Here is a 144,179-nt window from a genome sequence, read left to right on the forward strand (position 1 = left end):
GGAATTCCTTGGGTGGTCCCCATCATGACACGAAAACATCTGTCCTGCCTTAATCAAGGGCACAGTGGTGGAGTTACAGCATTTGCTGTGGGCTGAAAATGAAGTTATCCAGGGTAGAGTGGAGACCAGGTAATATAAACAATGTTTTGTAATGTTTGCTTATTGTGGATGTTTTCCAGCAGCTGCAACTGAGTCTTCTGATTAAGAGCTGTAAATGAGGTTGTGAATGATCCCTTGTGTGCATCGTTTTTCATATTTCGGTTTTGAAGCTCAGCATGCACGCTCTCTTCTGAATTGGTGTTTAAGACTGTGTTCTATATAAAGTAAATGAGTTTTATAGTATCCTTCCTTGAAATACTTTTCCTCCATTCTGTATTGAGGTTTGTTTGTTATTTTTAACAAGGGATAGATGTTTAATTGGAGAGACTTTTTTAACAAAGTCTAAATTTGAATTCATGCATATTGTATTATTCACTAAGCTTTGGATATTCACTAAGCTTTCCTACGTAGAAAGTACATGTTTTAATAAACAAAGGTTACCATCAGAAAAACTTTGCTATTAATATTCTCTGTTTGCTTAATTTTGTATGGAGTATACCATGTTGCCTGTTTAGAGTTCCATCAGAATGAATTCTACCACTAATAGACTTTTCCTTACTTCCTTCTATTTGTATTTTCCTGAGCTTCCCTAGATCAGCTCTAGAAGGCCAGTGATCCATCAGTGTGGCCTGTTCTATTCATGGAACTGATTGGATATAACCCATACTATATTAAGATCTTGGGATTTAAGAGTCGACCAGCAGTGAAGCGGATGCAATAATAGGGCTGATGCAATTGAAGATGAATCAGCATTGGTACTGCCTCTTTAAGACTGGGGATGGGTTCTACCCCTTTAAGAGGTGTTTATATAAAGGCAACCATTACAGGGTCTATTCTCTCTCCTTGTGTCCTGTCTCTATTGCAGAGTTCTCAGTGTAAAGTTAAGATTGATTGCAAGGTATTTGCCTATCATGTATATTTCTGTATATGTTTTGTTGATAAACCACTGTTAAATGTCTAAGTCTTTGTGTGCTGTGTTTTGCTCTTGGATTGTCTCATAATAGTAGTCACACTGCAAACACTCTGACATACTAATTACACCAAGCCATGGTGGCTTAACTGAAGCAAGCCAAATCCCATCAGTTCTGTAACACCTTCAAAAAGATATTGTCATGGGCTTCAACTGATTACTCCATGCTTTAGCTATTTATTGTTAGAGAGTGGAAGAAGTATTTGTTTCTAATATGCAAAACATTTGCTAATCCCAAATCCAACCTGGAATAATCCTTCTTCACAACTTTTAAATCATCGTTCAGGAGAGCAAGTCACTGTGTGGGTGGCATAAAGTAGTCTGCAATAATCTGGGTAGCCATTGCATAGCAGCAGTGGGTTCATATTTGTGTACCTCTCCACTGTCATACATAATGATTATCTTGGTTTTTTGTTTTTACAGCCATAATACAAAATCAACGTTGATTTCAGGTTCAGCCCCTTTTAGTAAAACCTTAATTTCAAGTTTGTTTGTTTTTTAATTACAGTTTTTATAATCAATCATACTTGGTGTAGCATTCTCTTATGTTGCAACTGGGATCTTAACCATTAAATCGGGCTCTTTTCCTGGATTCCACTGGTTCACTCCAGTAGAAAAGAGGAAGTATAAATAAAGGGAGAGATTAGAAGAAAGTTGCCACCTAAGGAGGAACTGAGGAAAAAATGCCTCTTCTGGAATGACTCCCTGCCCAAATATTTGCAGTTATTTTTTATGCTAAGATAATCCCAGAGAACAAATTTATCATACAGGTAAAAATCAGAATTATACTTCTGCCAGAACATCTTCCAACTATACCTTGTAGCCTCTAATACAGAAAACATAATAGAGCTCTGGGTTTTGAAAAAGCACTTTGTTGAACTCACTGATGGAAAATATGGATGTTGTGGTACATAAGTCCAGTATAGTTTAATGTTGTTAATTTGACCATCCATATCCTATGTCTATGGAGATTCTCAGTCATCCAGGGCATGGTTGTCCCAAAGGTGCTTTTTCAAGAAGCAACTGAAATTTCTGGTTTTTCTTTGAAGACATTTCGCTTCTCATCCAAGAAGCTTCTTCAGCTCTGAAGAAGAAGTGGCAGTGGGATGGCGGAGCAGCAATGGTGGAACTCCACAACAGTACCAATTTCTCATGTGGCCGCTTGGGAAAATTAATTGTTTACCCCAATGTAGAATAACTATTTTTAAAGTATTCTTTGAAATGATGTTTTAAATTTAAAATGATTTTGTTTTATTAGCTACCGAGTGGCTTTTAAAATTAAGGGTTTGTTTCATCCAGTGGATTAATATTAATTATTCTAAAAGAAGATTTAAAAGATGATTGTCCTAAATCAAATTTTGAAAGCATTTTTTTTTTATTTTAGTGAAAGAGTTTAATGAGAACACAGTACAATTTTAGGATATATTATATAAAACAATCTTTACACTTGCCGTTGAATCTGGATTATGCAAGTAAGATGAATTTGTTCAAACTGATCACAAATAAAAATGTTAAAATTCATGAATCAATGAATGCAGAACTTTAAAGGCATAACAAGGTTTTGGGAATATTTAAAATGGCATGTCAAAGAACTAAAACACCATAGTGAATGAGTAAGAAAATAAACAGAAGGGGGAGAAGGATCAGAACTCAGGTTAATTAGAAGAATTAATTCTAATTGTTAGAAACAAGTATATTTTGTAAGAAACCCTCAAAGACCCAGTTGTGGCTCTGTACATTTGATAAACTGTTCGTATCTTAGGACACTTGCAACACACTGCCCCAGCACTGTATTTTCTTGCTTGAACTAAAGCCACAGAGTGGTGCTATTGCACTGTATAAAATATTTTACTGCTTCTTGAACCTTAAAGATCTGGCAACCTGAGAAGCCGTAAATCTTACACCATTTCTGCATACTGCTAGTTTCTAGGCAGAAAAGAAAAACATGGATTAGCAATCCCCATCTGATTGCTATCCATAAATACTGGCAGAGATTTTTCCCCTGGCTGAGGTAGCTGTGTACCTAGGCAGTCTCGTAAGTTTGGCTACAAAGTAGTTGAATATGAGTTCAAAGTACTTAGATGTGAACTTTTGCAAAGGAACTTTTATTATCATGAAAATAATACAGGAGGTCATAAGGCCATTTGGAATGCTATAAAGAAGTCTTTTCCAGGGAAAACTGTAAATTAAGCCCAAGAGAGAGGTGTGATATTATCTAATTTCTACTACTGGCTACTAACTTGCTTTTTACTGAAGCATCTGACCCTGGATTCTTATGTGAGCTTGTTTACAAAGAGAAACTGAAATTGGCTTTAGTTAGCATGTATCATTTTAGTAATCCTTCCAATAAGGTGGAGTTGGAAAGTGTAATTCTGATCTATTCATTTTTTACTTTGATCCTACAAGAAAAAATTGTAGGGAGTAGTGCATCTCCCTATGTACCATAGTTCTCATCTGAATTTTGATGAACCACCTAGATAAGTTTTTGCAGGCAATTTATGCACAAATATAATTATATCCAATTGGATAATAACATCTGGAGCTTTGAGCTTGTATTATTGGGTATTGATATTACATAACATCCACAACTGAACCAAATGTCCACCTAAAATTTATAAAAATCAGCATAAGTTCTAACATATTTGAAACAAGTATCTATAATGGAGTGTGTTTATTGAAGGCATTTCCACATTAAACATTGTTATGGGAGTAGCTGGGAAGCAATGTAGACTAGCCTCTCTTGTGGTGTGCATGCATCTGTACAATATGATTTTGTCCCAGCTAAATAGTCTATGCATTCTGGCTGCTTGATCTGACAAGGATCTCTCAGCAAGAAGAAGCAGCGTAAGTATTGGAAATAAAAACAACAGTTAATGCTGTGTTCTGTTATGCCGTAAGAAGTAAGTAAGTAAGTAAGTAAGTAAGTAAAAGTAAGTAAATAGCAATACCACTTAGTCTTATATACCACTTCACGGTGCTTTTTAGCCCTCTCTAAGTGGTTTGCAGAGTCAGCATATTGCCCCCAACAATCTGAGTTCTCATTTTACCCACCTTGGAAGGATGGAAGGCTGAGTCAACCTTGAGGCTGGTGAGATTTGAACTGTCAAATTACAGGCAGCCAGCAGGCAGCAGAAGTAGCCTGCAGTACTGCACTCTAACCTTGGAAAGCTGGAACAAATGGTTGTTCATATAATTCCAATATTTGTGGATCATCTGTCTGCTGATATAATAGACATTTGAGTTAAATTTTGTATTATTTTCAACCTATTTGCAAATTACATTATTGATTATAATAAATTTATAATATTGAATTTTTCAATTGCCACTTAATTTTCATCTACTCTTCTCTCAACCTTTACAATACACTGAAATTTAAAGGAGAGGCATGGGGAATACAGTGAAAAGACTAGATGATGGATAATCATCAAATCCCTCAAAGGGATTAGGACGATAAAAATATGGTAATATCAAACAGAAAAATGAAAGTCAAATTGATAATACTGAAAGGAATTGACAGATCCACAGTGAGAGAGGGCTCTAGTCAAACAAAGATGCCTTTTTATACCACACAGAGTTCTCTTAGCTCAACAAGACATTGTCTAACAAACCAGAAATTAGCATTATTCCCTAAACTAAATACGTCCCAAACTCTTTATATACCCAGAACAGAGGCATCTGCCCCATCAGAAAAAGGACTTTCACTAGATCACTAGAAGTTTAAGTGTTGATTGATATTAATGTAAGATTTTGTTTGTCTTTCCATTTTGGTGATTGCAACTTGGCTTTATTTTTTATCATAAAACATATGGTAAAATACTCTTGTACAAAATACACTGCTCTTGTAGAGATTATTGGCTTAAAAAGACTTTATAGGTTACTTCTCAAGAGTGTTGTGAAAACTGTGAATATTTACTGAGATTTTAAAGGGTGAAATAAAATCCAGTTATAAACAGTGGTAAGTCATAATTTTTTTGTGTTTTGGAGTACTGCAGAAAAAGGAGGGGTTGTGAAACATCATCTTTAGTGAACTTGCATTCATGGGTTATTAGAGTAGGGACCTAAGGACTGAGCTTGAAGGGGCCATTGCACGCTGTTTATACTTCTACCTTTCTACCTAACAAGCTTCATACTGGATAGAAAGTCCCAAATTCATAGAATCAATGCTTTTCAACTGGTGCATCTCCATTTAATCAAATAGCCTCAAGTAAATTCTAATAGTAAGGATGCGTCTCATGTGGTTCCCTGTTTCCAGGAGCTTCCTGAGTAACTTTTGATACATTTCCCCAATGTGGAGATTCCTGTGCATTTTAGCATAATCTGTGCAGAGCTGAAGTTGATCTTTTTCTCTCATAGAATATTTAAATTACATTCAAACATTTGGATGGCACCTTACATTACCAGCCTTTCCTATATCAGATTTAAGCTCTTCTTATTTTATGATATATGCTTTCTAACAAGTAGCTTAGAGTAGGTTGCAACCATCTTATAGCAAAGATTTACCAAAAAAGCTGAAACATAAAACATCTGAGTTGGCCCTCCTCCCACTGTTAATGCTAGAATGCAAAATACCAGCCTCATTAAGCACCCTAAGACAGCTGATATTACATCTAATGGCACTTTCATAAGGTGTTTGTAAATATTCAAAAGGAAGGGAAGCATTTATAAACCCTTCTGTGAATTGGATTCATGATGGCACATTAAAAATTACAATTAGGGGAATGCTTTGGTGTTCTCATTAGTCTATCAGTGAGATCATCTGTTGGGCAAATTGTTACCCATTTTCACCTTATGTAAACAGTTATCCATACAGTGCAATGGGATAATTAAGTTTACAAAGTTAAACTTTTATTTAGAACAAAGTGGCAAGGGTGACTGTAGGATATGTATTTCTTTCTCCTCAGTTTATAATGATACACATCATTTTTATACTTGTGGTTGTGCATGCTGAACTTCTCTATCTTTCAGGAAGTGATATATAAAGTATTGGGAATTTATTTAACTTCAGTTCTTAGATTAGCAGATCATCATATTGCTTGGGAGAACTGTGCTCATTAAACACCAGAATAAACTGGTATATTTTTCTCTACCACCATAAAAATATCTACTAACCTCAAATAGATAAATAAATTGTGTAATAATAATAATTCTGTCTCTCTCTCCCTCTCTCTCTCTGTATACACACGCGCACGCACGCACACACATACACACACACACACACAGAGAGAGAGATATTCTGCTTTCTTTTGTCATGCAATATACTGTTCTTCCTACAGACAAGTCCCATACAAGGCAAATATAACACATAGATATTAGGTACACAAACACCGAGTTGCTGAAAGTATGCAAAAGCCACCATTGTAATTATGTGATATTTGATTGGCCCTTATAAAATATTTTTCTAATGTGTTCCCAATGTTTTGATTTGAAAACATATGAAATTCTCAAGTAAAGCTATGGATTTGAAACTAATGTTTCTATTTATATGAACCCATGTTCATAAAATGTCACAACAGAACTCAGCACCTAGAGGAACTTGCTTGTTCTAAAAGAAAGAAAGACAATCTAAATAGTATCCAACCAGTTTTTACTTGGATAGAAGAGTACCAGGAAATTCCAGGGCTGTAGAATAGCCTGGGAAGGCCAAAAAAGAAGAAGAAAAATCTAAAGACAGCAATGGCAAACAACTTCTGTATTATAGCCAAGGAGCGACTTGAACATGTCCAGAAATTGTGCTTGATTTTTTTCTTAATATCCAAAAATATAGCACATTTGAGTTTCAAGTCATATAAACTGTTAAATGCAACATATAATGCCAGTTTGAATAACAGGTTCACGTTTTTCAAACACAGTTGGGGAGAATTCAATAAGTAAAGGAAGAAAAATTAGTTTGGCTATTGCAAAGCATATGCAACCATCAGGATTTTACTGTAGTCATTTTAGGATTGTTGAAAGAAAATTACTTCATATTTTCAGCATCTTAAATACTTAAAAGATAAAGATTTGTGATTTTGCATTTCATATCAGAAAAAAGTAGATATATGTATATTATTTTTTATTTATATCCATATATTCATTCTAATTTTGGGTAGTTGAAGTAAAAGAGCCAGTAAGGTGGCTCATGACATCAAATTATGTCTGGAGTGAAGAAAGTTAGAAGTTAAGATCCCTGAATGAAACTGAATGCCTTATTTTCCTTCTAACATTATAAAATATAAAGTATTAGTACAATTTAGAATGTATATAATTAGATGACTGAAATTTGTGGATGAAGTAAGATAGAGATAACCTTATAAACAATATTTCATATTGTTACTGTATGACATGGTTTTTTCAGATTCTTACTAAAAGAAATAAATTACACACACACACACATTTCTGTTGAGCTTAGGTAACTACAAAGTTGGTAAAATAGCCAGATTATGTAAATATTCTATCTAAGATCCTCTATTAATCAAAAATTCAGTCATTCACTCACTCACTAACTGGGTTTACATCACAATAAGTTTTAATATGTGTAGCAAATTCTTGCTTTGCCTTGCTTTGCCATTAAAACAAAATCATTTTTCTTTGTTCTTCCTTTTATGGATCAGAGAGACTCCTGACATGATAGCATTAGAATAATTTTGTGAAATATGTGTTTTTTCTTCTCTTGGTAACAGGCTAATGTTAATTCAATTGCACACTATTGTAGTAGACTGAAGATTTGTACCAAGGCCTTCCATATGTCACATGTGTACTTGAGGCACAATAGGAAAGCTCTTTTTATTTCTTTACTGATATGTTCTGAAATTAATATTGGATATTATTTTCTCAAACTAGTTTAAGACCAATTTTCTAATGAGTTATAGATACCTTGGGTTGCCATTATGCTCATGAAGCTTTGTGAATAAATCCTAATTATTTTTCTACTTTCAGCTATTATTTTAAAAATGCCTAAATGTGTGCAATCATCTGAATGTCTTCTTCTAATTAACCTGATTTCATCATCACAATAAAGTTATCCAAGTGGCAATGTATAACTTAAATTAAATTGTTTTTCCCTTCAGGACATATTATTTAAGGACAGATTTTCCAAACAGATATTTGGTTGGGGACAGCAAAAGAATTTTGTATCAACCATACGAAGTGATAGGAAGGGATAGGAAAAGCAAAATGACAATGCATGAGAGACCAAGATGTGAATGCAATGACCAAGACTGGACATTTTTAAAAAACAGATGTTTAGCTGGATAGATATGATAGACACTACCAATGGCATAGTTTGAAAAGATAGTTAAGTAAATCAATGGCAGATAAATCCAATAATTTGTGGATGCTTCTAAGAACCAGTTGGACAGGATAAAAGTAGCAGGTGAAAATTGGATATTTAGCTGGCCACCGAGTAAATAAGTTAATGAGCTTTGTAGGTCTTTGGTTTGATAGTATTAAGATTTGGAATTTGTAGGATTAAGAAATTAGTGGCTGTTCAGATTTTGATGAAAATTAAGCTTCTGATAGTATCATCTTTTTCTTGCTAAGATTCTAGTGACAGAAGGCTAATTCTGGATCTTAACTTGGAGTAAAAATTTGTGCTGATTTTATTTTTTGTAGGCTATAGCATTTCTTTGGAATTACTTCTACACAAAGTGATTTGCATTGTCATCAGTCACAGTACAGTCATTTTGATGTCATAATAACCTTTTATGTTAAGTTTATCTGGGCTCCTGGTGGCTACCTGGACAAATCCCTAATGTTTTCTTAGCAATTTAGAAGTGATTTGCCATTGCCTTCTTTGGCTGAGAATGACTGGTCAAAGATCACACAGCTGGTTCCATGCTTAAAGTGGGTTTCCAAATTTCCTTTAGCTTTTAGATACTAAATTAGGAGAGAGGGTCATCAAGCAATCCTGATTTTTGAAAACTGAAGGTAGCAAGGTAAGATTTCTAAGAACCTTTTCACCAGGACATTAATCTGGCCTAGCCTGTTTGATACCAGCATAATTGTCATTATTATAATAGGTGATAAATATAGAACTGCAGAAAATCACAAAATAGAAAGACCTGTAAATAGAAGTGGAACAACTGTGGCAAAAGACAGCAAAGATAGTACAAATATGCCTTGGGTACAACCCCAAAATATCTGGAGCACCACTTGAACATCATTAAAATCACTATTGGTTGATTGCTTTAGACACCTTTACTTGAAAGAGCTCACAACCTATAATAATATATCCTTTAATACCATCAAACAACATCTGCCTATTTCAGATCCTTGGAAAGGGCTCAACAGATTAACAAAAATGCCAAACAGTCTAAACATCTGGCTGACTTTGTGACCAACCATAATAATATCCTTTTTTGAAGCACAGCTGTAGCATGTAACAAGAGAGTGTAAATGAACATGTTCTTCAATTAAACTGAGCATTTCAAATCCATGTTACTTTTCAAAGGCTCTTGCTTTAATGATGGGAAATTGTCATTGTACCACAAGTTATATTTTGGAAATTATAATATAATTTTTATATTTCTTCATGAATTACCTTCAACTAATAAAATATGACTGTTACATAACAATTTGATCATCAAGTGCATAAAGTAACTTTTCTATTTTATACCTTATTATTTTTAATAATCAAAATCAGGGTAAAAAGAAACTCCAAGATTGTTGAACATCACATAAATTTTCCTCAAAAAGGAAATACAAGATCTTTTTGCTTAGTTAGCAATCTTCTAGGTATCCCCATTTTTGCCATAAAGTTTTATTTTTAAAATATGTGGAAAAGATCCAATTGTACTCAGCAGGAAACATGGAACAGATAATCTGATGATTAAACATTATTATAGATCTTATCCTATCTTCATATTAGTTTGCACCTGTATGATCTCTGCAAACATTTATTCTGACTCCTAGGTGACTTGAAAATAATGTTTTTTAATTAAAGAAGGAAGCCAACAGTGAAGGAAAATATAACATTTTACCTGTTAGTGTATGGCATTTGTTTCTAAAATAATGATACTGCTGTAAATGAACACAACATACTTTTCCACAAATCATGGTTTAAAAATCAACAGTATCTTAATTTGTAAACACATTAAACTGATATTAATCCAACATGTGTAACATGAATGTGGCCAGAAAGAGGCATTGGGTAATCTGTTTCAACCAGTCGGCTGAGCATGTGCCTTTATGTTGAGTGACCTTATGACCTTTATGTTGAGTCATTTCTTCTATTAAATTAATAATTGTTATGTCGGAGTGAATTTTCAAAAATAGATTTTATAGCTGGAGAGAAGGTTCTACATCACTTGAAGAAGTGGGAATCTTTCTTACCCCATAAACACTTTTTTTGCGGAAATGCTAGCCTAACGACCTCTTTATCTAGCAAAGAGCCCAAATTGAATTGAACCAGTGCAAAAAGACTACCCACTATAAACACAAAAACCTGTTTAAACATTACAGTTACTTTTCACTTCTTTGCTGGGCCCCTGCTTGATAAAGCAGGAAAAACAATACAGGAACACTAAAAGAATGCTTTATGTTCATATGCATCTGTCATTAACCTGTATGGCTTATGTGTGATACAGCCTTCAAGATGATAACCCTGAATTTAACATGCCTCCTTCAAGGGAAAGTTTGACAGCTGAAAAAAATTACTGTATTCTTATCAAATGTCAGACAACATTCCTAAATTATTTGAGGGGAAAAAATTCAGGGTACACAAGTGAGGTTTAAAATTCCTAGTCCTAAAATTCAGTGGGGAAGAGGATACACATCTGGGAACAGATTCCATGCAGAAAGGTCCCCTTCAACTAAGGGAAGCTATGTGCCTGTCATGAGAACTGCCCTCTCCTGCAATCTATCAATTAGCAACTGGGAAAGAAGAACACCCAGATTCAGCCATGAGTTTTGTTCCATATAACATCAATCTTCTGAACTATCAAGCTTCCTCTTTCCGGTATGTATTCCATTTTGTGTGTGTGTGTGTCTGTAGCTTGTCTATGTTTCTTATGTATCGTGTATTTGTTTGTTATGTATATGTGTACACTTTGAGAGCAGGCAACATAATTTCATTTTTAATGTGTGCCAGTGTGCCCACAGTAAGAAAATGACAACAAAGGTTATCTGTCTGTCTTGTCTGTCTGTATGTCTATCTGTCTGTCTATCTGTCTGTCTGTCTGTCTATCTATCTATCTATCTATCTATCTATCTATCTATCTATCTATCTATCTATCTATCTATCTATCTATCAGTATTATTGTATGCTGGAGAAGCTCTCCCTGGTAGGATAACATACTCCCCCAACCATTAATCATGTGCTCAAGGGGGATATCTTGCATGTCAGGTAGTCCTCGACTGACAACAGTTCATTTAGTGACCGTTCAAAGTTACAATGGCACTGAAAAATGTGACCTACAACCATTTTTAAACAATTACGACCTTTGCAGCCTTCCTTGCATGCAATTGCATGCTTGGCAACTGGTTCATGTTCATGATGGTTGCAGTGTCTCGCAGTTGTGCAATTACCTACCTTCTGACAAGCAAAGTCATTGAGGAAGCTGGATTCACTTAACAACTGGGTTACTAAGTCATTGGCTGCAGTGATTCACTTAACAACTGTGGCAAGAAAGGTCGTAAAATGGGGAAACAAATTTCTTAACGGAAATTTTGGACTCAGTTGTGATCATAAGTAGAGGAATACCTGTAGAGAGGGACATCTTTTTTTGCATCATCTTGAACAGTGCAACAGGTGTACAAGCAGTTTGCCAGTGAAAATGCAATGATATGTACTTGGGCTGTTTGTGGTTCAGCCAAAGTGGGGAGGCTGAAAATGCACATGTGTGACCCTCATTCCATTTCTTATATTTAATGTGGTTCCTGTGGTTGGAGTGGATTTCAGGCCTGGCATATCAAAATTTTAGATGACCAGATCATGACCAGGTCATTTCCCTGTAATGTTGAAGTCATTCAACAACTGGTACCTTGCAAGCCACTGAAACATTTGGCAAGGTTCTTTTTTTAAAAAAAAAGTATGCACAAATCATGCCAAAAAGTATGTAAAGGATTAGTTTTATAGCTGGGCAAGATTCTACAAATGGAGGCAAGAATGAGGACATTTGGGACGGAATAATCACAGACAGTGCAAATTTGGGAACCAGGTTGGAGCAAGGGAGAATGAGTCTGCCTGCCCTGTCCAGACTAGTTAAAATCGTAAGGTTTTATTGTTTTATTATGTTATTATGTCTTAGTTCACATTAGGAGTTGACCGCCATGTTTTGGTTTCAACTGCCTTCAGGGCCCCCCCATACCATCTCCAATGGAATTGTGTGGGAGTTGAAGTCTAAAACATCTGGAAGGCACCAGGTAGGGCGCCCATTCTAGTTGGCACCTCATGAATCAGAATCACACACCCTTTAAAAAAAAAAGGATTCGGCTGTAGCACCTCCACCTCCTCCCGATAACCCCGGAGAGCTTGAGCTCTCCTGGCCAAAGGCACTTTCTATCACCATCTTTTTGATAAGGACCTGCTGGGCTTCCTCAGTCTTTTCCCTCATTGGTGCAGAAGAACCCGTAGTCCAGGTTCAAGAAGGCGGCAGGGTCCTTATCCGTTCGGTCACTTAAAAGTCTCTTGGTTCTCTCCCCCCTCCCTCGCGTCATTTTGCGGAGGCAGCGGACACACACAACTCAAACACGCTCACACTCACACCCTTCCACCCGCGGTCCGAGAGGCCCTTATCAACCCGCCCTCTCCGGCAGAGCGCGGGGTTCTCTGCGGGCGAAAGGCGTGAGTTGAGCGCGGGGGGGGGGGAGGCTCCGCTCAAGAGAGAGAGGGGAGAGGCTAGGAGACCTGGGGACGAGGGGCGGCGTGCTCGCCAGCCCGCATCTCTTCAAGAGCCATAGGGAAGGAGGGAGCCGTGGGCCAAAGGAAAAAAGAAGGCACACCACCTACTACTCCGCGTGGAAAAGTGCCAAGGCGAGGGCGGAAAACGAACTCTTTGCAATCTCCAGTCTTGGGAGAAAACGCGCGGGTGGAGGGGGCGGAATCGCGAAAGCCTCGGAGAAGCAGCGGTAGCTCTGGCCTTCTTGATTCGGGTTGGCTTTCTAAAAAATTGAAGAGGAGGAGGAGGACGAGGAGAGGGAGCTCCTGGAAAAGTCGTGCAGCCAGCAGTCGCCAGAGAGAGGGGAGGGAGGGAGAGAGAGGGAGAGAGAGAGAGAGAGAGTAGTAAGGAGGGAGGTGAACTGGTCGGTGAATGCAAACAGCCGCGGCGGCAGTCCGGCGTCCCCTGGAAAGCAGGACCGCTCAGAATCCCGCCCACGCCGCGAGGGGAGGGGTGGGGGGGGGTTTGGTGGTGGGGGTGTCGAAGAGCAACAGCCGCGGGAGGAGAAGGAAGGGAAGCCGGCAGAACCACCTTGAAGACGTCCAGCTGTCCCAGGCGCGTCTCGGGATCTGTCCTGGCGCCGGCACGCGCGTATACACACACACACACACACACACACACACGGACACACACGCATCTCTACGCACGTGGGCGCTTTTCGCCTCCGCTCGCGGCTGGACACCAAGCCCCTGTGCAGAAAGGGGGGGGGACCGACGCACTGATTCCCAGAAGGGGGGCATCCCCCCCCCACCCCGGACCTCCTTTCCTCCGCCTGCCAGTCGGTGCCATCTCAAGTTGGAGCGTGGGAGCTTGTGGGCAGCAGGGCGCCCAGTCTCTGGAGCCCTCGCTTTAAGTGGCGGCCAGTTTCCCTGCTTTTCTTCCCTCCTCCACGCACTTCTTCAACTCTTTAAGATTTTTCTTTTTGTATGTACCAGGCGTGATTTCCCCCTCCTCCCCTCAACGTTTTTGGGATTTTATTATCTCTTTTCTCTGTTTGGTAGCCGGGAAGAAAAAAAGCAACACAGTTTCCTGTTTTTAAGCAACATTTGCAACCTGTTCCATTTCTTTTATTATTATTATTATTATCATCATTCTTATTAGGCGCTATCTATTGCAGGTTATTATTATTTTTGTTTTAATAGAAAGCAATTGCTGGCTTGAACCCGCCACCTTTGCTGGAGCATCTCATCTGCTCGCAAACTCACTCTTGGACTTGCAACCAATTCAAGCAGTTTGGCGGACCGGCCACTTGGCATATGCTATCTGGACTCGCGATCTGTTGCATTTATTCTTTCGATCCTTCGGGTTGTTGTTTTTTTATTTGTTTTTTGTTTTAAAGAAGATCTGAACCTTGTTTGCACATCTTAAACTGCCGCGGAGAAAATTCCAGGAAACATTTTGGTCCTTTCTTTGTGGGAGAAGCCGAACGAAAAGAAGCGTGTTTTGGGTTTTATTTTATTTTTCACCTTTAAACCGTTTTTTTTCCCCTTCCCAAAAATGCACTGCTATCTCCTGAGCGTGTTCGTCACCCTGGATCTGGCCACGGTGGCCTTTGCTCTCTCTACGTGCAGCACCCTAGACACTGACCAGTTCATGCGTAAGCGGATCGAAGCGATCCGAGGCCAAATCCTGAGCAAACTGAAACTCACCAGCCCCCCGGAAGAGTACCCCGAGCCCGAGGAGGTTCCTCCGGAGGTCATCTCAATCTACAACAGCACAAGGGACTTGCTGCAGGAGAAAGCGAACCACAGAGCAGCCTCTTGTGAAAAGGAAAGGAGCGATGAGGAATATTACGCCAAAGAGGTTTACAAAATTGACATGGGGAGTTACCACCCTTCGGCAAGTAAGTCTGCTCTGAATAATTGTGTGTGCCTGTGCCAGGTGGAGCTTTGTTGCCGCGGGATTGCATAATGGGCTTGATGGGGTGCGAGGAGGAGTGGAGAGGTTGTCTCTGGTTACCTTGAAGACCTCTCAGGTGGGGTGAGAGGTCCCACAGAAATGGCAAGGGGGTAAGTCCAGAGCGTAATGCAGCGGTGTTGACATTCCAGACCCCTCCCCCACATCTTATAAATGTAACAAGGGCTTTCCTCCGCAAAAAGGGAGGATGTTGACAGAGCCACCTACCCGTTTTATTTCTGTAATACTTGAACAGCACAGCACAGCTAGCAACATGAGTCCTCAGCTTGAAAACCCAAGGAAGTGAGCTAAAGTTTGATCAGAGAGGTGTAATGGATAATCAGACTCTATTTGGAGCTGAACCCTGGGAATGTTTTGACTGCTGAGAGGTGTAAACCTGGGACACATAAAGTCAGAAGAGATGCGTGTGGCTCTGAACATCTTTTGCCCTTCTGTGAGTACTAAACCCTGCACAGGCAAACCGATAAGCACTTGCAAAGGTTTCTTTTTAGCAGAGAACCCAAATGCAAATTGGGCTTTCCCTCTCAAGAACATCCCCATAAAGCTTTTGATAAAGAGTACATAACATCCCACCCCACCCCAATTTGGCCGGCTGGTGTCTTTGAGAAGCAAATATATCTGTAAGACTCCTTTGTCTGGTTCTCTCCTGTCATTCTTCCTTGTATCACATTTCCTCATATTCTTTCAGTTGGGAATTCCATTTCCCTGGTGCTTTCTCCTTAGATACTCCTCAGCGCTTCATCTGCTGCAAGTCCCTGATCTTTCTCAGAGAACACCTGGGTCAACAAACCTCACAAATGGGATTAGTTTACTTGTTACCCTCTGTCGTTCCCCCCCACCCCCAATCTCATATTCCCATCCTGTGGTCTCCTCTTCTCTAGCCACTGCTGGATTATCTTGGAATTGGGCAAGTGGGGAGAACGGAGAAAAACAAGAGTCATCTCTAATCCTAAAGCTCGAGATTTTCTTTCCTACCCCAAAATTATCTAAACCTGGAAGTTCTACTTTAAGTTTCTCTTTTCAATTTAATAGTCCGTCATATTTGTGGTCATCTTCTCTCCAGGTACAAAATAAATCTCCCTCCAACCTTTTTTTTAAGGCCAGCTTTCTGGACACAGCCTAAGGAATGTGTCAGCTGGAACTGATTAGATGGACTTTCTTCTGAAGATCAGGGCGAGCTTGAAGAAGTTGGCTTCATACAAATCTAAAGGCTGAGCATTAAGGGCTGGCAGTGGCAGACTTGAATTCAAATTGCAGCTCTAGTTTGGACTTGCTGTTGGGCTGTGGCCAAAAAGGTCTAGTCAATTAGAGTGCTTATATACCCCAAAAGGCGAGATATAAATATAAAAGTAACAATGCTCTGCATTGTAAGCACAAACAACTCCAGCCCAGTGGAGTTATCTTCACATAAGGGTGCACAACATTGCAGGGTTATACTGCTATCCTATATATATATATATATGTCTGTTCAGAAGCAAATTGCATTAAGTTCAGTGGATTTTACTCCTAAGGTAATTTTAGATAATGTTGTAGCTTTAGCTCTCTGAAATAGTGGACTTTTTTGCTCTTTAGAAAATCAGATTATGAAATCTGTGGAAGTCTAATAACTGATTATTGTGGTCTGAAGCAGAATTGGAGCAATTTAGAACAATGTTTCTCAACTTTGGCACCTTTAAGATGGGTGGACTTTAAAATGGGTGGACTTCAACTCCCAGTATTCCCCAGTCAGCACATGCTGGCTAGGGAATTCTGGGAGTTGAAGTCCACCCTTCTTAAAGTTGCCAAAGTTGAGAAATACTGCCTTAGAACAATAGCCAAATGTAGGTCAGAGTGACAAATTTTCTAGGAGGAAGAAAAGGATCGGATCTCAAAGTGTTCACTGAAGTGCTCACTGATTAACTTTTTGCTTCTGCTTCTGTTATATGGAGCCTATATACTGATACCTGATCATCTCTGAGAAGTGGGTAATGGAGAAGGCATTGCAGTCGTCTGGGTAAATCTCCATACTAGATTTTCTATCTCAATATTCTATTTCTTTTGACTGTTACAGAGGTGTAGCTTTGAGGCTTGCTGGGGCACGCCAATGAGAGTCAGGGAGCAAGAGTGCCAGCCAGCAATTTCTGCACCCACTTCTCAGTGAGCTGCCTTCTCTTCTTCTTTTTTTCTTTTTCTTTTATTGTCAAATGACAATCCAAGGAAGAGGACACCCTGGGAATCAAAGGGCTTTATTATTGTAATTAAGGCACCATCCAGAAGTCTATGATAAACACACTCCACCCTTGCTGCCCTGAGGGAAAAAAAAACATTTTGCAGAATGTGCTGGAGCCAAGGAGGGATGTGCAAGCTCTCTGGTATAATTTGTGGCAATAATGCTGAAATGCAGAAGAGCACTCAAGACATTAGAATGCACACGTACATATGTACGTGTACACACATCCACACATGCAATTGCCTGCCCCCCTCCCTGTGTCTTAACATGCAAAAACTCATTTCTTTGGAGACTGTTTACCATCTTAAATACAGAGAGAAAAGGTTAAAGCCCTCCCAATCTCTTTGATCACGTTTCTGAGGTGGCTGAGCCATAGAAAGAGGTGGGGTTATCCAGAGTGAACGATTTACAGCTATGCATTCTTTTCTTTTTTTTCTGGAAAGTTTAACTATCCGTGGAAAATGAAGGCTTATCTTAGCATGAATGCAAAAGTTGCCCTGATGCTTTTGGATCCCTTTGCCTGGACTTGAAATAGGACAGCAGGAAAGGACAAGTGGAGGTTGCAGGCCTTGGCCAATAGGGAGCATCAGATGTTCAAGAGCCCACAGCTTGCTTGCTTGCTTGCTTACTGCAGCCGGGCTTCCTGTGCAAATACTTGGTTGAGAAGATCAGAGTAAAAAAGTTAACCATTTTTCCACTGCTCTCTAGTTATTCGTTAGGCTGGGTGAGCCGCTCTAAAGGGAAAAAAAGGCATACACAACCAAGAAGAAATGGCTACAATATAAATGAGAAAACACAAGGCTGGGCTGCTCTGCACCATTTCCCTTCGGCCTTAAAAGGTTTAAGTCTCTACTACCAGTCAAGCAGACAATGTGATGGTGGTGGGAGGGGAGAAGATCTCCACAAACATACTGAGGTCATAGAGTAAAAGGCCTGGGAAAGAGTAATCATTCAGGGTTTTCTTTTTAAAGAAACTTTTTTTTAAAAAAACCACAGAGACATTAGCATTCGGTAACAGACTATAGCTCAAATATTACAAATATGCTCTAATTATACTCATAGTTGGCTATATATCACTGCGCAGATCCCTGATAGGTCTTTGAGGGACATTTCGTAAAGTTCAGTGTAAATATTTTTAGCAATGAAGAGATTTAAAAGGAAAACTCAGATATATTGTATATATCTCAAGGCATATTTTGTCTTCAAAATTATCTTTGGCCAACTGTACTATATAAATACAGTAAATATGAATAGCCATGGCATGGTGCCAATCTCCTGGGATGAATTTTAGTCAGAAGGTATTTATGGGATATGCATAATACTGTGTCAACATTTAAAGAAGGAACCTGATTAGCTCAGAATTTATTCACATTAAACTTTTCATGTGCTGCTGGGTTAAGACTTGAAGTGGAATTGTGCTAAAATTTTTGCCAGTTCATTTGCACATGGGGAATAAAAGGGCCTTTGGCTTCTCGTGGATGGGCTTGAAGGAGCTCTAAGAGATATTAGGATTAGTTTCCTAATGTGTCCCCAAAACCATTGAACTGGATTTTCTGTGAAATACGCAAAGACATGCCAGTCTGATTCCTTTCTTTAACCTAGCTCCTGTATAAGAATACCCAGCGAAGTCTCTGGATAGATAGATGTCTATTAATTTAGAATAAATAAATATATATTTTTGAATCATCAGTTTGTATTAGCCTTCTGTCTCTACTTCTTACCCTGCTAGAAAATCCTCTTTTGATTGCAATGGATCTGACTTCCATCTAAAGCAGGCGTGTCAAACTCGTGTTGTCATAGCATCGTCACATGTCATACCACGACTTTTCCCCCCTTTGCTAAAATGGGCATGGGCGTGGCCAGTGCATGACCCATCCGGTGCGCAGGTTGCGAGTTTGACACCCCTGATCTAAAGTCTGTACATAAAATATTTATTACAACACTTTATCGGTTATTTTCTTTCATGCATTTCATAGGAGCATGCCATAACAATTAACATTTAAAATAAAAGACAGCTGATAATGCTGCTAAACATTGATCTGTCTGTCTGTCTTGTGCTAATTGCATTCAAATGATGTCGGAGTAAAGCACCTTTCTTAAATCAGTTATTCATTCTTAATATAAAAATACAACCAGCTACAAACTGGTATGAATATAACATCTCCCTCCCTCCCCCTATATATATATATATATATATATATATATATATATATACATACTTTTTAGCAGGTTGATCCTATTAAACTTAGTGGAACCTCCACTCATATTAATGCACGCGCGTAGTTGAGCAAAAGCAGACTTCCCAAACCCAATACTTTTTGGGGATGTGCTGGGATTACAACTCCTGCTTGGGAAACAGGCTGGGTGGGGGCTGGTAAAGGCTGGGCAAGAGCGTGCTCTTCATTTTGGTGTAATCCAGTTGAGCTGCTTCACATCATCAAATACATTTTCTGCTATGCATACACAGACATTAGTCACTCCTACAGCTTTTCAAGTTCGCATATAAAGCTAAACATAACGTCCACAGTATAACTGTGCTTGAAAAGAAGACCTGACGCTGGAGCATTTTGGATATTCTTACATATCTTTTTAGTTCAGTGTTGATTTATAAGTTGCGCAAGGTTCCAAGTGTAGTACCGGGTTTGAGTACATCAAGCAGAAATCATTCATTAAGTGAAGCAGAATCAGTGGCCTTCTAGGTGCTGCTGAACTACAATATTCCTCACCATATGGGAGATGCAGGTAGTCCTCAACTTACAACAATTCGCTTAAGTGACCGTTCAAAGTTACAGGAGAAACTGAAAGAAGTGACTTATGACTGTTTTTCACAGTTATGACATTGCCATGATCAGGTGATCAACATTCAGATGCTTAGCAACTGGTTCATATTTATGACTGATGTTGTGTCCCAAGGTCATGTGGTCTCCTTTTGCAACCTTCTGACAAGCAAAGTCAACAGAAAAGGCAGATTCACTAAACAACAGGGTTACAAACTTACCAATTACAGTGATTCACTCAACAACTGAAGCAAGAAAGGTCATGAAATGGGGCAAAATTGACTTTTTCACAAATGTGTCACTTAACAAAGAGAAATTTTGAGCTCAGTTGTGGTCATAAGTCAAGGACTACCTGTATTAAGAGTGCTGCAAGACCCATCCTAATAACACCACATAACACCTTTCCTTGACCCATGAATGACTTCATTGCCAGTTGAAAGTGTCATGTTCCATGTGGTCTGAAATAGGTTGAATAGGGTTGTGGAAATCCTTGGAAGCTGATACTTCGCAGTGTTTGAGATTGCACACATAACACCTTTCCTTAACCCATTAAAGCAGGGGTGCCAAACTAGATTTCTTCAAGGGCTGGATCAGCATTGTAGTTCTCCTCCATGGGCCGGCTGAGGGACAGGACGGGACGGATGCCTCCTGCAACACCCTGCTGGCATCCCCCCGAGCCCCATTTTGGCCGGCAGAGTGGTGCAGGAGGCCATCCAGGCCTACAGCACAGTTTCCAGAACAACAGTGCATTCCCGCATTTGCAGAACACCCTCTTGTTAGAATTTGCATAATCCCAACACTAATTCTATCCATGATAGTCAATATGGGTGGATTATCAATATGCAGCCATAGCCTGATAAACACGTATGCAGGAATTAACTGCCAATTTTACTTTACATTCCAATAAAGGAAATCAAATATTCAAATTAAGCCCAACTCCTGGTGATTTATGGACATGTTCCTGTTGTTTTCTTATAAGCATTGGGGAAAAGGTTTGCCATTGCCTTCTACAAGTTGTTATTTTACCTTCCAGTCTAGTTAGAGCCACTGGATCATCTGGTGGTCTCCCATCCAAGAATCTGGGCTAGTTTAGCTTTTTTTCAAGGTAGGCAAAGTTGGGAGGATTGCCGCCCACTATAACTTGCATTCTCAGACACTTAGAATCAAATGCATATAATTGGATACAGTAGTAATGTTAATAAGGAGTATTTGTGTGATTAAATTGCTGATGAAGTGGCCTTCTGATTTCAATTGCCATTGTTTCTTCTCGTTCTTCAACTCCAATTTTTGGCCATTCAGAGCTTGAAAGTAAAATTAGGATCACGTGAGAGAGTAGTTTATTCTAAAGATTATTAGTGTACCTTTCTAGAGTCTAGATTGCATAACTGATCTTTAATACATATAAAAGAGCTAATTATGTCTTTTTCTTTTTTTTTTTCTTTTTTTTCAGAGGAAAAACTTTTTTTTTTCCTTTAGCTATAATGAGAGTCTTGCTTGAGTAAGAACTGGGCTTAAGTTTAGAGAGTAATTTATCACTTTGATGTTCAGAGGTTGGGATATAAATTTACAGAGTCCCGAAAAACTGCAACTGTTTATACTTTTTGTAGCAGTTCCACATGAAAGTTAAAATAATTTAATGCAGAACAGTTCACCACCACGTCCGCCCCTGTACTCTTTGAATCTCTGGTTTGTACCTCGGCTTTTACAAGTGCTGCTGGTGTGATTTATCCTTCTGTTAGTTCTAATATCCACTCATGTCTTTTCTCAGCTCCCCCTTTACTCAGCATTTTATTTAATGAAAGAAAACATTCTAAACTAACAATATTGAATGGTTTACTTCTATTTTATCAATGAGGAATTGATTTACTAGTGTTTATAAGAGTGCCGGTTCTTTGCCTTCTAAAGAATTGGGTTACTAGCCTAGTGAAGGCAGGGCTACTGTTTTGTTTTCCAAGAGTGTACAGGGTTGAAAGACAGTCATGGATGATAGAGGATCTAAGCCAGAATTTATTAGAAAGCCACTAACTCTGTGAGACTCACTTCCAATGCATTGCCTTGGCCTCCAAAAAATTTCACTTAAGGGATTGGGAGTTGAAAAAAAGAATGGGAGGAGCTTCAGCAAGAGTGTAAGGAAATGTGTTGTTTCACAGCTGTGAAAGATGTTGTCTTTTGGCATGTCAGAGGTCAAGAAACATGTGTGGAATGTTGCTAAACTCCAACTTGCAAAAGGGACATGACTGACGCAAATTATACAATTTATGTAATTTGCATGACATTGTCACCTGAATCCTTTCCCATGGACTCCCATGAATGACCATGGTGCTCCATCCCTCTTGTAAACACTGGATGAGGTGATGGGTTTCTGGAAGAAAGAAGGACACAGAGGCATCATTGGGGAATCTGCTGTAACGTGAAGGTTTGTACTGAAGTTTTGGCAACATATTTTAAGGTGAGAAGAAGACAAACAATTAATTGGTACTCAAGTTACAGTGAACTTTTTGAGAAACTGTTAACACGTGGCCTGCAAAATCTTGAGAATTCTGCTTCAGGATAAATTTTATCCATGTAAAGCTGGAGTTTCTGACATCACACTTTTCTCCAACTTTTATTCTGATTCAAGACTGTGAAATCTATCCTCTTTCAATTAGTACACAAATATATGTAGAATAAATGGAAGAGCTGAATCGATTCAGCGTGTGGATTTTTATTCATAATTTATATGTGGTACTTGCTTTTTAAATTAATCTGTATTTTGTGTGATTGTATAATTACCTAATAGAATCAAACTGGTGTAACAAATTCTTTCAAATTTCATGCTTCAACTATTCTACAGAGTCACAATTCTTCTTGTAATGTGCATTATGGCATCATTGCAAATTCTGCTGAGCTGGGAAACAACACTCTTAGGAATTTATCTCTGGAAATGTCAGGAATTGAAGTCCCACTATACCTGGAAGACATCACTAGAATCTTAGTAATGTGGCTTTGAGAAAACTGACTTCAGATGAGGTTCTCTTTTTGGAAAGGAGATTGAATCCTGACCTTTCAGAAGGAATCATATTTGGGCAAAACTGATAATAAATTTGCACCCAACTGCCTTCAGTGTAAAAACAGAAAAGACAATGTGCTGCCGAATGGAAAAAGTTTTCCATTTTGGCTATTGCTTTTAAAGAAAGATCAGTATTCTTCTCTGCCTCTTCTTTTTATAATGAAAACTATGAACTGACAGAAATGAACTCTGACAAAGAAGTTCTTTTAGAAATGAAAAAGGCAATTCATGCCAAAATAAATGTGCCAAATCTTGAAAATATACCACAGAGGCTTTGTAGTTTTTCACGAATTGAAGAAGTTGTGGGTTCTTGTGTCACTTGTCACATTTGTGAATTCAATTTATAAGGTATGTTTCTTTAATGTGTTGTAAGGTCACTTTGGTATTTTAGAAACCTGCTTTGTTGTTACTTTCTTATAATTGTTGCATTTATTGATGTTATTATAGCTGCTTCTGATATCTTTGTACTGCCATATATGGTGGTGTATGTAGTTTTTTCTGATGTTTTACTTTTCTTCTAATAAGTTTTAATTCTCAAACACTTCTTAGGAAAGCTCTAGTTATTGATCTGTATGGAATAAGTAAAATAAATTAAAGTGGGTTCTAGACTTCCTGATAACCAAAAAAAACCACAAATAAATGTTTGAAGACTTGAAATATAAATAACATGTTGTTGGTCATAAGAATTCTCTGCTGAATTAGACTGTAAGTTGTCTTAGTCCAGCATTTTGAATCATGCAGTGTCTACAAGCATTTTGGAAACCAGGAATGGAAGATAGTAGCTCCCACATTATCTCCCACATACCAGTTGTTCCCAGAAGCCAATATTTACGGTATGCTACTTATGACTGAAGATGCCATCAGTGTTTGTTGCCTTTTATAGCCTGTTCTCTGTGACTCTGCCCAGTCTCCTTTTGAAACAATTCAGAATGGCTACTATGAATAAAATGGCAAATTCCACAGTTTAATTATATGCCCTGTGAAGAAGTACTTCCTTCCGTCAATCCCTAATCTCCTGCATTGGGTTTTCGGCAGATGGCCTTTTGAAATTATGAAAGATGGAGAAAAAGTTACCGTCCTTTTTCTGCGTATATATTTTATATATCTCTACCATATGGGGCAGGGCATGATAATTTTTTTTTTTTAAAGAGTGGCCACAACGGTGTGATTAACAGTCTTTCCATTTTTTTTAATGTGTGGCATATAAAACAGGGAGGATGTGGTGTTGATGCCTACTATTGCAGCCATCATCTTGAGTTTTTGACCATACCTATGGAGATTCCTGACTCTTTTTATTTTCCTTTGTTTGAACCCGAAGAGCCTTCTAATAGATTTTCCTGAATGGGTTGCCCCTACTTTTCTTTCTCCACCTTTTTTGACTTCTCAAATCTTTCTTAATGTGGAGGTACTAGAACGGTACACAGCTCCTTGAGGGTGACAGGTTAGGTTTGTATGAGGACGTTATTATATGGGCAGTTCTATTTTCAGTTTCCTTCCTAACATTTCTAGGAATAGAATTTCTCTTTTTATAGCAGCTGCTCCCTGGTTGACCTTTTCCTCAAGCTGCCCATCATGAGACTCCAGGATCCCTTTTCTAACACTGCCAGCTTAGACCAATGGATTGATGCCTAAAGGAAGTTTGTAGATGATGGATAGATGGATGATAGATCAGTGTTAGTATGCGTATATAAGCATAGGGAAAGGATTTCATTCAGGGAATGACTATGTAAGTATATTATTTTCCATTCATTGACAACATGGGTTCCTCTTCTATTCTCTATGTGATTAATGCTTCCTACATCCCTTAGCATATTTGGCTTCAATTGGAACGGAATGCTGGGATTCCTTTTTCCATAGGCAGCTATTGACTTTTTTGGAGAGGGGAGAAAGGGAATGTTCAGCACTACTAGAGTTTTTGGGGACTCCAGCTCTGGAACATAGTAGATCCAGAGAATCTTCCTAGTTGTAATTCTTTACACTTTCCCCACTAAACTTCATGGAAACCATGAACGTTTGGTGACTTGCACTTTCCTAATCTACACAGAAGTTGAATGCAATATCTCAGCTGCTCTAGATTACGATTAGGTGACCAAACACTATGGCAGCCCTTTACTTGAGCATGAAAGCTTCTTATTTTTCTCCCACCTTTTTTTGTCCAGGATCTTTACAGCTCTCCTCTAAGTATTTCAGGGTTATGGAACTTCTTTTCCTAAATATGTGTTGCTGTCAACATTCCCAGGAAATGAAATATGAGGCATTGATGTGTGAGAAGCTTTCTCTTTCCAGTGACAATGTGATCCTGAAGAACCTTTTCCAGCTGGCCTCTGGCTTTCTTTGCCTGCACAGCATCTCTCATCTCAGCCTTTCTGCATTACCGATTCAACCAAATTCCCAATGCATTTTGACAAAACAATCTTCATGAGAAGACACAAATGTTTTCATTCCCATTACAAATCATACCTTACATTTTTTTTGTTCAGTTTTTTTTAATGCTTTCGCCCTTTCAGCCTGGAACTGTGGTACTTCTCCAGGTATTTATCTAAATTCTTAATAAACTAGGAATGCTTCATCAACAGGATTGTCAGGGTGAAAAAGATGGTTGCTTTTGTTTAGGTTAGCTTTCCCTATCCATGTGTCCTTCTGATGTATTGGGGCTGCAGATCTCAGAATTCCTAGATGGTATGCTGGCTGGGGATTCTGGATCTTCCAGTCCCAATACATAAGGTGACCAACATTTTTACAATGAGAAGGAGGACACAAATAAATTGAAGAAAAAAAACCAAGCCACTTGCACGTGGCGCACTCTTGCGTGTGGTACACTCTTGCGCACGGCGTACTCTCTCAAAACAATTCTCCTGTGTGGAGCGCATGCATCTCATAGCTGCATCTCACCACACTGTACCGAGCCTTGATGAATTGTCATGTCAAATACAAATACGTCACACCACACACAACAGATCGGATCGACATCGATCAAATATGGAGATTTACAGATTAGTCTTCAAATATCAAAAAAGAGGACATGTAGAAGGACACTTTTCGAGAGAGGACAGAACTTATAAAAGAAGGATTGTCTTCCCTAAAGGAGGATGGTTGGTCACTTTACAATACATTAAGAAGATACCAGGCTAAGGAAGCCCAAAATAAAATGTGTTGGCATCCCAGTTGTGATTAGTTTTCATTTGGTTCTTTGGAAATGGCTTTTCTCAAAGAATGGGTGTTTACCTTGCAGCTGAGAATAATCTGCTGTGAGGATATTGCTTCCCTTTTCTGACCAAATTATAACCAGGCCATCATTATTTTGATCTAATACCTATGACTACAACATTTGCAGTGCCAAATCCAAAAAATAAGAGGAGTTGTCTGCTTTGGGTAATTTGCTAAAGATGCATAATAGGGAAGGGAGGAAAGTGCCATTAGTAGAGAAAAACTAATCTGTCAAGTTCAATTTCACTCAGTTCTTATTTTTCCAAACTTTAGTTTGTTCTTTCCTGTTTCTGCAGCAGTCTCTTACAAAAAATGTCCATATAAAATGTAGCATACATTTCTAATGTGTACATGCATTTTTTCTATTATATGTATTTGGTATACATTTTATATGTCTTTTTAAAAAAATGGAAAATAGCATGACCAAATTTGGAAAAGGATAAATATAAATGGAAAATTGCATTACAATTCATGCTTCGGTTTAGGAAGTGTGGATTTGTTCACATTAAATCACAATCCAAAGGAAAATCTCCATCCCTGGGCTCAGTTTCAGCATAATTCAAAGCTGTGGTTCTTGGTGTTATAGCAACAAGCCTAAGGATTGTATGCAACCTTCTTTCTTTAGGACCTGAGGGGAAGATGTAGGTAGGCTGGGAAGTATTCTTGCCTTTCATGTTAACCTGAGCTAAGATAATGTTTCCTAAAATCATGATAATCTGCAATATTGTTTTTGTCTTTAGTCTAATATTTTAAAAAATGCATTTAGACTGCCCACTTTCCCAGAAATTCTTTTCCCATTCTATCTGTGGAACTGTCTTTCCCCAATGCAATTTGCTTGACCCATTTGTGCTGGCAGAAGGGGTCTACTCTGGATCCCATCAACAAAGGGATTTTACCTGGTGGGATCCAGACAGGACCTTTTTTTCTGCATAGGTCCTGCCCTTTGGAACATCTTGCAACAGGAGCTGCTCCCTCTCTATTAACCTTTAGGAAAGGCCTTAAAACCTGGCTATGTGGTACTTATGAAGGAGAAGCTATTGGCTGGAAGTGGTTGGTGCACTCCCCTCCAAACCCTTGTTTTGGGTTTGTTTTAATTTGTGTCATTTTTAATCAATTTTCATATGTATTGAATGTTTGCTTTATCTTGATGTTCTACCACCCAACACACTTGCATGTCTCTGCCTGGTTTATAGAACACACATTAAAATGATACAAAAGCTTTCATTAATTTCAAGTTAAAAAATCAAATTAAAACAAAAAGGAACAATTGCAGAGTTAAAAGGCAGAGGGAGCACTTCCAACTATCAAGCACACCAAGGTTGCATGTCACGCTTGGAACCCCGGGCCATTTGGTAGAGCCAGGTCTTATTGCACTTCTGGAAGGCCAGGAGTGGAGTGAAGTTGTTTCATAGGGCAGGAGCAATGTCAGAGAAGGCTCTCTTCCTAGAAGACCTCACCAATCAAAAATCTTTAACCCACAAGGGTCAGAAATACGTCCTCCCTTACTGCCCGATGGGTCAATGAAATTGGGATGACCGTTCCTCAAATAGCCTGGATGTTGACTTCGTTTGGAAATGAACAGAGAAAAGGAGAAGTGCATCATTTGCCAAAATTATACCATCAAAGACAGGAACAGGGGCTAGATAGTATGGTCCCAGTTTCTTCCCTATGCCCAATCACTGTAATGCCTAAAGCATAATCATATTTCCTTAATATATATGTAGGATTCATATATATTATGAACCCTTTTGATTACTGATAATTTTCATTTTCAGCATTATATTGATCAAGTAGTGAGGTGATTTTCTTTTTTTAAACAGTGTTAGCTGCTAATACTAATGTTGTGTGAAGAATCTCTTGGTACTTAACTACTTTTGTGTGAACTTTACCTCCTTTGGCTCTCTAGACATTTCAGATTCCCTTTTACTGTTGCTGTACCTCCTACTCTCTCTGTGGGTGTAAAAGAGAAAGAAAGAAAGCAGATACAAAATGTTTCTTTTTTTAAAAAAAAGCTGTGGGCTTCACTCTTTGTTGAGAGTGTCATCTTTTGCCATTCTTTTTTCAACAAAGGTAAACCAGGCCATAATATCCCAGGAAATCATTTATTTGTTTTAGGCTGGCTAGCTTATCTGATAGATAGATTTTTATGGAGTTCAATTGTGGGATTATCTCTTCCCAGGAAGGAGGAAACAAAAACATAGCCACTGTAATAAAGCCGTATTGGAGGTCCAAAACCAATTTCATGAGCTACTGAATCCAGAGAGCAGTACAGCGTAGACTGAGTATCAAGGATTTGAACTGTGCTCCTTTTCTATCTGTCCCTTCACTTGCTCTTTGCCTAAGAGATTACTCATTGGAAGTCGTTTCTCTCTGTCTTTGTTCTCAAGCACACCAGCAAAGAACATTATATATGAGTTTGGTCTCTCCTTCTAACAATTTTACCTATCCCTGTGTATTCCCTCTGGGTAGATTTCCACTTTCAAGATTTGTGTTTGTGTGTTTATTTGAGTCAGTGTTGACTCCAGGCTGCTACCCTGGCAGACCACTTCAGTTTTCTTGGCAAGGTTTTTTTAAGAAATTATTTGCCACTATTTCCTTCCTAGGGGTAAGGTCAACCAGCTGGATGTGCGCCCATGAAAACTCAGCTCTGTCACAATTCAATTTTCCCTCATACCTCAAATATCTAAAATTTGATTGTAGAAAAAATAGTTCCAGTAGTTTAAGCAGGTGAGTCAAACTACATGCTATAAGTGACTGAACATTCCAAGTGATAAAATTGACCAGATGTTAAAAGAAGTCCAGATCCATGGACTTTTTTTAGCAGGTATTACTTTATTGTACTTAGAGATTCTAGTCTTGTAATCAAATGAACTGAAAGATTTCATGAGTACCAGTTTGCTGTAATGGTTCAAAGCACCACAGTAGAAACAAAGAGGCAAGGACATTTAGTCCCACCTTAGGCATGAAGCCAGCTGAGTGACTTTGGGCCAATCACTCGCTCAGTTCTAGGAAGAAGGCCATAGCAAACCACTTTTGAAAATTCTGCCAAGAAAATTGCAGGGACTTGTCCAGGCAATCTCTAAAAGTCAAGAATGATTTGAAGGAACACTCATGCATGCTTACACACAGAGATACAAATACACATTTAATGCAGTTTGTTTTCAGCAATTTCTATAAAGGATAAAAGTTGCTTTTTAAAGTTGCTCTTTTAAAAAATGGCTACAAAAGTCCAAGGGTTTTTTTTACCTGTCAGGGGGCCTATCTTATATACCCCTCTTTTCTAAAAAAAAAAGTATATTTCAGTTTAGTTCAGGCTTTCAGGTCTTTTCTTTTTGCCAAAGCCCAAATTGGAATCTTTGGGGAAAGATAATTTAATTTCAGTGGTTGGGTCAATATCAGTAGTGGAAATTTCAACATTTCCTGGGAAGGAGGCTATCAACAATGATGGCACAGGCAAAGCAAAATAAGCAGTAAATATTTTATCCTTTCCAACTCCTTTCTCTTTCCCATAGAAATTTGTGGTATTTTCCTCATTTGGCCAGGGTCAAATGAGTGTTTACCCAAGTATCCTTTTGTTCAAAATTCTTCCTTGAATTTAAAGACAGCCCAACAACTGGGCCCTGTGATGTTGTTTTTCCCTTAAGCATTTGCAAGTCAGCAGCTGGCACATCTCAAGTGGAGCTTAGGAGTGAAATAGATCATTGGTCTGTTTCATACTGTTTTGGCTGGGAAGCAGCTGATCACAGCACTGTGTTTTTTCTTATCCACACAATATGAGAGAATTTAATTGATGAAAAACAGAGAATGTGATTGCTATGGCTCAAAGTTCAGTAAATCTTTGAGTTTGCAGAGGGGTCTGTGGTACTTCCCCTTCCTATCAGCAGAGTAGAGATCCAGCTCTGGCTCTTCTAAAAGTTTTAGACGCCTGAGGAAAGAACGTCCACTTGAATGTCCCCACCATTTTCCTCTCACTGAACCCTAAATCCATTGCTTTCTATCTGTTAAAGTCACCAGCTCTGTAAATGGGAGTATATGAAGAAAAATAAAAATCCTGAAATAGTCTTTGGTATTATATTTCAACTGTTCGGTTTCCCCATCTTGAATAAAATATACCAACCCAAACGTTTTTTAATATGGAGCTATGCTTTAGGTAGTTCCCTTCCCATTTGTCCCCTTAAAAAGACCCCATATTCAGTATATGGATGTATTGGACGTTGAAACAGACTTATAAAGAAAAGAAAAAACATATTCACTGGGGAGATTGCTGGCTATTGTGAAATAAAGAAAAAAATATAGGCTAATAATAATAAAAATTGAAATTGTATTGGAAATTATGAATATACAACTGAAATATTCTAAGGACCAACTTTGGCACTTAAGATATATGCAGACCTAAAAAGAAAACAATTATGGGGACACTGAATTATGGGGCCTTTTGTTTATAAATTGCAGGAGAGGGGGAGAAATAAAGTGCCCCAGGAGTTATGCCTATTTATATCCATGCAACAGGATTTGCCATGTAGTATTACAAACTGAAGATCTTGCAGGATCATCTTGTTCCTACCTTATTCAGTAATATTTTCCCCCAGATCTATTTTTCCAAACTTACATGGAACAATAAATGGAAAATCCAACTCTCACCCAAACTTTCTTCCAACTTGTACTCAGTAGTATTTCCTGTCAATTCTGGGTATTGTAGTCTGAAACCTTTTGGAGGATTCTAGACTGGAGAAATGTTGTGTACAGAATATATGAAGCAAGCCAGAAGCAAGACTCTTGCCAGCTGTGTAGGAGTAAATGTATCTAGGAATGAAGCCTGAATAAATGGTAAATTCCAGTCTGCAAGGATGACATGGAAATGTTGTCAAAGCTTACGGTAAAGACGGAGAGCACCATGCTGTGTACAATCCTTTTTACTGTTATTTTAATCTTTAATTTTCACATTCGGCATACAGAAGATGATCCTACAGTGAAGGAGAGACACAGTTCTGAAATGGGACGGTGAATAAATGACTAATGAAAGATAAGCAATAGATTATACTAAAGAAAAACAAACAATATAACCACTGTAAGATAGAGGATCAAAAAAAAGGGAAACATTTTCCATTTACTGATAAGTTGCTTCAGTTAAAAACAGCAACTTGTTACAGAATAAATGGTAGGATATTAAATAAAAAGATTATGATATATAGATATCAGGGATATAGCAAGCTAATGATATTACTGCTACCAGTAGTGAATCATTGGTATCCAGTTATGTATATTAACTTCCTCAATAACGTTTTTAACAATTTAGAAAATTAGCAGAATGATTTTGTCTATATAAGAAATAATAATACACAAATAAAAGAAATGCATATTTCAGTTGGTATGCCATTTTGTCTCTTTCATGGAAGAAGTTCCATTTACCAAAAGCATTTGAAAAAGTGATTTGAAACAGTGCCTGTGTTCTTTAAAACTAAATAACCACATTCAATATGATTAGAAGAAGCTCACTGATGTGTGTGTGTATGTGTGTGTGAGAGAGAAGGAGAGAGGGAGGTGGTGGTGGAGAAGATCTATATAATCATAAATGTGTGCATATATGAGGTAGAGTTAGAAACAAAAAAAAAGATACTGAGGAGGGAAACTAATATTAAGATCAAATTCAGTCTAAATTTGTGACTGCATGGTAGAATACTACATCATGTGCAGGGCAGCTTTTCTGCCTATAAATGATACAATTTGTCTATAGTTATGAGCTTTTTAAAAGTTATATATATGCAAAATAAACAATGATTTTTTTAACACTGTATTAATTGACATCTAGGCGTGCTTGTAGAATAGAATTATCTTTTTCATCAAATGTTTTTGATCTGGATTTTGAAAATCACAAGCACAACAATTTCTCTGCTGAGATATAATTTCAGGGTGAGGGGGTGGGTGTATGATGCAAGAACAATGGTACATTTTAGGTTATTCTATCAGACAGGACTCAATAATCACACAGAAGAAGTCTAGTGAGAACTATCAAGGTTGTCTCAGCTTTCCATCCTTCCAAGGTCAGTAAAATGAGGACCCAGATTGTTGGGGGCAATATGATGACTCTGTAAACCTCTTAGGGCTGTAAAGCACTGTCAAATGGTATATGAGTCTTAAGTGCTATTGCTATTGCTATTTCTAGAAGTGATTGCCAGTAACCAGAATTTTCAGTGAATTTAATTTAGTTTTTTGGTTTAAATAAAGCTAGCTTTCTTTTAAATGAACATGTTCACCAGAACCACTGGAGCTCCTTCATTCATGCATTATGTATGACACCTTTCTAGTAGCTGTGAATGAAATGCTAATAACAGAATTCCTGGAAGTGTAAATTGGTCCCTTTTGTTTGTAGTTTAATTTAGGGAGGAGAATAAATGCCAACCCAGCCCAAAGAGTGAGAATGTGATTTTACTCTTAGACAGATAAACTTTACACTTCTGGGCATCATTACAAGAGTCGTGGATATAAGATATTTTGGAATGCCTTTTAAAAATGCAGCCATTTTCCTTTGAATTACTGTCTATACAAGCTAGGTTTTTTTCTAAAAAAAAAAGAGAATGTAGAAATAAACAGAGTGGCAGGTTATTGGTAGCTGCATTTGATAGCAGTTGTCATCCGGTAGCAACATATGGCAGCAATATGGCCTTAGCATGTGGTTTCAGAATGCAAGAAAATAAGCTTGAGTTTATGCACTCTACCTTCCTGGTATTCAAAATGCACACTCCTTCCCATAATAAATGATGATCTGACCTTTCAAATAAACATGTTATAATGTCTTTCCTTCATGCCTTCCTCTAAAGCTGTTACTCATCAAAGAACCAAACTGGGCTTTACACTAAAAAAAGAGTCCCCAAGGACAAATGCCAACTCACATTTTAAGGCATTTGAATGTAAACACTAAACTTTCTAATAACTACAAATAGCCACTGTGATCAGAAGGAAAAAGCAAAGGTGAAATACATTAGTGAAGCTTCAAACATAATCCAAGTTCTGTTGGTAGAATTTGCTTTGGATAGCAATAGCAATAGCACTTATTTATTTATTTTTATTTGATTTGATTTGTCAATTGCTTACAAGATAATAGGTATAAGTATAAATATGAGTAAGAATCCAGGAAATAGATACAAATAAATGGGGACAATAGGGCAGGGATGGGAGGCATGATGGTGCACTTATGCACACCCCTTATAGACCTCTTAGAAATGGGGTGAAGTCAGTAATGGTTAGTTTGAGGTAAAGGAGTGGGGGGTTTGAGGATGTAACAACAAAGTCAGGAAGTGCATTCCAGGCATTGACCACTCTGTTGCTGAAGTCGTATTTTCTACAATCAAGTTTGGAGCAGTTAACATTGAGTTTGTATCTGTTGTATGCTCTTGTATTGTTACGGGTGAAGCTGAAGTAGTCATTGACTGGTAGGACATTGTAGCAGATAATTTTGTGTACTACGCTTAAGTCCAACCCTAGGTGGCATAGTTCAAGATTGTCCAAGCCCAAAATTTCAAGCCTGGTGGTATAGGGTATTCTGTTGCGAGCAGAGGAGTGTAGTACTCTTCTTGTGAAATACTTCTGGACTCGCTCAATTGTATTAATGTCCAATATACAGTGCAGATTCCAGATAGATGAGCTGTATTTGAGTATTGGACTAGCAAAGGTTTTGAATAGTTAGCAATACAATATTTCCAGAGGAGAAGCTTTGTATGATTAGATTTACAACTCTTAATGCCTTTTTGCAATGCTGTTACAGTGAGCTCTAGTGATTAGATATGAGTACTCCAAGGTCCTTGACAGAGTGAGGGTTATCAATGAGGTCATATCCGCTTAGCTTGTATTGGTGAACTGATTTTTTTTACCAATGTGTAGGACAGAGCAATTGTTGTCGAGATTTGGAGTTGCCAAATGCTTGACCATTCAGACACATAATCAAGGTCACTTTGAAGAATAGTAGCATTGTCGGTGGTGTTGAGTAGTTTTACATCATCCACAAAGAGGATGCAGTTGCTTATAAGATGATTGCAAAGGTCATTTATACAGAGTATAAAGCTGCCTTGGGGGACACCACTGTTGACTGGAGCAGGGTTTGATATAGTGCTCCCTATTTTTACTATTTATTGCCTGCTTGACGAGAATGCAGTAATCCACTTATGAAGGGATCTGGAAATGCTGTACGAGTTTAGCTTTAACAGTAGTTTGTCATGTACCACTGAATCAAAGGCTTTGCAGAATCTATGTAAATTGCATCTATTGCTTTACCCTGGTTGAGTAGAGTAGTCCATATGTTTTTGCAGTGTAGGAGTTGTAGGTTGCAGGACAATTTTTTCCTGAAACCAAATTGTTTTTTGGAGAGTAGGTTGTTTGACTCTAAGTGGAGGCTTATATACCACTTAGACTTATATACCACTTCACAGTGCTTTACAGCCCTCTCTAAGCAGCTTTCAGAGTCAGCATATTTTCCCCAACAATCTGAGTCCTCATTTTACCAACCTTGGAAGGATGGAAGGCTAAGTCAACCTTGTGATGGAGGTGTTGGAATAGGATCTGGGCAATCCAAGTTAAAGATCACCTCCTGTGGTGAGGTATGGTACAGAATCACCAAAGGGAGGTTGTTATATGTAGAAATTACTTTTGGGGGGCATTTATCACAGAGGGGGTCTTTCCCAAAGAGCAAAGAGGCAGCTCAGCATGCAACCTTTGGTATGCAGGAAGAGAGACAGGGTGGACCTTACCTAACCTTTCACAATATATCTAGTAGTTATGCAGATTTCTGCATTAGTCTGACAAGATTCATGCCTATAGGACAGTGATAGCAAACTTATGGCATGCGTACCAGAGGTGGCACTCAGAGCTGTCTCTGTCGGCATGTGCACTGGCCAGTGGATCTTCATGGGCACCAGAGCACCAGAAAAATGTCCCCAAAAAACCAGGCAATTTTTCAAGCCATTTTGGGGGCTATTTTCCAGGCCATTTTTGGGCAAAACGGCCTGAAAACAGCCCCCCAAATGGCCAGAAAATGGCTCCCAAAATTGGCAAAACCAGGCATGCATGCACCAGCCAGCTGGTCTTCAGGTTTCTGGCACTTCAGGTTTCTGCGAGTTTCAGTTTGTGCACTCAGTGCCAAAAAGGTTCACCATTACTGCTTTAGGTAAACAACAATAAGGAGATGTCCCTGGAGTAATTCCTCTTGTCATTCTTGCTTCCTTCAGGACTCTTTCAGCTAGAAATTCAATTGAATCTTTTTCAACCCAACCTAACTCATAGGGTTATTGTTGAGAAAACAAAAGAGAAATGTATGCTGTGTAAACCATCTGGGCCCTTGGGAAACAGGTGGAATATTAGAAGTATGTAAAGATAGACAGACCTAAAAATAACTAACTTGGATATGCATGGCTTTATATCCTGGCTGTAAACCTCTAAATTCCCCACTTGACCACTACAACTGTTGGCTCAAAACTAATAACCTTAAGACATGACTCATTGCAAAATATCAGAAATATAAGTAGAGAATCCGGGCTCTGGATTCTAATGGATGCTTAACAGGTGTCTATAAAGCTTTATTTCTGAGTGTGCAAGGTAAATGCATATCTGTGGCAAATGAACTAATAAGATTGTTCATGAAAATAAGGACAAGGCTGTTTCTGACCCTGAGAACATGAGACAGACACCAAAATAGGAGTAATGTGAGGTTTATGATTATGATGCAAGATTTTTAGAGAACAATTGACCCTCCAGTCAGGTAAAAGGCAACAAATATGGGTGTCCAGTCAGAAAGGGGCTGGTACCTGAATTCAAAGGAAATTCAAAAGTTTGAAATGTAGAGGACAAGGATTCTACTGCTAATCAATTATTGACTTTTGAGAATCCTGCAGGATCATTTGAGACTTCAGCCATGGTAAGGAGGTGGGGGCTTGATCCAGGGGTGAGATTCTACTGGTTCTGTCTACCTCTGTAGAACTGGTAGCTCTGAAGAGCAGCAGACAGAGAGCATACATAGAACCGGTTCTATGTAAAACATAAAATCACTAAACTGGTAGTTACACTGGTTGGATCCTACCCCTGGGTTGATCATAGTTTGGAGGTTGGAAGAGCTTGCAACAGGCATGGGATGGTATCAGTTCTACCTGGCTCTATAGAACCAGTAGCTCTAAAGAGCAGCAGACACTGAACCAGTTCTGTGTTTGCTGCTGTTTGGCCCACCCGCCTGCCCAGGCTCTTACCTGTCCTTTATTTGCTGCTTTTTCAATCTCAGCTGCTTTGTCGGGCACAGCTGAGGTTGAAAAAAGTGGCTTTTTTCTAAAAAAAAAGCAGCACAGCTTAAGGTTTTTTTACACCCACGCGCAGCGTGTAAAAACATAGTCACCAAACCGGTAGTAACACTGGTTGAATCCAACCCCCTGGCTTGCAGACCCTACAGCATTTATGCTTTCTGATCCTGGATTGCAAAATTATTTCTATTCTGCATTGGTCAAACTGTCTGAAAGACTGTGAGATTTGTGAGTGCCATAATTTTAAGAAAAGAAATTAGACACTGTTCAGAAAAAAAATTACCAGGAAAGTGAATACTCTAAAGCAGGAGTTTTCAACCTTAGCAACATTAAGACTTGTGGACTTCAACTCCCAGAATTCCTCAGCCAGCTTTGCTGGTTGAGAAATTCTGGGAGTTGAAGTCCACAAGTCTTAACGTTGCTAAGGTTGGAGATGTCTGCTCTAAAGTCCCCCGTACCATGAGGGAGAGATGAAAGAACAGTTTTGTCTGGAGAAGAGAAAAATTAAAGGGATTTGTGCTTGCTACCATTACCTAGCTATCACACAGAAGATAGAGCAGACTTTGAAGCATGCAGAAGTATAACAGTAGATAACAATTGCAGGCTTGCTGAGTAAGATTGGATTGAAACCTGGGAGTTGTTTTACAATGAATATGATAATTTTTGAAGGTGTTAAAGCTGAGGTGGAAACACTCCTGTCTAAGCAATACTATAGATCTCCACCCAACCCTAATACAGGTGGTCCTCAATGTACGACCACAATTGAGCCCAAAATTTATGTTGTTAAGTGAGACATTTGTTAAGTGAGTTTTGCCTCATTTTATCACCTCTTTTGCCACAGTTGTTTAGTGAATCACTGCAGTTGATAAGTTAATAACGTGGTTGTTAAGTGAATCTGGCTTCCCCATTGACTTTGCTTCTCAGAAGGTGACCTTGGGACACAGCAACAGTCATAAGTATGAAACAGCTACCAATCGTTTGAAATTGGATCACATGATGATGGGGATGCTGCAAAAGTCTTAAGTGTGAGAAAAAAATTCATTGCTGTTATAACTTTGAACGGCCACTAAATAAACTATAAGCCGAGGACTACCTGTACTTAGATTCTTCAATGAACAAGTTAGGGTAGATGCCCACCAAGATTCTTTCCTTCTGTGAGTTTCGATGAATAAAACCAGGTCCTTGGCAATAGACATAATGACTGTTATTCAACAGCAGATGGTTGGATGTATTAATGTAGGACTCTGTGTGGGTCTAATAGGAGACAAAGAAATAATTTAGGGTACCCTTTGAATAAGGTGTCAACTCATAAAACATTCCTATGCCTGTTTTAGTAGTTGCCATTTAAAAGTGGGGGGGGGGGGAATCTAGAAGAGCAGTTGAAAGCAAAAGTACATTCCAAATCTTATCTTTAAAAGATTTCAATTAAAATATCAGAGTTTTGCCCCCGAATATATTTAATTGGAGAATGTTGAATGATGACACTGTGAATGCGGTCAATTGGAGAATCTGGTTTATGAGACACCCGGGGGGGGGGGGGGGGGGGAAACAGGGTCACAGGAGACTGTAAATTAGATATGCCAGAATTGGCTTCAATACAGGGCAGTACCAGTATGTCGCCTCTAATGAATCCTTTGAAGTTTTTTGAAATTTGTCTCCAGAATCATGATTTAACTAGAGCGATTGCTGGAATCCTGACAGCAGGTCAATCATATGGTTGCTTCCTTAAAGACATGCTTTGCATGTTTGGCAATTGCATATGAAATCTAGGCATGATGGCATATCTTCCAAAGGAAGTCATTTCCAATCACTAGCACCAGCATTTCTTAGCAGAACTACGCAGAAGACAGATCATCATGGTTTGGCATTACAAGCTGACAGAGGCATATTGGAAATATATATGAAACATTCATTGCCACTGTTTTGGCAAGGCAGAGAAACTAAAGTATAAATATACCTTCCCTCCCACATAGCTGGAATGGCATTAAGGATGCTTACAGTACATGGGGATGACGCCTACCCTTTCCTGCTCTAATGGGATCCTAATTGGCAAGCTGGCAGGTCACTAATCTGTTAACTGGGTGATTATAAGTACAGTCTTTGCTTAAGATTCATGGCCAAAGCTTCCAGTTTCCATAACTTTTTTATTTTTAACATTCAAAAGAGAGTCTAAATGTATGTTTGTAATGGTATGTATTAGATAGTGGAACAAGCTGAGAGTAGTCTAAAAGGGTCATCTAACACAATAATAAATGTATTGCAATTTTGGTATGATCTAGATTGGGCTGCCAAACTCCTGGCCTGCAGGCCAGATGCGTCACGCACTGGCCACGTCCACTCCCGGTTTAGTGAAGGGGGAAAAAGTCCTGATACATCACGTGACACCCCTGATCTAGACAGAACTTACACTGATAATTGCCACCATCTGTCAACAACATCGTTGTTTCAGGTACATAGGCCAAACAGGACAATTCTTAGCCTTGGATAAAGACTTGATAATACCCAAGAACTACATGGATGCCTTTTGATTTCTGGATGTCATACAGAAGGCTGAACACTGTTTTTCTCCAACAAAAACATTATGAAGGCATGTTTCCTCTCCATGGCTCTTGGGAATTATCTTTTTCCAGGTTTACATTTTGATCAGCATTGGCCACTTATCAAGAGCGTACAAGTCAGTTACTGGTTCTTGACCTTTATTTGGTTTCATCTGGTCATATTTCACCTTCCCCCATTTTTTTCTGTAGTATTACTGCTTTTGCAGCTATGAACATGCTTTAAATGAGTACTGAACTTCTTTAGGGTAATATTTCACTTATCTGCAGAAATGGATATTAATGCAGTATGTCTTAAAATGCAACTAATTGATTAGCAACTAAATGTACCACTGTTAATCAGTTTTCAAAATTCTGCCTTTCTAAAGCATTTGATCTGGCAAGTTTCCTTGCAAACACAAATGACACTGGGAACATAAACCATTGCACATAAGTACAGCTTTACATAAATTTATCATGGACAGATCCAATAAAGGCTGGCTCTGTTTTATCCCACTGAAAATAATACTAATGTTCAAGATTAGGTCATCCAATTCACTTCATTTGAACATCTGTTAGTCCCATATAACCATCAAATTGGAAAACCCATAAAACCATTGAATTGCAAATCACTTCTGCAAAGCAGAACAACGAGTTCTCTTTGATTTTCCCAGGCTTTTTGCAATCTTTGTTGACATAATTCATATTATTTGGGATCATCCACAGCAGTGTGTAGAAAGTGAATTTTTTATCTTGAACAAACCAACATAGCATACTCTATTGGAGGGCTGCTAGCTATAACCCGTTGACTTTAACCCATTGCATGCAGATTGATATACTTGGTAAGTATTTTGCTAACAGAAAAGTAGTATCAGGATTGTGTCAAATTGTAGCATTTTGCTTTCTAGGGCTATCTTGAGCTCAGTTGCTAAAACAATGGCATAGAAAAGCAAGGTTCGCTTTACCTGTCCACTTGGCTTCAAGAAAACTGCCTTCTACACAAATGTACAAGTACGTTAGAGTCCAACAAAGACATTGCTTTGGAATAGCTCCACAACAGCTAGAAGCTAGGCATCACTTTGCATTTGCACAGGCCTGCACATTAGATTTCTTTTTTACTTATATTTGTGTAAGCATTTAAGTCTTAAAGAGTGTCAGAAACAGCTGTGATCTAATGCATTTGGAAAACATGAAACTTTCCTCACTTTTAAAGGGTTTAATCAGGGTTTATTTATAATTGCATTTATTTTTATAGTGAGCTTTGGAAAGGAAAGGAAAGATATTGGAGTTTGCCACTGTTAAATATTTGTAATGTTATATCTTACTTGGCCTGGGTTTATTCAATATTTAGTTAGCCATCATCCAGGTTTCTTGCTATGCATCCTAGAATCTTTCATCTATGCGGTTTTTTTTTTTTTTTGGTTTAGATTCTGAATTCTTCTTAAAGTTTGCTTTTTAAGTTTTCCTGTCCCTTCCTTCCTTCCTTCCTTCCTTCCTTCCTTCCTTCCTTCCTTCCTTCCTTCCTCTATCATGTACCTATAGACATCACTAGTGATGTTCAATAGTGGTAGTTTTTGTTAATCATGAGTTGTAATCTCAGTCAAACTACCCTGCTTTTTAAAAAAATGTCTGATATTCCTTCTGCAGCCAAGGAATGGTTTAAAGATTTTTTTTTCTTTGTAATCTCCAAAAGCAACCCATAGCGGAGTGTTCCAAAGAGAATGAGAGCTCTTCCGGGGCAGAATCAGGTTTAGAGGCAATGAGGGAATGGTTGGATGGGCAGAATTTCTCTGTGCAGTCATATTGTTCCATTTCTTCTTTAGGATGCTGTGCTTTGCTGATACTTTACAATCTTCTGTTTGGAGTTACTAGCCAATTTGGACCTGGTTTTTAAGGGCTGAGTAAAGGAAAACTACCCTGTTCTCTCTCCCTTTCTTTTATAAATAGTAATTGAATAAAAATGTTAAGTTAGCCAGTGCCAGGAGGCAAGCATCCAGAGAAAGAGTGGATTTCTCCATCCTGAGTGTGATTTTGAGAACTCGTCAAGGGAAAATATACTTTGCCAAGTAGCTAGAGTACCATCAGTATTATCTTCCCTAAATACATTTTCTCAACTGTGCTCAAAATATTGCTCTGGTAATGGGGGATAATAGCATCCTAAAACTCTGTCAAAAATGTCATGTTCATCAATAAGTACCTTCCAGACAGGTACTCAAAATTCAGAATCAGATTTTCTTATCACATTATCAGTTTCATAGCTGCATTGGAGGAGGTGCAGTGAGGTTTTGTGCTTGAAGACACTGAACTGAATGTGATGGCTTTTTATTCTGGCACAATGACAATCAACCACATTACAGACATTTTCTACAGAAGGCCCCTGGAGCAAGGGAAACCCAGAAATGGACTAGTCTTGGATAGTTGTGGATTTCAGGGAAGTAATGCTTTATGTGACAACTCCTTTGGACTTAAGGGAGCCAACATTGTCCAAAGACAATTTACATAGTTAGCATACATGGCCAGCATGGCAATATGCCAAAGGTGCACAGAACACTGTTACCTTCCCACTGAAATGCTACCTATTAATCTACTTGCATTTTCATGCTTTCGAATTGCTATTCAGTTGAGTCCATAAATGAGATGAAACTTGATTTTTCTTATCCATACTCATGGCCTACCATTTATCTCAATCTTACCAGGATTTCCCCAGTTTGGTGTCCTTGTCTGGAAATCCCAGTAGTGTATGAAAAGCCTCAGAAGTAGGCCTGCAAAGAAAGTGTAAAAACATACTGCAAGATTCAATAAAGCATCAGATCCTAAGACACCATTCAGAAGGCCTCTGTTCCAAGAGCTATTCCATCTTTATTTCAATGTTCTTTCCTCCAGTCTTTGGTTCACTGCTTACCCAGACCCCCTGTGTTGTTCTTTCTGTGAATCCAGAATGAGGCCAACAAAGTTAGTCCCCGTACTAAGGCGAAGCATAGGGAAATGGGCAGGTAAAGTAAAGCTGCATTGGGAATAGTAGGTGATACCCACTGCTCTCAAGCTCAGCTTTTGCTACTTTTGCATTGCTTTATTTTTTATTTTTGTCCTGGTTAAGTCCTTGAAAATATAGTGAGAAGTGCCATTACCTCTAGCCCATCTCCCTAGATACAGCACTAACTGTTCTTAAGCTAACTATACCATTAGATATGATCCAATGAACAGACAGCTCCTACTGCAAATTGTTCTTCGCTCAGATCTTTATCTGGATAAGAGCATCTGTCCTCATCTGTAGCTACAATCTAGTGCAGTGATTTTGGTGATTTTTTTTAATCATTCTTTTTAATCCTATTCCTTCTTCTAAAAGTATTAACCCCTTATAACCTGGATATAAATTTGCAAGACTGTCTCCATTCAAGCAGGTCTTTGTTCATGTTGCATACAATTCATTCTTGAAAACTGTGGAAGATTCTTGTTATAAATTACTGTCCGAATATAATCTTTATTTTTGATCTTTGTACTTAAATGGATTCTAAATGGGAATAAGGCTAAAATCCAGCCTTTCCTATTTTCTCAGATGTAAGTTCTTATTGTACTCAAGAAGGATATACTTCTGGGTTAATATGCATGGATTGCCTTTGGGGGGATTCCAGCTTTTGCCAGTGTTTTTCCATTTGGAAAAAAATATGGCCCAGACGAAACTATGCCAGTTTTCATAAGATGAGGCAAAATATAGAGAAAATGAATAGTCAAAACCTCTCATAATATTAATTTACAGAAAATACAAGTCAGACTAACAACACCTAGAAAAACTTGGGGGATGGGAAGCAGTTAAGATTGCATAGCTTACAGTACATTTATGGATTTTTTCTTCTTTAAGAAGGTGATAGTGCAATGACTTCAGGAGAATAGATTCATGAAAGACAACTGACAAAATAATTACCAAGGGATGCTAATCATTAAAATGACGTGATGAACTTGTACAGCTAATGTGTGTATCATTGGGAAATGGCCAACCAGATAATGTTTTAACTAAATAATCAAATCCAGTATTTACTATGTGGGTAAGGATAGCTCTTTCTGTCTAGAGTCATTTTAGCTTTTTCAGGAGAAGCCGGGGATTAAATCAGGGACTCTCTATATGCAAAACAATTTGCTATTATTGAACTAAATTCTAGTACAACTGGCTATTATGCAAATTTAATGAACTACTCAACTGCAGATATCTATTGGTAGTGGCATACTGACCTGGAAATATGCATTGACTGGGAAATATGCATACTGTTTGGATATTGTTTGCGTTTTAGGTCAATAAAATCCCACATCACTAGACTAGCAAATAGTTTCTTTCCCTGGGCCATCCGTACCACAAATAAACACAAAATCACTACCTTATTAAGATGTGAAAAGATGTGAAATCTCAATACCCCATTCAGATGTATAATAACATATTACAGGACAATCCATTACTTGTGTATTATACTCGGCTAAGCGTTACAGTCAGTGTTAGATGTATATTTTGTGTATATTTGTAGATATTGTACTCTCAAATTGCAAATGGAGACCTGGGTGCTCTATTTTTCTTATCTTCATTTTTAAGTGCTTTGGTTTTATTGTATTGCTGGGGGTGCATCCACAGTTCTGTTGTACTTGTACAATGACAATAAAGTAGTTCTTCTTCTTCTTCTTCTTCTTCTTCTTCTTCTTCTTCTTCTTCTTCTTCTTCTTCTTCTTCTTCTTCTTCTTCTTCTTCTTCTTCTTCTTCTTCTTCTTCTTCTTCTTCTTCTTCTTCTTCTTCTTCTTCTTCTTCTTCTTCTTCATATGCATATTGCTCAGAAATGCAGAAATGCAGGCTGAGATTCCATTCCCAAACCTGGGAAATACGAGTCTTTCATCTATATTCTGTACCTCCTGAATAAACTACTGGAGTTTATTAAACTACTCTTACTGGAGTTGTGATTAGAATCATCTCCATGTTGTAGTGTTAGGGAGTTCCATCTTTCTTTGGCATCGCTTAAGCCTGGAAAAGACTACCTAACATTTTATTTGTTTGGTATTTGACTGTCTCCAGTCAGAAACAGAAACTGTACTGGGATGAGTATTAGATTGTTTCAGCAAACTTGCTTTGGTGTCCTTGTTTTTTGGAAGGCTTTATTTACCGTAGGATGGTCACACATTGCCAGATACCCTTGACAAACCAGCTTATGAATGTAAATGAATAGGTTGTTCTGTTACTAAACATTGGAATCCTTTAGCAGAGCTGTTTTCTAAAGAAAGGAAAGTATCTTCGTTTCTTGAGGGAACCACTTCTTTTTTTACTCTCCTGGCTCATTAGTGGTTAGTGACAAATGGTGATTACTGCCGGAAGGTGAATAATTTTGCTGTTATCAAAACATTATGAATGGATTCTCATAGAAAAGTAAAAGAGAAAGCATCACATCTGGTTTATTCCATATATATTAGGTTTATTCCCATTGTTGCCAGCCATGAGAGCATTGAGTCCGGCTAATGGCAGCATAGGAAAATAATATTTTGACTGTTATTGTGCTCTATTATCCTGTATAGGTAGCTGGACAATTTCTCAGAATTCCAGAGGCAGTAATGTGTTGGTTTCATGATGAACTGCAGCAATTGTTATACAGAATATGTATCTTAAGTTAGCAGTAAGGGCTCATGAAATAAAACTTAAGTTGAGACAAACTTCAAGTCTGTCTGATCTTGGATGAGTGGAATATATATTAGGTATAGAGTTGTGTTTCCTATTAAGGAATGTGTTTGCTGTTTAGGAGTGTTGTTAGATCCTGTTTAGGAGTGTTGTCCTGTGATGACCCAGTGTATGGCACAAAAGCAACAAAGTCACAAAAATAGGTGAAGTCTCTTTCATACCTCCAACTTGGCTCCCAATGTCCAGTTATCCTTGGCTGGAGATCAAACTCTTCAAAAAACAGTCTACAAAGGGAAGAAATGCAGTCCGAACCCAAAGTACAGATAAAGTAGAAATAAAAAAACCAACCCAAACCACACTGAAGTAAGTAATATGACAGGCCAGGATAATAAATTGCAGACTTCCAAAAGATAATGAAGCACTCACAGTTGGGAGGACGCCAAAACCCAGATAAGCCTTGACAAAGATAATACATGCTTTGCTTCCAGCAAGGTGCTGTGTGCAAACGCCCTTCTTATATCCTGTCCTCCCAGCTGCAACTAATGAAAGGGATCAGGGCCTTTTTCTCTCCCATAAGCCACATTGCTCCCTTCTTTTTTCCTCCCTGTGTGCCCTAGGATGAAGACGGGGTGACCCTGGGTCTTCCTCTGAATGCCAAGTCAGACTGTTCCCTTCCCCCGTTTCTTCCACAGCCACCGGAGCCACACACCCACCCCCTGTCAGCTGCTCAATCTCCCCCTCAGAATCAGACTCCAACAAGGGCATGACAGATCCACTGAATTCCACAGTTTTAAACTAGTTTGGCTCAGTGGTGTTTCACCCATATGCCATTCTGGAAACAGGTACCTGGACATGGTTATCTATTCATGCTGTTCCAATTTGAAAACTGCAATCTTTGTTTTGAAGCTCTTTCTGGAAATTTTTATTGGTACAAGTCATCCTGGTAATATATATCCATCTTACACACAAATATTTTACATGTTTCTGATGCTATTCAAACTACTGTGGTATCAGCATCATCCAAAACCTTTTGGGAATTGCCTATCCTATGAAACAATGTAAATTCTTCTTGGTGAATTTATTTTCTGGGCCACCAGCCTGCTGTGATTAGGTGAGTTCTCCAACGAAGAAGGTCCCTCTTGTAATGATAGCTTAATTTTGTAACAGTTTCTTGAGTTTCCATTGCTGAGATAATAGTTTCCCTCCCCCAAGGATGTTCTTTCTTCTCTTTCTCCCTGCTCACATTTCATGATGCTTCATTGGTCACCCTACAATAAGACCTTGATAAAATACAACAGAATATTTCTGGTAAACAACTTTTTATGGAAAATAAATAGAAATGAAATGCATCTATTATTACAGATCATTGTGTAATACCTGAATGCAGGGTTCTTGAAAGTTCACCAAAGACTTTGCACACAACTAAACAGAGAGGTGCATGACAGCCAAATACAGGAGAATTTGGAACAAGAACACAAGGATTTTTTTTTAATGTTTACCCAACATTGGATGTTTTTATTAGCACACTAGATCAGAAGCAGCAGTCAGGACCTTCAGAAAGCTTTTAGGCACATGGGGAGGGAAGAGAAACTCTTCATTTTCTTTTGTGTTTGGCCTATGATTTATATATTTATTTAATCATATTTTTAAAATGGAAAATTTCTGACATTCTGTCCCCATTAAGAATGAAACAACCTTTGGCATTCCAAAGCTTCCTTTAGCATGGAAATTCCATTTCTGAAGCAGATCTCTAGGGCTTGTGTGTTTTCGGAGGTTTGGAAGGGGGTGGTGGAGAAAAATTCAGAGATAAATCTATTCTAATAGAAGCATACATGGTGCTCTTTTATTAGTTGCAGAGAGAATGAATTCAGCAGCTGTTTAAGTTTCCAGCTGCTGACCCAGTAGTCCCAGAATATCATGCCTGACCTTGAATTAACCAGGATCCCTGGAGCCTGTCCTTGAAGTCTTAATTTTTTGTCCATTTCCGGAGAAAAGGGAATATATAGTGTGTCCGAGAGAGGCATGCCCTTTTTGTGAACATATTCCTTTTCCCTTCTTTGGGGCCTGCCCCGTGGTGCCTTCAGTCTTTCATTCAGTGTATATTTTCTTTTTCTGTCTCTGGTGGTACGTTCACCATCTTTCTTTATACAAAAGGCACATAGTTCTTGTCAGAGCTGCAAAGCTCTGTTCATAATTCTCCTACTGCGAAGGAGTAAGGGGTAGCTTTGACAAAATGTTCATTGAGCTGATTGATCTGGGCAGGGCTAAATATGAAGTGGTTGCTGAGATTTTCAGATAACTTATGATAACTGAACCCTTTTAGGATGGTGGCTTCTTTCTTTTTCTTTCTCTTTTCCTTTCTCTTTCTTGGCTTTGGCACTTTTTAGACTGGCATTCAGTCTGTGATCTCTCATTAGGGGTTTAGTTCCAAATTGTAGACCTTAAAATAGAAAAACTTACATCCACTTACATCTTTATTCAACAATTCCAGTAAGAGCACTAGTATAATCTGGTCATCTACATTAGGCCAATAGCAATAAAAGAATATCTATTGATCAGAACTTATTTTTTCTTTTATTCATTAATCTCCATTATATACTGTGCAAAATCATGGTTTGTCTAATAAATCTTTGTTGGTGCATCTCATGAAATCACTTGGATTAGTATAGTGCAGTTACTTTTAGATTTAAGAATAGATCAGAAATTGCTTTTTTTTTTAAGACCATCTGTTATTAAAACTAATGTAACTCAGTTTGAATACAGTGGTTAGTTTAGAAATGAAAGCTATCATTTTCTTCTTTCTTGTAGAGAATCAGAGAGATGATCTTGAGGGAAACAGACACAAATCTTCATATAAGCAAAGAGGGCTAAAACCTTCCTTAACAAAATAGTATTTGGAAGATCAAATCAGAAAACAGGTTTCATAGGAATGTGTACTTTTTGCGAGAGGCCATATTAATAGAACCTTGCAAGTGTGACAGCATTTTGTCTCCTTCCCTCTTATATCTTCTCATGCCTCTTCTAGAAGGGGTGTGTGTGTGTGCGTGTGTGTGTGTGAGTATGAGGAAAGTGCACAAGTCCCAAACTTATTTATGTATTGTAACTGGGCATGAAGAAGGCCATCTACGTCCCATCCCTAAACTTCATTGTACAAGGAAGCAAGATCAGTTAAATATTATGGTAATATTAAATGTATTTGCATAAGTTTTTTCCCTTATTCCTTTAAATATATATTTGGTGGAAGAAGTGTCCTGTATGTATAAACTAGATTACATATTGCGGTGAGTCCATTGGCTTCTATTGGAACCCATGATAAGCTCATGCACATCATGGTATCTTATTGTGAATGAGATGAGTAAAGGAATTTATATCAGAGTACAAATTACATAATTTGCAACTTCTGCATGAAAACATCATGTGTATGAGATAATTTATTTTCCTTGCCCATCCTTTATTAGTGCCCATGAGTCAGTCATAAAGTATGTGTGGACTTTACTTTAGCAAATGTATTATGAACCCATTTAAGATATGGTTTATAGCTTAAGGTCTTATGAATCTAGTTACAACAGCTTATTTGTAACTCATCATATAGTTTGATGTGTTGGCCCAGCAAGGGAATAGAAGAAAACAACATAACTGGAAGGTAAACTAAGATGAAGGTACATCACATTGCATCACTGTATGTTATTTGTTATTAGCTTACAATTGTTTCAAGAATTAGAATTGCCTCTTTGTTTCGGCAGGTATCTTTGTCTGGCCCTCAGTCAATAGCTTGGATGAAAGCTGATTCTTCTTGCATGAGCATATTCAGTCTGAATATTGTGCAAGAGATGTGAGTAAAATATATAGAAAGTGAGCAGTGTATGATGGGAAGGAGGGAATTATAAAGGGAAAGACCATTGAAGGTTTTTTTTAACCTCTTCAATATTAGTGAAAGGTTGAGTTTTTATGGTCAAGCCATAATGCATTGTATGAATCCAACTGATTGCAATTGATTAAATGTATCCTTATACTATCACTTTATATATTTTAGCAATATGCAAAACACACACGAGGCCTTCTTCATCCCTCTTTTAAATGCAAGTTCCTCCTAGGGCTGTGATTAGTCAGCATAAGAGTTTGAGATGTCTTAAAAATATTTTTACATTAGTGCAGTTGGAATCTATTCCTGTTTCTTTCTTAATTGGTAGAGAAACAACTTTTGGTTGCTTTAAAGTTAAATCATAAATCAGTTCTTGCTGAGTTATTTTATGCTTACCTTGCTGTTAACTATGGTAGGCAAACTTCTGACTGAGAATTCTACCTTGTTATTGAGCAATAACAAGAGCACCATGTATAGATAGATTCTATAGATTCATCTCTGGATTTCTCTCCATCACCCCTCATTCCAAACCTCTGAAAACACACAAGTCCTAGAGAGATCTGCTTCAGAAATGGAATATCCATGCTAAAGGAAGCTTTGGAATGCCAAAGGTTGTTTCACTTTTAATTGGGACAGAATGTCAGAAATAGTCCAGTGTGGCTGGACTAGGGCTGAAGGCAGGCCTTAAAGCAGCCTTAAACCATGCCAGCATAAGAACAATTCTGGGTCAAACATTGTCTACACTGGTGTTTTTCAATCTTGGCAATATTAAGATGGGTGGATTTCAATAGTCCTGTTTAATATCTACATGAACTTCTAGGCAGATTATCTGCTATCACTGGCTTAGATCTCTTCAATATGCAGATAATACCCAATTGTATCTATCAAAATTCTGTCTTCATGTCTGGAGGATCTAAGATCCAGATGGGGAAGAGTAGATTCATACTTAACCAGTCCTGTCCTAGGCTAGGGCACACACATACCAAGAGGTAATTGCAAGGAGATTTACTTAGGACTTAGTAGTTATGGGCAGTAGCAGGCAGGACATATATGCAAACAGAAGCACAAAGCAGCAGAGCAACAGATCCCTGGAGAGCTTCCTGCAAAGAGTTTGCACAGCCAGAATCCAAAGTGGGGGAACAAAAGCATAGCCAGGTCACCGTGCAAGAGTTCAAACAGGACTTGTCAGTCATTCGGCGTTGCAAGTAGTGGTTTCCACAGGCAACAGGTTCACGAGACAAACAACAGAAGGTTTAGCAAGCAGAGTAGTTGCTCCCAACAGATAACTTCTAGGCAGCAATGGCTCTTAAGTGGAATTGCATGACAGACAGAAACATCCTTAATATGCAAGAAGCCTTGCAGATCTCTGTTCTGTGATGTGCTCTATCTTACAAGCTATAAGAAGGGTGCAGATTCAGCCCCTCATCTTCTGTTGCCTCCAGGTAACTGGAATGTACCTCAGCCATGTTGGCCTCTAGCAACTGATTTCTGGGCTCCCTCTGAAGTTGCTACTTCTCTAGACACCCTAAATAAATAGAGGTCTGTAGGAGGCGTGCATAAGCGCACCAACGTGTCTACCGTCTCTGTCCTATTGTTTGTTTTATATATATTTTTATTTTATTTTTCTTATATGTATCCATGTATTCATAGCTATGTTTTTACTTATACCTATTATCTTGTAAGCAATTGACAAATAAAAATAAAATAAAAAATGTCATATTCATCTCAGCCTGAGTTGGCCATCACATAGCTCTAGAAGGGCTGAACGACTATGGATTGATGGGCCTCTGTTTCTGGAATTTTGCTATTTTAGTTTAAATAGAGTTGCATTTCCCCAAATGGAACTGAAGTCCTTCTGGAGTCGCTGCTCTTGTTCATGGGGCAGCTTGAGTGGCTGTAGATTTGGACAAATCCTTTTAATGTAGCAATTATGCCTTTTTTGTATTGGAAAGTTATGTTCATGCTTGTTCATGCCTTGGCCTCTTTGTAGTTGGACTATGACAATGTAGTCTTCAAGGACAGGGCAAGTGAAGTATTTGGAACATACACCTGAATGTGTATAGTGGGCAAAAGATGCATATGATGGGCAAAAGAGTTATGGGTGCACTTTAGTTCATCTGGGTAACACCTTTGCTCAACAAGGAGCAGTCATGGCTACTTGGTTTTTAGATGGATTCCAAGGTGCTTGTCTTCAATTGTAGAGAGATATGTGAGAGACGTGCTGAAGAAATGCTGCCTAGAGAACAATCAGATAAGAAACATCATAGCTCACAGACGCATAATGACCAGAGAGAAAGACTGAGAAGAGACCCTCCTTAGCTTCAAAGATAAAATTGAAACCAGAAGTTTTCCTTTTAGGGCTGTTGGATAAAAAAAACTTGAAAGAAAATTTGGAACTTTGTTATTATATGAATTGACAGCGGTGAGAATCCTACAGTATATGCGCAAAAATGGAAAGACACGTCAATTCCCACAATGGAAGAATGGATGGAAAAAGTGATGGAGTTGGCGGCGATGGCAAAGCTAACTGTTTTAATTAAAGAGACAAACTAATCCAGTTTTGTTTCCACTTGGAAACCGCTTTTGGACTTTATGTTTGAAATACAAAAAGATGAAATATTCATTTTAGATTTTGATGATTGGATTAACTTTGTTGTTATAGAACTGGCTTGTGTCTCAGAAATGTAAAGCGAAAAGTTGAGATTGCAACTATATTTTTTATAGTACCTGTTTGAAAGCACTCAATAGATGAGACCCCCTTTCTTTTCTTAGTAACTGGTTCCATTGTCAGTTTTCTCTTGCTATTAGATTTTTCCTAATATTTAGCTAATGGTTACATATCATTAAACATCAAACTACTGCTTTCCCAATTTACAGAATATAAAATATAAATAATTTATTGCCTTTGGGGCATTGGGGACAAATAATGGTTTTGTTTTCCTTAAATGAATCCTCTTTTGCTGTGAATTGCAAGCTTTGAGAAAAGAACCAGTATTTTTCAGCTGTTTATTAGTCTACAGTGTTTATTAGCAACGGGGGCACTGTTTGTCTTTGTTAGCAACAGGATGGTACTAGGAGTATCTACAGTATAGAAATGTCAAAAAAAGTGAAGATGGGAGCTAGAACAGGGTAATCAAATCTGCACAACTGTGTGGTTGGAGGAACAAAGGTTCAAACACATGGTCACAGCTGCCATCTTAATTTGACAACCCCGATCCCTTGGTTATGTCTGCTTATGTCTGTAAATGAATTCTGAAAAGCCATAGGAAAGAGGAGGAGAACAGTGTAAAGGTTTAGTTTGAAAGTTTGAAGTTTTAGTTTGAAAGTATTTCCTCCCTTTCATCCTCATACTACAGGGTTAAAATAGTTTCAGAGTATATCAAATTCTTCCTCTTTTTCATTACGACCTACAGATTTATTCCAGCCAGGGCACCTCTCCAGTTTTACAGTATTTTAAATAGGTCAGGTTTTGGACTGTCTAGGACACAAAATATGTAAAGTTCAGATGGCTCAGGAAAATAATATATCAACTCTAACCCAATGGCAAGACAGTTGCAGTGGTAAGTTTAGAAATCTATGCCTTATTTCTGTTTTTCTAACAAGCTCCTTCCCTTTAAAAATACTTACTCCTTTGGGGGTTCACACAGAATCATGGTTTACTTTTCTGACAGACAAGCCAAACTAAACAAACCACAGTAGGATTTAGCATGATTATGAGTCAACTGAAGAAAGGTTACCACCACCACACTTCTTCATCTTAAACAAATCTATTTCACAACTCTTTTTTTAAAATATAGCTGGATATAAACTCATGCGCATATTTGCATTATCTGCCCAAACTCTCCCATCTTGAGTAAAATACTGGTAAAATGCCTATTTTAATTGCTAAACATATGTTTCAGAATTCACGACCAGTGTTTGTCGAGGTAGCAGGTATGTGACTCTTAAAGTCCCACAAGGTCTTCTGTGACTTGAGTTTCAATATATTAGAGAATCTTTCTCAGATGCCATTTTTTTCTAAGCTAGAGCAATGAAACTCCTTTTCCACAAAGGTTGTTGAAAATTACTCCTTGAGGTTTATTTTTAAGTCACAGTGAAGCCAGATTTTTGAAGCATTTAAAACCCTTATTTAGGGCTCTCAACAGCCTTCAAATATTTATTTAATAGAGTGAATAAAAATCTGTGTTTAGAAAAGGGAGGAGATGAATTAAAACTTCTAAGTGCTTTGTCTACATACATGAAACCTCTTCTAAAAATTAGTTATATTCTAATAATATTCTGTAATGTCTTATTATATGTCAAACAATCCGATTGCTCTTATATTTAACAGGAATAAAGTGCACAAAATTTAGTGGGAATAATTTCTTAGGAAGCCTGATTAGAATTGTAGTGCAAAGAATACTATCTACTGAATCAAGGCTAGTTACCAATAATGGAATTATTATATTTCTGCTAAAAAAAAGAAATGTTTTGGAGTCCTATTTTCCAAAGATTCTCCTCTAAAGGGCTAACCAATTCTCTATTGGTCTAAAGAAAATTAGCAAAAAGAAGGAGGAGGAATCTTTCAACTTGCTCATGAATGGATCCCGGATAGCAGACTGAACAGCTGCTAAATCTCTAGGCCAAATGTTTATGCCGGCACACATTTTGATTTTATACTAGCTCGATAACCATGCTTTGCTACAAAACTATGTGGTCAGGCTTAGTTTGGGGGGAAGAAAATAAGGGGGGGGGGGGGAATTCATCCTCTGCCTACCAGCAGCCATCAGTATTCATCTGACTAGCGTCCTGTCAGTGTGAGAGAGTTGAGGGCTGTTTAGAAACTAAAACAGTATTTGCTGTGTGAGCAAGAAGGAGACAGAAAGGAGCCTGGGCGTGGCTTAGCTCAACTGTTCTGTACTAAAGCTTTTTGGTGCTGTGAAACTAAAACTGAAACTTCTCTCCTCTGGTTCTGTTTTGCATTTGGAACAGATTTCTTTTCAGGTGGAAAGGAGTAGTAGAACTCCTTAGCATCAGAACATGTTAATATACAAAATACTAATGCTATGATGGTCATTTTGAAAAATCTTTTCTTAGTGAGCACCTAGAAGCCAAGAGGAACATACATGCCAAATTTCAAGTTTGTAAACTTTACGGTTCTGGAGATTTTATGATGATGCGTGAGTGGTATTTTGCATATATATATATATATATATATATATATATATATATATATATATATATATATATATATATATATATATATATAGCCATCCTAAAAGCAAGCATTCCTCACATCTCAAACTACTTCTTTGTGGATACTCTTAGTTGTTTGGGTTTTGAAAGTCTACCGTATGTGTTCCCATTTGGAGGAAAAGCCAGAATACCTGAATGGGAATTTGATTTCTCTGTCTACTAATCTGAAATAAAATGTTTATCTAAAGCCAGTTTTGCACCTATTCAGGGTTACTATCCATCATAAATTGGAAAGAAGACAGCTATTTGGTTCAAATTGCACAATGTATTAGGTGATTCCTGGATACAGTCAGGTTGAATAAATGTTAACTGCAATGCTGGATATTGCCAAGATGAGGGATGAAATTAAATTTATCCAGCATGGATTCAACCCAGATATACATAGAGTGAGAATCTTCCAGTGATGGTCACATTGACTGGGAAATTCTGGGGACAGATGTCTGGGTATCTGGAGATGGTCAGCCTGGGTAACTCTAGAATAAATGACTATTCTCAGCCCCCCCCCCCCCCAAAAAAAATGTTCAGTCTTAATCTATCCCTCCCTTCCTTGGAGAAAGCTGTTCTTGAGAAACTATGGTATTTCTAATACCTTATTTGATGTAGTCAAAGAGGGATATGCCACTATATGGTTGCACTATGGGAAGAGCAATTTCTTTAATGATTGAGGATTTCCACCTTAATGATTGACAGTACTACCCAGTCATTACCCAACTGGATGATGCTATAAATTACAAGTATGGAAATGCTCTGTATTTGTGATTATCAATGTACTCTACATAGAACTCCCTTATTTGAGGGGCAGAGTACCCTTTGGAGGTCTTTTTATATGTTCATTACCTCCCATCAAGTTAAATTGGTTGCACTGAAGGTTTCTGGTGGGGGAGGTGTTGGAACCATGATATAAATGTGCTGTAATCCAGGACCAAATCATGCCTAAGTCACCATGTGAAGACCCTTTCTCAGTCTTGGGAAGAGGCCTTTTTTCATTGATGATCAATTAAAGGTTCATTGTCTTTACCTGAATTATATATCTACGTATGTAGAATGAGTCGAATATAGTTTGGCACCAAGCAATTGCATCTGTGCAGCTAGATGCCAAGAAGAGCCTCTGCCTGGATGTCTTAAATTCCAAAACCTTTTCCTTGTAACTATAATATTTATCAGGTTTTACTTCAACTGAGAACAGAAAGAATGGGAGAGGAACAAAAGCCTAGATCTGATTTCTGAATGGTTAGTGTTTTTGTTGGACCTCGCACTGTTTTCTTTAGTTATATATCAGTGATCCTTCATTCATGACTGGCTGCTGATCTCTCCGGTTAAGAAAAAGGGCAAGAGAATATTGGCACTGGGATTATGCTCAAGAGATATAGAAAGCACTACTCCGAATGATGTGATGTTTGCATCACATGTTAGCACCACTGCTTTCTTAACAGGGGACTCTGCTACCAGAAGAGAAGTCTTAGCTTTCTGGTTACTATTCTGGGTCTGGCAAAGGATTGGGCAAGAGGAGAGAATGGACTCATTTTGCTTTTTATCTTCCCATTTAAAAGCCAATGTCTGGACCTGCTCCCTATGCTAAGCCGTGATTTGTGTAAATATATTTTGTTGAATAAACCACTTCATAGCCCATAAGCTATGCTTTACAAACCAACAAACCATTTTATCACTTAGTATTACATAGGAACCCAGCAAATATGTGAGATTTCTACAGAAAACATAATCCTTTCCCCTTGATTTGCTGAATAACTACAGCATGATATCAGGAAAGATCAGAAAAGTAGTTTCAGCAGTGGTAAAATCCTACCGGTTCTATGGGCGCATGCTTCTGAAGGGGCCAGGTGGGCGGGCGGGGCCAACTGCTGACTGGTGCTACCAGATCACTTGAACCAGTGTGAACCTGCAGCATATCACCTCTGAATTTCAAACACTATAACTAGAGTAAAAAAAAAAAAAGGCTTTGGGTCTATATCAGGGTGTCAAACTCATGATGACATGTCGTCACGTGACATTGTAACTTTTTCCCCCTTCACTAAACTGGAGGAGGGCATGGACAATACGTGATGCATCCGGCCCGTGGGCCATGAGTTTGACCTCCCTGGCCTATATCCTCAAGGAAGGGCAATGATTCTTCCTTGGTATGAATAGAAAAAAGTAGTTTCCAGAATTATCTTTAGGATAAGAATTCTCATAGATTCTCTGGCCCTATAGACTTTCTTAGAAACTGAAGTGGCAGAGAGCCTCAGATTTGGAAGTTTGTGTGTTAACTAATATGACTCTTAACTTTGTGCTGTTGGTGGCTACTTCAGTGGTGCTGAAATGTACCATGGTAGATATTCATAGTCTTGGATCTAGTAAATAACCAGATAAATATAAAAGTTATTTTCTATGCAGTCTAAAAACTGGTGAAATAAATCAAGCAAATAGGGATGTTAAGGGATTAAAGGAAAGGGGATTAGAAATAAAGGTATGGAAAAGGAATAGTGAATCAATAATATCAATAGACATGTTGGATGAAGATTTTGTTTTTTTTTCCCTTCTGCAACAGGACTCCAGTATATTGGCAGCATTATATTAGAAACAGTCTTACATTGCAGTCTATTAGAGCCATTCCAATAATCTTGTGTCACTTAAGCTAAACTCTCTCACGCACAGTTTCCCAGCCACAAGCCTGAGTTTAAAAAGTTCAGACCATACTTATTTCAATCTTACTGGGATATTTTTGAGAGAGTGTCCACAAAATGAATTTAATATTAAAATATAAACTCACACCAACACTTAGTATTACCATTTTTGCATAAATCTTATTCTGTAGATGTGTTTCAGCATTAACAACAATTTTATTCATCATAACCTTATGATGCATCCGTCTCATACGCATTCATTTCCAGTTATCTGGCACTCCCCAAAAGTTCATCAATAATCAATTCAATGATTTTCTTCAACTTTCAAGCACAAGCTACCAGAAGGTTGGAATAATCAGACTTGGTTGGATTTTTTAACAGTAAGGTGGAGACACATAAACATAGCCATCAACAGTGCCCAAACTGAATTGCGAAATAGCTTGAGAATGTCTTTTTACTGCCATTTCCTTGATTTCAACACTGCTAAACTTGTCATGGATGACGGCTTTGTGGTTCATGTGACACTGTTGGAGAAAATTGGATTTAAGGAAAGTTTATTTAGCTCTCTAAATAATTCAAAATGTTTTCAATTTAACTTTCCCTCAGCACAACATGCTTCATACTGCCTTTTAATTCATACAGCAAGAATAGTAAATGTTTGGCCTCTTCTTATAACCTCAGGATTTGGTTGAGTTTGCTTTTCTGGGATTGATGTGGAACAGAGGATTGTTCAGAGCATACTCTGGCTGTGATGTTACACATGTAATTATAACCTCTTTCACATGGACAGTATTAACACAAATGAAGATATTTGGTTAAAGAGATTAGTGTGGTGTCCTGACAATACATAGGGATACACTATAGAGTTATTTAGGAGAGGAGGATCCTGCCCTGGATAAACTAAAGGTCAGTTTCTTATCAGGCTCTCAGAAACCTAGAAGTGGTTAGAGTAGTCTAAAATTAGTCTAAAATTAGCAGGAGTCCACTTGGCAACTTCTCCCAAGAATGCATTATTCAGATGTAGAAAGTTATTCATCTGAGAGTCAGATTTTTGTAGAAACAGACAGACCCTTCCTATTCCCACAGATCATCTGGTTGATGGATTACCATATCTTCTCCAGTAACATAATGGTTTGAAGTTTGAATTGTCTTCGTTGGCCCATAATCTAGTGTTAGTTGCTTATGCTAATGTACCTGGACTACCGTATAAATTCAGAGCCTCAGATTTCTACAGTTTAGTTTAGTTTACTTTATTGTCATTGCACCTCGTACAATGAAATCAAACCCCATCTTCAATGTACATCATGACCATGACCATGAAAATAAACACAAACACACATCCTTTACCCTTCACACATTGAACCAGAACCCCCCAACACCACACCAACACTGCACTATACAGCAGAATTCAAAAGAGTTACTGCCCTGGGATAGAAGCTGTTTTTCAGTCTATTTGTCCTTGTTTTTATTATTCTGTACCGTCTGCCAGATGGTAATCGTTCAAAAAAAGGGTTCCCAGGATGAGATAGGTCTTTGAGAATGTTTTAAACTTTCTTAAGGCAGTGGGAGCTATAAAGCTCTTTCAAAGAGGGGAGAGGGCAATCAGTGATCTTCTGGGCAATGAAGTTAACCCTCTGGAGTGCTTTCCTAACTGCCATTATGCAATTGGCAAACCATACAGAGGTGCAGTATGTTAAAATCCTCTCTATGGTGCAGCGGTAGAAGGTCACCAGCAGTTTTTCATTCAGTTGTTTTCTGAGAAGCCTCAGGTAGTATAATCTCTGCTGGGCCCTTTTGACCAGGGCTGCAATGTGGACAGCCCAGGTCAGGTCCTCTTTTAGGGTAACACCCAGAAAGTTAAAACTGGCCACTTGCTCCATTCGGTCTTCATTGATAAGCAAGGGCTGGGTGTCTGATCTGTTCCTTCTATAGACCACTATAAGCTCCTTGGTCTTATTGGTGTTGAAGACCAAGTTATTGTCTCCACACCACAAAAGCAACCGGTCCACCTCATCTCGGTAGGCAGACTCATCCCCCCCCAGAGATAAGTCCCACCACTATTGTATCATCTGCAAATTTAGCAATAGTATTACTAGTGTGAGTGGGAATGCAGTCATGCACATAAAGAGTATAGAGTAAGGGACTCAACAAGCAACCCTGTGGTGTACCAGTGTTAAGAATAAGGGCTGAAGGGGTATGATTATCTAATCTGACCCTCTGTGAGTGACCAGACAGGAAATTCATAATCTAAAGGCAGATTGAATTAGAAAGCCCAAGGTCCAGAAGTTTAGACACTAGTCTATGTGGAAGAATTGTGTTAAACACAGAATTAAAATCCACAAAAAACATCCTCACATAGCCACCCCACTGTTTTAGATGTGTCAGACCAGTGTGAAGAGTGATGGTTATGGCGTCCTCTATAGATCTATTTTTTCTGTATGCAAACTGGTGTTAATCAAATGTATGCGGAAGAACCAGAAATGATGTGCCGGCAGACCAATTTCTCAAAGCACTTCATGATGATAGGAGTGAGTGCCACTGGTCTTTAATTGTTGAGGTTATTGATAGGGAACTTCTTTGGCAGTGGAACAATGGTGGAAGCCTTCAAACAAGATGGAGGAGTGGACTGGGATAAAGACCGATTGAAGACCCTGTTAAAGAGTCCAGCCAACTGATCAGCACAGTCTTTAAGCCCTTGGCCAGAGATACCGCCAGGACCGGCAGCCTTTCTAGGGTCCACAGCTCTCAGAATACTCCTCACCTCCTGTTCCTCCACAATGTGGTGGGGGCTACAATTGGCTGGTAGTTCCATACAGGTCCATAACCTAGTGGTATAGTTAAAGCTTATTAAACCAAATAACTTCAGTGACAATACAAAATATCTGCTGTTAACAAGCTATATGCTGCATAAAATCCATGCCAGGTAATAAATTAAAAATACATTTAAAAGGCTGACATTCTATATCTTGAACATGTGATTTGCTTTAGAGTAAACATGTAAAAATGTACTTATGCCACAAAGCCTTGTAAGACTAATATGTCCAGCATCACTGCTAATGTCTATTACTAAAGTTTCATGCCTGGGAGGAAACCACCACGAGGCTTGCTAATGCATAGACATTATAATATGCTAAAAATAAAATAATTTCAATCTAGCCTAGAAGCAGATTTTTTTCAGCTATGAAAATAATTTTAATCGTTAAAGTCATATTCTCCCAGATGTATGTTACAAATGAGAAAAAACTTTAGAATGTTTATTCCTAATGTGCCAGATTTCCGTCAGGCTCCTCAAATATTATAGTTAAGTTTCAACAAGTTTTAAGGTGAATTTGTCCTTTCCTATCTTTAGAACACAAAAGAAAATGATTTTTGAGAAGAGTGGAAAGTAAAGTCATGATCTAATATAGTTTAGCAAATAAGATTGGTATTTTTCAAAAATTGGAAAAGGAATACAAAGTCTGCATCTTCACTCAATCGTTCTTGAACTTTCAATATTATCTTTCACATATACATTTAAATGTAAACAGGCAACAATAATGCAACATTCTTTATTCTGAACATTCAATTGTATTCTTCTCTGCCTGTGTACAGTAATTGGAAATCCATCAGAACAGACCATCCTTTTTTGTTCTTTTTTTTTAAAGATACAAACCTACTTTTTCTTACACTTCCATATATGGGGAAATATTGGTTATGTATGGGTCATTCCATTTTGGCTCTATAAGTTATAATACTCAAACTTTGACTATAGGAAAGAGAGGGAATGATTGCACACCTACCAAACTCATCTTCATATTATTACAAATGTTCCAGGCTTTCCATGACTGCTGGAACCTTTCCATGATTGCTCGACTGCTGGAACAAAAGTCCAGGCTTTCCATGACTGCTCCAACCTAATTCACTGGAGCGTCTGTCTTCATTATGCGGTGCAGCCTTTCCCAATATGATGTCCTCCAAATATATTGAGTCTGACTAGGAATTCCAGGAGTTATGTCCCAGCACATCTGGAAAGCACCAAGTTATGAGAAGAATATATACCACTATAATTATGATCCAAGTTTTATTTCTGTAATAGTAGAAAAACACTTGGCTAGTAATAGCGTCATTGTGGAAGTGTTTTGAGGCTAGGAGAAACAAGGCCAATTTGGGGCAGGGGGAGCATCCAATTCATTTTGATTCCTTTATGGTTTTTTGATGAGAGTTTGGTGGCAAAAACACAAGAATCCATTATTATTGGAGTTAAATATTTTACATTTTTGGTGGTCAGGTATTTACATATTAGAAGCAAGATTGTAGTACGTTCTTAAATTGTATTTGAAGCTGGCTTGTGCAAAGCACAGCATGTAAGAAATAAGCAAATGCTTGTTTAACCTTGGCACACCAATTTATATTTGCTACACCACTCCTACTGATGTAGTTAATGGATAGCAAGCCAAGAGCTGAGCAGGGACTATAACCATCAAATGGCTTAATCATAGATCAGCTATAGTCTACATTTCCAATAGTGGAATTTGCTATGTAATCTGGTTCCTATGATGGCCACACTCTGAAAACTTAAATGCAGCTGTCTTTCAAAAATAATTTCTGACATGATCATAAAAGAGATGATCAAAGAAGGTATGATGCACTGTATGAAGTCAGAGATGTTCCCATTCTGTTACCACTGGAACCTGGAGTCTTTCTATAACAGTTATTTGGCAAAAGATTCAAGACGAAAGAAAGGGCCTCTTCACACAATACATAATTAGCTTATGGATTTTACTGCTGGAGGTTGGCTGCTGACTTACATGGCTTAAATAGCAGGATGTGGGGAAAGTCACAGAGAAAATAAAAGCCAGTATGGTGGTTACCTTAAATTTCTAGATGCACAGTAGTACACCACACCATTCCCTATTAAGGAGGAGGAAAAGAAAGAAAGTTTTTATCAGAGGCTTTTGATTACTGGACCGGATGAACTTTTGGTCTGATCTAGGACAGCCTAATTTATCTTCTCATGTTAATCCAGCTTCCTGCATTATAAATCTATAAATCTCAATCCTGCTACTAGATAACCCAAAAATGGTGATAACTGCTCTTAGTTTATATTCTGAATACACTAAACACTATATAAATGTACTTTATACTGATATAAAACTTTAGGTATAATTGACATAACATTGTCTGTTCTCTAATTTGTATTGTATGAGAGAATTCCTTATGCATTTTAATTTAACACACAAAAATGGCAGTCAACTAAAAATTCCAAAAACTACATGTTTTTAAATTATCTAGGTCTGGATACCATGCTGGCCCCAGATTTTCATCTTCTGCTGCAAGTATATTTTGGACATCTTTAGCAAGTTTAATATTGCTATTGCTGTATTATGTTCCTGTCTGTCTCTCACCATCTCATTGTTCCACCTCTTTTTTCTTACCAACTTTTGGACAAAAGGAATAATCATTGGGAGTTAGGTATATAGAAAAGTTCATATACTAAATGACAAAGTTAATGTATTGAAATGGAAGTTCATATAGTAAGATCAAACTAGATACTTATATAGGAAGAATCTATGTGACTGCTGTAGTTATGTGATTAGCTCCTATGCCATACCAGTAATAGAGTGTGACTGATAAGCTAAACCAGGAGTGAAACATCTGTGACTTCACAAGTACTGTTTGTACAGCCGTCAAAATCTTGGATAAGTTTTACCTCCAAAAATTAATTCATAATGTAGCAAAAACTTAATGTCTAAGAAATAATAATACAAACAATTATTTTAAAAAGCTTAAGTTAGTTTTGGCCTGTCCCCATTTACACTCAATGTTCATTCTTAAATTGGATTTCTAAATAATCTTTTCTCATCTTGGTGACCTCGAGAAATAGTGAAATAATGACGAGCAAACAGAATGTTCTATAGCAGGGGTCGCCAACCTTTTGGACCTCAGGGACCACCAAACTCATAATTTTAGATTCCAGGGACCACTAACTGGTTCTGTGGGTGTGGCCTAATTTGTGGGTGTGGCTTGGTGGTCATGTGACTGTCTGGGCATGGCTTGTATGTAAATATTATAAATATATAAATATTGATTTTTTTATGAAAAAGAGCAACTTTTACCCAAAATCAGGCAAAGCAGGCAGGTAGATTGAGTTGCTCACAGAATCACAGATTCATTCAGAAATCTATCTGCCATTGGCTAGCTCAGTCTGTCACATAAAATTTGCTTGCAAGCAAACTCACAAAATTAACTCACAATACACCATGTATGTAAATATTGAATTTTTTATTTAAAAAAAGAGCAACTTTTATCCCAAATCAGGAAAAGCAGGCAGATTGAGTTGCTCACAGAATCATTCAGTGATCTATCTATCTGCCATCGGCTAGCTCAGTCTCTCAAATTTGCTTTCTGTGAGTCTGCACTGAATTTGCTTGCAAGCAAAACTTCAGTCCTAAGGGAGTTTTGGCTGTGCTGAGCCAAAGATGTAAAGACTAGCTAGAAAGCAAGAAATCCAACCATTTCCTGCTTCCTAGCTAATCTAAATCTCCTGGCACAGCAGAACAGATGATGGTCGGAAAAAGGAAAAATAGAAATTTAGCAGGCAAGTTTACCAGGTAAGGAGTGAGTGGGCGGCGCAGCCTTGTGTTTCTGCACAACCTGGATTAATTGCTTTGTGAGGGTGTTCTGGGGGTGAGATTTCTCTGTGGCCCACCAAAATTTTCTCATGGCCCACCGGTTGGCGACCACTGTTCTATAGAATAGTATAAGTCTACTTAAATTTTTAGTAAAGAGTGATTTGTAACATACTTTTAAGACTAAAGTTGACAAGGCTGGAAGCAAAAGCCTCAGGCAAGACAGGACAGCTGTCAACATTTGGTGTAGATGCTCTCCACTTCCAAGGCTTAAAAAACAAACATGACAGAGAGACATAAGAGTTAAACCCTGAAGTGGTTACAAATAAAAGGCTGGATTGCTTGATTCCATAGTAGCCAATCATCTTCATTATTAGGGCTTCTGCAGTAGCTGATATATCAAGTCCTTGACTCTTCTGCTAATTCCTAGGGGTGAATCTGAGCTTCAAAATTTATTGCCAAGCCCTGGATGAAGCTTTGACAATAGCCAGAGATCACTACTCTAATCGCCTATTAAGAGGCTTGGTAGCACCAGATAATTCCAAGCTATCAACAGAGAGATAGTCAGAAGTGTCTGGAATTAAGCAAGCCTTGTTGCCGCATTAATGTATTTAAGATTGGAATCAGCAGTGAAGGCTGGTTTAAATTAATTTTTCCACCTTGGATCTATTCTAGTTATTTTAGTATCTGAAGTTTTGTAATTAATTTGTGAAGGAATGTTTAATATGTGGTACATCCCATAACTAAGGATCTGATGGACATGTGAAGGGCTTTCCTCTGAACTCCCAGATAGCCTTTGCCAGTTGAAGGAAGAGGTACTTTCTTTTTAGAGTAAGGCGATGGATTAATCTGATTTAAGACTTAATGTTTGTACAGTGCTTCTAAGCATTTACAACATTCTGCCTGTGACCTAGCGGTAATCCTTGAAATAAATCCTTTGCAAGATATGGTTTTGTGAAATAAAATAATAGCCCTGCAAAGTATTAGCCTTCCAAATTTCAGGTATTTCAGGTTGCTGATGCCAAAAATCTGTGACTTGTCCAAGATCCATAACAATTCATGGAAGAAAGATTTCCATTGGGGATTTTCTAATCCATAGTTCAGTTTCTTAACCAACATGATCTTATCAATATAGCTAACTTTATGCGGCCAAACTGGATGATCTTGCCCGTATGAGTTTCTGTCCTCTGTTTGCTAGAAGATAGATAGGTTTGCAATTCACAAACATTAATATAAGCCAGTAGAGAAGCTGTTCTTCATGGAAGGAGATGAAAGTGTTATGGATATATTTCCTTAAAAAAAATACCCAGTATAAGCAGAATACTGAAGTGCATGCCTGAATGTTTTCCAAAAACAACACATATTTAGTGGAGTATTTTATTTCACTGGTGATACAGGAGACATTATCTTCAGGCCAAAGATGCAATTTTGGAAGGGACTTTAGCTTTCTCAGATGTTTCAGCAAAAGCTTTTGTTACTTATCTGAAACATCAGAGGAGAATATGGAGGACACAGATTGAGCTAGGAATAACCTCTCATTTCAACTGCTACAAACTCAACTTGGTTCCCTGGACATCCCAACTGAGCTCCTCTTAAGTCTTAGATGTGTAATATTGGATAGCCAACATGCTCATCTGCTTGTCCCAGAGGTTGCAGGATATGTTAGGTGAAACCCAAGTTTAATACCACTAGAAAAACATCCTGTTACAGCCTATTGTTTACAGCATAATAGCAGCAGCCATCTGAGCAATAAATTCCTCCTACCCAGTAAATAATAGCTGCTAATAAAACAATTAACCCTTTCCTTGCAGACTCTCAATACTACTACCTCATTACTTTAATCAAACACTGATTAGTTCATTACCTCAAAACTTACAACTTTTCTACCTCATTACCTATATCAATGATTAGATAATCAATTTCTATAAAATAATTTACTAATGGTTTAATTGATGTATTGTTTTAATTGATTAGTGTGATAAGAGTGTTTAGTTCAAAAGGTGTGATTACTGATTAGTTTAAAAGATCAAAATTCAGTAATTTAATCGATCAGTAAAATTAGTGATTTAGTGAATTTAATTGAACAGTGTGATTAATGATTAATGTAATTAATTGATTAGCAATTAGTGTAATTAATTGATTAGACTGATTGTTGCTTAGCAAAATTATTTGACTAGAGAGATTATTGTAACTGATTGATTGGTGTGATATTGGCTATATTGATTACCCAAAATTGTTTCATTAAGTAATTTAATCAACATACCATCTTAACAAACCTACCATGCCAAGAAAAAAATCCAATCCACAACCTAAAGAAAAATTAATCCCCACCAATGAATCACAAGACTCCTGCATATGCCTTAAATGCTATAATTACCCATATTACCCATAACAATAAGGAAACTTCAATCCAAAAAGAGATCATTCTGGCGGAAAAACAAATCTGCTCACGTTGCCAACTTCAAAAGCTGATACAAAAATTTATGCCACCAGATAAAGACTGAATGCACCAATTATCACATTAAACAAGCGGAAAACCTTCTATGCACCAATTCCACCCGCACTTTTTACAATTTTGTAAACAACAAACTAAAAGATTCAAGGTCCATCCCACCCCTGATAGGACCTAATGGTAAAGACTGCAATGATGACTCCATTAAAGCCAACATCTTTAACACATTCTTTGGCTCAGTATTTGTAAACAGCAATGGATCATGGTCACAAGCCATGGTCATCCCCATCTTCAAAAAGGGAGACCCCAGCCTAGTTGAAAATTACAGACCACTCTCCTTGTGCTGCATCACCTGTAAAGTCATGGGATCAATTATTAACCAATCCATTATCCTCCACTTAGAGACAAACAACCTACTCCCTAATAAACAATTTGGTTTCAGAAAAAAACTGTCCTCTAATCTGCAACTCTTACACTGCAAAAACATATGGACTACACAATTCGATCAGGGCAAAACAATAGACGCAACCTACATAGACTTCTGTAAAGCCTTTGATTCAGTGGTACACGACAAACTACTCCTAAAACTAAAATCTTATGGTATCTCTGGACAACTGCATAACTGGATAGAAGCATTCCTGTCAAACAGACAACAAGTGGTCAAAATTGGGAGTGTCCTATCAAATTCTGTACCTGTCAATAGTGGTGTCCCCCAAGGCAGTGATCTAGGACCAACTCTCTTCATACTCTACATAAATGACCTCTGTGATCATATTAAGAGCAACTGCATTCTCTTTGCTGATGATGTAAAGCTGTTCAATACCACAGACAATACTGGTATCTTTCAAAAAGACCTTGACTATGTATGAGAATGGTCAAACAAATGGCAACTTCAAATCTCAACAAATAAATGTTCTGTCTTACATATTGGCAAAAAAATCAGAAAATAAAATATAGGCTGAATAGTCAAGACCTTGTCGATGTTCCAAGCTCTGTAAAGGACCTTGGAATACTCATCTCTAATGATCTAAGTGCTAGAGCCCACTGTAACTACATAGCCAAAAAGGCATTAAGAGTTGTTAACCTAATCCTTCGTAGCTTTTTCTCTAGTAATATCACACTACTAACTAGAGCATACAAAACATTTGCTAGACCAATACTCGAATACATCTCATCAGTCTGGAACCCACATTATGTATCTGATATTAGCACAGTTGAGAAAGTCCAGAAATATTTCACAAGAAGAGTTCTCCGTTCCTCCACTCATTGTAGAATACCTTATGCCACTAGACTTGAAATTCTAGACCTAGAAAACCTTGAATTATGCCGTCTTCGGTCTAATCTAAGTATGGTATATAAAATCATACATTGCAATGACTTACCTGTCAATGAATACTTCAGCTTCAACCATAACAACACAAGAGCACACAATAGATAGAAACTCAAGGTTAACTGCCAGCAAACTTGATTGCAGGAAATACGACTTCAGCAACAGAGTGGTCAGTGTCTGGAATACTCTACCTGGCTCTGTGGTTTCTTCCCCAAACCCTCAAAACTTTAACCTTAGACTGTCTACTATTGACCTCACTCCTTTCCTAAGAGGTCTGTAGAGGGCGTGCATAAGTGCACCAATGTGCCTAGCAACCCTCTCTTGTTTCTTTCATTTTTCTCATATGTACCCATTTCATGTGTTCATAACTATGTATATGCTTATACCTATTATCTTGTAAGCGATTGACAAATAAAAATCAAAATAAAAAATAAAAAAGCAGATTTTTCAGGTCACACAGAGAGAGACTTGCTTTCTTTTAATCAAAAGTAAAACACTTATTTTCTACCAGGGATGATAAAGTTTAAATTCTATATTACATCAAGTAAATTGTTAAATATTGCCTTATATGGCCAGCTGAGTGTAGTCTGATGTCAGACTCCACTGATTGGCCCAGACACTGGCGGGAAGAATAAAGTCCCACCAGTGGCTGAAGCATTGAACAGTTCCAGCTACATAAGTCGGTATCAGCCGCAATTCCGTGGCTTGTGTTTTCAGCACAAATAAAGAAATTACCTGTTATTCTCATGTCCGCCTCTTCACTCCGTGCCCATCTAACACAAATCATGCTGGGATCCCAAACCCTCAGTGCACTTGGCATAACCAAACCTAGGCACATCAACCAGATCAAAGATGTTTTGTTTTCAAGCAACATTAAAGTAATGCAAATATTATCTGCAGCCAACTTACGCAAATCCTTTTAACCAGCTTTACAATTAAAAAATGAGACAGTAACAATAAGGTTCATCCCAAGATGCATTGGGGTGTAACTTTTTGGTACTCAAGTTACTGCAGCAACATATGCTGCAAGGCATTTCAGATGAGTGATTTATCTGAAAACATTTTGCAAAGTGGTCATGGATTTTCCCTCCTGTACTAATTAGGAAAAGTGTAGGCCCCACAAATGTTGCTTCTCAGTGACATTTTGAAGAGTTTATATTCCTGTTTCATTATATTCATATTTTAGCTTTCATTTTTTGACAGTTAATATGACAAGTGGAGAAAGGTTATATCCTTTGTACTTATTGTTTGACGGTTCCAGAAATAAACAATGCTCACAACCAGGTTGCTGGGAAAATCCCTAATACCTTTAAGAAAACACCCTCCTTTTAGGGCAGACCATCCAACTAATTTTCCATCCCTCAAGGTGTCAGTTGTGTTGAGAGGACTGATAAAAACTGAATCCAGGGTATGGCCACTTTTATGAGTTGATTCAGGGATCACCTGGCACAAGCTCATGTGGGGCCATGGAATCCTAAGCCAACTCTAGCCTCAGGGCATGTAAATTAAAGTCCCTCAGTGTCTGTAATTAGAGATACTTCAGTATCCAGTCATAAGCTCAGGCATCATCAAAACCTGAGTGTAAAACAGTAAAACAGTCTTATGCAATAGATTATGCTAGGGATTGGTCTAATCTAGTGAGTTTCATACCAATGGTATTTTTAACATAGAACATGAAGCCACTGGATAAGATTCTCCATTACCATGGCTTGAGGTTTCATAAGTATGTCTATGGAGATTCTCAGACATCCAGATCATAGTTGTCCCAAAGGTGCTTTCTCTAGGGGCAGCTGGACTTTCTTGTTTTTCTTTGAAGATGTTTCGCTTATCTGAAGAAGCACCTGAAGCCAAAGAAGCTTCTTGGATAAGAAGCAAAACATCTTCAAAGAAAAACAAGGAAGTCCAGTTGCCTCTTGAAAAAGCATCTTTGGGATATCATCAGTATGGTGATGATACTCAACTCTATATCCTCCATCCCTGGTGATCCAGGCGATGCTGTTGCTGCCCTCTCGCAGTGCCAGCAGGCTAAAGGGAGCCTGGGTGGCAGATAACAGTATTCAGCTGAGCCCTGGCAAGACCAAGTGGCTTTGGGTGCTGGAGCTTTAAGATCTGGGACTTTGGCAGAAACACACCTAATTCACAACTTGGGGATTCTCCTAGACTTGCAACACCTACTTAAAGAGCAGGTGGCAGCTGCAGGTAGGAGAGCTTTTGTGCAATTGGGTTGTGTACACCAATTGCAATCTTTCCTGGATCACAAGTCCCCATGCTCAGTCATTTAAACTCTGGTCATCCTGTACTATGGTAATGCTCTTTACATGTAGCTAATCTTGAAGAGCATTCACAAGCTACAACTGGTGCAGAATGTAGTAGCTCAGGCATCTAGAGTGGCTCATGTTAAGCTCTCTTCCATGAACTGCACTGGCTGCTGGTTTGCTTCTGGGGCAATTCAAGGTGTTGGTTATTACCTTTAAAGCCCTGCATGCAATGGGTCCAGGTTACTTGAAGAACTGTCTCATCCCAATGGGACAGCCCTACTCATCTGCTCGAGGAGGCATGCTGTGGATTCCCTTGGTCAAACAATTTCAGCTGGCGAGATCCAGGAAAAGAGTCTACCCTGCTGTGGCACTGGCCCTTAGGAACATATTGTCCCCTGCAGTGAGATCTCCCCCACCCTTCTGACCTTCTGCAAGGCCTGAAGACCTAGCTCTGCCAGTTGGGCTTCGCTCCCAATAGGGGAGTAGCACGTTGGAGCTGGTTGATGAACCAATAGTAGATCCCACTTTCCCCCTGTGTATTCTGCTCCCTCCCTTCCCATCTTTTAATCATAATGTATATTTTTATTGTGTGGTTTTAGGACTCAACAAAAAGTAAATTAGAGAGATTCTTAAATTTTTGTTGTCAAGTAAATGACCTGCTATGGGATTACTCAGACAAAACGAGGAGTAGAGTGAGTTTTGACAGTGCTCCCATTATTCTGGTGCAAGCCTTGTTTTAACAAAGGCGACAAGTTATTGGACACTCCTGAGGGGGTGGTGTTCTGCCCTATAGAAAGTCAATAGGAAGAATAGTCTTTTCCCCTTTCTGGGTATGTCTGAAACTTAAGGCTGTTTTATTGCATTTTAGCCTGGAGCGTATATCCACTGTATGGTCCATTGCTAAGGCTACCAGCCTGATGTGTCTTCATTGCAACAGTTTTCCCTTGGTCAAGTCAGTTTCAATTGTTGAGTAGCAGTAAGCTAGAAAATAGCTACTTGAAACTTGTGGGCAATGAACACATGTTGCCTACACATCAGCCAATTTCTTAACGAGTAAAGTCCTTGTATTTCAAGCCATTTACTAGGAATCAGTATTTTTTTAGATTGTTGATATAGACATTGCTAGGAACATTGTGGAAAAACTGATTATCTGCTTAATGCCCAGTGACAGAGAAGCTACTTTGAAATGTGATGGAAATTACATCAGCAGTTCTGGGACAACTTTCACATGCAGACACATGTGAAAGAATTTAAACTTCATTCATTTTTGTGTATAATAGCCAATTACAGTCATCATTTCAAAACTATGTCCTTTTTTTCCTTCTATTTTCATAATTTTAAGTACTATTATCAGTCCCAGTAGTGTCCTTCAGTTCTTTCTCACATAGTTCACCCTTTGTTGTGGTGTGATTTGGTAGTTCTTCAAATACCTACTTTAAAGCACCACTTTATCATAGTGCATGACACTCTTATTTATTATTTTTTACAAAGGTCTTTAAAGTACCCATAGATATGTGCAATGTATCATATGAAACAGAAAAAAGTCATTTTAATACAAACAACTGGTTTTTGAAAATAGTCATTTCATATGTGATGTACATACACATGTTGCTAGAATATGACAATAAATATACTACAATGCTACCTCAGTACTCATCATTAATTGGTTCTGGGAGGCACAATGAACAATGAGTACCAAACACATTTTTCCCAGAAGGAATAATGTAATGAGTCACAAGGTAGCCAACACTGACCAGTTCTAGCTTGTGCACTAAGTAGCAAACAAATGATGAGTACCAGGACAAATTTTCATGTCAAAATGCATCAATAAGTGTCAAAGCAGTTGAGTATCAGAGTACTGCTGTATTTGTAAATTACTATTAGTTGTTCTATTTTCTCCTCTGCTGAAATGGCTTTTTAAAAGGTACGAGTTTTAAAATGTTTGTGACAATGATAAAGCTAGTTGTCTTCATTCTGAAGTATTTTTGCTTTTCCGTTATAATTGCATCACATAGTTTTTCCAATTACCATAAATTATTATTGGTTGCACTTTCTATAAACTGCATTCTTCTTTCCTAGGTACAGATAGGAATGGCAAGTCATAGTTGTGATATCCAAAATTTAATTCCAAAAAGAGATGTTCACAGAGAGCTATACCAAAGAGTATAGAGAGTAAAAGTCAGTAGAGATATCAAGGTTGCAAGGAATGAGGAGAATGAAAGTCAACATCCAGATAACAGAACTGCAAAACAACTTTACAAGATGCTGTAGTTCACAAACTTTATACTAGAGGCTGCAGTTACCCTTGTCTTAGTCAATCAGAACTTATTAATCTTGAGTTTCCGGTTTGAGCTTCTTCAGCAACAGACCGAAACCTCATCTCTGTGAGGCTTTGATCTGTGCTCGCCACTGGAGCACCCCAAGCCGGCTGGTTTCAGGGCTAAGCCACCCCGTAGAGGTGGTGAAGAGGGGGGAGACTGCCTGCAGGGTTGAGGAGAGCCACATCTCTCCTCCCCAGCTGGCCATTAGTCCCTTTCCCGAAGGCAGTTGTAGTGGTGGTCAGAAATGGCCACCACAAAGAAGAACTTGACCGGAAAAGAATGTGCAGGAGGAAGATAAGAAGAGAAAGTTTTGGTTGACCAGGTCAAACAGCAAAAGCAACAAATAAGGTACCCTGGAATTGAAACTATTAAATAACATTGTTCCCTAAGAAGATTTTTAAACTGCGAAGGAGAGATAAAAGGGGAAAACATTGGGTTTTTTTTTCTCCTTTTCCTATACTGACAGCTAAGAGACTTAAGCAAGAAATTGGAAAAAAAAATCCACTTTGACATTAATAGGCATTTAATGCTGAAAATAAAAAGTCAAAGGGATAATAAAGATTTCTGGATAATTAAAAGCTTTTGAAAACAGGAAAGGAGAGAAAAAGAATAAAAGGGCAGGATCTGGAAGGGAGGAGACTGCCTGGAATTAAAAAAGAACTTACAGCAAAATCTCAACAAGACTTCCAAAAGATACATTCTAACTGAGATATCGCAACAAAAACTGCAGGAAGAGAAAGTCGAAAAAGAAATAAGAAGATATAACTCAGGACTATCTGGATTACTTGATGATTTCTGGATTCTTGGTTATTGTTTTGGATGACTAAAATCAATCGGGTGGTTGTTTAAAACTGTTTAAAATGGCCCCACTTTTAGAAGAACTGAAAATGGAACTTAAAAAGTACAAAGAAGATCCACAAGAAGGGAGAGGTTCTTTTGGCTTCGTATTTCAGTTTTTAGAAATGGAGATTTGGAATTATGAGAAACAACAAGAAATGCCTGCAGAACAAGAAGATTGTGACAAAGAAGAAGCCATCTTTAATGAACAAGTAATCTTGGATGTGGGGGAAAAAGGAAAGGGGGGAAAGAGAATGGAAAGTTTAAGATTGGGAAAAACAACTCAAAAAAAATAGAGTGAAAAATAAGTATAAAATTAGAAAGCAACAGAAGAGGGAAATACAGAAGAGAGAATTAGAACTAGAGAGACAAGGGGATAAAAAGGGGAGGGAGAAGATGAGAGGGAAGAAAGAAAGGAAAAGAAGTTATAAAGGACAGAAACAAAATATAGAGAAACAGGGCGTATTTAGAGATAATGGGTGAAAACTTAATGGAAAAAGGGAATCTGCAAAGGTACATAAGATAGTATGGTTATATTAGAAACAGAAATAATTTTAGAAAATATGAAACAATGTATGATTAAAATGTCTGATAAAATAGGTATTGTAATTCAGAGGAATGCTTGTCAATAAATAAATGTAACAAAAGGTATATTTAATGATCTATAAAACATATGTGAAGAGAAATAAGGGAAAAATTAATTATGGAGATTATATGTGTTTTTAAGGAAGTATGATATTTAATTGAAAAGAAGTGTTAAAGATGTTTAAGATTTTAATGATTATTAATGATAGAACTGAACTGGAATGGAATGAGGGTTTATAATTACATATATTTACAATCTTTTTTTTTCTTTTTAAAGAATATAGTGTGTATTATAGGAATGTACCAAGCAGAATTCGATTGGAAGTTATGTATTATGTATTATATTGAAAGTCATAACCTTAAGGTATATATTGAAGTTTTAAATAAGAGTTGAATGGATGTAATTAAAAGATATAAAAGTGTCATACTCCAATTAGCAACTACAGGAGAAAATTTGTTTAATGAGAAAAAATAATATGAAATTGAAACAGAACAGAGAAAAGTATAAATATAATGATTTGAATTGAGATGAGATAATCAAAATAAAATTGAGAAAATTAAAAGAGGGGAAAAACTATGTAGAAAATGTAAAATAGTATAAGATATGGAATAGAACACAAAAAGGAGCATGAAATTGAGCTTTGTGTCTGTATAAAGAAGTTCAACTCGGGAACATGCTATTTTCAAAAACGATGTTTTACTTGTATTATGTATGTGTGAAAACCCAAATAAAACTTTATTAAAAAAAAGAACTTATTAATCTTGGTCTATCATATGGTTATTTAGTTATTGACTTCCTTTCAGTAGCTCAGCTTCTGCTCTTTAGGTCTGATTTGGTTGCACAATCTCCAGGCACTATGCCATCAATGAATAGACCTTCATTCCCAAGAAGTTCTCCCTTACAAGAGTATATTGAGATATTTCCAATATTCAATCCAGTGAAATTAGGCTGCATGGCTGCATTTTTAATCTGATTTCAGACTAATGGGGAATGATTCTAAATCAGGTACTATGATGAAGTCTTATTCATCTGGTACAGATGGTTCAGTGGAATCATTGATCTGTCTTGTTCTTCTCAGGAGTCTTCCACAGATGAGGCCATGATGCTTCATCTCAATCATTCCAGAGGCTTTCAAGGAGCTTAAAATGGCCGCATATATCTTTTCAGCACATGCAAGCAACCACGTGGTTCCTGAAAGCTTATTCCAAAAAGATCCCCTCCCCCATTTTGTAATGAGCTGAAACATGCATATAATTGCTCACCATAACCCCAAGACCTTTATTCTGAACCATTTCTAATGAGGGGGTAGCTTTGGAAAAGTATAGAGAAATTTGGTTTTAGCCATTTCACTCTTCAGTCATTAATAGATGCATACGTTATAGATATAGCAAAGAGGTATGGTGGGGGTGAGAAGAATCACTTTGAAGGATAATTTGAAATGGAGAAATGAGGGGAGAGGACAAAGATTTAACAGCTTGTATCCTGCATCTTTTCCAATCCTTGGTCTTCACCTTAAAGTTACCCACATTGAGAGACACTTCCAGAGACTGAAACAGCTGCCCTTCTATGATACATTTGCATCAGAATATCAAAAGGGACAGGAGCGAAGGAAGGCAGTACTTAGGCAGGGATTGGATTCCAATTGAAGGCCATATTTTTTGTTGGAGGTTGTTTTGTTTTGTTTGTTTTGTTTTGTGTTGTTTGTTTTGTTTTGTTTTTAGAGGAAGCCTGACATTTTTGCTCTCTGGGCAGCAAAGGAGCATGGGATCTTGCCAGAAAGCCACTCAGTGGCCAACTAATAACTGCTTCGTTTGGATTTGCTTTCCATGCAAATCTGTCAGTTACCACATTTCATAAGAGGGAGGAGACACTTCTGGACAGAAGCCTGTATGTGGTTCAGGGAGGAAGCTCTAAACAGGCCAGGAAGAATGGCTTTTCTCTGAGCAGAAGGGATTGTTTTGTGCTCATTGTGCTTTTTTGTTTGTTTTAATTAATTTATGTTATCAGATGAAACTTAAATAACTTAACACAGATTTAGTAGGCAGAGGTTTAGGGAAGGGAGCCAGAGCGTTACAAAAACTTTTAATCACAATCACATGAGTCTTATAAATATTTGCAGTCACACAGCGCATCAAAGCCCAGCCTATGACTGCTGTAAGTAAGGTTCAGCAAAGAGGGAGGGAAGAGAAGGGAAGGGAAGGAAAGGAAAGGAAAGGAAAGGAAGAAGGAAGTTTATTACTCACTTTTACAGGGATTTGATTGCTCCTGTTAGCACATGTGAATGAGAGAGACTGAGCAAATCAGTAAAGGCAGTCCTGGATAGTCTGCCTTTTCTTCCAAATAAGAAAAGTTGTTTATGTCTCCTTGCAACAGGAAATGTATTGAATTAGTTCCACTCATTTAGGATAACATATCAAAGAAAGTTTAATGTATCTGGCTCTCTTGAGAAGAAAAGAAAAAAAAAGATGCATTTAAAGCTGAAATGGAGCAGATTTTCAACTATGGTTATTCCGGTGAAATGGACAAATTTCTAAAGGTTTTCCAAACTTCTGTGAATGTAACACTTTACAGTGTATTGTAAATGAAAAAGAAGTGGCAGAAGACTACTTCTGGTCTAAAGAATAAGGATCAGTAAACTTAGTTTGAAAAGACCCCCTTCCTTTGGCTCCATGGGGGTAGAAGGCCAAGGAGTGCCTGAAGCCATATAAACATGCTACTCCATCAGCAAGCAGGCTGCTGATAGATTATGACTACCTAGGTGGCCCACTGTCCCTGGCCCTCAATCTTCAACTCTGCCCCTTGTTTCAAGAGCTTGACTGAGTCTTGGGCCTTTCTGATCTGAACTATTACAGTTCAGAAAGGATAATTTACATTGGGAAGGAGAATGTAACTTTAAGTATGATTTCTATGAAGTACCCAGAATTATAACCTGGGACTGGACGGTAACCCAAGAATTCTCTTTTCAATTGCACAAATTGTTTCGTAGAAATCTCAGTTTTTCAGTTTTGTCTCAATGAGTTGAAATGATTAGCTGAGCTTTTGGATAAAATTGCTTATTAATCTTGTGGATGTGGTACTAACCATCTGGCTTTCAGTTTGACCTTGACAAGGACTAAGAAAATCCAATAGGATTTCTTTTTTCTTTGGATAATGACGACTTGCTGGGGGACATCACCAACTGATGATGATCAATGCAGTGACAACCTATTCAATAACACCTGGATAGGTAAAGGAAAAACTCAAATTCTCAGTGGAACCAATATAAGCACCCCTACCTTGGCAACTCTAAGATGTTTGGACTTCAGAGCCCAAAATTCCTCAGCCAGTATGGAGAATTCTGGAAGTCCATACATCTTAAAGTTAAGAAGTGTGAAAAGCACTGTTTTATGTTAATCTAATAAATAATAATCCTCAGCTTTTGGACTTTTTAAGAAAATGGGGAAATATAGCTTAGAAACCAATTCTGTAAGTATTATGAGTTCATATTTAATAAAGATAAAAGGGTTGTTTTAGACAGATTCCCCCACTCAGTAGCTCTCCAGATACATGAAATTAAATTGCCATTGTCTCCAGCCAGCATTACCCATTCCTAAGAAATCACTCAGAACAAGCAGAGTTTAATCCTTTTAATAGATTCTTAACAGTAAGGATCTTTGCTACACAAATATCTTTTTGGCACTTGAATGAATAAGCTCATCAATCATAAGGCAGTACAGAAATCACTTGAATAGTACCCGGCTATGGATAATGTGATTGATTGATTTCAGTAAATGTCTTTTCTTTAAATGATTGATATTTTCTGCCCTAAACAGTAATTGAAAATACCTGATTTTCTGATAGATTTTTAATCTAAGGTTTTCAATTTCGACCACAGAAATGTGTCCGTGTAATGAAATTTCACATATCATTATAAACTGACATATAATAATTATACTGCTAATTATGTAGTTCATAATAATTTATACTTTCAGTATTTGTATCAATATGTTATTTACTTGGCAGGAGTTTTTTTTTTACAGATTGAAGACCCTAAGCATATGTATGCTTTGCTGGTAACTTCTGTGTTTATTTTGAAAAGCTCAACCTCTAATATGGGAACTTTGCAATATTCTGTTAAGGAATACTTTATTGGCTAATCCTAAATTTGTTATATAGTAAACAGTGATGTAAAATAAGACGTGCAAATAAATGCTACAAAACAGCATCAAAGAAGATGATTTGAAAAGTGGCATTGATCTGTTTAGGCACCAGGATTTGTAACTAGGGCTGAGCCTTTTCAGCACTGCTCTCTGATAACTTTGCTTCAAATGAATCTGAGAACCTCTCTTTGGGGTATCAGGATGCTATACCTGCTTTTACATCTAAAGTTATTTATATTTATATATTTTTTTTAAAAGAATAAACTATTTAGTGGGTATGACTGTGGCTGAACTGCTTCCTTTTCTTGAGTGTTTTCAAATCTGAAAGTGTTATTCAGGGATGGTTCACCGCTTTCCAAGTGGTGAAAGCTGTGGTCAGTATAAGCTATGAAGATTTTGAAGTCCACATTGTTGCCTCAGTTGGCACTTTCTCACTACACAATAACCACAGCATGGTTTGCTGAGCTAGGCTGTGCATGAACATGCATTCATGGTTTAGAAATAGTTATTCTGTGGGCAGTTAATTGCCAAATGTGTAGCCAAGTTTTTTTATGGGCTTACAACTCATCAGCTGTTGTGGCATATTACCCTGATGCTTTAGTTAGTATTTCAAGGGGCTGCCCAACAGGTAGTAGGGTAGTCGAAAAATAAAACTATCCTTGCAACTCCTACTCTCCTGCTTTGATTACTTGTCTACAGAGGCACATGGGATTAATTTTTAAAAGCAAAGCAGAAAGGGAGAATGATTAGTATTTCTCCAACTCACCCATACTGAATACCATATACCTATGGCTAATTATAAAAGAGAAACTGGATATGATTGTGAATATGGTGGGGGTGTTGCTTCACTCACCCCCACCAAATCAGTTGGGATACCTGCTCTCAGTTGCCCCACAACTACTGCTGTTGAAGTACAGAGAAGCATTTTTTTACATCTTTGTTTGCAGTATTGCATTAGATTTGTCCTACCTGTCAATGAATACTTCAGCTTCAACCATAACAATACAAGAGCACACAATAGATACAAATTCAAGGTAAAATGCACCAAACTTGATTGCAGGAAATACGACTTCAGCAACAGAGTGGTCAATGTCTGGAATATTCTACCTGCCTCTGTGGTTTCTTCCCCTAACCCCCAAAACTTTAACCTTAGACTGTCTACTATTGACCTCACCCCTTTCCTAAGAGGTCTGTAGGGGGCGTGCATAAACGCACCAATGTGCCTACTGTCCCTGTCCTATTGTTTCTTTTTATTTTTCTTGTATGTATCTATTTCATGTATTCATAACTATGTTTATACTTATACCTATTGTCTTATAATCGCTTGACAAAATAAAATAAAAATAAAATGTAGAGCTACTGAACTTCCAAACAACACTGGCTAGCTTATATCACAAAAATAAGAAACAAAATAAAGAAAAATAAACTTCTATCTGGAAAAACAGATTAACACTTAGAAAAGAAACTAAGAAACTTAACAGAGGCTTGACAATTCCCCTAACCCCAGGCTTGGGAACAAAGCCAGGTTCTCAAAAGATTAGTGCAACTGTTGTAGGTTAGGAAACAAACAGCTCTCCAGGGGGATACTGTACATAGGTTCTCCCACTTATGGTTAGTTCTAATGCAAATGGGATCACTTATTCTGAGTTTGGCTGGGGAATCTGGTAGATTTAATCCCAGAATGTTTCCGGGCTGCCTAACTGAGGCAGGTTGAGCTTTCCTGTTTGAAATCGCCATTGCAAACTAATAGCTACTGGTTTTTAGCTCCACTGTGGAACTATTTGGGTCATTTTTAAAAATATAATTATCATAAGAATGTCTCAATTTTATAATACTTGGTCGCTTTCAAGAATAGAGTTAAATGCATGCCCTGAAATAAACTTGGGCATGTTCTTTTCTGATCACTATTAATCTGCTGTTTCTGTAACCAAACACATATGTTTGTTTATCCAGTTAAACAGTAATGATATCAAAATTGATTGCTGGAAGTTGTATCATCCTACAGACATTTCCGTCAGTGTTTCTGAGGTCTGTCTTATGTTGCAGCCTTTAAGGGGAAAAAAAAGCAATGTCTTTATAATTTTAATTTCTTGCAGATTTCATCTCAACAAGCAATCAAAACCCATACTTTAGAAGAGTGAGATTTGATGTCTCAGCGATGGAGAAAAATGCTTCCAACTTAGTGAAAGCAGAATTTAGAGTCTTCCGCTTACAGAATCCGAAAGCTCGTGTATCAGAACAACGGATAGAACTGTATCAGGTAAAGTTTTGATTGTTGCTGTCCTTATATGTTTTTTTTTTAAATATGCAACATTTTTCTATAGCACATTTAGACACTGTAATGTTAAATAGATAGTAATATTCATTCTCTCTTCTTTGGACACTTTGGGCAGTGTAGTTTATGAGAAGAGATCTCAGGCATTGCAACAGAGAAATCTCATTCTTTAAATTTACATTTCCCAGGATTGCATAAAGAAAAAATAACAATATAAAGTTAACTTTAAAATGTACATTATACATAAATATACTTAAACACCTGCTTTTGAAAGGCACGTATTAATTTAAGATAGTTTAGTATCTTTATTAGAAGCTTATTGAAAACCATTTTAAATATATATACGAAGAAAGGTTTACTGTAATGAATTATTGTAATTGCATCTTTTGCTTCTGATCCTTCTTTTTTAGATTTTCCATGTGAGTCAGGGAGAAGTAAATTTTCCAGGCCAAAAGCCATGTTGCAGACATCATTCCAAAAAACAGAAATGAGACTAGGACAAAAAAATAAAACTGATTTCATTTCATTTGCACTTAATTAAAATTGCACGTAGATAACATGATTAATCTGCAATTGTCTGTTTAATAATTCTTCTCTTTTGCTACATTAAAAATTACAAATCTGTTATTGTACACACCTTTTGCAACTGTCTGGGGGTTGTACCTCAGACTTTAGTGACTGGTGGTTCCTGTTTAAATTAAACGGTGGTTCTGCTAAGGAGGAAAATCAGAATCTGAAGCTACAACAGACAAGGTGTCAGTATTCTTATTTTACCAACAGGAAGAGAACATAATTTGTAACTTACTGGAATGATCCAAGCAATATTTTTTTGTTGTTCCTGTTGCCACAATGAGATTTAGGGCTAAAAAATAATAAATACACATGGAATATGATATATATTGTCATTCACAAGGGTTGTCTAGATACACTTTGCTCACTGTGTCATACTGTTTCTAACATATATAAACATGTTTATCATTACAGTGTTTCAGTTATGTCCTCTGCATAATTTCCTAGAAGCAAATCCAGTTCAGCACAGTGCAACTTATTCTCAAATAAATCAAGCCCAAGATTGCAGCTTTACTTTGCAAAAAAAAAAATATGACAGTCCTGGGTGGAGTCCTTCTCATCCTCAGTGACCCCACCTGACCTCATTTGTCTTAGTTCAATTGATGCTGTTTTGTGTTCCATGGAATTAAAGCCAGGAGCTTGCTTTATTTTGTTTCTAACTGTTCAGTGCCAGCAAGCTCTTTTTATGCTCTTTTTAATTCACTTGCAACTTCATATGTAATCCAGTTAAATCAACTTGCTCAGATTTAAAGCCAGTCAGTTCCACTGAAGCCAGGGGCACCAATCTGGTATACATCTTGCATTTTCAAGTAATCTAGGCTAAGGTGTTTTTTTTTAAAAAACAAACAAACTTTATTCTTCCTTTTTTTTAGTCATCTGGCAAATTTGTCTAAAGTTAAGCCTTGACATGAATTCTTAACATTAAGATCCAACCTTAATAGGTTTTCACTTTTTAACTTATTTTTGCTACTGAGTTAGATTTATAGATTGCCAAATCCAAAGACTAACATAGGCAGGTTACAAAGTTAAAAATACAATATGAAACTACTTTGATAAACACAGCACATTGAGGATAAAAATATGCTTAGATACTAATAAGACTATAAAACTTCTGTACTGCACCACTCAGTTGGAAAGTTTAGTTTAGTTTGTGATTGCACTTCGTACAATGAAATCAAACACCATCTTCAGTGCACATCATGACCATGAAAATAAACATAAACACACATCCTTCAAACTCTACACATTGAATTGAAAACCCCGACACCACATCAACACTGCACTATACAGTAGAATTCAACAGAGCTACTACCCTGGGATAGAAGCTGTTTTTTGGAAAGCCATCAAGTTCAAGGGCTTTTCCCAATTTCATAGCTTGGATTGTCTCTTCAATTTCCTGTTATGGTTGTCCCAATTTCCTTTCATATTTTTGATGAATCTCTTCTGTTTAATTTGTACCCCAGTTTAGTAATTTGCTTTTCAGTTACAGATATGTCCAGTGAATATAAATGATTTTTTAAAAAACCCCATAAAAATAGTGTGGTCCAGTGATTAAATCACCAGATTACAAACCAGGAGGCTGAGTTCTAGTCAAGTCTTACGCAAAAAAGCCAGCTCCGTGACTTTAGATCAGTCATTCTCCCTCAGCCCAGTTCACTTCAGAGGGAAAAAGAGGAGGAGGAAGGAATACTAGGTGTGTTAGCTGTTAATTAGAGTCTTGAGTTATTATATCTTGAGGCTTGAGTCAATTTACAACCACAACTGAGCCCAAAATTTATGTTGCCAAGTAAGAAATTTGTTAAGTGATTTTTTTGCCCCGTTTTGCTTTTCTTGCCACATTTCTTACGTGAATCATCGCAGTTCTTAAATTATCAATATGTTTGTTAAATAAATCTGGTTTCATTTAGCCAGATTCTGATTTTGCTTGTTAGAAAGTTGCAAAACGGGATCTCATGACCCAGGGAAAATGCAACTGTCATAAATGTGAGTCAGTCTTCAAGCATCCAAATGTAAATCACATGACCATGCTGCAATGGTCATAAGTGTGAAAAATGGTCATAAGTCACTTTTTCAGTGCTGTTGTAACTTTGAATGGTTACTAAGCAAACCGTTGTAGTTGAGAACTACCTATATTTTAAAAAGACAGGATTTTTAATAATTTCTGGCTCAGCACTGTGACAGGCCATTCTTTGTCTGAATTGCCAATGAAGTTTTGCTGTTGTTTCTCAGTTGTTATTCCAATTCCAATTAACAGCTAAAACTACTTTAAAATCTTGGGGGGTGGGGGGGGGAAATAAAATGATTAAACAATTTCAAACATCCAGCATTTCTTCCTTTGCTTATAAAAATGGTTGCCAAATCCAGGATTTGCTGGAATTTAATCAGATAAAAGGTTGGATGTTGTGGGAATGTCTTTGAACACATGCCCTCAGTAGCATTTTTGTTGATTTCATGATATTTTTACTTTATTAAGAAACTTCTTGCATAGAAAGAAAAATAGGAAAATAAACTTTGGCACATTTCTAGTTTAGAAAGGGGCATTTGAAACAGAAATAGGCATTGTGGCATGGAAAGCAAGCAAAGAGCGGAAGTAGGGCGAAACATCCTCTGCTTTATTTTGAAAATGGTTGTAGCAGTTTTGTTTTTATGGTACATTAGTTACTATATATAATAGACATACACCATAGTCTATACAGACTATAAAACAAGCATAGGTTCAAGTGATTTCCCATGGAAACAATGTCATGTTTTGATAGCATATCAAGCATCATGAAAAATAGAGCCAAACTCCTGGGTTTTACTGCTGCTCTTATCAGAGACTTTAGCATACAGTACCTATATACTGGATAAGCTTTTGGAAGGAATGGAATATACTATAGCACATAGGAAAGGAGAAGGAAAACATTTCAGAGGACAGGTGCTGCAACAATCTATTGGGTCCCAACAGATGGTATTGTTTAATTAATAGATAAGACCAGAGGCATACTGATCTTACCAGATGGGCAGGAGCTATGGGAGATAGGAGAAAAGTCCAATGCCATGAACAGCTTTATAGACGATGGTCAACACTTTGAATTGCACCTGGAAGCCTAATAGCAAACAATGCAAGTCGAGAAGCAATAGCCTTGTATAAATGTACTGCGGCATTACCATCATTGCATGTGCTGTTACATTCTGGATCAACTGTAGCTTCCATATAGAACAAGAACAGTACCCTATAGAAATACATCTCTGTGATGGCTAAAGCTTGACTGAGAATCTAGACAGCCATCTGATTCAGAAACTGTCACAGCTGGCACATAGACAAAGGTGTGCAAAGGCCTTCTTGGTCACATGCTATTTATGCATTATTTTGAGTGAACCCAATGTAGAGTGTTCAAAGCAGAAATGAGGTAAGGTATTAAAATGTCTTCAAGATCTGAAGGTATCTTTTGGCTAACTGTTAAGATGGAGAACAATACTTTTATAATGAAATTCTTTTGTCCCAGTTTCAGTTTCTTTAAATCATTTGATCCCCATAAATTATTTTAGAATATGATTAATAAAAAATAACAGCTATCAATTGATTTCCCCTAGGGGAATCTGCTAATCCAAGTGGCTACACTGGAGGAAGTCTGGTGTAATATGGCAGCTTTACTGTGGGAAGTATCAGTGCTTATGTCAAAGAAACAAACCGGCTTATGCAAATAGCGACAGCTATTGTATTGTAGCCCATCCCATTTTTTTTTTCAATAAAAGCCTCATTGAACACTTAACTGTACACTTGTCTTCAGTTCTTTGCATGACTGCAGATGGGTACATCAAAATACACAGAATTCACAGTAATCATTTCTCAAACAAGCCAAAAATAAATTACATTTTCAATATTTTCACAGCTTAATACATTTTAACCTCTAGCAAGAAAAAAATCTTGGCAAAGATGACTTTTTGATAAAATATATTTGGCCCAGGAAGAAAGACAAACTTGGAGCACTGTTTTATCCTTGTGTAAGCTGTAGAGATTACAGACACTGAGGTGTGGTGCTTATAGCAGCCAAGATAAAGAACTGGCATTAAAATAAAGATGAAACATCAGAGAAATGATAGTGGTGCAAGGCCCATGGTAGCTTTTCCTTAGAATCCTAACATATTTTTCTCACAGACATGAAGGCTAGAATTTTTTCATTTTTCAACTATGATAGTTTTTACCATGAGAAGTATGAACAGAGGAAATTGAAGCCACTGTTAGGAGACTGTTATTATACTACGAACAATCAATATCCACTATAGTTGTGTTACCCCCATACAACCTATAAGCAGGGTTTATGTAGTGTGCCACATGTCCTTGTTATTTGCAATCTTGCATGATGAACGTGCTTGGCAAGATCACAGGAAGTGGATCACAGAACTATCGGCTTTAAAACATTTGGCAAGTCATATGTACCTTTTGTATTTTGGCAAGTGTGCTGTACCTCGTACAATAGCTTGTTAAGGTCCACACTCTGTTCTCAGTGCCTGCCAGATACAAAGCTGATTGAAGCCAAAAGAAAGACCCCGACTGCCTTCCGCTTCTGCAGAACTATTTCCCTTTGCAGCTACATAGCTTTAAGGAAGGCCAGCTGACAGAATAACATGACCTGCAGAATTTAGCAGGTGGCTGAGGTTGCCAACATCCTGCTGTCAAAAGTTATTCATGGGAAATATCCTGGAAACACTTTTCAGCAAACAGCCAACAACATTAATCACTTTCAAGCAAGCGCGAGAGAAGCAGGCATCTGTGCTAAGGCCACTGCTTAATATTTGGGCATAGTAAGAGGCAGAATGGTATGTTTATGATATTTATTATGTTATATACCTACTATGGTAATATTTAGTATGTTTATTAAACTGTCAAGTCGTCTTTCCTCTGGCAAATTAAAGAAACCCTGTATGGCCCTCTTCTCCATTTTATCTTCCCAGAGGATGGTGACTCCTCCCATTTTTTTCACTCTGACCTCACCATAATGAAAATAACATTTTTTAAAAAATACATTTATTTCCAAGGTTTTGTTTTTCATAATTGATTTCAAGAGACAGAGAAAGACGGCTGGAAGTAAATAAGAAGTCTTGTGATATGAGATAAGGGTAAGGAAAAATCCTGTAAACCCAAAGATTTTGAATGTGGTGAAATAACATTTTGAGGATGATCAAACTGTATCTTGAATAAAGAAATGGTTGAGTCATATTACCTGGATTCTTTTCAGGCCAACGTATAGCTCTGAGATGGCATTGGTAATGCTTGCCAATGACCTTTGGAGGGCTCCGGATGGGGATGGTGCAACCATCCTGGATCTCTCAGGAACTTTTGATCTCTCAGTGACTTTTGATACATTGATACCATGTTATCCTTCTGGACTAGCTCCAGGGGTTGGGAGCGGAAGGCAATAGTTTGCAGTGGCTCTCCTTCTTTCTCCATGGCTAGTTCCAGTTGATGTTGATGAGGGAGGAAAGTTCAAGCCTTAGGCCTTGCAATGTGCAGTGCCTCAGGACTTGACTTTTTCACCTCTCCTCTAACATCTACATGATTGCTAGATGAGGTTATCCAACAACATGGGGTACAGTATCATCAGTATGTTGATGATATGAAATTATTATTTTCTACTCTGGGCCAAGCAATTGATACTATTGTGGAGTTATTGAAATTCCTGGAACCCTGGCAAGATGGAGTGCCTTTGGGTTTTGGCCCCAAGGGGCCTGATCTTTGACTCTGGATGGGGTTCCACTTCTACAGACTGAGTGGATACACAATTTGAGTTTCCTCCTGGATGCATCGCTCCTGCTTGATGAGCAAGTGGCAGCCATGTCTAAGGGCAGGAGTCTTTGTACAGATTTGTGTTGTGCACCATTTGCACCCTCTCCTGGATCAGGAGACCTTGCTCAGTCACTCATGCCTTAGTTACCTCACACATGGATTATCACAAAGGTGTTTTTTCAAGAGGCAATTGGACTTCCTGGTTTTTCTTTGACGATGTTTTGCTTCTGAAAGAAAAACCAGAAAGTCCAGTTGCTTCTTGAAAAGCACCTTTGGGACAACCATGACCTGGATGACTCTCCATAGACATTCCACCTGGATTATTGCAATATGCTTTACATGGGGCTGCCCTCAAAGACCATTTGAAAGTTACAGTTGGTCTGGAAGACAACAGCTGCCATTAGATTTGCCCATGTAACATCTTAATTGACTGAGCTGCACTGGCTTCAGTTCTTTCAGATGCAATTCAAAGTCCTAGTTTAAAACCCCACATGGCAAAGAGTTAGACTATTTGTGGGACCACCTTTCCTTAAGAATATCTGCCCATCCCACTAGATCAGATGAGATGGGCATGTTCCAAGTCCCCTTCCTGAAATCTTGCCATCTAGCAGGACCTCAATAGCATGAGTTTTCTATGTCTACATGGAAGGAGGATAACTGAGCCTGCTATGGAGCATCCGAAGGAGGCAACTAAGGCACAGGGTTTTTGTTCATTGTTTTAATTGGCTTGATTTGTTTTATGGTTGTTGTAAGACATCCAGATTTGCTTAAGAGGTCATATAAAACTGTTAAATAAATAAATTTTAGTTGGTGAGAAGGGGTAAATCCATATATGTTTCAAAGATAAAATATTCTAGGAAAGTTTGGAAAAAGCAGATTGTAGTAGATGTAGTACAGGGAGTAGCTTGTGTTTGAGAGACATTTCAGTTTTCCTCCTAACATATCACCAGTGTGAATCACTTGACTGTAGTGACATCCCTCTTTAGCATCTGGATTTTAATTTAATTATTTTGCTTTGCCTGGGAAGACACAGCCCTAAGCATTTATGGCATGAGCAATGTTCCCAGAGAACAAGCTCCTTTGGAGCCCCGACATAAAACTATTTTGAACTTTAAAGCTCTCAATAGACTAGGGCCAGGTATGCAAAATATCTCCCTCATCCTATATGATGGCTTTCTTTAAAATCTTATTTGGAGAGCAAGCTTCAAGACCACTCACAGCTTGAAATTGATCATCCAGTCTATTTAGGGTGTGTCCAAATCTGCATTTATGTTGTAAAAATGCATCTTTTAGGGAAACTGAATATTTATGGAATTCATATGGCACTAGGAAATTGCTTCCCACCTGTGGCATTGTTTTTCTGAAGATGCTACTATCCAGTAGTTCAGAAACCTACAAATCAACTGAGTATACAAGAATTAAGAAACAATCAGTTATCCAGACTGGGATTTTACTGAGGACTAGCTTCTCATCTAGATAATGGAATTTCTCTAAGGTTTCCAGGAAACAAAAGTAAAATGAAGACTTAAAAGACAATTGAAAAAAAGGATGTATACCAAGTGAAAAGAAACAGACATATCAAATTATGAAAGGTCAGTTAGAAAAGGCTTGAAGACTATCCCAGAAGGATTAAGAACAGGAGAGAAAGGCAGTGAAAAGACAGAAAAAGGAAGAGAGAGAAAGTAAGAAGAAGTATTGTCTATCATTATCTTCTGAGGCAAATGGAGAAATGGTAATTCTCAGTGGTAAAAAAGCAGATTGTGTGTTCCTAAGCCACATTTAACATTCATTGGGCAGGCATTTGAGATGATGTACAAAGAAAGGCATCCGGCCAAGAAACACAAAAATGATTTGGGCGAAGTATATGCCTAGAAACAGCCTAAATGTAGGAAGCCATAATTATACTTTGATGAAAGCAAAATACTTGGATGTTTATTGTGAAAGACATTTCAAGAAAAGTTGAAGACTTATACTTGACAGGTGAACTGAGTTCTTGGTATTGTTAGTGTCTCAGTTGCAATTTATGCGTGTTGTCTGGATTGCGCTTGATGCAGGGAAAATTAGCTTAGTGCTTCTAGGAATATGTTTGCTTTAATCCATTCTGGTAATATCTGGAATGGGATATTTGTCCAGCCCATCAGTGTTGGATTTTTAATTGATTATGTGCCATCGAGTCATTTATGACTCCTAGCAACTAATTATACAGTATTTTCTAAGGGAGGAAAGATCTTGGTTTCATTTTAAAGTAGGTATAGGGTGTGTTAAATCTATATTAAACTCAATCTTTAAATGTTCATTTGGACACAATTTGGATTCCCATAATGCTATGAATATGAAACAAGCCTACTGAAGTCTGGATCAAACTCATAACACTGGGTTTCACACACTCATGCAGGAATGTAAAAAAAAAATCTGATCTATCCATTTTTCTCTAGTAAAGAAACACTACTAAACATTGCATTTGTTCACAAAAGGTACACTCAGGAATTAAAATCTTGAGAAAGATTTCTATCTGTCTTGCCTTGGTTTAAAATATTGTTAGGGTTACTTTAACATAAAGGAAAAGAACTGAATCATAAATAATTAGGTGAAAAAAGAATGACATCAGGAAATTTTCTTAAATGTATTTCAAGTTACGGTAAAGCAATAGAAGTTTGTGTAAAATCTCCATTTAAAGAAAAGAATCTCACTTGTGCAGTTGAGCTGTGTATCTCTACAAATTATTTCCATATTTTTTCTTGTAATTGTGTTGTGTAGTCAAAGCACTATGTCAGAATCTGTTTTCATGACATTGATCGGTAGGTAGATAGATTGATGGCACAATCTCTTGAGGTTTGTAGTTATTTTCTATATTCTGTTTTGAGTCCGCCTTAGCTGTTGTTGTTTTTTTTCAAATTAAATTGTGTGAATTCCATATCACTGATATAAATGTTCTTATTTTACAGATGATCAAAAATAAAGATCCCACATCACCAACACAACGTTATATTGATAGCAAAGTCGTGAAAACAAGAGCTGAGGGAGAATGGTTATCTTTTGATGTAACTGAGGCTGTACATGAGTGGCTCCACCACAAAGGTGATAGTAATTAATTATGTTAGAGTTAACCTGTATTAAATTTGAACAGTTTGAAGTCTTGCCTGACCTGATATAAAGCAAATTTTCTTTCTCTTATATTTTGCAGACAGAAATTTGGGGCTTAAGATCAGTTTACATTGCCCATGTTGTACATTTGTGCCTTCAAATAACTATATTATCCCAAATAAAAGTGAAGAATTAGAGGCAAGATTTGCAGGTAATAACTAAATTTTTTAAAATAAAATAATTGTGTAATGAACGTGAAATGCTTCAACAGATATGTTACTTCTTTGTATAATTTTCTTGCTAGCTTCATTAGTACTCATGCAAATCTTTCTGCCTATGTGATCTTTGTGTATTCATCTTGCAACTTGCTTAGGGATTCATGATTTTGAGCATCCAGCCATAAACTCTTTATGTGCTAAGCACTGATGTTCAGTGAAACACACATTCAAAATATAAATGATTAATTTCAACCCTGGCCATTACCTTAATTGGTGACCTTAGATGCAGGGGTGGGATTCAAATTTTTTAACAACCGGTTTTGTGGGTGTGGCTTAGGTGGTGGGTGTGGCTTTGTGGTCATGTGACTGGGTGGATGTGGCTTGGTGGTCATGTTATTGGCTGGGTGTGGCCAACTCAATATCACTCACATTGAGGCATGCATCTCCTCACCTGGCCTCTCATGACTGTGGGGATGCTGCAACAGGAGTAAGTGTGAAAAATGGTCCTAAATCACTTTTTTCAGTACCTTTGTAACTTTGAATGGTCACTCCATGCAAGCAAAGCACCAGCAAAGGAAGGGAAAAAAAACTCCAGAGAAGTTCCAGAGACAGGAAGTCTAGTCCTGCCAAGAATGTAATAAGGGTTAATGGAGAGGTAGTTCCTGTAAGCAACACCAGAATGTTTCCTTCCTGCCTTCCTTACAGGATTAGGCCAGTAATTTCTTCTAACAACCGGTTCTCTGAACTGCTTAGAATGTTAACAACTGGTTCTAGCGAATAAGTGCAAATTGTATCCAAAAGGTACATCCAAGCATATTAATCGAGTCTATATGGCAATGCAGGTAACTAGATTCACATGTTATCTGTGTTAACTACTTGTGTTATGGTTCCTGCTTCATTAAGGCTGATTCTCTAGCTCAGGGGTGTCAAACTGGGGCCCTGCAGGCTGAATACATCACCTGCAGGCCACGGTCACCCCAGCTCCACAAAGGCAGAAAATGTCATGATCCGTCATGATACATCATGTGACGCGATCAAGTTTGACACCTGTGCTCTATCTGCTTCTTTTAGATCTCCATCTCCATGGGTCTAAAATGACACACTATTGTTTATGTCCCTGCATTGAAAAGAATTGAATTGCTTGGGATTAAATAAATATTATATTGATATTTATAATAATTGTGGGATAAGGAAACCTATAACCAATCCTATGACTAATAATTGATATAAATGAAGCAAGTGTTCCTGATCTCAAATGGTGCAGAGGTAATAAGAATATAGGATATTTAATTCAATGCAGGTCCCTGCTTCCCATATTCATGTATCAGCATGTCTTAAATCAGCCCAGCTGATGCCAGCACACCTGATTATTATTCTGTGATTTAAATTTCTTGTGAAGAGATACTTTATGTAATTTTGTATCAAAAAAAAGCAACACAATATTTATTACCAAAATGTATTTTTTAAAGGTATTGATGACCACCCTTATTCCAGTGGTGAGAAAGCTTTAAAGTCCAGTAGGAAAAAATACAGTGGGAAGAGCCCACATCTTCTGCTAATGTTATTACCCTCCTACAGACTTGAGTCGCAACAATCCAGTCGGCGGAAGAAGCGTGCTTTAGATGCTGCCTATTGTTTTAGGTAACTATTAAAAGATGTTATGGGGTTTTATGCATGTGATAAAATATTAATGTAGCCCATTTTTTTAAAAAAAATATGCTTTTTATTTATAATTTTAACAGCATTCTATTGAAAGGGATATATGTCACTTCCCACTCCACCCCTCCCACATAGTTATGGGTAAAAGTTTGTATTTCTCTAGATTTGCTCCTCAAAGTCTTGAAGGGCTACAGCTGCTGAAGGACTTGGGTGGCTACTTTGATGAAGACACTTTCTCCAGGATAGTTGGCAAAGGAACCATTGAGCAGCTGCTTCATAAGTTCAACAATCAGATCAAGAATTGGTGGGGGGCGGGGGAGGACGGGAGGAACTTCATACACATCAGATTATATATTCAAACCAAAATCTCATTTGTTCATTTCTGGCAATCTATACTAACTGCATTTTTACTGAAGAATAACATTTGCTTTTATTTGCACCTATTTGCACTAGTTAAAAAATCCCTGGGACATTTTGGCTGTTAAAAAAGTAGTCTATCTCCAATCTGAAAAATGAAACAAATAGAATCATTATTCTCTAGTTTTATGTCTCAAATGTATAAAACAAGAGCATATGCTCTTCATGTAGTAATTGAGCAGCTGTTAATGTAGTGCCAGGAATCATAAAATGTGGCTGAAAGTGCTTGGAACCAGTTAGGGTCTGAATAAGGAGTAATTGAGGCTCAGTTGCATCAAGAGACAGTGGCTTTTCAAAGCCTTCTTATAGCAAAATATTCCATTTTTGACACTGGGAAGGATTGCTTTTTCATGTGCAAAACTGGCTTGTAATAGGGAGATTCTCCTGGACTTACAACTCCAGGAAAAGAATTAGGTGGCAACAGTGGCTAGGAAGGCTTTTCTATCATCCCATCTTGTGCATTAATTGTGACCTTTCCTGGTTCAGGAATGCTTTGCTCACCTGTCATTCTGATTATTGCATTGGAATATTTGAAGACCTAGAAACTGGTCCAGAAAACAGAGCTTGTGGAAATCAGTTAATTTGTCCACATATCACAAATACTTCAAAGTTATCAATTGGCTTCCAGCTGCAATTTATGGTACTATTCTTCTCCTTTAAAGGCATATGTGGCCAGTCCTAGATATCTGGAGGACCAAAACAATTTTGGTAGTTGCTGCTTGTATAATAAGATCTAGAAGAGAAGGCTTCCTCTAGATCGGGGTCCCCCAACTCCCGGGCCTTGAGCTGTTTCAAACTGGGCTGTGGACGTGGTGGGCAAGCATGCCCGCCTGGGCATCCCCGCTTGTGCAAGCATCAGGCAAGTACATGCTCGCACGCTCCATTTGTGTGAGCGGCAGGCACCGTGTGTAACCACCACCACCCCCACTAATCTACAATGCTGGAAAGATTGTTCTGCTCTAGATCCCTATCCACAGGAAATATCACTTGCGGGAGCCACCAAGTTGCACTTTCTGGATCATTGCCCTCTTTCTTTGGAACACCATTTTCCCCTGAGATGAAGTTGGCCACAATTCCTTGGGTTCTTTTAAAATTAAGAAAAAAAATGGCTTTTTGGCAAGCCCTTCAGGTTTGTTCATTCTTGTTGTAGGGATGCTCTTATAGTTGTTAGGTCATTGCTTATTTCTTAATCAAGAAGCAAGTGATTATATTGATTATATGATTATATTTTATGGCTATATTTTGTTTTAATCCCATTACTTAAATTATGAATTAATTTATTTGTTTATTTACTCATTAAGAAAATATATATGACTGTTCAACTCATGATAACTCTAGGCAACTTAGAAAATTAAAAACCCAAATATAAAAACCAATAAAGCCCCATCTTCATGGCAACAATAAACAGACAATACGAATGTAAAATGCTCAAAAATTTGTTGTTACTGGAACAGCCTAAATGCCAAGTTAAAGGAAGATTCCTCTGCTCCTCCTCACCTACACGCATAGCATAACTAAGAGCATCCATCTAGGGATAAATTTTTCATTTGCTAATTTATTTATATGGATGCAATTGTAAAAATAGATTTTAACAGGTGACAGCATTAGGTTGATCTTATCTGGGTTCGGAAGATAAATAGGCACCTTTCTGAATATAGCCTTCTAAAGAATACCAGCACAATAGGAGGTCAGATTGGGAAGCTATGGTATGGCATGATAAACACCTTCTGTTCCCAAGAAAATTGCATGGATATATTCATGCAAAAATCACACTCAACTCAAAATAATATATATTAGGTCTAGCAAGTTGAGAATGTGTTGGGTCCCATCAGTCAAGAAGTGTTGATTGGACAGGACCAGGAGATGTGGCTTTTCTATGATAGCCCGTACCTCTGGAATATTTTCTCCTCACAGATTAGGATGATCCCAAACCTGTTGGCTTTTTGTAAGGCCATGAAGACCTGATAATTTACCTTACACACACACACACACACACACACCTACCTCTAGTGTGTGAAGGACCCCTTTTCTTGGCTATATTAATATGCATGACAATAGTTTTATTGTAAAGACAGAAAGAGTATTGTTTTAATGTTGTTATGATATAAGCTTCCCAGAATAACTTGTTCATCTGGGTAACTACAGAAATTAAACAAATGATACATCTTAGTACAAGTTGTACATCTGCTGAATCTGCCTTTTGGTGCTGATTGTTAAGGAACAACTTCAAAGTCCCTGCTGCTATCATCCCTTCACTTTCAGTTAGAGCTGGTTTAGTCCATTGTTCAAAGAAATTGTTCCTTGAAAAACAGACTGCCTGACAACAGAGGACCCATATTTTTCCCATGAATGGCTAAGGCATCATCCCAATTTTGCTCCTGAAAATAGGTTGGAAACAGTGGTGGGTTGTAACTGGTTTAACAACCAGTTCTGTGAGTATGTGCTTTGCGCACATACATGTGCTATGAGCATGCATACAGCATTAAAAAATCACCAATTTGAAGTAGAACAGCTGAGGCATGCAAAATCCACTCTGCCACGAGAATCAGTTGAACTGAAAAAGATGGAAATATAGGACAGATAGGGCAGGGCCAGCTGATCATCGGAACAATCAGTTCACAAGAACCAGTCCGAACTGGCAGCAATTCACCACTGGTTGCAGGTGTTCTTCTAGCTACAGTAATGAGAACAAGATCCATCTCTTCAAAGACCCTAGTAGTCACCAGGATCAATTTTTATTCTATTTTCCTCTAGCTTATAATACATATTTGATATCCATTCTTCTAAACAGGCACAGAGAAACCTAAAAATATAATTTACTTAAGGATACAAATAAAAATCTATAGCTAGTATTAGAGATGAATGTGAGAATAATATCTAGTTATGACTGATTGCAAAAACAAAATTATTAGATATAAACAGAAACTTGAAATGTCTGCAAAAAATCCTAACAATCCATAACATACGCAAAGCCTTTATTAGTTCAGGTGAAACAACCACTCTTATGCGTTTTTACCTTCCAAAGTCCTAGCTGGAAAGAAGCAGATTACAGTTTTTAAATTTGATGTTATCTTTTTCATTATATCATATTATATTTTAGGCCCTCTGATCCCCAAACAATAAAAACAAAACAAAGTGAGACACAAAGAGATACACATGAGAAGTGAAAAAATAATCTTTCCTGAATAAATTTGCCCATGAAGTGTCAATCATGTGCTATTTTAATGCATCCTTTCAAAAACCCTGAATTTAATTATATAATTATGTAATTACAATATGATGCTTAACATTTCATTTATTAATTCCTTCATATGCATTAATATTTGTACATTGTGAACTTGGAGTGGCACAAAGTATGAAAATATAGTATATTAAATTTCACAATATGTGTGTTTGTGTTTCTATGTGTAAACTCAAAGATTTCTGCCTACTACAATCTGACAGATTGAGAATTAGAGAAAAAGAGTAATTTAATGTGCCTTTTTAAAAATGGCCATTCTGGAGGTGGGAGAACTTGATTAAAGAATTGTTTTTTTTTTCCTGTGCCATAATCTTGACCCCCCATCATAAGCCCCATTTTTTAAAACTGAATTTTGCATGAACTACTCTTCTGTCCATCCAGTTTTATGATGGAAAATTCTTAAGAGAGAGTCCTATGCCTAGCCTCAGGTTTATTTCTGACAAGCTGGAAAGTAGATCTTATTAACAAGACAGTTCTGAAAGCGTGATCTAAAAATATCAGTAAACTGTGGATTTCATAAAATTCACCCACAGAAGAGGCTGTTTGTTGCATTTCTGAATGATTCATTATATTAAGGAATCTGCACTGCATAAGAGTATTCCGACTGGCAAAAGCTTATTAACTATCTTGTCTATAACTCCATTTACAGGAATGTGCAAGATAACTGCTGTCTACGTCCATTTTATATTGATTTCAAGAGAGATCTTGGATGGAAATGGATACATGAACCTAAAGGATATCATGCAAATTTCTGTGCCGGAGCTTGTCCCTATTTATGGAGCTCAGATACTCAGCACAGTAGAGTAAGTATTTTAGAAAACTAAGTAATATTAGCGCTATAAAGCAGAACAAAACCTAGTTCGTCAGTTTAAAATGTGTTTTTAATTAATTTAATTGATAGATCATACCATGGTAACACATCATTTACCCAACTTTTTTTAAAAAAAATCTGATTATTATGGCATATACTGTTGACAGAAATTGAAGGAAAGGGTAAGAGCATTTTAAAAGCAGAAAAACTGTACTTCATATCCAGATTGAGTATGTAAACAAACTCAAGAGGAATCAAAGGATGATTTTGCAGCAAAAGCAATCCTTGTATTGAGGAAAACATTGGAACATTTTATTTTAAGTTCCACTTTGATTTTTCATGCTCAATGATGTTGGGGTCACAATCCTGTTCAGCCATTACCACTATATTTTTCTCAGAAAAGCTATGTTATACCTACCAGTTCTGCCTCAGTGATCCTGTGAGCTATTACCTTTGTTGGAAAATACTGATAAATCTTCCTGCTGAATGTGCAGAATTCAGTGTGAACAGTGTTTCAGAACAGATGGGAGATTAGCACTCTGTTCAGCTTCATGTTCTGTTCTTCTTTCTTCAGACTATTCAGTATGCAAAAAATTTACTCTTGATCCAAGCCCTGTGGTTACTGTACTGTATATTTTGAAGCTGAGATGTTTCCTCTATTTTTTCCACCTTTTTAGGGGTATTATCTTGTTAGAATAAGCAATTTTCCTTTCACTGTGGGAAAACATATTTAAAAGTACTATGTGGAGTTTCCACCGACTGAATGATCCTATTAAGTCACCAAGACCAGTTTTGTCCACTCTATGATTTCTTGTGATTTCATTTCTTTGATTCCTTTTCTACGAAATCTCCTATATCTGTAACATCAGTCACTTTTTGCCCTACACTCTTCTTCCAAAGCATTTCCAATGTACCCACTCACCCTCCCTTTCCTATCTTTTATTCTGCAAAAACTAAAAATTCATCAAGTCCTGCTTTTAAAAGATCTTGGCAATGACCCTTTTATGTTGCTAAGAGTCTGCACAGCCTGTTGCAATGTGCTGTTTCTTGTGATTGCATCGTTTGGATGAATACTGGGTCTTTAAGCAGTTCCGATTCATTTCAATGTGGCTTATAAAAAGAACATCTACTGTACGCGTCAGTACAAAAGTCACAGTTATGGCTGTGAATCCTAAGAAGGATGTATAAAAATGGCAGCCATATAAACATGTTTAAATTGGGGTCCATTCCATTCTACCATAGGATGAATACACTAATGGTAGAGTTGACTGTGACTCTTACATTTAAAGAAAACCTAAATTCAAAAGCTCAAGGTTGGATACATGCTCCACTCCTTTGGTACAAAGCACAGCTTTCTTATCTGGTGCTTTAAAAAAAAAAACCAATCAACTCCATGCAGCATCCTGCTGCCAAAAAAACAGTGTAAAGAAATATGAATCAGTGGTAAACACAGCGGTTAATAACTAGAGCACCTTCAATAATGGTGCTGATGCCTGACAGTAGAAATATGTGTTCAGATTATAAGTGAAAGGATTCTAACTTGCAATGTTTATAAAGGTGGGGGGGCTATATACTACATTTGTTTTTAGTTTAGTTTATTTATTTTCTAAAAAATTTTTTTAAACATTTTACCCTTCACCTAGAAGATTTTGAGATTTTTAAATATTTTACCCTTCACCTAAATAGAAACAATCCATTTATCTTGAGAAGATACGCTTTCAGAGATCAGTGGTGATAGAACAATACAGGTAGACCACAATTTATAACCACAATTGAGCCCAAAACTTCTGTTGTTAAGTGAGACATTTGTTTAGTGATTCCCCACCCTCCTCCAGTTTACATCATTTCCTGCCACAGTTGCTAAGTGAATCACTGTATTTGATAAATTAGTAACCTGGTTGTGAAGTGACTCTGATTTCCCCATTGACTTTGCTTGTCAGAAGGTTGCCAAAGGACCCTTCAACTGTCATGAGTATAAACCAGTTGCTAAGCACCTGAATTTTGATCACATACATGAGCATGGGGATGCTGTAAAGGTCATAACTGTGAAACACAGTCATATGTTACTTTTTTTCAGTGCTGTTGTAACTTTGAACAGTCTTTTCTAAATGTAGAAAAGTTAGTAAGTGGAGAACTACCTATAGTGGAAAAGGGCTAGAGTTACTATGTTCTGCTAATGATTTGATTGGTTATTCTGGAAAGATGATGTTGGACTGAAAGTTAAAATATGTGGAACTAAGAAGCTGTCAGCAATAGGTCAGGTGAGGCCAGCCCTGACTCTTGGTGTGTGTGTGTGTGTGTGTGTATGATGGCAACAAGCAAAAAGCTAATGAGGCACTTTATTTCTCTCCCTTACTGTTTTTAACAGTTATTTTACATAATTTTATCAACTGCTCCCTCAAAATAAGCCAAAGAATGATAGGCAATTTTCAACTCTATCCCCTCTTGTGAAGCCTAGGGTCTTGAGAAAACCTTTCATTTTAAAAAATATTCAGTATTTTCACTGGTGTCTCTTTTTTTAATCAACAGCTGTTTCATAAAAAAAAAAAGTAATTCACTGCTGTGAAAATTCTCTACTGTTTGGATGTTTTACATATCTGTGTTTTTATTGATTCCAGCTGTCTAGGCTTCTACAGAGAAAAAGAATTTGGACATAATTACTTTAAATGAATAAATTGTCACCATGTCAATGGTGCCATCAGAGCCCTAGGCTCCTTGTTATCCAAAGTTATTTGCCACCGTAATAAGCAGAATGTGAAGAAGTATCTTCTTTTTTTTCCCTTTTCCTCCTAGGTGCTTAGCTTGTATAACTCAATCAACCCAGAAGCATCTGCATCTCCATGCTGTGTATCCCAGGATCTGGAACCCCTCACTATCTTGTATTACATTGGCAAAACACCCAAAATTGAACAGCTGTCAAACATGATTGTAAAGTCTTGCAAATGCAGCTAAAGGAGCATAGTTTGGAATATGTATATTTTTTTCCCCTCTGGAAAGAAAGGAAGAAAAAAAACATTCAAAAAGAAGGAAACAAAAAAATACATCATCTGTGGCTTTTAAAAAGAAAAAGAAAAGAAAAAAACAAAACGGTACTAGTCTGACTGGATTGAAACTTGGTTTCATTGTTTCATGTTTTGTTTTTAAACAGTCATCTGATGCAAAACCATGAAGATAGGCATGAAGCATTTTTAGGAAAGCAGAAATACTAACAAGAAAGAACAAAAAGAAAGAAAACCTTTTTAAAAAAATAAACACTGGAAGAATTTGTGAAAGGAAAAAAACAGGAAAAACACATTAAGTGGAGTTGCTGTATCTATCCCGTGGCTTACTTGATTTTTATATTGTTATGCCATAAATGCCCTATCTGTTCCTTGTAGTTTTTAGAATTAACAGTGCATTATTTATTTTTGTGTAATGCGATCAAACAAGACTATATATTGCCCTAGGCCCTAGGGGTTGTGGGGACAGACTAGAAAGACACAAATGTTCAGACCAAACAAACAACTAAACATGTGTTTAATACCCGGGGAACATGAACTCATAAATATCCTGAAAACAATAATTAGTTTAACCCAATTAAAACAGAACTGTTATTACATCATTAAGAAAGCTATAAAAAAAAAAGCCACACATACACCTTGTTCTCTTGCAGAACGCCTAAGAGGGCTTCTGTGTAAAGCCTCATACCATTGTTGTAATAGAGGTTATTAATAAAGGACATTTTGTTTTCGTCTCAAAGACAAACCTATTAAGATTAAAACAACAACTGTAAATGAAAACTGTCAATTTAGTAAGCCAGTGAAATATTTAACATGTATTGGTCTCATCTTCAGACCCTAATACGTTGCTGTATAGCTATGCTTTGAGATTGTTTTTGATATATGTAACCACACCTATGATATTAAAATAGGGTGGATAGTAAGAAGCCAGCTAAATTGGAAACATATCTGTAGATCTCTATTGTAAACTATTAAAAAAATAAGTACTTTATGTGTAATGTGTAAATTTTCACCATATTTTTGTATACTGTTAATACTGTCAACTCTGAAGAATTTGAATTTGGGGGCTCTTGTTGATTACTCAGAATCATGTGCTTCCCTCGAGCTGGCCAGTATAGGTAGAGTCCCCTGTACTTTTAACTTGCACTACAAATACATGTTTTATAATATTTGCTATACATGCGTTTTGTATGTTGTTTTTCATCTCTATGATACAAGCTACTTTTTTTTTCTCCTTTCGGTCTGTATATAGACAGAGGGATAGATTTAAATATTGTTTTGTATAAAATGTATGTATCTTCAAACATCTTAAAATTTTAAACTTCACATACACACACATTTCTGAAGATGGGTGATGGGACTGGAGTCTGCCTTTGATTGCCTTGTTTTGATCACAGGCAATTAGTCCAAAGACAAGATCTGCCAGATCAAAAGGCAGAAGTTAACTTGGCAATTGTGGTGGGCCTGTGCATCGCCCGAGAAATCTGCAAAAGCTGGTTGCATGTGCAACTTCACTCCTTTCCTGGGCACAGTAGACGCCCAGTTGGGGGCTCCTTTCATTTCCCCATTAAGTTGCCCAACAAAGTGATACCTAGTTATCTACTTGCAGTTGGTCATTTTTGAACTGCTGGGTGTTGGCAGGAACTGGAGCATGTGACAGGAATTTGCCTTGTCCCGTGGCAGTAACTGGGTTTTGATCACGAGCCTACAGACTATCAGCCCAGAGTCCTAACCTGGTGAACCACCATGCTCCTTCATTAATTACTTAAAAGGGTACTGTAATAGGTCCAGTTAAATTCCAAATTAAAGAAAGGAAGGACCTATGCACTATCTGTATTCCAACATAGTAGACACCAAGAAAATGGTATCAATGACCAGATTTTTGGTACAGTGGGACAGATAGAAAGCAACTGAGTGTGGTCTTTCTTCTCAACAAAACCCAGGGTTTGGGAATATAGGGATTTATTAAAGCTTACGGGTGATCTTTCTAAGCTGGACCAAACTTTTAAAGCTGTACATGCACTGCTTATTTATATATAAAGATATACAATGAAAAAACTTGCTTCTCAACATGTGCCCCCCATAATTTGATTTGAGCATTCTGGAAGTCATAGTATGGTGAAGAAAATCATGTTTTATACTGATTCAGTCAAGAAATATTAGTTTTTGATGATTGAAGGTTTATTTTTCCCCAGAAGTATTAAGATTGGAACAGGAACACAAGGTATCAGGTGTATTGATTTTTACACCAAGATAAACAGTCCCCAGTTACTTTTCTTGAATATTGTACCTTAATACTACCAAAGTAATATTAGATGAAATCCTATCTATATTGAATACAAATAATTGTTACATAAATCATATCTAATTTATTCAAATTAGTTTTTTTCCAAACTGGTGACTTTAACTCTCAAAAATATCACTCACCATTAGCCAGTCCTTTAAGCTTTATTCAGCTGAATATTACTCCTTAGCAAAATATCCAGGATGTAGCCTAATTTGGATTAATCCTACCCCTGATTAAATCTAATCTAAATTGAATTGATTTAATTAGAATTCTCATTCAGAAAGAGGGGTAGTTATAGTAATATTTGAGGAATTCAAATCATTGCTAACAGGTTTTACTTACCTGGAATCAGTAAACTAATTAATTACAAAATCGTCTTTCTCAACCCATCAGCTTCACAATTGATCTATAAGATCAGGCATTATATTTGTATTGTTCTGATAACCTTTCAAAGCTATTTTCATTAAAAGAAATAAGCATCCACATGGACATCGCTGTCATACATTTTTAGATGTTCCTTGTATAAAAAAAGGTTGGTTAGTCATATTTTAATTTATTCTGCTTTAGTATGTATCAAGCATGTCAATTAAATGAAAATAAATATTACAAAATATAGGAGGAAGCATGATTTTGGTGTATATTTTATTTGGAAGTGGGGATCAGCAATACAGAAGTGATTTTAGGCTAAAATTGCCATTTAGCTATTTCTGTCCCACTCTGCTAAGAGAGCTTCAAGATAGTCTAGCAAAGAGATTTTGTAAATTAGTACATGAATTCAATTCCGATTGGGAACACATTTAAGACTAGCTCCTTATTTCCATTTTTTTTTTCAAATAACAGAGGCCAAACACCAATTAAGGAAAATATTTGTAGCTTAGTTGAAGTGAGGGGTCCTTCGAGCTCTCTGGAGAGACTTGGTTGTTTTCTTGCAGTCATTTCATTACCCTAACTAGGTAACATCATCAGTGCTAGAGGCCAGACATTTTAAAACAACACATGTTTTGGTCCAAAATAAGTTTTCATAGCACAGACAATTCTGATAAGGAGAACACACCAAACAAATTGAAACTCCTGTACATTAAACTACTGTGCTGTCTAATAACAGTGTCTTTTCTAATTGGCAGATAATTTTCTTTCTGTACATTATCTTTAAGCCATACAACTCAAAAGATGTATGGACCATTTGAATTCCCTTCAACTCTTAGTCAGGCAAGATGTTACAAAACAGGGAAAAGAATAGACTCAGGAATGTAAAAAACTAGGGCATATTGTTTCAGCTGTAAGGCCTTATTCCACAGGATATCCCAAGAACAGATCTGTACAGCATATGTGTTTTCAGGGGTTATTGAGTTCACTGTAATTTACTTCTAGATGCATATTTAGTACTGTACCCTAAAACAACTGCAAACAAATTCCACCACCATCATACTTAATTATAGCCAAGGACCAGGAAGAAAAGCAATAGCGTGCAGAGAAGAGCAACAAGGATGATTAGGGGACAAGGCTAAAACATGAAGTGTGGTTGCAGAAATTGGGTATGTCTAGTTTAATGAAAAGAAGAATTAAAGGTGATATGAGAACAGTATTCCAATATCTAAAGGGGCTGCCACAAAGAAGAGGAGGTCAACCTATCCTCCAAAGCACCTGAAAGCAAGAAGCAATGGGTGGATACCTGAAAGCAAGAAGCAATGGGTGGAAACTAATCAAAGAGAGAACCAATCAAGACCAAAGGATAAGATTTCCTGATAAGACAATCAGTGGGACAACTTGCCTCCAGAAATTGTGAGTGCTCCAATACTGGAGGTTTCTAGTATACGATTTCCTGCTTGGGCAAGGGGTTGGACTAGAATGTCTCATCCAACTCTGTTATTCTGTTACTCTGAAATAAATCATAGTTCTCTTTCTTATTAAAAAGCTGTCACCTCCATACACAGGGAACTCTTTTGACACTGTTAGAGCTTCTCCTAACAGTAATGTCCTAAATGTTTTCTTAGATGTCTTTTATTGATTGCAGTAGTTGTTATTTACTATATGTCTTACTCAATTTTCAACAGCGATATTGCCAAGGCAGTCTGATAATACAAAAAGTAAATTCCATACACTTAGCAATGGCAAATACCATAAAAGCTTTTCCAATAAAAAACAGAATAGAATAACAGAGTTGGAAGGGACCTTGGTAGTCTTCTAGTCCAACCCTCTGATAAGGCAGAAAACCCTATCCCATTTCAGATAAATGGTTATCCATCCAATCTCTTCTTAGAAACTTCCAGTGCTGGAGCATTTACAATTGCTGGAGGCAAGTTGTTCCACTGATTAATTGTTCTAAGTGTAGGGAAATTTCTCCTTGGTTCTAGGTTGCTTGCCTCCTTGATTAGTTTCTACCCATTGCTTCTTGTCCTGCTCTCAGGTGCTTTGCAGAATAGCTTGACTCCCTCTTCTTTGTGGCAGCCCCTGAGATATTGGAACACTATTATCATGTCACCCCTGGTCCTTCTTTTTATTAAACTAGACATACCCAATTCCAGCAACTATTCTTTATATGTTTTAGCCTCCAGTCTCCTAATCTTTGTTGCTGTTCTCTGCACTCTTTCTAGAGTTTCAACATCTTGTTTACATCATGGCAACCAAAACTGGATGCAGTATTCCAAGTGTGACCTTACTAAGCATTATTAAGTGGTATTAACACTTCATGTGATCTTGATTCTATCCCTCTGTTTATGCAGCCTCGAACTGTGTTGGCTGAACACAGATATGTTTTAAAACTCTTTTTTACATAATCCAAGTTGGAGCTAAGATGCTCTTCCTTGGGATGGAGTCTTCCCCACTCATGAAAACTAGTTACGATCTGTTTACATAATGTGAGGCAGCAGTTATTTAATCAGCAAAATCAGTGACTGTGCCATGCAGCTCAGAAGAGTGTTGCAAACAATCTTCAAATGTATACAATTAAATGGCAAAGCTTTTTGAAGTTACAAGGTCCAACCACAAAAATGCCTCTTTTGGTTATTTCAGATGTTATTTCATAGAGGATGGTGGTTATTACTTTCTAAAGTAAATATCTGATGCTTCTGATTAAAATCTCCCTGGCATAAGAATTTAAACTTAAGTAATACAGTTTTTTGAATCATTAAATAAGCAGCAACAAGGTTGGTCCTTTTTATTATGGTGAAAGTGTCATCTACATAAGGACAATGCATATTAACTTAATTCTTTTATATTCTGCCTTTCCTGCAAGATACATGGAATCATGGAGATATTTATGAAATTATGGGCACTTTCATAAAAAGGACTCTTACAGGCCAGGTACAGGCACAAAAGATAGCTAATAGAAGACTGCTGGATAGAACATAGAATATCAGAGTTGAAGGTACCCCTTGGAGTCTTAAGCAGGAGACCATATACCATTTCAGAAAAGTGGCTGTCCAGTCTCTTCTTAAAAGACTCCAGTGATGGAGTACAACACCTAAGTAAGACCACACCTCAGTACTGCAACCAGTTTTGGTCACCACATTATAAAAAAGATGTTGAGACTCTAGAAAAAGTAAGAGAAGAGCAACCAGGATGATTAGGGGACTGGAGACTAAAATATATGAAGAACGGTTACAGGAACTGGGCATGGCTAGTCTAGTGAAGAGAAGGACCAGGGGAGACATGATAGCAGTCTTCCAATATTTGAGGGGCTGCCACAGAGAGGAAGGGGTCAAGCTATTTTCTAAAGCACCCGAAGGCCAGACAAGAAATAATGAATGGAAACTGAACAAGGAGAGATTTAACCTGGAAATAAGGAGAAACTTTCTGACAGTGAGAACAATCAACCAATGGAACAGCTTGCCCTCAGAAGTTGTAGGAGCTTCATCACTCGAGACTTTCAAGAAGAGATTAGACTGCCATTTGTCAGAAATGGTGTAGGGTCTCCCGCTTGGGCAGGGGATTGAACTAGATGACCTACAAAGTCCCTTTCAATTCTGATTATCTGTTACCCACAACTTTTGAAGGCAAATTCTTCCTCTGGTTTATTGTTCTCACTTCAGGAAATTTCTCATTAGTAGTATGTTGGATCTGTCTTTGATTAGTTCTGTGGTTCCATCTGTGGCTTCTTGTCTTGCCTCTGGGTGCTTTGGAAAATATGTTGACTTCCTCCTATTTGTGTCAGCCTTTCAAATATTGGAACACTGCTATCATGTCTCCTCTGGTCCTTCTTACTAAACTAGCCATACCCACCTCCCGCAACCATTCATCATATGTTTTAGTCTCCAGGCCCCTAATAATCTTCGTTACTGTTCTCTTTTTCCAAAGTCTCAATATCTTTTTTATAATGTGGTAACCAAAACTGGATACAATATTTGAATATTGAAATTTTCAGCTAGACTAGTTTGTCTTTTGTTTTTCCTATACAGAACATTCGGTATTATTTGAATAATAACATGGTTAATAAAATTATATATTTTTGTGGGGTGGGATGGGGTGGGGGAGGAGGCAGGGAGGAAATCCATTGTATAAGTCTTTTAGGTTATTTTTTTAATGTTCAAACTCTGAATTTTAGAAAGATGAGTATCAGGAGTCATGAATTTTGGGAGAAAATAAATGATGAGGTTATGTAATTATATGTGGTTATAAAATAGATATGAAGTCATGTAGTTGGCTTGTCAGAAGGTATGGGTGTAACAGTAATTTCTCCATCTGTATAAAAATAAAATTAAACGGAACAGAAAACTGATGAGAACTCTCAATCAAATTGGATATGCTCATTTCATGAAGTAACCTGCTGGAATCTAAGAGCAGTTCCCAGGGGCATGAAGTAACCCGTGTTCCAACAATCTAATCTTGCTTTTGAATGAACTATTCAATGCCAAACCAAAGTGTTGGCAGGAGAGAACCAATGACCAGTGTTTTCTGGGTTTTTGTGCAGCATGCATATATGTCAGCATAGCTCACCTTTTATAAAGGTGAAGTGTCAGCATTCCAGCAAACCTCCATTCCAATCAGTAACTCCGAGACAAACATATCTCAAAAGTACCTTTATTAGAATAGCACCTGGTACATCTGTGGAATCCTGAATCTGAAAGGTTTCAGATTTCCCACAATTCCCAGACTGCAAATCCATCCCTCCTTGGACATCATCACATCACATGGCTCAATCACAATCCATCCAAAAGTAAGATCTTTTTTTTATTCTGCGCCATACCCAATGACCTTGAACTAACAAAAAAAAAATATTTTGTCTAATTAGAGCTACTCAATTGAATCCACCCCCCTCTCACTTGTGGCAGCGTGGAAATGGCTTTCAAAGCTGACAGGCATCCCGCCTTGAGGAAATACCTCCTGGAAGAGACAATAAACAAAACACAACCAGGAGTTAATGCGATGCCCTTAACCCCCTCTTCCCTACTCCAAGGGGACCCTTCAGTTTGTAAAGGAATTTGTCATGGAATTGAATAACCAATCTATCAGCATGTACATCCCAACTTTTTACCCAAGTAGCATCTGACAAAGGGTAATTTTTCCATTACACCAAATATTGTAATCTCCCTCGGTGTAATCTAGAATCGAGGATTTTCTTTATTTTATAATGTGTCTCACCCTGTACGTTTAAAGGTTTGGGGGGAGCTGCTGGTATAGGCCGTAGATTTGATCCTACAGCAGGTTTCAATAAACTACTATGGAACACTGGGTGTATTTTCCCCAACAGCCAAGGGAGACTTAATTGGACTGTCACTGGATTGATTATTTTTGATATAGGGAATGGACCTAAGAATGTAGGGCCCAACTTCCTATTGGGAAGTTTCAACTTGAGATATTTAGTTGAGAAAAACACTCTGTCCCCTATGTTTGTCTGCTTGTTTTTTATATTCCTTAGTCGCGTCAGTCAAAGTATTTTTTGTATCCTTCCAACCTTTCTTTAATGAGTCCATCCACTCCATTAAAGATATGGATGTTGGGGGTTCCCTAGGTAATTCCGGCATAGGGACAAATTCCATGCCGTATTGATTTGGAATGGAGTCAAGCCTGTGCTGCTTTATACTGCATTATTGTAAGCAACTTCTGCAAATGGCAACAGCTCCGCCCAGTTCTCCCGTTGATAATTTACATAGTATCTAATGTATTGTTCCATCATGGCATTTGTTCTCTGCTGCCCCATTGTACACAGGATGGAATGGTGAGGAAAGCCCTTGGGATGACCCAATGGACTTCAGAAACTCCCTCCAGAACTTAGCAGTAAATTGTACACCTCGGTCTGAGATTACTCTACAAGGTACTCCATGGAGCCTATAGATATGCTTCATGAACAGTTTCACAAGTTTCTTAGCCGAAGGTAATCCGTTACAGGCCATAAAGTGGGCTTGCTTAGAGAATAAGTTGATGACAGTCCAAATCACGGTATTTCCTCCACTCTCATTCTCTTTCCACGGCTTCGTTAGTTCAGCTACTTGTTGAAGGAGGCCAGGGGGTTTTCCAGTTTGGTGTTTCATAGTGGCACAAATTGAGCAGCTTTTCACAAAGTCCTCAACATCAGGTTTCATTTTTGGCCACCAGAACTGTTCCTGACTAAATGCAGGGATTTTAAGAACCCAAAGTGTCCCCCCAACTGCGAATCATGGCTACACTTCAGTATCATTAATCTTAGAGTATTGGGTACATAAATTTTTGTTCCTTTCCAAGCCAATCCTTTGTTCATTGTCAAACCAGTTTGATGCTCAACAAACCAGAGATCGGTCAAAAGGGCTGCTTTCAACTCAATTGTCAGTTTATCTTCTAGGCATCTGGGATTGTGGTTGGCTTGGCCTCGGGTAGTTACTTGGCCTGTGGGTTGAGCTTCTGATACCATAGTCTGCACTACCTCCTCCTGGCAACTGTCAAATTGGGGTTTTCTCAGCAGGACGTCCATCTGTATGTTTCCCCCCAGGATATATCTCATGTTAACATTGAATCTCTTGAAATATTGAGCCCAGAGGACTTGTTTAGGTGATAGCTTTCAAGGTGTCTTTAGAACCTTAAGGTTCTTATTATCAGTCCACACCTCAAAAGGCTCCTTCACTCCTTCCAGGAAATGCCTCCAAGATAGTAAAGCCCATTGCACTGCAAAAACTTCTTTTTCCCAAACCGCCCACCTACGCTCTGTGTCTGTCAACTTTTTGGACACATAAGCGCAAGGCATTAGCTGGTCTTGAGAGTTCTTCTGGAGAAGAATCACCACCACAGCCACTTCACTAGCATCAGCTTGGACTATAAAAGGTCTGGTTGGGTCCGGGTGCTGGAAGATGGGCTCAGTGGCAAATAGGAGTTTTAAAGTTTCAAAAGATTTCTGACAGTCCATTGTCCAAGCAAGGGGTTGATTGGGTTTTGGTTTGGTTGGGGAAGGCCCAGTTTTCAATAACTCTGTTAAAGGGTGGGCAACCTTGCCAAATGACAGAATGAATTGTCTATAGAAATTTGCAAATCCCCAAAAGCTTTGAAGTTGTTTACATGTTTTTTTGAGGGGGCTGCCAGTCTAGCACCGCTTTCACTTTTCCAGGGTCCATCTCAATCCCCTGGTCAGACATTCAGTAGCCTAGGTAATCCAGTGACATTTTGTGGAATTCACACTTTGACAACTTTACATATAACTTGGTGGCTAAGAGTCTTTTCAGCACTTGTCTGACCAATTTGACATGTTCTTAGATGGTTTTGCTGAATATAAGAATGTCAATCAGGTAGACGAGGACCCCTTTGTATAGGTGTGGATGTAACACTTCATTGATGAGTTGCATAAATACTGCGGGGTGGGGGGGGCTTGGAGTCCAAAAGACATGACTCAGAATTGGAAACTACCCAGAGGGCAGTTGAAGGCAGTTTTCCATTCATCTCCCTCCTTTATGTGGACTCGGTAGTAAGCTTCTCTCAAATCTAGTTTGGGGAAGACCTTGCTTTTATCCAGGTGATTTAATAAGTCCTTCATGAGGGGGAGGGGGTACTTTTTTTTATGCATACCCCATTTATGCCCCTAAAATCAACGCATAATCTCAATCCACCATCTTTTTTTCTTTGAACAGCACTGGGGCGGCCAACCTAGATTTGGCAGGTTCAATAAAACCTCTGTCCAAATTGTTATCTATGCATTTTCTCAATTCGGTCATTTCAGCTGGTGTAATTGAATACATCTTTGGTTTTGGCAGTTTTGCCCTGGGTTCTAACTCTATGGCACAATCAGTGATGTGATGGGGGCGAGGGGACATTGCATTCCTCTTCGCTGAAAACCTCAGCCAAATCCCTGTATTGTTTAAGGACTTGGGGTGCACCTGGAGGAGAATATGAAGTGGTGGCTACTGTTTCTGGTTGGGAACCTCTGTTGGGTGGCAGTTTCTTTGTGGGAGAGAGGGGGCAGTGGGCCAACCCCAATTATGATATTTCAGTATCCGTCCTCCCATTTGATGGTAGGGGCCAATTTATCCAGCAAAGCAAGTCCCAATATGACAGATTCTGACATTTTGGGGGCCACTACAAAACATATGAGTTCACAGTGTCTCCCCATCTCTAGTTTGGTCAACTCTGAAATTTGTGTGGCTGGGACTCTCCTAATTAGAGTCCCATCTACTTGTGCAAACCTGATTGGGTGTTTCAGGTTTTTTGTTTTATTCCTAATTGTTTAATGATGGGGAGGCCAATAAGGCATCTGGAACACCTGGTATTACGGCTTCTATCTCCCCTGCCTCCCCCGTGTCAGGCATCACCAACTTCACTTTGACTATAAAAGGGGTGATGGCAGCACTCACCATGGGGTCGTCTTCTTCATTGGCTTCTGTGGAGAGAATTTCCTAGGCTGGAAGTTCATTGCTCCCTTCTGTGTGGAGGGACCCTCTATGGTGTGCCTAGCAAACCGCCTAGTGTCGGGAGGCTTCTGCGGATTTCTCTGACATCTGGTGGCTGGGCTGGGCCTTGCTTGTGGAGCTTGTGGAACAGGTGCAGGAGCCAGACAGTTGGCTGCTCTATGGCCATCCTGGCCACCACGATAGCACTTTATCATTCTGGTGGGTCAGGTAGGAGCAACTGCAGCAGCTCTGGTCAGAGGTCCTCTGGTCACAGCTCTCCTAGGAGGGCTTTCAAGAAGGGGTGGGGTTTTTTTGGTGGGTTGATCTCCCTGTCCAGTTTTAGAGTCTCGGGTATTCCTCTAATGTTACAGGCCTTTTTAACTTCTGGGTCAATAGCATTCTTGAAATAATGTAACAGTATTCTCTCAGGCCAGTCTAAAGTCCCATACAAAATCTTTTAAGGGTCTCTTGCCTTGTTTCTTTTTCATTAATTTGTCTTCATTTTCCTCAATTCTATCAGGATTTTCAAACCTAAAGCTAAGGAGTTCAAGGGAGGTATTCACATCATAAAGTTCTGGAGCTTGTTTGTAGTGCAACTGAGCCACCCAATCAGAAGCATCTCCCTCATTCATCCCATCTGGGATTGCAACAACCAGGTCGTGATCTGTTGCATGTTGGGTTCCAAATCTATCTATGTTGGACCAGATCCGAGTGAGAAAATAAGCAAAATGTTCATGTCATCCATCAAACATTACTTTAAAAGCCATTTGGTCCGGTCTGAGAGGAGTGGGTGGGATTGCCATAGCAACTGGGGGCTGGGCTGGAAAGTACAGATCCTGCTGAGGAATATGGGAACCCTGAGTGGGACTCCAAGGGGTGGCTGTGTTGGGACTCTCTGGAAGAAAGGCCTCTGCAGGGTTGCTCCAAGGGGAGGCTGAATTGGCACCTGCCATTTGTTGCATTCTTCCCCACAATGGGAAGAGGGAGGTGGCTGCCATCTGTTGCCTGCGCAGATCCCTTTGTTGAGAAGGGATCCCTGCTTTTCTTTGGGGCCAGGGTGCTCCAAAACCAGGTGCAATGGGTGCTGGTATCCACTGACATTGGACCCACCCTTGACCAGGATAAAATCCCCACCCTGGAAGAATACTCTCTGCAGGGGGTAATCTCCTTTCTGGTTGTGGAGGGGGAGGGCTTGGGGTTTGTAATGTACGCAAGGTTGGCTGCATCTGGTGTCTCTCCCTTGAAACTCAAGCCTGCCAGCCTGGACTGCTTCATAGGCCCCCTCCAACCGATGCCCCAGTGATTCCCCCTCCACTTCTCAGGCTTGGGGAAGTAAAGGTGGGCTGCATCAGGACCCAGTTCATCTGGAGAGGTTGTGGCTGTGAGAGACATAACTTTCCACCTTAAGTTGTTCGAGTTATTCTGGGATTCCTGCCACTGACTGGCTTCAGGATGGATGCCACAGATTGCAGTCTTGGGAGTTGGCAGATCCCAACATCCCCCCACTTCTCCACTCTGTCTTGTGGGCAGTTCTTAGGGGGCTGGAGAAAGAGAGGTATTCAGGCAGCATCTCCCCTGGTCTCATTCCTGGATTCATTTCCATCTGGCAGCTTCTCCCTGAGTCCGTCTCCTTGGGCCTGGCTCCTAACCTCCATCTCTCCTCTGCAGCCTCCAATGCCTGCACCACCTCTTCAGAAGTGAGGCTGGGGGCTTCAATTAGTTCTCTGGTGTCCAGCCCCATAGCACCTTCTGTATCTCCTTCCAATTCTTCCATCTTCACTGAGACTTTGCACTGCTCCGGTTTTGGAATCAATGCTGGGGCTCAGCACCCCGGACAGCCCCTTTTGGGGTGCTGGAGTTTGTTGCAGATTTGGGATAATGTCAGCATTCCAGCAAACCTCCATTCCTATCAGTAACATATCTCAAACATATCTCAAAAGTACCTTTATTAGAATAGCACCTGGCACATCTGTGGAATCCTGAATCTGAAAGGTTTCGGATTTCCCACAATTCCCAAACTGCAAATCCATCCCTCCTTGGCCATCATCACATCACATGGCTCAACCACGATCCGTCCAAAAGTAAGATCCTTTTTTCATTCTGCACCATATCCAATGATCTTGAACTAACAAAAGAATTTTATTTTGTCTACTTAGAGCTACTCAATTGAATCCACCCCCCTCCCACTTGTGGCAGCATGGAAATGGCTTCCAATAATCTTTCCTCCCATCTGAGCAGAAATGGCTGCTTTAGGGCTATGGGACAAGCTAAGTGGAATCCACTGTTCCTACATTTTAACATCTCTCTTGCTCCCAGCATCTTCTTTCTAAGGAACTCACCTGTCAACCTAATGGCAGGGCTGGTCCTAATCTTTTAAACATTTTACTGCTATTGCTTCTGGTCAGCAACATTATTGAACTTTTAAAATTCATTTTGAAAATTTTGCACCACTTCAGTCCAATCAAACTCTTTTAAGTTCACCAAAATATATAAGAAATACAAAAGTAATAAAAAAAATATTCAATAGAAAATATAATGCAATATAACAGTGTAAAGAAATTAATTCTGGTATTGATAATTCTGCAATGAATCCCCAAAGTGCCTCTTCCCCAGATGGTCTAGATCTTTTGGAAAGTTTTAAACTTTCTGAAAAGCTGTAATAGGAGATCCATCCTTGCCTTGCAAGCTATTCCATAAGTTGGGAATTCCTAAGGTGGAAGCTCTTCAGACCCAGACATTGCATTGTATCCATGGCTAATCAATGATCTGGCATTGGTTCAGCTGGCAGAATTTATCTTGAAAAAGATACCGAAGTCCAAAACTATATAGGTCTTTAACTGTAGTGAACAGCAGTTGAATTGCATTTGGGACCCATTTTGAGTTTGAAGGAAGCAGCAGAATTAAATTGTCTATCAGGCCTTCAGGATGGTTCAGACAAAAAGCACCAATCGTGAGTACTAACACTACCTTTATTGTAAGGTTATAATAACAGAATCTTGAAAGTTTGAAAGTACCTCTCCCCTTCCTTATTTTATTCTCTCCAAAACTAGGCAGGGACCTTTCTGAGATGCTTTCTCCACCTCTATCCTTCTTTTGGAGTCTGATTTCATTTATTGGACTGTGGCTTTTTCCCCTGTCACTCAAGATCATTTCTACATATTATTACACACTCACTTGTTATCCAATGGAGAAGCATCCTATTCTAGCATCTATTATATATATTCACACATACACATACACAAACCCCAATCTCTTTTATTTTTGAGGTTTTGGAGGAACTAATTACAATGTTAAACTACAGGCATGCATAGAGACACAGAAACAAACCCAAGTGCTTCCTTGAGCTCTTTTTCTTACTAGTGTTCTCAGTATTCAGTCACAGATCAATCCCAAACTGCTTCAGCAAAGGAATTTACTCTGACATGGGCATATAAAAATCCTCCTTTCACAATATTAAAACTACATTTCAGGACAAAGTATAATCATGACCTAAAGAAAACTGGGGCTTTGCTTTGCATTAAACCAGCTTCCTACTTTTTTTTATATTTTAAATAAACTTCAGTTGGATTGGGAAATCCAGCATTTGTCACTAAATTGCACATAAAACTGACTCAAGAATAGTTTTATTTATTTGTCTGTTAGTTTTGTAAGACTGCCATATGTTTGAACAACTCAAAAAGCATGCAGAATATTAAAAATATAACATGACAGTAGAAGAAGAATAAATACAAAACAGTTATCCTATGAATGCCACAAACAAAATAGTGCTTGTATACTAGAGGGTTCACAAAACATTACAGCCAAAAACCTGCTGGAAGAGCCAGATCTTTTTAGCCTTCTTAAAGAATACCAGGGTTAGGCTACATGGTCTTAAGAGTAATATTGCTGCAGAGTATAGGAGTGATGACAGAAGACAAAGTTCTGGGTTCCATAAAATGATATCCTTCAGTGAGGAGATCCATAGTTTGCTGACCTTGTCAGATCTTATAATATGAGCCGAGACAATTGGAGAGAGGTAGCCCTGCTGTTAACTGATGCACCTACCTTGGTAGTGCACATCTGAGGTGAGTTGTAACGTTTCTCCACAAAGCAGAGAAACATTTTAAGAAGAAAGAGAACAGTTGCTATTCATGAACAAAAGGAACAGCATCATTTTTAAAGGTGCATAAAATTATGGATGCCCAATCTACTCAATAAAAATTCAAATGGAGAGAGATAATAGACTAGCCAAATAGCACATTTGCATGTTTGTAATACTTGGACAGTCTGTTTTGGACAGTGCTTGGTTCATAGTAACAGAGTTCAAGGAGTTCCAGCTGAATATAATTTTGAACATGTTTCTTACAACAGCCATTAATTATAAGGTAATGTTGAAAATGAACTTGCATGCAGACAGCCAAGAAAATTGGAAAATACAAAGATATTTACCTTGCACTCATGAATGACAGGTCTATAGCAATAGTTAGCTGAAGCCTTCCAAAAAAAACACCTGATGAGTTTACAATCACATTTCTAGATCTGAATAACAATTTAGCTTCCAGTGGCAACATATAAGAAAAATGTTACGCACATTTAGGAATGTGATTATTCTATTAGATTGCTCCGCTTATAGGTGGGAGACTTTATGGGCTAGTTTTACAGTTATAGATAAAAATTAAATACTAAGCAACGTTTCCCAACCTAAATTATGTTGTACTGTAACTCTCAGTTCTCATAAATGTAAAACAAAAATATCTGGACTACCTTGAGCTCATATATTTTTGGAGGCTAGGAAATTTTAGGAAAGCCATAAAAAGGTGTAGTAAGAATTGACTCATGAAATAGAAATATAACAGAAAAGGTTAACTATTATTTACTATTGCCACTGTGACCAGATCAAAGCAATCATTTACTTATTCTAAGTGGGTGTTGGGAATATATTTCCTTGGTGAAACATTCATTTTTGTTAAATTCTTTTCTGAGATAGCATGATATTCTTCTACATACTTCTTCCAATATATAAACTGAAAATGTAAAGTTGGCTTTTGGCATATGCCAATGTTTGGATGTTAGAGTCATCCATTTGTCACCAATAATGTAATTAAATGTGATTAATTACAAAAATGCTGCATTTTACATTTAGAAAATCAATGAATTGAAGACTGAAATCTGATACTTATTCTGTTCAGTCAGCTGTTAACTTAGATATTGATTGATTATGACTAGGAAATGTGGAGCCCTAACTGAGGATATATGCCCAAAATATACTTGATGAAAAGAAAAGCAAATATGTACAATATTACTAATTTGAAGCCAGGTCTTCGGAAATCACTAGCCTTTAGTTGGAGGAATATTTAGTGACAGAATAAGCCACCAAGTTTAGAATTCTGGCATCCAATCAGAGAACAACTTAAGTTGTTTTTTTAAAATAGGAGTCCCTCTTCAACATTGATCAAAATAAATCCCCAGTTGACAGAGTTGGAGAGTTTTCTTCCCAAAAAATGTTTGAGAATTCATCCAGGAACAAGCTTTTTGATTATCAAAGAACAAAATGTGCATTAATGGTACAATGAAGGTACAATTCTAGCAGTCAAAATGAAGATGAAAAAGGAGATATTCTTGTTTGTTTGGGTTTTTGTTTGTTTGTTTGTTTCAGTAGAAGAAAGTTAATGTTCCTTATGAAATGAAGAGGAAGCTTAGGGATGGATTCTGTCATAGACTTTTGCTGAGTGTATTACAACTATCAATATAGATTAGTGCTAGATTAGGGCTGTCAAATTGTCAGCCCACAGGCCAGATGCGTCATGCACTGGCTATACCCACACCCAGTTTAAGAAAGGGGAAGAAAGTTACGATACGTCATGTGACACTGCCATGACGATGTGAGTTTGACACCCCTGTGTTAGATATTCTGGCTGGTCCCTGAAATGTTTATCATGTGTGGTGGCCTTCCATTATGAAAACACTTTTATCAATAAAGTACTCTAGAAATGAATATTGGAACAACATCTAATAGCAAATAGCAGTGATTTCACTAACATGATAGCAGTGATAAATATACTTTCTAAATCTTCAAATCCAGCAGCCAAGGCTGGTTTCAGCAAGGACTCATCTTCATTAATGTTGCTGGTTCAGTGCAGCAAGTGAACTGAGATCAAAGGGTCTTCCAAACCCCCCTCTAATTACAACTGCAGCCGCGAAATGGGATGTGTTCCTGAAGGAAAGCACTGTGGAACAATATTATGCAGTGTACAAATTCCATCAAACCACTGTATAAATAAACAATGCTACTGAATCACACAACAAATCATCGTACAATTAGGCCACACAAGACCATCTGTTTTACAAAGCAGCCTCTGAGCCAGAGGAAAAAACTTTGAAGATAAATATTCCCATATGCGCAAGGCAAATAAAACAAAATTACTTTTCGCATGCAGCATCATTCTCTAATGAAATTCTCCGTGGGAATAGACCATTTCATAGAGAGGCTGCTACATTATGTACCAAACTTGACAGATGCAAAGGGGATAGAATTACAAATTGGTTTGGGCTCTGTAAGAGTTTGACTCTTGGGCAGTATCATGGCTCGTTTGTTGCTTATTTCTTGGTTGGGGTTGGGGTTTGGGATATTATTGGGTAATTTTTCACAAAACAAACTGGGGCGATGTAGACATTTCATTTGTCTCTGCCTTTCATCTGTATTAGTTAAAACAGTAATTTTGAACAATTTGACATAGCTTCTAGTAGCCTACAGATATAGTAGTAAAATATCACGCAGAAAATGAGGGCTGAGGACAATCACAGAATCCTCACACCCTTCATTTGAGCAACTTTTTTCTGATGTGCATAATTGTGTTATATATATGTAAAATTGTGACTAGGGACAAAGATCTGTAAAAAAAGTTTGCCATAGGTTTGCTATCCACCCAACTCTGTAGCTCCTCATAGATGCAGAATTTACTATCACAGATCCATTTGCTTAAGGTATCTTCAAACCAATTTTCTGGGTATGCTGTCCAAAAAGGACACAATGGTAAATTAAAAGAAAAAGAAAATAGCCAATAAAACAATAAAAATAACACGATTAGTTCCAGAAATCTATATATATAAAAGTGAAATACCACTCACACAACATCACAAAATCTGGGTAAAGTGGGGTGGGTTCCTCTCTCTTCTTCATCTCCTTTGTGTTGCTGATGTTTAGGTGCAGGTTGTTTTCTAGGCACCATGAGGATAATTTTTGAACCTCCCACCTGTATGCTGTTTCATTTCCACCTGTAATGAGACCCAGTACAGTAGTATCATCTGCGAACTTAGTGATCACAGTGGATGGGTCAGACAATGCATAATCATGTGTGTACAGTGAGTACAGGTAGGGACTGAGTATACAGCCCTGTGGGGAACCAGTGCTAAGCTTCAGGGAAGTGGAAAATATTTTCATTTTTAGAATGATTCATAGGGGGGGCAATGTTGACACCCCTAAGTTTTGGCACCCTAGGCCAGTGCCTAATTGGCCTTATCTTAGAGCAGTCTCTACCACAGATGAAATTAGCAAAAAAACACAACATTGCAGATATGGCATTCCACCATGTTGGTACTTCTTCTCCTTCCTTGTCCTTCCTTGTCCTCTACAGGCTGACTTGTATTGTGTTCCTTTTGGAGCAGAGCCCTATCCAATGATTGATATTCAGTAAAATGGATCATTATTTATGAATGGTCCTTTTAAAGAAAACTAGTCTCCAATTTTCTAATGTTAAAATATTGTCTGGAGTACATGCTACATTTCTGGCCACTTTCAAAAGGTTCATTTCTCTGCTCAAAGCCTAATTGAAGTGCTAATTAAAGATTAATGATAATCTATCATTATTTCAAAGAAGTTTTAAAGCTAATTTACTTTGTTCTGATTGCTCTTCCTTCACAGATATTTATTTATTTATTTATTTATTTAATTTGTCAATTGTTTACAAGATAATAAGTATAAGTGTATACATAATTATGAATACATGATATGGGTACATATAAGAAAAATAAAAGAAAAATAAAAAAAACAATAGGACAGGGACGGTAGGCACGTTGGTGCGCTTATGCACGCCCCCTACAGACCTCTTAGGAAAGGGGTGAGGTCAATAGTAGACAGTCTAAGGTTAAAGTTTTTGGGGTTTGGGGAAGAAACTACAGAGTCGGGTAGAGTATTCCAGACATTGACCACTCTGTTGCTGAAGTCGTATTTCCTGCAATCAAGCTTGGTGCGGTTAACCTTGAGTTTGTATCTGTTGTGTGCTCTTGTGTTGTTATGTTGAAGCTGAAGTATTCATTGACAGGTAGGACATTGCAATGTATGATTTTATATACCATGCTTAAATCAGACCGAAGACGGCGTAATTCAAGGTTTTCTAGTTCTAGAATGGTAGTCCTTGACTTACGATCACAACTGAGCTCAGAATTTGTGTTGCTAAGTGAGAAATTTGTTAAGTGAGTTTTGCCCTATTTTACGACTTTTCTTGCCACATTTATTAAGCGAATCGCTGCAGTTGTTAAATTAGTAACATGGTTGCTAAGTGAATCTGGCTTCCCCATGGACTTTGCTTGTCAGAAGGATGCAAAAAGTGATCACATGATCCCAAGACACTGCAACTGTCATAAAACTGTCATAAAGTTATCAAGCATCCATGTGACCATGGAGATCTGCAATGGTCATAAGTATGAAAAATGGTCATAGGTCACTTTTTTCAGTGCTGTTGTAACTTTGGTCACTAAATGAACTGTTGTAAGTCAAGGGCTACCTGTACTGTTATTTTTCTTCTCAATGATGTTTTTGGCTGAAGGATCACATATTGGATTCTGAGCCATGGTGTTAGTTTATATAATACATTTCTCCAATCTAATGATTTCTATATGTCTTAAACTGCAAGTCCAATAACGGCTTTAAAGGCCAATGCCTCTAGCAGGCACAAAGATAATATTACTAATGGCCTACTTTAAAACATCAAAGAAACAATTTTTTTTTCCTATTTCATGACTGGGGAGGGGAAAGAAGGGGGTTCTATCCAAAGTATGATTCATTGTTGGTAAAACCTAAATGGAATGTTTCATCATTCAGTAAAACTTATGGTTTTCTACTAGTACCAATATTATTTAGCTGCTATGGGTTTTTCACATAATCCCACCTATTGGTCCACTGGTTACAGTAAAGGAAAATGAAGTATAGGATCAGAGAAGAAGAAAGCAAAGGCACAAGCTCAAATGAGCATTCTGGAATTGGGGGTCTTATAGGCCTTCTTCTTTCTCCATTTTTAAGAATTCTATTAATGTAAGCCAGCATTTCTTGCCAATAATTCTGATCTACCCAGCCTTCCATGTGGGAAGACCAAAAACAATATATGCCTGTTGGCCTAATTGTGCATTTGCTGTGGCATTGCTTTGGTTCAGACCATCAGAAGATTGTGGCTTTATTGCTGCAAGTCATTGAAAGGTGAACACTAACATTTTGCTAGAGGATTGCTCTCTATGATTCTCCATGAAACAAATTTTCTTCATTGCAAAAGAGGTTTATCAGGAGCAGCAGCCAACACTATTCTATACTTCTTTCAAACTTATCTTTACAGGGAAAGGAGGGAAAAGTTATGATTTTCCTAATTCTTTCTCTCCCTGTATTGTTCTTTCTCTAAAGTTTCTTCTGGAAACTTGCTAAGATTTTCCCTCTGGCTTGCAGCGGACATATGCTGGGTAGAGGAAATGTGGAACCTTGTGATGCAGATAGTTCTACCAGATGATCATCTGAGCACATGCTATTTATGTAGATTGATGGTACAAGTGAGTCATCAGCTAGAGCTGACCTTCACTGCTGTGGAAATGGGCCCTTCACTCATCATTCTCATAAAAATTCCAGTACAATCAAAGCCAACTTTATACTGTAATTTCAAGTTCTACAAAGAATGGTTGTAATCTGTTAGGAACTTGTTGCTGTGCTCCTGGAACCAATGGCAAAGTTCATCTGAGGGCATACTAAGGACTAATTAGATCATCCTTCCTTAACATGCTGCATTTTAAATGTGCTGGGATTACAGGTGCTGAAAATATATATTCCAGTTTAGGAAAAGCTATCTGAGGCCAATGAGGCCTACTGAATCATCTTTGAGACTCTGCCTTAGGCAGGGATCCCCAAACTTGAAAACTTTAAGTCTTGTCCACAAGTCTTAAAGTTGCTAAGTTTTGAGACCTCTGGCATTAGGTATCAGATTTTTCTGTAAGACCCTGTGCATTTTAAGTTGAGAAACTCTTTATGAGTAAAAGCAGTTGGGTTGATTTTTTAAAAATAAAAATTAACACAGAAAAAGAAAATTAAAGAATGAAAATACTTATTTCAGAGTAAACGTGCATATGATTGCATTGTGAATTAAACATTACATTCTATGCCCATTGAATACAGGGGTTCCCAAATAAGGGATGGGCCACACAATTGTCCTGTTCATAGTACTGATGCCATTATTTATGTGAAATTTCCATATTATTTCCATTGTTTTTTCTTAATTCTCTTCTTGGAGAAAATCCATTGAAGGAATAATAGAATGGCTGCGTTATGATTTTTGATATATAGCACTAGGACCAGTGGTGGTATTCTACCGGTTCAGCCCATCAGCTCTGACAATCATCTGTGAGTGAACTGGTTCGCTCCAACGATCAACTGCTGGGCCCTCCCCACTTGCTCCAGCTCTGTGCTACCTTTACTTCTGGCTTTTTCAACCTCAGCTGCTTCGTGTGGCACAGCCAATTGCCATGTGTCAGCTGTTTTGCACACAGGGCTTGCAGCAGAAGGTGAGTTGCAAATGCTGCATGTGCACAAAGTGCATGCTTGGCCCACGCATGCACAAAGCGCACACTCACACTGAACCGGTAGGAAAACGTTTTGAAACCCACCACAGACTAGGACCCAGATGTCATGAAGCAATCCAAGAAATAAAATGCTATATACATCATTTTTAGCTATGTGTAGCAGGCAAAATGTTCCAAAATCTATTTCTATTGCAACAATTTTCATAACTGGAAAATAAAACTCTTTTTATTTCAAGTCTTGTTTGTTTCCTTGGTTTCTCAACTTTTTTTCTATCTCTCTTAGAATGTGAGTCTAAATAAGCTAATCTCTTCTTCTAAAATTTGTTTTATCAACTGTGTTCTTTTTTGGGATTACATCCTTTGTTAAAGAAAATTATGTCGCTACTTTCTGAAAACAAGCAGACATCTATGAAACAGTTTTCAGCTGTTTTGAGTACTGCCATTCCAGGTATTTATGTATGCATGTGCTAAGTTATTTAGTCAGAAACATGTCTAGTGAGTTTTCTGTCTAAAAAACTGAACCGCTATTGCTCAAGCTAAGCCTTGGTTGTGATGTTTTGCATAATAGATGCTTGAAAATATAGCCCTACAAAATCCCAATTGTTCCCAAAACAATTATGTTCATTTTTATGGTTTGCCTTCAAGATCAAGGTATTTGGAAGACTTCTTTCTTTGATCACTATAATCTAAGAGAATAATAAAGTTAAGGAGATCATTAGTCTATGTTTGTGCTACTGATTAATTTAGAAAACTTCTAAGGGCTTCTGCAGAGGCACAGTGGAGGCTACAGAGTTCCTCTTTACTTAAAGCTCACTCAATGATCCAAGGGCCTTCATTTAGCTCTTTCAGCATGTTTACTTAGCTCTTCTAAACTGAGATTAGTGTTCAGGATTTGAGACTAAAAACAGATTATATTACATGGAATCCAGCAAATGTATGCAGAATCTTTTTTGTTGTTCTTTTGAACTGAGAATTAAGGGTTTTTTAAGAAATAAATTTCAGTTTATTCAAAATTCCGAATGTCTAGATGGAGGCTGAAGAAGAGCATTTCTTATTTAGAACAATAAAATGTTCCTATGTTTGGTATAAAAACATAGTCTACCATTGCCATGGTTTTATTCTGAATGAAAATGTTTTTCACTTCTTTGTAAATTCTTTATCACAGATATTGGCAATATAGCAGTTACAGATGAACGAATGACAAGAAAGACTAGAGGTCACATGATAGCAGTATTCCAATATCTAAGGGGCTGCAACAAGAAGAGGGGGTCAGCCTATTCTCCAAAACACCTGAAGGCAGAACAAGAAGCAATGGATGGAAACTAATCAAAGAGAGAACCAACTTAGAACTAATTCCTGACAGTTAGAACAATTAATCTGTGAAACTACTTCCTTCCAGAACTAAGCAAAGATTGGAGAACTATTTGTTTGAAGTGGTATAGGGTTTCCTGCTTGAGCAGGAGGTTGGGTTAGGAGATCTCCAAGATTCCTTCCAACTCTGTTATTCTGTCAGACACCAACACATCTATAGCTCTTCAAGATATACCCTATAATCTGAAACAGCCATAATTTACTTCCTCATTTTTAAATCCATTATTTTTGACCCTATTTTCTGAAAAATGTTTGAACAATTTTGCCCCATCTTCTGTAAGATTCCTCTGTGGTGTGTGTGTGTGTGTGTGTGTGTGTGTGTGTGTGTGTGTGTGTGTGTGATTTTTTGTCTCTTTCCATTTTTTAAGTTTTTAATTGTAAGTTGGCCAGTGTCATAGTGAGTTAGGCAACCAATAAATTACATAAATACATATATTACTATTCATATAAATAAATAAAACAGCTATCATGTTTCCCTGCAGTCTTAATTTCTCCAAATTGAATATACACATTGCTTCTAACTTTCATTAAAACCAAGCCTTTTATTAATTTTGTTTTCCACTGAACCTGCTGCAGTTTATCATTTTTCTTTCTAAAAGGCAGAATTTAATGCAATAACCTAGATGCAGTCTAATCAATGAAGTAGAGAGGAAACTTTTTCTTGAGTATTACTTCTATTGAAGCAGGCTAGAGTTGCATTTGCTTTTACATTACATTGTTGACATGTTCTGCTTCTGATCAACTAAGATGCCTAGATTCTTTTCACATATACAGCCAGTCAAATTTTCTTGCCCTCATCATCCTATGTTCATGTCTTCAATTTTTTTCCCCATCCATGTAGTTTTGCATTTGTCTCTGTAGACCAGGAGTGTAAAACTCAAAACCCGCAGGCCAGATCTGCCTGATGGGGTATGCAGATCTGGCCCTTGGGGCCAGCCTGGAAACAGTAAAAGACTGGCCCACTGTGCCTCTGCCAGTGAAAATGGAGCTGGGGAGGCACTTGCACCCCCAATTTTGCTGGCAGAGGGCTGCAGGAGGCTATGGTGGCCAAAAATGGGGCATGGGGAGATGCACGTGGCTCCCCTGGGCTCCATTTTTGCTGGCAGAGGGCTATGAAAACAAGCTAAACACAAAACAAAAAGGAAATTGTTTCCCCTTTTGCATCTGAGCATGCAAGAAGGGAAAGGAAATAAAGAAGGAAAGATGAGAAGAGAGCAAGGAAGGAAAAATAAGGAAAGAGTTGAAGAAGTGAAGAAGAAAGGAGAAGAAAGAGGGAAGAAAAAAGAGGAAAAGGGAGGTAGGGAGGGAGGAAGGAGATTATAAGAGCAAGGAAGGGTCTCAGGAAAGTCCTGCCTTAGCACTTGGCCACCAAGGTGCCCCCGACATGAGTGATGTTGAGCTGGTCACACCCACCATGGCCACACCCACCATGGCCACAACCAACATGGCTACAACCAACATGGCCATGCCCGAAGGCCCTCCGGGGTCAAACATAATCATGATACAGCCCTCAATAAAATCAAGTTTGACACCTGCTGTAGGCATTCATCTTGCTGGGTTTTGTCCCATGGTGGTATTCTACTGGTTCAGCCCAGTGGTATTCTACTGGTTCTGGCGTACCTGTAGTGCCAAAGAGCAGCAGAGACCGAACCAGTTCTCTCTGATGGTCTGCTGTTGGGCCCACCTGCCATGTCTGAGCACCCATACTGACCTTTATTCCCTGCTTTTGAAGTGCAGCAGGGCGGCACAGCATATTGCCACGCATCAGCTGTTGAAGCGACAGGGAGAGTGCAGGATTGCAGGAGGTGAGTCGGAAAGCCTCTGCGCCTGCGCAAAGTGCGTGCACGTACGCAAAGCGCACCCACTAAACCACACCCACCAAAACAGTGGTAAACTTTTGTCCAATGTTTCAGCTTATCAAGCTCTTCCTGATTCTTATTCTTGTCCTGTGTTTGGTCTCCTCCCACCTTTTTGTTTTCTGCAAAGTTGAGAATTATACTTTCTAACCCCTTATCAAAGTCATTCAAAAATATGTTGAACAACAAAAATTTGGCAAATTGAGTTCTGCTGTACTGTACCTAATAAATCCCTGATACTAAGCCATTGCCTCACAGTTAATTGCATATGAGGTTTCCACTAACTCAGTGTATATCTGATGGTAGAACAGGACATCTCATCTGCACACAGATTTCTGTCAACCTTTTTTCTAAATGTTTACAAACTGACAATTTAATAATTTATTCCAGAATGTTGCCCAGCATCAATGTCAATTTTACTCGTCTGTGATTACTGAGGTCCTCTTTGGAAATAGAAACAATATATGCCCTTTTCCAATCTTTCTTTCTTTCTTTTCTTCCTTCCTTCCTTCTTTCTTTTTACGTATTCATTTAATTTTTCATATTTCTTAACTGTCCAACTTCTGGATATTTATCTCCATGATTTCTCAGAATCCCAGAAAGAAACATTCATTTAATAAGTCACTCAGGAAGCCCATGGTTCTATATTGAAATAATGGTGATCCGAGTGATTAGAGAGATCCTTTTCCTTTACCATTTTAATGTATTAATTGAGATCTGGTAAATATCCTGTCATTGCAGAACTTGGACTATGAACATGGCTTTTTTGAGGAAGCTGATTGGTCTGAATGGTTTTCTGATGCCTTTTCAAAATGTTCATGACAGCCTTCAGGTAATTCTGTGAAATTTTCACTGTCCTTTGAAAAAGGGAAATGCTTCCCTAACATGATTGCTCTTGAGTTCCCTCTCCTCCATTAAATATGTTTCCTGGGGTTCCAAAGAGCCGGCAGCAGCTAAGTAGACCACACAATGATCAGAACAACTTCTCGAGAAGACCAAATCATACTGAATATCGGCTAGGGTCCATTTGAATCCCTACGACATCATACAGTATAGTCATTTATCTTTATAAAGACTATACTGTATGATGTCATAGAGATTCAAATAACTAAATTGTAAATGTGGATACTTGGATAGCCCACCGTGACTTGTTTCTAGGACTTTTGTTGTGTTTAATGGAGTGTTTACTTATATTAATTCCATATTTGTTTTAATTACATTGTATGAGAGAGTTTGTTAGCTATTTTGAGTGGCATCCCTCAGTGGGAAAAAACAGTGTAATTTTAGCAAACAAATCTACTGTAAGTGGCAATCTTATCACTATCCCTAATATAAGGGTGGGTCCTGCTTGGAAGAATCCCCTCCCTCTCCTTCTACATTCTGGCTTTTTATTTTGCAGAGAATTAAGTGGGTCTTTCTCATGTTAGAAGGGATGCTACACTAGAGCTGACAGTCACGTTCATGCTTGCATCATCACAACACTGAGGACTGCATATATTTCTTTAGCTATTAAATCCCACTGCCTTCTGTGGAACCCTATTTCTAAATCAGTCTATTTGGAATTCCATAATTGCCCAGTACATTGCCAATGGCTGTAATTCATTCATTTACACGACACTTTTCTCTACATATTAAAGGGAAAGGCCTTGGTTTTCTCATCTGTGTGTTCACTCCAAACTTTCCAGAGTTTATAACGTGTGTTTAGAGTACTTGTTCGAGTCACACTTGGCCAGCCATCTTATGCTGACCTTAATTCATCACTGAGCATTTAGATGCTAGCAATTATATATGAAATGCACACAATTTGGCCTGCTATTCATAACAGGCCCTGTAATGTCATGTTTTGAAAGAACATATGTTCTTACAACTTATTTACTTAGGATGGATCAATATTCAGGGAACATCTGGTTTCCACTTGAAGCCAGGGTTAACCAGGGCTCAGCAAACATTGAATGACTTGCCTAAGGTTGTGTGTTGATTGGTGATTCAATCCCCATTTGAATTCAGCAACTTTCTAATTTCCAGGCACAGCACGTTTTTAAAGAAATAGCTGGACCACACGTGCCTTTCAAATCCGCATTCCTGATGATGAAGCCATTTCCTCTGCCTCTGCTTCACTTCTTTCTTGGATCAATGTATGTGTATTTCTGTATTTGTGTTTATCTCTCCTTCACTCACATTGGCTGTGCCAGAGCACATTAAGAAGCTTACCATTTGACACTAGCTCTCCTTTGGCTTCCTAATCATATGTTACTGCAAAATGTCGAGCCACTTGTCCAAGATAAGGGAGATAAATTATGCAGGAATTGGGTGGGGGTTGTTTGCTCCAGTTAGCTTTCCCAGAGACTAATTGAAGCAAGGCCTGCATAAAGACTTAGCCCAAGAACCTGTTCTCAGTACTAGAATTGGCCAAGCGACAATTAATCAAGGAAGATACTTCTGGATATAAGCTGAATTACTGTCCCTATTTAAGTCTATGCAATATATAGCCCAAGATGGCTGGAACTGCAGGGACAAAGTCAAGGCCAGGCTAGGTACAATGTTAATTATGCAAGTGCAATTTAAAAGGAAGGGGAAGGGACCTGAATAGCTTCAGAATTGCATGGATTGGAGAGAGGGACATTTTAATTCTTCCTCACTTTCCAGACAAAGAATTCTCTTTGAACCTGCTTTATGTAGTGTAAGGGAAGCCACAGTAGCATTTAAAGGACAATTATTATTGGCAATGAAAAGACTAGTTCTTTTACCCCCACCTCTTTCTACAGAAAACTTTTGCTTGACTCTTAGATGAATACAGCAAGTTGCTGAAACCAAGCAAGGATATATAATTAGAATGAGGCCCAACCAAGAGTTTATGGGCCTGCAAATGTATCCACCGTCTCTTTGCCTGCTACTCACTTGGTAGCTATGATAGATGCTAGAGGTCTTTTTCTACTTTCTCCTCTTCCCATAACATATTAGTAGAGTACAATAAAGTCTGAGTTTCACGAAAGAGCACAAATCAGTATGGTGGACTTGCAGATACTGCAGATGCAGGGCTGATTTAAATCAATATTTAGAAGAATACAAATATTTTTCAGCATATCTCACAAAGGCCACCCTGTAAACCATAGTTGTCCTCTTTTGTATCAGGTCTACCTAGAACATTTTGCAGTACAGAGCAGCCAAATGAACAAAAAAGAAAGTTTGCACATCATAGCAATGGAGCTGCCCTAACTAACTGAAACTTCTCTACCAGAACAAAATACCACTCCCTCTAATGAAGCTGGGAGAATATTTTCCTAGGCCTTAGATAATTATGAATTTCACACATCAAGTGACTTTGAAGTATGAAAACTCTCTAATTTTTTTAAAAACATTTTGGTAGGAAAATAAATACCCCAGGTTCTAGTGATTAATGAACAGGAATGAAGAAGGAACACAAGCTTATGGGAAATTTCAAACAGTGATGTCAGCAAGAAACAATTCACAGACATAATTGCGAAAAAATTATCAGAGACTTCCTTGTCAAGTATTTTGTATGTTTATAAAGCTGTTGGTGACTCACTGAGAGCAGTCTGGGAGTCTTATTTGATTTGGAATCAGGGTTTTTATTATAACTTAGCTGTTATGTAATAGTTTATTCAGACTAATGGTCAGCTATTCTTTCGTGTCAACAGAGCCTGTGTGTGTGTGTTTGTGTGTGTGTGGTAATTCTTTTAGCAAAATGATATCTAAATCACTTTTCCATATTCTTTATGTTGGATGCTGCCTTCCTCAAAAAGCCTGAAAGAAAATAATTATTGGATTTCACTCTCATGCCTTCATGACCACTATTGAAGGACTCAACTGTTAGTAATAATGATTAAGGATAGAATGACATGGAGAAAATCTATCTACTGCATGTGGTTGCTAAGAGTTGACAATGATTCTGACTTAGAGACTACAATGATACCATAAATTTAGAAGTGGGCACAGGGGAAGAGACTGGCTCAGGGATCCAGCATTATGAAGAATGAACAGTATTAAATTAAGCTATCTGAACAAGGCTAAACTTTAGATACACTACATAGTACAATCCAATCTCTTGTATTATTTTTTTTCATTATCTGATTTCTTTCACGAACAATAGCATTGATTCAAAAAGCATGTTCTCTGCAATATGTGATGGAATAATTTGCCATGCTAGTGTGCAGAAGTTGTAGCACAGTGTTAGCATTTTTCATCTTTCAGCATTGTAAAGTACTTCTTTACAATGGAGATCTTCCTGGGGCTGGGCTGCTATCGAACTTATGTTGATTTAAATTCAATTATGTGAGCAAGTGTCTCCAACAGGTATGTGTACTTTCTGCTTATGTGCAAAAAAGTGCATTTGCTGGACTGCCTTTGCCTTGGAACAATCTATAATTAGCATCACTATCCTGCCTTGGACCACTGATATTCAAAGCAAAAATGGAAATTATCTGGATACAATTATTACATTGGTACAGCGGCTGTCACAGAGTGCTTGAAAAATGCTTTTTCTCTTTCTTTTTTATGTTTTATTATATTTTTATTTTTAAGTAAACATCAATATCAATACATGAACAGTGTGATCCCTGGGTATAATTCATTTTGATACAAACATCAATAATGATAATCATAATAGTTATTATATTAATCAAGCGTATATAATTCTAGTATTAATATACATGTTTTTTTTAAATGGTTATTCAATATTTCAATATTCCATTTTAATGCCAATGATGTTATAAGCATACATAGTAATATCATCTTTCACCCTCTAACTTTCCCATCAAATTATTACTTATATTCTATTATAAATATATATATATATATATATATATATGGATCTTTGGTTGTTCGGGTTTTTTCCCGCGTAAGATTCGAAGTATCTAGGCAACGTTTCGATGAAGTCTCATTCATCATCTTCAGGCTTCTGTCTCCGGCTCTGTGCTTTTCAGAGTAATGTGAGATTGCAGCTGCTTCCTCCTTTAACTGCCAGTGGGGTGGGACTTGATTGGGTGGGGGGCTTGGCTGTGTTCTGATTGGGTGGTGTGTGTTCTCATTGGTAGGGGGTTTGGTTGTGTTCTGATTGGTTGGGGGTTAGCCGTGTTCTGATTGGTTGGAGGCGTGTTCTGTTCAGGTGGGGCTTGGCTGTGCTCCGTTAGTCTTAGTTGCTGGGGATTTGAGCTGGTGAGTTGTGATCTTGCTGTTTGGCTTCTAGTTCGTGGTCCTGTTGCATCTTCATAGTGGGTGTCGGTTTGCTTCATGTATGGCTCGGAGGGGTTTGAAGTGGGTAGTGATGCAGCTGCAGTGCAGCTTCTGGTCCATGGTCGTGTCTCATCTTCTGAGTGGGTGGGAGTCTGTTTTCTACATGGAAGTGTGGTGGTGGCATCTTGTGTGGCTCTCATGGGTGTGGGTCTGGTGTCCTTCTTCATGTTAGGTACTCGTCTGTTCATGAGGCGGGTTTCCAAATGGCTGGAAGGCGGAGGTGTCATCTGCGTTTGTTCATGCTGTGTGGGCGTTTTTCTATCTCTATGGCTTCTCTGATTATTCTGCTGTTGAAGTGTTCGGTTTTGGCGATAGTTCTGGTATTTTTAAAATCAATTTCATGTCCTGTGGCTTTGAGGTGTTGGACCAGGGAAGAGGTCGTTTCTTCTTTTTTGATTGAGTTCTTATGTTCTTCAATGCGTGCACTTATTCTTCTGTTAGTTTGTCCAATGTATGTGGTAGGGCAGGCAGTGCAGGGGATTTCGTATACTCCTTGGTTTTCTAATTCGATTTTGTCTTTGGGGTTTCTTAGGATGGTGGATATTTTTCTGTTTGTGCAGAATGCTGTTTTGATGTTGTGTTTTTGGAGGATCTTGCTGATTTTGTCTGTAGTGCCTTTTATATATGGGAGGAGGGCTTTGCCGTTTTCTTGTTCTCTGTCTTGGATTTTGGTTGGGGTTTCTTTTTGGATTAGGTGGGTAATTTTCTTTCTTTGGAATCCATTGGCTGTAAGTACGTTGGTGAGAGTGTGTAGTTCGGTTTTTGGTGTTGTTCATCGGCTAAGCATTTTGTTCTGGAGATGAGTGTCTTGGCTACGGAATTGATCTGTGCTGGGTGGTGGTGTGAGAGTGCATGTAGATAGCGGTTAGTGTGTGTTTTCTTCTGGTAGATGGTGTGTCCTAGGGAGCCATTGGATCTTTTGTACACCAAGACATCTAGGAAGGGAAGTTGGTTGTTGGCTTCTGTTTCCATGGTGAATTGTATTTTGGGGTGTAGGCTGTTGAGGTGTGTGAGGAAGTTGTTCAGTTTTTCTTTCCCATGTGGCCAGATTATGAAGGTGTCATCTACGTATCTGAGCCAGAGTTTGGGTTTGTGGTCGTATTTTTCTAGAGCTTGTGTTTCAAAGTGTTATATATATATATATATATATATATATATCATCTAACTACTGCTTCATATAATACTGTATATTCTTGTTTCTACCTCTCTCTCTCTCTCTCTCTCCCCCGCCCCCTCTCTCTCTCTCACACACACACACACATCTCCATCATCTCTTGTCATTTTAATGCTTCAATTTTTATTCATTTTTTGGCTTGCCTCCCATACTCCTCTTTTTGGATCTTTATTTCTATCATAATCTGTATTTTCACCATTCAGACTGTATATTTCTCCTATCTCTATCCTCCCAAGCTGCCAGGTCTCCAAAATATCCACCCAAGCCCCTATCTGACAACTATAAAACATGTATACAACATGTTTTATGATTTGACATTAGTTTTGGGAGTGTGGCTCAAGGCTCATGATTTAATTGGAGCAACTGCTGGAATCCTGACACTATCTTTCTTTCAAAAGTATCTTCCAGGTTATCCAATTCCATTTTAAAACTTCTTAAAATGCTTTTCTCTTGTTTATTTAATCAGTCATTATTATTTTTATCATCTTCTCCTTCCTATCTTCTTGCTTTATTTTCTGGTTTGTCCATTCTGTCTTTTCTTCTGTTCTTTCTGCTATCTCCTCTCTTTCCTGGACTCTGATCTTCATTCATCATCAGTTTTCCCATATATGTTTTGCATTAGGTACTTTATCTCTCTGTGATTCTTTTCCATAGTACCCCTAATGCTTTGAAACATCAATGCCATTTCTCTTGAAATCTCACTCCTTTCCCCTTGATGGAGCATCTTGTCTTAATTTAATAAGTCCTGCTCTTACTCAAGTCCAAAAGCAATATATTCCAGTCCAATGTTACTTCTCAGAAAGTTTAATAATCATAGTCATTTACATCTCAGGATTAATCAATTCCATTTAAATAATCCAGGAAGCTTCTGCAAATCAAAAATAACTGCTTTACTTAAAAGTCTTCCTTATTCTCATAATAGAGTCTTCAGTAATTATACAGTAGCTAGTTATAGAACAGTAAGTGTCACCACAGTCCTCCAGATGAAAACTGTTTATTCCTCTCATCAAAAGTTATTTCTAGGGGTCTGGTATATTCCATTCACCAGTATATGGCACCCTCAGCTTAGGTTTCAGCATTGTTTCAAGTCTTGTAGATTTAATTAATCCAAATTTAATTCAATTTATGGAAGCAAAGTCAACTATTCAAATAGATTCAAGTAGATAGTCCAACATTTTATAATTCCTTTCCAAAACAACACCTGCCCAATTTAATAGTCCAATTTTCTGTTTTTTAAAAGGGTTTTAGCTTTTCTCCCCTTAGTTCCTTTTCTTTTAGGTCTAGGATTTTTCTGTCTATGGTATTTGCCACTTTTTTTTTTCTTTAAACTTAGGGTCTAAATAAAAATGAATCTTCTCTTCCAGCTCCAATCACTGTTCATTTGTGCCACTCTTGCACATTTCTTTGTTGCCTCAGCTGTCCCAGCTTTGTGGCAGCTATGATTGCTGCCTCTTCTCCTCGTTGAGGGAGAGGGAAGAAGACCTGAGTCCATTAGGAGAGTTGCGGCTCTCCAGGAACTACTGGGTGCCCCTCTTTTCTTCACCACCCCTACAGGGTGACTTTAGCTCCTTTCAGAGTCCTCCAACAGGGAGAACTCAGTGTGGGAGCGCAGAGACCTGCTCCTCATGTCCAATATCACCACGACATCAGCCAGAAGTCCACAAAATGCTTTTTATTAAGCAGTTCATTATAATAAGACACTCAATAGTATTGCAATTGTTTCCTATTTATTCACTGCTTTCACGAGATAACACAGAAACAGAATTGGAAAGAACCCTTTTAATGTTTAAGCAGGACCCTATAACATTTCAGACAAATTGTTGTCCAATCTCTTCTTAAAAACCTCTAATGTTGGAGCATTCACAACTTCTGGAGGCAAGTCATTCCACTGATTAATTGTTCTGTCAGAAGTTTCTCTTTAGTTCTAGGTTGGCTCTCACAAAGTTGTCTTTGGGGTGACAGTCAGTTCTCACCACTAAGATAGTAATATGATGTTAAATAATATGACAGAGATAGTCAAGCTCTGGGACACCACACATTGACTATTTTCCCATAGCAATCCTACTTATAATTGCCTACTTATGAGTGGAATTACTCTGAAGCAGTGTTTCCAATCTCTGTTCCTTGCAAGTAGCCCAAAAGTATGCCAGAATTGATCATATTAAATGATACTTTGAGATCTAACAGGACCATCCTGATCCAGAAAAGCACTCAACCCATGCCTAGGCCTGAACCCAGATTATAAGCAATTTAGCAAATCTGTCTCATCCAGGGCCCACCTACTTTCTCAACAAGGATAAAGCAGATATATTTCAACCTCATACTTCTTTTGTAACTCAGGCTGTTTTGATTTGAAAATAAGGAGTTTGATGTCCTAAGAAGCTGTTTTTTAATGCTCATAGTAGGACAGAATTGTGTGAACCTAAAAAGAATCCAGCTATCCCTTGTAGCGATCTCTGCAGTACACAGAACTTCAGGCTGAGGCAATGATCTATACAAAAGTTGGAACACCTCTAAAATGATACTGCCTTAGTCCCTTTAGTTCTATGTCATCTATTTTGACTAATGAAAGCTATTTCAAGCCTCAGGGATCCATCATATCATCTGCTACTTGATCATTTATCCAGAAACATCAGCTGAAGAACCTGAGGTTGTTGGTTTTTTGACATGCAGACCAAATACTTATTACTGAATATTATCCCTCCTTAACACTTGGTCTAAAAGGCACTTCCTCTATCCAGCATTGAATTTTCTTGAATCATCTCAAAATCCACTATCTAAATAACCCTATTTAATCTTGCTAAGGTGAGCCCAATGCAAAATTTTAAGGGCTTGATTAAAGTATCTAAATATGGGCAACTTCTACCCTTGCATATGCTTCTAAATTTCAATTCACTCTCCTTGATAGTTAACCTTACTAGGGGAACTGTAATTCAGCAATATCTAGAAGGCCAGTGGATTTTTGTTCTTGTTCGAGAGAAAGTACTGCCCTTTAAACTAAGGGGATCGATTTCAATCTTGTTTCTTGGCTGGACACCTTGAACTGCCAGGAAATGTGCAGAATGTGTCTCTTAACTGCACCCTTACTGTGTTTGTGTGGGTGAGAAGCAGGATCCAAGAAGCAGAAGACAATTGAACAATGTAGGCCTGGAAAGAGAGAATACAATGCCAAAGAGCATTGTTGAGTTGAATCCATCACATAATATCAGCCAAGGAAACTGTGTATGTGGTCAACATGCATCATTTTAGCAAATCACATTTTTCTGTAATTTCCCAAAACACTTTTCAAAAGAAGATAGTGGGTGAGTGGGTGGGTAAAACAGAGCCTTGAGAAACAGCATTTTGTCTTTAGTCTGAGAAATCCCAGAACCTTTGGAGTTTTAAAAGCATTTTCAATTTCTTTTTGGCTCCTAGATAGTTTTTTTTATATATATACTGATGATATAACCAGACTGTCTAAAAATAAGCAGTAGCTATTTCTTACAGATGGCAGAAACTTGCCAAAAAAAAAGTATTCTATGAAAAAAATATCCACTACCCATAAATGAAGGGGCTTTATTTTCAGTTCTTCAACCCCATGTCTTATCCCAAGCCTATTTCCAGATGCCCCCAAAAAACTTCTCCATCCAATTGAATGAAGTAGCAGGGTGATGTCAAATTGCTGTAGAGCACCCTGCCAAAAGCAATAACCTAAGAAGTGTTTCAGGAAGGAGGACCTCAAGTAACTTCTACACTAACCTTTGCCAATCTTAGGTCTCTCTGTGTCTAACACTGCTATGCTTAGATGATAAAGGAAGAGAGAAATTAGATTAACCTCAATTAAACTGATCAAGTTTAGTGACCTAAAAGCTGAAGCAAGCAATCTTTTTTTGATAGGAAGGGTTCACTGACCTTTGTAAGACATAAAGTGTGTCTTGTTATTTTTATATGAAAAAGTAGCATTTTTCCCAGCATATATTATGTATAAATATAGCTCTGTATTACACGATTCTATGTTGCATCATGGGCTATTTTTACCCATGAGAATTAACCAGATTATAGTTCAGCTTTTTCACAGGGAGAAGCGTGCAACCAAACTATTAATGCATACAAATCCATTTAAAATAGGAGTCATTTGATGTAACTGTAACAACTATAACTATATCATAAACTTTAGGATGATTAATTGTCCCTTAAGAAAACATAAACAGTTTAAAATAAAACATCATTGAACAATTAGACACTGTGCCCAGTCCAGTTATTTTTTTAGAATCACAATTTTATTGTCACATAATTTGTTTGATTTTTTTTTAAAATCTCCAAATCGTATAGCTTGTTTAGATTTCTAGGAAACCTGGAAAAAATAATTCATTTCTGGGACATTTTGGAATATAGACAACTTTTCCATAAATTGAAACAGTAAATATAAAGATTCAGTATTAGATCTCAAATAAAATCTTTGCCAAACTCCCACTAAAATAAAGCTGTTTCCCTAAGTCTCTCTGGATTTTCCCTTGATGGTTTTTTTTTCTGGATTCACAGAGGATTGTGCTTCTTCATCCACATCCTTCTCTTTGTGAACAAGTCAAGCAATTGCTTAGATTCTTATCCTCCAAAGAAGTAAGAACTCTATTTACATGTTTCCCAGTGTTTCCTGCTTGTCTGTACTGAGCAGCAAAACAATGAAAAAAATGAATTGTTAGCATTATATCTGAAGTAGATTTTCTAGCAAATTTCCCCCAAATAAATTGGGAAACCTACTTCAAGAACTATGAAATACTCCATTTCTGATCGTCATGATGGGGTAACAAAATTGTGAATTGACACTACTGAATTGTGTCCTGAATGAGCCATGGTGGTGCAGTGGTTACAGTACAGTACTGCAGGCTACTTCTGCTGATCACCATCTGCCAGCAGTTTGGCAAATCGAATCTCACCAGACTCAAGGTTGACTCAGCCTTCCATCCTTCTGAAGTCAGTAAAATGAGGGCCCAGATTGTTGGGAGCAATATGCTGACTCTGTAAACTGCTTAGAGAGGGCTGGAAAGCACTGTGAAGTGGTATATAAGTCTAAGTGCTAGTGCTAGTGCTTTTGCTATCCAGAGCATGTATATTGTGAAAATGAATCAAAGCCTTTTGGAATGATGACTTATGAAACATGTTCTGTTTACCTACTTAGTGGAATATTATCTACCTGTCAAAGTTATCAGGGGCAGATCTTCAACACCATTAGTTTGAAATGGATACTACTCTTTCAGTCATACCATTCTTACAAAAAGCTTTTTATATTCCTCTATGAATAGAGGAATAATTGAAGGAATTCAGGTAATGAGAGCCAGTTTGGTGTGGTGATTAAGGCACCACAAGTCAGAAATTGAAAAACCAAGAGTTCTAGTCCCACCTTCAACTCAAAACCAGCCAGGCACACATTGGGGCACACATTTTCTCTCAGTCCTAGGAAGGAGGCAAGGGCAAACCACTTCCGAAAATCTTGCCATGAAAACTGCAGGGACTTGTCCAGACAGTCATCAAGAGACAGCACAGATTCAAAATAAGTGGAAAAAACCCAGACAATGGATTAATGAATAAATCACAGCTTTAAGTATTGAACCTGCCCAAAAAAACAGTATAGGATTAAAGAGGATGTATCTAGGCCTTGAGCTCCAAGACTAGATTTAGTTCCTTTAAGCATTTTTTTTCCTTTCAAAATAGAACGGTAACAGTTTCCAATACTCAGCATTTAAATAGCAGTGAGGTAAAGTCAAGCACAAATAATAAATAATTATGTATTACAGCTGCAAGAATCGGCACGCACATGGATAATTATACGTAGGAAAGGCTAGAGCATTAGAAAAACTTGCAAATGTGAAGTTGCCAAATAGTCATACAATAGAAGAAAGAGAGGCATTGTCAAACAGTTTTCAGGAAAGAGACATGAGTATTATATGCCTGTATTTCTTTTCCTAAAGTTTGGTTTAGTCAATTTGGATTCTTAAAACAACATATGCATATAGAAGAACATTCAGTTTTCTGAACTTTTAAAAATATGCATTTTCTCCAAGCTTAGTCAAAACACAGTGGTCAATACATCCACTCACTGGTAGTCAAAAGCCTTACTGATATTTTCAGATTCATCTATTGTCCACCAATACTCATTCTTTTCTTCCTTCACCAATATAACATATGCAATTTATAACAAACTTTGGATGATTAAAGGTGTGGAGACGAAAACATGAAGAACAGTTGCAGGAAGTGGGTATGGCTAGTCTAGAGAAAAGAAGAACTAGCGGTGACATGATGCAGTGTTCCAGTATTTGAGGGGCTGCCACAGAGAAGAGGGTTATTATGCAAACCACCAGAAGGCAAACCAAGAAACAATGGATGGAAATTAATCAAGGAGAGAAGCAACCTGGAATTAAGGAGAAACTTCCTATTAATGAGAACAATTAACTGGTGGAACAACTTTCTTTCAGAAGTTGTGGATGCTTTATCACTGGATGTTTTTAAGAAGAAACTGGACAGCTACTTGTCTCAATTTGTATAGGATGTCCTGCTTGAGCAGAGAGTTGGATTAGAAGATCTCCAAAGTCCCTTTCAGCTCAATTCTGATTTCATTCAATATTGGCTCCACTTGTAAATATTTCTACACATATATTGTGCATTTAATTGACATGGATTTTTTTTATTAAAGAAAAAAAGAAGCTGCTTGGCAGAACATGGGGGTGGATATAGCAATATATATCAAAATCAAATCAAGCACATGGCTGGCATAATGAAGACTCACCAGCTAGATTAAAATAAAAGAGACATTTGACACACAAGTCGAAACATGGGACTTTCTGTTAGGAATATAAGTCACCTAACAGTTGGGTTGGAAAATATATAAACCAGGATAGACATTTTAATACTGTCTCTTTAAGGGAATGCTAAAATTGTAATTGGGTGTGGTTCCTAAAACGGCTATAAGATGGAGCCAGAAACCTGGGTTGTTCTGTTCTGGTGTTGCTGAGAGTGTTGTCATTCCTGCATTCTGCTATTGACTGTTATTGATCATCATTATTCTTGGATTTGATGTGAGTCTTTTACTGAACTGTTTTTGATACTGGACTTTGTTATTTGGATTATCCCTGGACTGAAAACTGACTGCTTTAATTGTGAATGACTTGGACTGCTTGTTGGACTTTGCTTAACTGTTTACTGGAAGTAAAACCTACATTTTACTATGCAGTGTATCTGTGTGCTGGTTGTGTGTTATTCTTCACCACTCTCACTATGTCTCGCTGTGTGTTCTTATTCTCCTAACGGGGAATTACCTCAACACTGGTTATGGGCCCAGACCATGCCAGGCTCAGATAACTGAGAGTACCATATACAGACAGGTGTTTACTGTTTTATTGTGGGTTATTGTCCTGGTAAAGATGGCATAAGACCCGTCAACAAGTCTATCACTGATAACCCGGTTGGATGGAACAAACTATGTTTCGTGGTCTATGAAGTGCAGCCTACTTCTGCATAGAGAAGGGTTATGGAATACAGTTCAAGATCCACCAGATGTAAATACTTGGGATCCAGATAATGAGGATGATGCCAAGAAGCTTCCTGACTTTAAATGGAACAACGAACGAGCTCTTTGTATAATTGGACTAACACTGAGTGACCAGCAGCTAATCCATATTCATGGAGAAAAGTCTGCTGCTAGGTGTTGGGAGAATTTGAAGAGGATTTATGTTCTTGACAGTGTAGGTGCACACATACATCTTACACGTAAATTGTTTAGAGCACGTCTTCTGAAAGGTAAAGATATGTTAGCTCATTTGAACTTCATGAAAAGAACTTTTCAAGCGCTACATGAAAAGGAACTGATATTTTCATAGCTGCATCAAGTTTACATCATTCTTTCCTCATTGGATGAAAGTTATGCTGATTACGTATCTTCACTAGAAGTCCTGCCCAGAGGTGAACTGACACTGACTGACATAACCAGAAGGTTGTTAGAAGAAGCAAGAAGACGACTGGATAGGGACCAACTGAGGAAGGAACAACCACAAGAAGAAGAATTGTGTTCAACTGCCTATACTGTTAGGAAATGTTTTTCTTGTGGGGATAGGGGACACATAGCTAAATTCTGTAAGAAAGGAAAATGACAGAATACTAGTAATCACCAGAAGGCTAAGAAGAATGTTAGTTTAGCTATGTCTAGAAATTCAACTGTAAATCATAATTTGTGGGTTGTTGATAGTGGAGCATCACAGTGCATTAGTAGAAATAGAGAGAGATTTGTAAAGATGTCTACGAGTAAGCAACATGTATCGTTGGCAAATGGATGGAAGATGAAAGCATCTGGTGAAAGTACTGCATATTGTTCGTGTATAAATGAGCATTTAACTATGTTATATGTACCTAAACTGAAATTTAATTTGTGATCAGTAAGGGCTTTAGTTAATATTGGTTATGTAGTAACCTTTAGGGGAGATAACTGTATAATAGAGAACGAGGGTAAAAGTGTTACTGCTACTTTAGAGAATGATTTATACATGATACATGATGATCAGTTGAAGATGGCTAACTCGGTTTATAACAATGTTAAGCCACATGATGAATGTATTTACTGCATAGATGTCTGGGGAATATTAATTTCAAAATGTTGAAGCAAACTGTTGAATTGTCAGAGGGAGTAAAATTAAAACCCTCTGGCAAGTATTTAAATTGTAATGCCTGTAGCCAAAAGAAAAGTAAGGTTATTCCAGCAAACAGACTTAATGGGTTTAAGACCAAAGAACCTTTAGAGGTTGTGTTTGCAGACATAATTGGTCCTAAGAAACCCAGTTTGGGAGATGCCTGCTGTGTTTTGAGTATAATGGACCATTACTCACAGTACGGTTTCTGCTATCTCATGAAAAACAAAACAGAAACATTCCAACATTTCTTTAACTGGCTAAGATTTACTGAGAGAAAAAATGAGGAGTAAAGTAATTACTTTAGTTACTGATAACGGGACTGAATTTATTAACAAAAGATTCCAAACAATGCTGACATTGGCTGGTGTTGAGCATAAACGTTCTGCATCTTACAGACCACAACATAACTCATTTGCAGAATGAAGAGGGCAAACGTTACAAGCCATGGCTCGCACTATGTTATCTGATTCAGGTTTGCCCAAAACACGGTGGAGTGAAGCCATAATGTGTAGTAACCATGTTTTAAACAATGTAATTAACCCAACAACTGGTGAATTGCCATTCACTTGTTGGCATGGCAGAAAGCCAAATTTAAGCTATCTACATACATTTGAAGCTCCAGCATGGGTGCATATTCCCTCACAAGTAAGACTGAAAGGACAACATAGGCCTAGGAAATTATTTTTCATAGGTTACGAAGCCAACCATAGATCGTTTAGATTTTGGGATCCAGATACAGCTCATGTTCATCGTAGCACTAGTGCTAAATTTCTTGAGCACATTGGGTGGAATAAACTGGAACAGGAATCCAGCAATGATGTTATTATTGACACCTAAATAGTCCCTAAAGATGATATAAGTAAACCACAAATAGCCATTAAAGAGGAAGAACAGGCACAGGAGGAAGTAGAAGAACAGGCACAGGAGGAGATAGAAGAACAGGAGCAGATGGAACAGGTGAGTCCACCAGTAAGCCCTGTATTACCGAGACATTTAACCCGAGTAACACGACCACCTGATAGGTATCAGGCTAGTGGTGTATGCCAAGTGAATACAGTTCCTGGTAACTATAATGAACTGAAACTGTATCCTGCTTAAAGATCAGGCTGCTTGGCAGGAAGCAATCGATAAGGAACTGAAATCCTTACAAAAACTAGAGGTATATGAAAATGTCAGGTTACCACCAGGTGAACAAACCATAGGATATAAATGGATTTATAAACTAAAGACAGGTGTAGATGGGACTGTTACCCATAAAGCCAGGTTAGTAACACAAGGGTTCAATCAGACAGCAAACGACTATGATGAGGTGTTTGCAGCTAGTCTGAAGGCTACTACATTACGAGCAGCATTAGTGTGGGCAGCTAAAGAGAAATACATTATAAATCATTTAGATGTAGAGACGGCATATCTGCATTCACCGTTGCAACACACTATATATTTAAAGAAACCTTTAGGTATCAAAAATGATAATACAACTGATTGCTGGAGATTGAAAAAGAGTCTTTATGGATTGAAGCAATCAGGATATGAGTGGAACCAATGTATAGTTAAGGAATTTTGTAGCTGGCATGGCTGATCCATGTTTGTTCAAAAGAGAAAGTAATGGTGTAATTTCATTGTTGCTATTGTTTACTGATGACATAGCATTAATCACCAAAACTGAACAAGAAGCTACTAAAATAATATCACTGTTAGAAAAGAAATTTAAAATAAAACAGTTAGAAGAAATAAAACAATATCTTGGTTTAAAGATAGATAGAACTAGGGAGGATACAAAATCTCACAGGCAGATAAAATTAACAATTACTAAAGAATTTTAAAATGGAACTTTGTAAACTGGCTAAGACTCCAATGAGCCAGGAGTTTAGCCATAGTGATGTTCAAAGTCCTGTTTTTGATAAGAACATTTATCAGTCCTTGATTGGTAGTTTATTTTATCTCAGTAATTGGTCAAGGCCAGATATAGCATACAGTGTTAACTAATTATCTAGATTTAACGCTGAGCCAACTGAAAGGCACTGGCAAGCTGCTAAACGTGTGTTAAGATATCTGAAACGAACAATGAATTATGCATTGTATTTGAAGCCTAAAGATGAACTAAGTCTAACTGCATATGCCAATGCAAGTTTTACTACAGACATAAATACATGTAAATCTACATCAGGTACTGTAGTATTATTAGGAAAAGTGTTGATTGGGTGGAGGTCTATTCGACAGAAACATCTAAGCTTATCAACAATGGAGGCTGAATTGTCATGTTTGTCTTTATTATGTACAGATTTAGTTTATTATAAGCAACTATTGATTGATATGGGAATTGATGTAACAGATTCTATTGTTGTTTATGAAGACAACCAATCAGCAATACAGATGGCTTCCAATCTTGCTGTTAAGACAAGATCAAAACACACAGATTTGAGACATTTAAATGTGAGACAATGTGTGCAAAGTAAGATGATGAAGCTGGAATACTGTATGTCAGAAAATAGCATTGCATTTTACAAAAGCCCAAGGCTCTGTAAAGCATAAGGCTTGCTGTGAGGATTATGGACTTAGAATGTAAGGTTGTATATATTGTCCTACCCAAAGGGGAGAATGTTAGGAATGTAAGTCACCTAACAGTTGGGTTGGAAAATATATAAACCAGGATAGATATTTTAATACTGTCTCTTTAAGGGAATGCTAAAATTGTAATTGGGTGTGGTTCCTAAAACGGCCATAAGATGGAGCCAGAAACCTGGGTTGTTCTGTTCTGTTGTTGCTGAGAGTGTTGTCATTCCTGCATTCCCCTATTGACCGTTACTGATCATCGTTATTCTTGGATTTGATGTGAGTCTTTTACTGAACTGTTTTTGATACTGGACTTTGTTATTTGGATTATCCCTGGGCTGAAAACTGACTGCTTTAACTGTGAATGACTTGGACTGCTTGTTGGACTTTGCTTAACCATTTACTGGAAGTAAAACCTACATTTTACTATGCGGTGTGTTATTCTTCACCACTCTCACTACATTTCGCTGTGTGTTCTTATTCTCCTAACGGAGAATTACCTCAACACTTTTCCCGAATGCTTATGAATACCTTAAGGGTCATTCTATAGTGGCTTCTAAATTGTTCCTGAGAAACAATCTTTTGAAAACAGCAGGAATATTTTACCTCTAATATGGGTTTATACTGTATTTTCTCCACCTTCAGCTCCAGTTGCCTGGTTGTTAGCAGTTTACAAATTTGGGTGGCATGGAACAAGAAATGCTACATGACATAGGAACATAAGAAAGGGCATGTTCCCAAGTCAGACTTTTGGTCCAACTAATCCAGTATTATCAAAGGCAGGGATAAAAAATCAGGGTTCCCCCATGTGGTTATTCTATACTTTCCATAATCTGTGGCCATATGTGGTAGCCAAAATCTTGCTTACTACTATAAATTATTGTGGCTGTTTGCAATTGGAACAGGAGATTAGTCACTATAATTCAGTGGCCTTTTCAACAGCTGTGGGGGGGAAAGGTTGGAAACTGAAAGGTTGGAAACTGAAACTGGAAACTTGCCCAAAGTATGTGTCCTAAACAAGGGCAGTTAGATGTGCTTCAATTAAGCAGTTTGGGTCATTCTCAACAGTTCTCATACTGTCAGAGTGTGGGGATCTTTCCTCAATTTACCCCAATGGTAACATATGTCTAGCTTCAGTGTTGCCTTTCAGTCTTTTCCAATGGTCTAGCTGGAAGAAGTCTTTGTGTAGATTGTGTACATGCAAAAGCCTCTTTTCAGCTTTTACAAGTGATGGAAGACAATGAGGAGATGAGTGCAAAACAGCAACATGGCTTCTCCTTCTCCTTCTCTTCTTCCTTCTTGTAGCCTAAACACCTTTGGACAATTCTTCTTGCCATCTTGAAGTACAAAGAAGAAAGAATGGATAACATTAAGGTACAGTATCATTGAGAGACATTTGCCTACATTTGGGACAGCTTTGCAATTAAGGAGAAGGATCCTTGTAAAAAAAAAAAACCACAGAAGATACACCCAATGTCCAAAGTCTCTGAAAAAACTTGTTATTGGCATAGACTCTACTTTGAAGGGATAAATAACCTGAAGAAACCAATTATAATCAGTCTGTTTTAGATGTTGAAATTTTAAGTGTTATTGTAATTGCCTGCATAGCATGGCATCTTGGCTTCTACAACCTATATTTTAATTCTTTTATTTTTCTTTCCTGTGCATTCTATTGATTTATTGATGTATTTCACTGTGCTGCATTTTTTAGTCTTTTAATAGTTTTGCAATCTTTCCAAAGAATTCTTGTTATTGGGTGGATTAAAAATATAATAAATAAATATGCTTCTTTCATTCCACAAATGGACAGACATAAGCTTCCAGTAACAAGCAATGAAAGCACTATAAATACTTGTGGGTGTGCTTTTCTTTGCTTCCCTTATAGGAAAGGAGTTTAGTGTTCAAAATATTTTAGTAATGTGATCAGAGGACAGTAGTGGGAAAGAATTTTTTCTAATGTGTCTTGCAATCAAAATAAGGAAGGAAGATCTGAGAGCAGAGAGAATATTTTTGTTAATCAGGATGTAGCATGTTCCAGCATCTGGATGTCAATATTAGCTTTAAAAAAATATACAGCATGTTTAATTGCTGGTATTAAACAAACTAAGTTTTACTTGCTTAGTTTTAATTAGGTGTGACAGTTAAATCTCCCCATTCTAAATTATTGTGTTTGCCAATGCTTTTCTTTATTTCTAGCAAAATTTCTTACGCTGTTGTTTATCTTACCTAACCCATGCTCTCTCTCTCTCTCTCTCTCTCTCTCTCTCTCTCTCCCTCCCTCCCTTGTAATAACTGTGGGGAAAAAACTATCCAGGAAATTTCTCAAACCTGAAAAAAACCTCTGTGATTCTCATTGTTGTGTGCATCATTTTGAACAAAAACCACTCTCTTGGGATATGGCTTTTTTTTTTTTTGCAAATAAGAATATTCTGGTACAATAAAAGAGACATAATTAAGAATAATATCTTTGTTCAAAAATCATAAAAAATGTTAAAAGGTCAGCAAAAGCAAGCATTGACACATTCCTTCTTTAAAACTAACACAGGTGAATCAGTTTCCTTTAATTTCTTGTGAAAGTGAATTATTTTATTTATATAAGCATTAGATTCAAAATAAATGCCTAGGGCTATTAAACGGGAACTCCAGAAGGAAGGCAAATTAGATATTATGGCAACATCTTCTCCAGGTCTGTTGTCTTGATTTCATCTTTGAATTCTCTCTTCTTTGAAACCATGGTCCATCTGTCATTCCAACATACAACAATGCAAAAATGTGGTCATCACAACAGGCATACTGATCCACTCTCACTGTTGTAATTCTTCTTTCTTTGATCATTTCTTATTTAACCTTGATTCTCTTACATTTAATCAGCTCTCTGTTGACCCAGTCAGTCATAACTTTTACTAGCCCAACAGCCCATCTCTGACACACAAGGAGCCACCAGATGTACCTTTGAAGCTCCTGACTGGAGGATAATAATATTTAGGAATGCTTCCCTGAAATCCGGAGGTTTTTTTTTTTTTTAAAAAATATTATAATCCTCTCCAAACCTCTTCATTGGCTTTATGAAAGCTCCCAGAGCTGGGATCTTATCTTCAAATCTCCTCATGGCATTTTTCCCCACCCTCATTTTTCCACCCTTAATTTTCATGGATTTTTCAAAGATCTCCTGCTCTCTAAAAGACTCTACTCTTTGTTCCAGGTTGCTACCCAATATCTCTGTGTTACTTCTTCAGTTTGTTTCAGATCCCTTCAGAAACTTACCATTTCCAATGAATCTTTGTCACCATTTCATTGTACCCACCACCACATGTAAATCTCACCTCTAACTTATGCTAAGTGCATACAAGACCTAAACTTAAGCTACTGAAGTGCGTATTTCTTATTTGTTTCCATTGCTCTGTTTTCCTTAATCCATATTTTACCTTAATGAAAAGTCTTTATAACAGAGATCTATTCTCTGCTCTAGGAATCTGTAAAGTAATATAATAAAGTGGCAATACAGAATTGTCAATATAATGGCATGTAATATGGAAATGGATATAATATAGCATGCCAGCTGCTGATGAAAACATTCAAATCTTTTATATGGATAGAGA

At 37.9% G+C, this 144,179-nt stretch overlaps 1 protein-coding gene across 1 annotated transcript; it reads left to right on the forward strand.

Annotated features, from left to right (window-relative positions):
- Window positions 1-12,921: 12,921 nt before the first annotated feature.
- Window positions 12,922-100,736, forward strand: TGFB2 (transforming growth factor beta 2). The gene is made up of 7 exons (XM_026695747.2): window positions 12,922-14,767; window positions 78,884-79,047; window positions 88,348-88,480; window positions 88,587-88,697; window positions 90,174-90,345; window positions 94,671-94,824; window positions 97,626-100,736. Exons 1-7 carry the CDS (start codon window positions 14,422-14,424, stop codon window positions 97,782-97,784), a joined length of 1,239 nt encoding a protein of 412 aa, XP_026551532.1. The 5' UTR covers window positions 12,922-14,421; the 3' UTR covers window positions 97,785-100,736.
- The last annotated feature ends 43,443 nt before the right edge of the window (window positions 100,737-144,179 follow it).

This window comes from Pseudonaja textilis, chromosome 1 (genome assembly GCF_049901715.1).
Source record: "Pseudonaja textilis isolate UNSWEBS1 chromosome 1, rPseTex1.2, whole genome shotgun sequence".
NCBI lineage: Eukaryota > Metazoa > Chordata > Lepidosauria > Squamata > Elapidae > Pseudonaja > Pseudonaja textilis.

What these genes read in the sequence shown, in the direction of transcription:
- TGFB2 (XM_026695747.2), top strand. Translation starts at nt 14,422, where the DNA reads ATGCACTGCTATCTCCTGAGCGTGTTCGTCACCCTGGATCTGGCCACG. An exon ending in GAGTTACCACCCTTCGGCAA is followed by an intron (nt 14,768 to 78,883) that starts GTAAGTCTGCTC and finishes AATTTCTTGCAG; the next exon opens with ATTTCATCTCAACAAGCAAT. An exon ending in GATGCTGCCTATTGTTTTAG is followed by an intron (nt 90,346 to 94,670) that starts GTAACTATTAAA and finishes CTCCATTTACAG; the next exon opens with GAATGTGCAAGATAACTGCT.